Below are 144179 nucleotides of genomic sequence, written 5' to 3' on the forward strand. Positions count from 1 at the left end.
TGTACCCAAAGGATGTTCATACCACATGAACATATGATCAACTATGTTTATAGCAGCATTATTCATAATAGCTAGAACCTAGAAATAACCTAGATGCCCCTCAACCAAAGAAGGAAAATGTGGTCCATCTACACAATGGAATACACAGCAGTAAAGAACAATGACATCTTGCAAATTTCAGGCATATGGACGGAACTAGAAAAAGCCATCCTGAAGTAATCCAGACCCAAAAAGACAAATATAATATGCCCTCACTCATAAGTAGATAATAGACATAAAGCAAAGGACAACCATCCTACAGGCCACAACCCCAGAGAACCAAAGTAACAAAAAGAACCCTAAGAGAGAGATACATTGATCTGCCTAGAAAGGAGAAAAAGACAAGATTTCCTTAATAAATTGGGAGTGTAGAGGGCGGGGTGGTGGTGGTGGAAGGGGAGGGTGGAAAATGTATAGCACATTCCTATCCAAACAATTAAAGTGAGGATTAAAAAAAAAGTGAGCTGAACACCAGCATTAACCTGTTTTCTGACTGCAGACAGCATATGATCATCTATTTCACATTCCTGCTACTAGACCTCCCCAGCCTTGATGGATTGCTTATCTTTTACACCAGGAATCAGAATAAACTCTCCTCCCTAAGTTGATCTCTGGTTGGGTATTTTGTTGCAGGGACAAGTAGGTAATACAGGAATGAAGCTCAGTGGTAGAACCTTTGTATGACAAAACTCAGTTCAGTCCTCAGCACCAAACACACACACACATATATGAGAGAGAGGGAGGGAGGAAGGGAGGGAGGGAAAGAGAGAGCCTGTTAAATAGCTTTCTGTATTAATTAGTCTGTGACTTTCTGTACCAGTTTCAATGGTACACACAGGAATTTGTAAAGCTTTAATTAGATTTAAACAATACACTAAGGTTTATGTTTTTAGCTAAGTACAGCAGTTAGGCAGGATGTAAAGCTGTTACTAAAAATCTCCAAACAACAAGTGTTACTCCTGCATTGTTTCCTAGTATGTGTGATATGTGTGAATGGTTTACATAAAAACACAACCATTTACTAAATTCTCAAAGTCACCCCAAAGGACACATATTTTTTTTTTTCCCAAACAGGAAACAAAAGTAAAATAAAATAATTTGCCCAAGGTGAGTGTCACAGGCTTTTTATGGCTGTGGTAAAACATATAAAAATCATGAGCAAAAGTAACTTGAAGAGGAAAAAGTTTATTTCAGTTTACAGTTCCACATCACACAGTACACTACTGAGGGAAGAGCAATAGGACAGGAACTAGAGGCTCCTGCTGGAGCAGAGGCAGAGGCTGCAGAGGAGTGGTAGGTACTGCTTTGCTCAGCATGTTTTCTTATAGCACTCAGGGCTACAGGCCCAGTGGTGGCACCACCCACAGAGAGCTGAATTGTCCATTGAACACCTATCAATAAAATGCACCACAGGCTTACCCAGACAAACCAGGTAAGGGCATTTTCAGATTGGGGTTCCTTCTACTAAAAAGGACTCTATCTTGTGTCAAGTTCACACAGAACTAGCCCACAGAATTGGCTATGTTTTACAAGAGACCAGAGCCACTTATGTGAAACCTTTATTTTCCACTGACAGTTTATACTGGTCAACTGAAGTTGAGAAATAAGCAGTGATTAAGAAGAGACTGACATCACTGAAGGGAAATCTTCTGGAAATCTTTTCTCTGGATCAGCACACAAGGAGCTGTGTTCCAGAGCCATCCAGGGATGTATCATGTGCTGTTAGTTGATGTTGATAGTCTAAGGGTCACTCACTGGTACTGGTTTTAAAGGCATGAAATGTTCATGGAGAGCCACTGAGTCTTGGTACCGTGTGGTAGGGCTACAAACCCTAAGGAAAGTCCATTGGCCAAGATACAGACTTAGTTGCTGTAGAGACTCAGGTAGTGGGCTCATGGAGAGAAATGGAGGCCTGGCACTATGTGATAGAGTTAAAGTCCTTGAAGAGAGGTCATGAAAGGCTACTGGCAAAGATACAGGCCATTTGTACAGTATTTTGGAGATGTCAGTACCATTGGATGACCACCAAGAACTTGCTGTAGAGTGGAGTCAGCTTGAACCTGTGAGACAAGCTGTGTGTGCCGTAGATTAGGCAATAAACTTCATCAAGATAATCCCTCACAGGCTTTCCCTGAAGCCTATATGTGACATTGAAAAATGAGACAGAATATCACAAGAATGGTACAATGCAAAACTCTCTACTAGGCTATATTCACACATATGACCACAATATGATTTTTCCCCTCTGCAGAATATTAACTGGAACTTTTGAGGGCAATTTGTAGACACACTTAACTGATTCTACAACAAAGAAAGTTCAAATCAGCAAGTACCTTGGTCCTGTTAACGTTCCTAAAAATTATGCCTTAACATTGCTGTGCTTTCTGCTTGAACCATATCATCACCAGTATAAAGTTTTAATTCTAAATAAATTTCTCTCAAAAAAATCCTAATGAAACAAATATGTCATGTGTAAGTTTGAAGAGTTTTATATGTTTTAAACGTGCTTGCTGGGTCAGTAAACTGGCTCAGCAGGTTAAGGACACTTGCTGCCAAGCCTGATGACCTGAAGTGATCTCCAGTCTCACATAAAAAAGAAGACCAACTCCTGCAAGTTGTTCTCAGACCTCCACATGAAAACACACACAAAATATAAAAATATCTTTTAATGTTTCTTTTGAAAAAAAGACTATTGAGGCTAGGGAAGCAATTGAGTGGGTAAGAGTGCTGCTGCACAAATGTGACAACCTGAGTTGGATCCAAAGCATTCACATTAAAAAAAAAAAATCAACGATCCTTAATATTGTGTTAAGATCCTGCTATGCGAGCATACAGTGTCAAGTGTGGTCCCCAGCACCCATGTGTAAAGCCATGCTGGTACACTTCTGCTGTGTGAGCATACGGTGCCCAAGTGTGGTTCCCAGCACCCATGTGAAAAGCCATGTTGGTGTGCTCCTGCTATGCGAGCATACGATGTCAAGTGTGGGTCTCCAGCACCCATATGAAAAGTCATGTTGGTATGCTCCTGCTGTGTGAGCAGACGGTTCCAAATGTGGGTCCCCAGCACCCATGTGAAAAGTCATGTTAGTATGCGCCTGCTGTGCGAGCATACAGTCCCATGTGGGTTCCAGCACCCGTGTGAAAAGCCATGTTGGTAACTCTTGAAATCCCAGGGCTCAGTGGTGGAGTCAGGAAGGTACTCCTGACCAAACAGTGAGCTCCAGACTCAGTGAGACCTTGTTATCAAACGTAAGATAGAGGGGTGAAAGTGGAAGACATCCATACATACACCACGCATGTGTATACCACAAAAAGGCTTTCTATTAGAATTTTTGAAAAAGATTATCTTGGTAAGAGAAACTCAACGAGCCAAGAAAAGCTTTCATAATAACTATGTTTAGCATTCTTTGTGAGTCAAACAGCAGGCAAATTTGTAACTACTGCAAAGGAAGTGATACAGCAATTTAGATCTAAGTGAGATTCCAGAACCAAATGTCCATAGTCCAAAATAAATAAGAGACTCACTGCCAGGCAGGTCACAATCCTCCAGGGATTGGCTACCAATGAAAACTGCTGCAAAGTCAGTGATTGAGCAAAGTTTTGTGTTTTGTTGGTTTTTTAATCATAAAATAATGGTTTTAATGGTGTATTTTAAATAATCTTAAACATCTGATCACTAAGATTACACAAATGTGGGAACACATTGTACTTTACAAAAAATAAAGCTAAGTATTTAAATATACAAAACAACTTTGGGTATAGATTTTTTTGTTAAGTTATTTAACATATACATAATTTATGGCATTTTACATAACTTCCTAAAACAAAAACTGTGGCCAACTAAACTCTTATAACAATGTAGAATATGGCCATAACAGATACTGTGGGAAGAACAGAATGTATAGTGATATACTAGAGGTATTTCCCCTGAATCCTTCCCCTAGTATTTTCCTTTAATTATCTTCTGGGAGGGTGTGGCATTATTTTGGTATGTGATTTCAATTCCACTATTATTTTTTTGTCAGCTATAATTTACGTAGGTAGATTTAAAAAATAGAGGGGAGGTGTTTTGAATATCGGATTCCTCTGTGCAGAGTGGTACATAATGTGTTGCTCACAGAGCCACAACCCCAAGGGTGAGACACTGAAAGCACCTCTTAAGACAATCGAAGGGTGTCCTAGAATGTTCTTGCCAGCAGTTAGAGATTTTGAAAAGCACAAGATGCTTAAAACATAATATAACTGGGAGATTCTTTACAAAAGAAAGACCTCCATCTTGGGAAATAAGATAATACAAAAAAAAAAAAGGCATCATCTTTTGAAATACTATAACTAAATGTTTGCCAGGTTTTCTTCTTTGGTTGACCTATGATTTCTTCTTTCTTTCTTTCTTTCTTTCTTTCTTTCTTTCTTTCTTTCTTTCTTTCTTTCTTCTTTCTTCTTTCTTTCTTTCTTTCTTTCTTTCTTTCTTTCTTTCTTTCTTTCTTCTTTCTTTCTTTTTTTGCCATCACCAAAACAAGAACCAGCTTTGTCATTCCAAGTGCAGCCACCTTCCTTGGGCACATGGTATACATATCTGTTTCATATTGCCATTTTCATTCTTTCCTTGTCAATTTGAATGCAAGGACTCATATTCCTTCTAGTAGATTTTCCATTTTTCAGTGAGGTATATCAGTAGCAACTTCAGCTTTGATACTTAGCTGACAAGGATGCCTCACTAGGTATAAACAGTGCAGTGTGGGGAGCCAGAGAGACAGCAACCTCAGGCACAAATGGTCCCATCAGCTGTGTTTGTAATTCTAGCTCAGCTAATTCAAGTCAATAGTGACCCTATGCTGTGGCTTGTCACATGTCGACTTCAGAAGGTACCTGTCACAGTTAGCTACCTAACTTCTAATTGCAGACATGAAATCTAACACTAGGAGATAGGTTCAGTATAGGATATATTCTGATGCTTCCTTTCTCCTATATCTAGATGCAGTCTGTATCAGAAAGGGGTACCTTATTGCTATGGTGTGAAAAAATAAAACAAACAGAAAACGGAGACGGTAAGAGGGAGCCCCTAGCTGCTGTAATTGAATGCAGGTGGGTAGGTGATACTTCTATATAAAAGTATATATAGAAGTATATAAAGTATACTCTAAAGTACTGACCTTCAGAAAGCATCTGAATTCTCATCTGCAAAAACCCACAGGACACACAGACAAAATGTAGTTTAGAAAAGAAAACAGAAAGAGCAAGCCTGTCAGTGTAAGCAGTCGCCTTCCACACTGGGGACTGTTTCCCAGAGTGGATCTCAGGACAGGGCAACAGCGCTCTCCACATCTTCTTTGGCAGTAAACAGTGAGCGTCTGGATGGATGGACGGAAGGATGGAAGGATGGATGGATAGATGGATGGAGTGATCACTTCAGAAGGGCAAGGTATAGGGCTCGAGAATACTTCATCTCTCTTTCCTGTTCCATACAGAATATCAAGTCCCTGAGGCAGATTCTCGTGATTCTTGGTCGAAGCAATGGTTTGGTGGCCATTAGGCTGGACGTCCCAGAAGCAGAAGGGTTATCTTTGAAGCCCTAAACAGGTATAGGGGAAGGGGGAGGGGGAAAGAGAGAATTAGTTTAAAATAAGGATTCTCATAAAGGAAAAACTTGTTTCTTGTGGCACATAAGAGCTCACTGTCCATATGGAAGGCTAAACCCACTGAGGTCATGACATCATTTACTTCTCTGTCCTGGCCTGGCAGGAAATGGTTTGATTTCTTTGAATGAAATGATTTCTTCTCTTCTAGGTGCTCCTTTGCTCTACTCTCCTGCCCATCCCACTTAAAAGATTTTACAAAAAACTTCAAAGTGATGGATAAATTTATTTTGATCCTGCGGCTGATGAAGAGTTACACATACATAAAAAAATCCATTGCTTCAAAGGACAGCAGTTTGTTGTGTATCAATAGTAAAAATAAACATAAGAAAAGCCCATTATGGTTCAAATTTCATCATGTCACAGTACCAAAAAATCTTAATCGCTCCCCAGTAGCCAGAGCTTCACTTGACAATTTGTTTCCTTTCTTTCATATAACATTGCAGCAAAGTGTGTGAGGGCAGTTTCCATTGCTCAGACGAGACAGGAAAATTACCTTAGCCTTAGTCATATGTCCTAAGTCTCACAGCAAAGGAGTAATAGGTCTCAATTTTTAATTTGATATGAAGTTAGTCACTGTGTTATGTTATATTATTGATAGTGCCAGGTAAGCACTCACCATTCTGGTTGCCTCCAAGCATACATTTCCCACTCTTTTACAAAGAACCTTAGCTACATATTTCTCTGCAAGAGGATGCTTCCATACCATCACTAACCAGCCAGACCAGAAGCTCTCTAAGCACAATGACTATTATTTACAGCCCTCCAGAACTTGTCAAATCGTGAACAAACAGCATGAGTATCCATAGTATTTTCTTTTAGAAAAGGGTCTCACTATATAGCTCTGGTTGGTCTGGAACTCACTGTGTAGTTAGGCCAGCCTCAAACTCAAGAGATCTATTTGTCTCTTGCTCTGAAGTGTTGGCATTAAAAGCAATGTACTACCACACCCAGCATAATAATATTTTCTTAACTGAATTTACTGACTATAAACACAACAACCAATATAAGTTTCAAATTCATCCAAGAATAAATTGAAACCCAGTACTCCTGCATTAAGACCATTTCCTGAACACTGACATCTATGCACGATTATGTCAAATTATTTATTTATTATTATTATTTTGTGAATTATGATGTGGGGCTGGGGGGAGGCACATACATGCTATGGTGTGTATGTGGAAGCCTGAGAACAACTCTATAGAATTGGTTATCTCCTATATTTATATGGGTTCTAGGAATCAAACTCAGGTTGTCAAGCATTTGTGGCAAGTAGTCTATCCACTGAGCCATCTCAATGTCAGAAAGCAAGCAAGCAAGCAAGCAAGCAAGAAAGAAAGAAAGACAATCAACAGTTTTACCCAGCTATGACATTTATGAACCACAGAGGCAACCAGAATGGCATGACTACACTTTGGGTGCAGTACTGCCATGCATACCATGGCAGTAACCAACATATCTCTAATTAGACTTAAGACCCACTCAAAAGGAGGCATACCATGCCTGGTACTGGAAACCTGGCTAACTGTTCAGTACTAGTAAAATCCTGGTTACTGGAGGAGAATCTACAATCATAATTTTACTAAACTAAGTATTTCCTAACCATAATCCATTAAGTATTTGTCCTTATACCAACAGATAAGAGCAGTCTTCAACCTTCACCAATAAAACCTCTCTTTGTAACAGCCAGAGATCATTACAGAAAACTACAACCACCTAAAAATCAGAGGGCAACATTAAGCCACCAGAGGTCAGGCAGTGGTGGCACGCACCTTATATGCAGAATTTAGGAGAGAGAGGCAGATGGATCTCTGTGAGTTCAAGTCCACCCTGCACTACATAAGATCAATGCAGAAACAGATCCAGCTGGTGGTGAAGCACACATTGAATCTCAGTACTAGGGAGTCATATGCCTTTAATTCTAGCACTAAAGGGGAATATAAGAGGGGAAGAGACAGAGGCCTAGGGCTTAGTATGCAGTTGCCCAGTCTTGGTAGAGGTAAGACTTCTCCAATGGTTTGAATGCATTGCTTTTCTTCCCTTCAGCTTGAACCCCAATCTCTCTCTCTCTCTCTCTCTCTCTCTCTCTCTCTCTCTCTCTCTCTGTTATTTGAGATACAAGTATGCACTCTAAAGAATTAAAGTAGTGCTAACTGATTCTTCTTTATATAGAAAAGTTTAGGTTTGTGATTCCTTTAAGATTCCATTTCAAGATAAGTAATAAAGCAACTGGCCCTTTCTGTGTAACTGCAAAATGCAACCTGCTAGTAAAAGACATGACTGAGAAGAATAGCTTCCTTGCCTATATGGTTAATTTATAAGAAGTTGCTAGAGTATGTGGGTTCTTAGGGAAATTTATTTTTCACCTGTAATATGTAAAGTGTTTTATCATGTAATAAATATGAAAAAGATATTGTTTTTTTACTTGTATTCATTCACCTGAAAAACAGAATGAAACCACATTTTAATTTTTATAGTGCCTGAAAGATTCTGATAGGGTATATAAGCTGTAAGGGAAAGAATATTTAAGAATTAAATAAATTAAGTTAAAATGGGCTAGAAGAAAAACACCAATGAGAGAGTTCGAAGGAAAACATCAAGAATGTAGGAACTAGAAGGAAAACACCAAGAATAAACATAGGTTAGAAAGAATATATCAACAATGAAGAGTAGAAAATCACTGGGAAAATAAAGAATAGAGAATGCAATAAAAGAATAAAGGCTTTCCTTTATTCTATAGAGGTTTCTGAAGGAAACCATCAAGAAAGTACGTGAGTGTTTTTTTTCCCCCCAACCCCCTTGGATAGAAAAGTTTAGTATGCAGTGACACTGTGGATTTCCCTTTGAGTCCTGTGCTGCCTGGAGGCTGGTTGCCTAGACAATGATAATCTTGTTTATAAGAGTTAGATTTATTTAAAACATTAGTGCATTCTAAAGAAGTACTGATACCAGGCATGGTGGTGCACACCTTTAGTCCCAGTCCTTGAGGGGCAGAGGTAGGTGGATCTCCACAAGGCCAGCATAGCATACAGAATAAGTTTTGGGACAGCCAAGGCTACACAGAGAAACCCTGTCTTGAAAAAAAAAAGTACTGAAAGAAAGAAGGAAGACAGGGACAAAGGAAGGATGGAAAGAAGAATGGCAGGGAGGGACGGAGGATAGATCTCACTTAGATCAGGTTAGCCCCAAAATCACTTTGCGGCCAAGGATAAACAATGAACTTTTGGCTCTCTTGTCTGTCCCTCTCACATGTTAGGATCACAGACATGTGACACCATGCCTGGTTTATTTGGTGGTGAGGATCAAACCCAGGGCTTCAGCAAGCTGTATAAGGACTTTACCGTTACATGATTTATATAACTGGTCTTAGTAATAAAAACCTGGAGTCAGACATTAGGGGGTTGAAAGTTGAAAGAAAGAGCAGAACAGAGCAGTCAGCCACGATTTGTTTTTACCTCTACGAAATCCTCAGACTGAATGGGGTGTCCTATCAAGTCCTCAGCATTAATGTTGTCTCTAGGAAACTTCAGACTAAATCCTGAGCTCCTGTCTCCTCCTGCCTTATATTCCTCTCTCTGCTCAGCCATATCACTTCCAGTCTCAGTCTCCCTAATGCTGGGATTAAAGGTGTGAGCTACCACCGCTTGGCTCTGTTTCTTTTTTGAGATTGATTCAATCTGGTGTAGCCCTGAGCGGTCTTGAACTCACAGAGATCCGTCTGTCTCTGCCTCTCAAGTACTGAGATTTAAGGTGTGTGCCATCACTGCCTGGACTCCCTAGCTTCACACCCTCATCTTCAGACAAGTGTTATTTGTTAAAACACAAACCAAAGATCACCACATTTGACCTACTTAGCTACATTTCCAGCTCAAGGCAGAGTTTTTCATCCATAAATGATATATTATTGACAATCTATACATATTTAAGTGTTCACACCAAGCATCTTCCTGCAACCAAGCTTGTCATGTTACATAAATTTTAAAATGGCTCAGAAATTCTGTCTTTATGAAAAGACAGAAAAGTCATTTTTAGCAAAAGTCACATATAGTGAAGTAAACTGTAACAATTGAGAGAACCCAGGACACAAAGGAACTGTATGGTTCTATTTAGCAAGGCTCCAAGAATCAGGTAGTGAGTTCTTGGGGAACGAAGGAGCAATTAGAAGGGTACAGTGGTTTTCTAAAGCTCCCATGATGCTTCCCTTTTATCCTGAGCACTGATTAGGTGGGTTATGTTCCCTACATAAAAATTTAGTCAGCTTATGATTTGATTTTTGTTTCTTCTGCACCAATGTTGCACTCTGACAGAAAATAAAAACTAGTAGAAAAACCCCATCTCATCTCTGTAGGAAATTAAAAGGAAAGTGTAAGAATGGAACAAAAAGGTAAGACTACAGAGACCCAATCATCTAGATAAAGAACAAAGGGGTCACAGTTCATGTCTGTCATGTGACAAGCCTAAAGGATCCAAGGGAAAGAGTTGCATTATAGCTGGCAGTCAAGGGTTGAAGAGGAGGTCATTCCAACAGGAGGCAGTAGAAGGCCTGAGGCAATGTTATAAATCATACAAACCCCATGGGACATTCTACAATCCATCACAAACGGCTTTCATAATTTACAACTTCACAAAGGTGATAGCATTCTCTTCACCAAAATCATGACTGATTTAGAAAGCCGAATTCTTGAATCTGTATGCAAAATAAATTCCTATCATTTTTATAATTGGGATAGTTAACAACAATTCTGACTGGTTAGAAACTAACAATCTAACAAATCCTCTGTGGCCACAATAATCAGGCAATTCTTGGTCATTGGATGACAGCTTACATCCATCAACACCAAACCTGCCTCTTCCCACCAGTGTTCTTTTCCCTCCATGCCACTAGCGCACTCACCCAGTTCTACAGTGCCATGACTAATTCACTAATGTAGTTCAGGGAGCACATACAAGAAAAACAGGCTTTTATAAAGAACACATTGTTTATTTCTGAAACAGAGGGATTCTTAATCCATTTCTTACATTAGGATATTTTTTTTATATAGATTCTTACTAGAATGAAAGAGTAAAATGGAAAAGCAATCAACTCACCAAATGCCTAACCAAACCTACTGTCAGCACCCTCTAGAACTACAGACCAATTAAACTAGTTTCACAATTTGTTAGATTGTTTCATTGAACAAAGTTTCTTATTTCTATCTAGAAAAAAACAGCAGGAACTCTTTTATTTTTGTAAGGAGAAAGTGAGTACCAGTAGTTAACAGCTGTAGATATAAGCCACTTAGCAGTGACTAAAAAACAATCATTCACATTTTATTCTCATCTACATAATAGAGGAAGTAATATAAAATAAAATCTTTAAAAGCCTTTCAACTTTTCCTTAAATTATATTACTACTACACCAAGTTAGAAGCCAAAACAAGAGCTGTGTGAACCAAGTGGCTACAAAAGTTTTGCCACAGGTCCCTCACTTTATCCAAATGTCAGCACCCTTGCAGAAGAGGGGCAGAAGATTCTAAGAGTCAGGATTGGGAGAACTTGATGAAAACAGTGTCTTCTGGACATGACAGGACCACTGCACTCATAGACCCACAGCTACTACGTCAGTCAGCAGAACGCTGTGTGAGATCCAGTTCTGCTTTCCACATGCTGAGAAGCTACTGACAGCTGATGACTTCTGAGGGAGGGCGAGTCAGTGTTCCTTACGGGTGTGGCCCTGGCAACCAACCATGCTCTAGTGGATGGTCCCACATACATTAGTGGGATGGGCAACACAAACTGGACTTGACTGGATATTAAAAAAGGACATGAAGTTGGGAGGAGGCAGGGAGTTGGGGAGTGAATCTGAAAGAATTGGGGGAAGAGTCAGCAGGAATCTGATCAAAATGTAGTATAAGAATTTATAAAATTCTAGAAGAATTAAAAAAATATTCCATTAAAAACCTGTAACCAGACAAAGTAACCTGGCTCCATGCTAACCCACAGCCTGATCCAGTTCAAGTATCGTGTCACGAGATACTGAACAGAAAAAACACTAGTTGTCAACTTCATAAACAACCTCAAACAGACTACTTAACTTCTCTGTGCGTTAGTTTCTTAAACTGCAAACAAGAATACTAACAAGTATCCTTATGATAGAGGGTCCTAAAAGATCCATATGAAGATTAAATGAGAACAACATTTGGGACACATTATGTGATCTCTAAGTGTTGGCCTTTATCAGTCATTGGGAGTCACAAACTGTTTGCAAACAGGGAAGAATATAACTTTACTCCAGAAATTTCCTCCTAATTAATTTTACCATACCACCTGTACCCTATCATCTCAAGCCCTAATTAAATGGCTAACCTACTAACTTTAGAAAAATGACAAATACTGTCAGACTTCTCTTGTTTCTCGGTGAACTTTTTTAATTTCAGGGAATTTCAGTGCTTAAAATTAAAATGTAGACTAATGGCCACTTCTATATGGAGCTGCTGGACAATGGATACTTCTACAGACATCTTTCCTATACTTCTCAATAAAATCACAGAAAAGCTGCTGTAACCTTATCAAACACTGTCTCTAGCTGACTCCACACTGTTCCCTGAATTGTAAGACTAAGAAAACACAAAAGTTCTCTGAACCTTAACAGTTAACCAAGCACAAAAACTGGGGCATTTTTAACAGAGAGGAACTGGAAACAATGGTTCACCACATTTCTCAGGTGCTCTGTCCAATCTATACTAAAGCCCAGTGCCAAGCCATTCTAACATTCTAATCTTATGGTAGATCTAAGTGTTTTTTTTTTTTAAACTTGAAGGACAAAACAATGTTAGCCATGGGATTTAGGGATCAGGATGAAACCTGGTTCCAGGATAAAAACTCAATAAAATATTCTCTAGGACCCAGAAGCAAGGATAACTAGGCACACTGGGACTGGCTCAGAAGACAAGAGCATTTGCAGCACATGCGTGAGAACCTGAGTTCAGATATCCAGAAGCCACATTTAAAAAGTTGGGCATGATCAGAAATATATACTTGTAACACCAGTACTATAGGGAGGCATCAAAATAGGAGAATTGCTAGGGCTGCAAGCTCCAAGTTCAGTAAGAGACCATGTCTTGAGGGAAGAAAGTGGAGAGTAACAGACATCCATCATCTTCTTCTGGTCTATACATGCACACATGCACAGGTGAACACAATTGCACAGGCATATATCATGACCTCAAATAAATAAATGAAGTTTCTGCCTGACCCAAGGCAATAATACATAGAATCTATACTTAAAAATCTAAACTATTGGTTGGAGACACAAGTCAGTTGATAGAGTGCCGGCTCAACCCTTAGCACCACACAAACCAAGTACGATGGCTCTGTGAGTTCAGCACTTGGATGCTGGAGGCAGGGAGATAAAGAGCTCAAGGTCAACCACATTGACACAGTGAGCTGAAGACCAGCCTGGGCTACACAATACCCTGACTTAAATCAAAAAACAAGACTGTTTTCTAAACCTTAAAGAAAACACAGCAGAACATACTGAACTTTAAGACTGACTGCCCTCTGCTGGTTAACAAGCAGAAGTTTTGAAGTTATAGGTCTCTGACTCACACTCAATATCCTTGAGAATTATAGCATGGCACAAGCAGTCTGACATGTCTTGTCTCTGCCCAAAAGTTCTGTCATTCCTAAGTGTGTTTCAAAAGAAGTAGAGACTTCAGTGACACTGAACCACAGGCTATGAACTCTAATTGTAGTTCTGAAATTATGTCAGCTACAAAGGAAATACACTGACCCTTATTCTTTACCTCAGGCCCCAATGTTCAATTTTCTAGAAAAGCTTCCAGTAAATGTACTATACATACCCCACAATCAACACACTTTGAACCGTTATTCTTTCCCTTTTTCCTCTTCATTTTATTTCAAGGAATACAAATGTATGTACAAAAATGTCCAATCCAGAAACCTGGACGAGACCCTGAGCCTTTCCTTCCACTATGATTACCTGCCACTCTTACCAATCCTACTTACTTCTTTCAACATTTTTACTGTTATTACCTACTATTTGAAAAACTAATAATTTTAAACAGTCTATCTACTGTGTTACTATTGCTTACCCTGCAGTGTGAATGACTGTTCTAAAACAATAATCTAGCAATATGGTTTGCCTGCTTAAAATGCTCCAATGACTAAAAATCTACAGGACCAAAATCAAACACACAAAGACAGGATATAAATAGTCATTTACAACCATAATATAGTCAGTCTTGTCTCTCATTTCTTTATTGCTATCACAAACTACTGATCATAGAAGAAGTAACTTCTCCTTTTGATGCAGCCAGTTAATGGCAAACAGTATGCTTTCTTCCTGAAAGGACATTCTAGAGTCCAGCTACTGTATTCTCAAGTCCCAACACTGAAATGTTTAAGGCTTCAAGTCAGGTATGTTCCCCAATGTCTACAAGCACCAACTAGTCCAGTTCTAGACTAGGTGCACTCTCATATACTTTCTTGGTGTTCTTCTAAAACTTCATACCTGCTGTGCAATTATCTCTAACCCATCATTCACTGTACTTTAGAAGATGTCTGTGGCCTATGAAGATTTTTACAGTCGTGGAGAAAGGATCTCATCATTATGTATAGGTTGATTCCTGTGCAGAATCCAGTATCCCACAATAATGTAATTGGCATGAATGAACAGTGAAATTGAGCTAATAACAATCCTTGGCCCTTTTGAGTCAAAATAGTGTTGCTAGTCTTAGCTTTAAGTCAAATAAATCTAGAAGGAAAATGTAAAGTTCTTGATTGGTATATTTGTAAAGTATTATCTAGTCCTCTAAAAAGTTTTTTTATCTATTCACTCTCGCCAAGCTACTACCAGGTAGAATTTATTCAAAACAATGGTCTTTTTAAAGTTTTTCCTCCTCCAACATTTTCAAAATAATGAGAAGACATTTCAGCAGCTGGCCAAGTAATAAAACACCTAAGAATATCAAATGGCTAATTCCTTGAGTTCTTCATATATTTTGGGTATTAGCCCTCTGTTCTACGTGTGTTTTGTGAAAATCTTTTTTCATTCTACGGATTGCTACTTCAGCTTTTGACAGTGTCCTTTGAATTACAGAGGCTTTTCAGTTTTATGAGGTCCCATTTCTTAATTATCGATCTTAGTGTCTGTGTTGTTGCTACAGAAACCTATAGAATGGGAAAAGATCTTCACCAACCCCACAACTGACAGAGGGCTGATCTCCAAAATATACAAAGAACTAAAGAAACTAGATATCAAAAACTCAAATAATCCAATTAGAAAATGAGGTACAGACATAAAGATTTCTCAACAAAGGAATCTCAAATGGCCAAGAATCACGTAAACGTAAATCAAAACAACTCTGAGATTCCATCTTACACCTTTCAGAATGGCTAGGATCAAAAACTCAAGTGTTAGTTCATGCTGAAGAGGATATGGAACAAGGGAAACGTGTTTCTACTGTCGGTAGGAGTGCAAACTTGTACAGTCACTTTGGAAGTCAGTGTTGTGGTTTCTCAGAAAACTGGGGATCAATCTACCTCAAGACTCAGCTATACCATTCTTTAGTATATGTTCAAAAGAAGCTTCACCATATCACAAGAAGACTTGCATAACTATGTTCATAGCAGCTTCACTCAAAATAGCCAGAAACTGAAAACAATCTAGATGTCCCTCAATGGAAGAATGGATAAAGAAAATGTTGTATATTTACACAACAGAGTATTACTCAGCAGTTAAAAGCAATGGCATCTTGAAATTTGCAGGCAAATGAATAGAACTAGAAAAGATCATCTTGAGGGAGGTAACCCAGACCCAGGTAGATAAACTTGTTATGTACTTTTAAGAAGACAGTAGCCATTAGGAAAAGGAGAAACATGCTACAATCCACAGACCCAGAAAGCTAAATAACAAAGAGGACTGGGATGTGGAGGGAGAGGTGTTTTCCAAGAATCTCACTGTGAAGGGAAAATACAAAGGGACATTGCCAATGGGTGGGGGAGGGGCCTGGAACAGGGAATAGGTATGGGGACAGGAAGGAAGATAGGTAGATAGGTGAGGGTGGGGAAGATGTAGGGAGAGACAAAGGGAATTGGCCGGCATGTCTGGAATGAGCTAGAAACCTAGTGCAACGGAAACTCCCAAGAATCTATGAGAGTGATCCTAGCTAAGACTCCTAGCAATGGGGGATATGAAGCCTGAACTGGCCATCTCTTGTAACCAGGCAAGACTTCTAGGGAAGGGATTGGGACACCAACCCAACCACAAACCCTTCAACCTACAATTTGTCCTGCCTACAAGATGTGCTGGGGTAAAGATGGTGCCTAGCCCAATTGCTTCACCCAGCAACTGATGGAAACAGATGTAGAGACCCACAGCCAAACAATTTTTTTGGGAGACTCCTGCAGAAGAGGGGGAGGAAGGATTGTAGGAACCAGAGGACTCGAAAAAACACCCCCCCAAAAGCCAAACCATAAAACCAATTAACCTGGGCTCATAGGGGCTCACCGAAACTGAACTGACAACCAGGGAGTCTGGAAAGGAATGACCTAGGTCCTCTTCATGTATGTTCGAGTTGTGTAGTTTGATCCTCTTATGAAACATCTAACAGTGAGAGCAGGGGCTGTCTCTGACTGTGATAACCTGCTGAATTTCCTCATCTAGCCTTAACAGAAGAGAGGAGAGGGTGCCTAGTCTCACTGCAACTTAATATACCTTGGCTGGGTGATATCCATTGGCGGGGGGAGGGTCCACAAGTAAATGAAATGAAACGGTAGAAGAGTGGTAGATGGCGAGGAGTAGAGTGGAGGAGTGATTGGGAGGAGAGGAAGCTTTGGTTGGGATATACAAACAGAAGTAAAGAAACAATTGTGCAAAACCCCATATCACATGGCCAAACACCAGCCAACTCTAAAAAGACATAACTTGACTGCCTCCTGTGGACAAGGAGAAAAATACAACTTGGGACTTTTCTAAAAAGCATTTGAAAAGTAAGAAAACTCATATAAACTATATCTAGTTCTGCTTTACATTTTGTTAAAAGTTCTTCAAAGAAGCCAGGCAGTAGTGGCACACTTTTAATCCCAGTACTTGGAAGGCAGAGGCAGGCAGATCTCTGTGAGTTCAAGGTCAGCCTGGTCTATAAGAGCCAGTTTCAGGCTAGACCCAAAGCTACAGAGAAACCCTGTCTCGAAAAACAAAAACAAAAGTTCTGCAAAGGACTGACAGTGAAATCACTCTAGTTTCATACTTGGAGAATCATGTGCACTGCAGCACAACTAAAGGCGGATTTATTAATAGCTTTGAATGTATTAATAGTAGCTTCATTTGCTGCATACAGGTTGGAAAATGCTCCAAGAAAAAATTCTGGACTGACAAGAAAAGTGAGAGCGTAGTAACAGTGGTGCTTTTCCATTCGCTGTAAGGCTAAGGAACAGCACACATTACAGAGGTAAGTAATAGCACAAAGGACAGGAGGCATATGGGTGGTGGCTCAGGAGGCTCCTACATAAAATGAATGACACTATCTCAAGATTTGGAAAATATGTCAAAGATACATATTGTATGCTTAAACAGATAAACACGCCTCTAAAAAGACAAACAAAAACAAGTAAACTAAAAAGGTTAAAAAAACGACAGAGGGCTCAGAGTGAAATTGTTAAATATACTTGACTAAGGTAAAAGGTAACATACGGGAGAAATAAAAAGTTCAATTTATATGGTATTCTTAATGACCAATTTTAAATCAAGACACAGTTAACTTATAAGTCTATGTGTGGAAAAGACAAACCATGCAAATCCTAGGCTTAAAAAAGCTACCTTAGCTACAAAATATTAAAGGAAGCAGGCTTCCAAACAAAGACTATTTCTAGAAATGAAGATCATTTCATAATGACAAAAGGGCAATTTTATCAAAAAGACATAATATATTGCACCTTCAAACAAGCCTTCTTATAATAGAAGAAATTAAAGTAAAAGTAGGTGGGCACATAATCATAGACGCCCATACCCCTTCTCTCAGAACTTTATGAAATAAGCATCTCCAGTCCAAAATAAACTAGTTAGAAGACAGAGGACTAGAGACATCCTACTGATTACAGCAGGATTTATATGTTTCTAAACACTTATCCAAAGCAACCTTCAACAGATCTGAAAGGACTGAAATCATATACTATGTTCTCTGGCCACATGAAAACAAAACCAATGTAACAAGACACTTTCAATTTCAAAGAGTTGGTATGTGAAAACTATCAAAAAGGAAATTAGAATTAATACTATTAGCAAATTACATCCAACATATTGAAGTTTGCATGGGTGAAGTCAGAATAGAAAGATAATGAAAATTTATAGTAGAAACTCAAATATTCAGTTGGTAGAATGCTTGCCTAGCATGCACAAAGCTTTCGTTCAATTTCTAGTACCACAAAAACTCGGGTAGTGGTAGGTGTAGAAAGCTTCGATTTCTACAACTCTCAGGAGATAGAGGCAGAAAGATCAGAAGTTCAATGTTATCCTTGACGATATGGTAAGTTTTAGGTCAGCCTGATCTACATGTTATCATGTCTAAAGAAAATGTTTAATAAGTTGTAAATTAGCATTTAAAGAGATTAATTTAAAAAAGGAGCCTTTATCTAAACTAAACAAGAAGAGAGAGGAGAGGAGGAAAATTTATTAACATTGGGAATGAAAAATAGACATTATCACAGACATTAAAAGAAATGATAAGATATGAATAATTTCATATTAACAATCTGAACAACTTAGACAGACATAGTCTCTGTGGCAGAATAGTACAGTAGCAAAAAACAGGAGATGCTTGCTGGCCAACTTTCATTCAGACTCAGAGGAGAAGAGAGTAAAGAGTGTGCATGCTCACTAGCCTTTTCTCTTCTATGCAGTCTTAAATCCAGCCCACAGAAAGCAATGGCCTAATTCAGAGGAGTCCTCCCACTTCGGTTAATCAAATCTAGAAAACCCTCACAGTTAGGCCCAGATATTTGCTTGTTGTTTCTAAATCCCATCAAGCTGACAATCAAGATTAATCATTGCAAGTATAAAAACTGTTTAAGAAACATGCTTTTACCAAGCAATAGAAAGAGAAAATCCAATGCTGAATTTTCTCCACACAGAAATCTCTATAGACCTGGATTAAGAGATGTGAGCAGTAGCCTGAATCCTATCCAGTCTTGAAAATTCCTACACCAAAGAAATCAGTCCATTACTCCTTTATTCAGCCTTTGTCAAGTTCACAAACATGGATAGAATGCAGTCAGAATGTCACACTGAATAGCTCAGTTCAAGAAAGAATTCTTATTTCCCTCTAAAACCTCCTTGAGCTGGGCTCATGTTTAATATCTTTCTGTTACACTTTTTGTTTTGTGTTCTTTCTTTCTCTCTGCCTTCTCCCTTCCTTTCCTTAGATGAGAGCAGTAAGTAGTAACCTTGTCACTGCACTCTGGCCTGAATACTATCCTGTCTTGAAATTTCCAGTGTGTGTGTGTGTGCGCACACACACACACACACACACACACACACACACACACGCACATAGGTATTAAACCTAGGGCAGGTAAACACTATACGACAGTCATATGTCCAGCCCATTTTTTTTTTTTCATTTTGGTACACTATTCAGTAAGTTATCAGGGTTGGCTTTGAACTTACTCTGCAGCCTAAACAGGCCTTGAAAGTACCATCCTGCGTCTCATACTCTCAGGGATGTGGGATTTAAAATACTCTCATCAGAAGCATCAAAAACTGGTACTTATGTATAAGTGCAGTGAATGGCATAACAGACTTAAAGGAAACGAAAATGATGATGAATATAAATCAGGAAATCTACAATACTCATGGGCTTAAAAGCTAAGATGTCCATTGCTTACAAATTATCTCTAGATTCAATGTCAGCCTAAATGAGGAAAGAGTCCCACATAGGCTTTTTATAACACTGATGAGATTAGTATAAAACTCATGTAAATGCATATAATTCACAGAAAAATACCTGGGGTAGCTTTTAAAAAAAAGTCAGAAGATCTATATTGCCTGATTTCAAGTCAAATAATGAAGAAAAGCTGGAATGTAGTAATAGATAAAGAAAAATCCACCCATAGAGACATTTGAGATGATCAACTAACACATAGAGAAAGGTTTGAATGGTTCATAATTTGAGGGTTCAATCTATCGTAAGTTGAACTGGTTAATTTGGTACCATAGCAAAGCCATATGCCAGTAGTGTGTGATGGAGCATAATCCTCTCAGTTCATGGTCAGGGACCAAGAGAACAAGGAGGGGCAGGGGTCTCCAAGTCCCCTTCAAGCCACACTATTAATGACTATTAGGTCATTTCTACCCAAGGCTCCACCATCTCCCTGAAGTATGAAGACCATATCTATGGGTCTTCAGAAGATATTCAATCTATAGTTAATATGTCAAATGATTTGTTTGCAAAGACTATACGGCAATGAAGAAAATGCGATGGGGACTATTTCTAGCAAGTAGGGTACAGTTAAACTATCTCTGTTTGAAGGAATCCAACCCACACCTAACACCAGACAAGAAAATAGCAAGACAGGTCAAAGATCTAAAAGAAAAAAGGTCAACCATAAAGCTTTTAAAAGGAAAAAAAAACCCTAACATAGTCAAGTTTTATGAATATGGAACAAAGCATTTTATTTTATTATATAAAATTAATAATCATTAAAAGCATGAACTAGATTTTGTAATAATTGCCCTCATTACTTCCAGAATAACAAAATCGAAGTATATTCCTCAAAGGAGTATGAAGTAGTGTAGTAAGCTGGAAATCACTTAGAGCTCACTGGAAAGTTAAGCATACAACTTTTTTTATGCTCCAATCCTTTACATAAGAGAAACAAAATATATCCACAAAATTGCTTTTATAAAGATGTTCACAGTCACTTTATCTGCACTATGCAAAATCTGTAAACCAACCAAAAAGTCAACATCTAAGCAAATTATAGTCTTCATACACTATATAGCTTCTCAGCACTGACAGCAATGTACTACTACGATGGTCAATATTAATAAATCTCAAAAATATCATGCTGAATGAAACTACTCAAACATAAAAAGAAAGTACATTAATCCATGATTTTCAATTACACAAAATTCTAAAATAGGCAAAACTAAGTTATGGCAATAGATATTAAGGTATTGGAAGCTCAGCAGTCAGTAGTTAAGACTACTTTTACAGAGAACCTGAGTTTAGTTCCCAGCACCCACTAGAGGTGGCTTAAAACTGCTTGTAATTTCAGCTCCAGATGATACCTTCTTCTGGCCTTAGAAGGCACCTGAACTCACATGTGAATGTACACACAAACATATACATACATACATACACACACAATTAGATAAAAATAAATCTGAAAAAATAAATTATACAACAGTGACTGCAAAGTGGGTTGAGGTTTGCAAAAAGAATGCATTGTTAAACTTTCTGGAAGGACATAAAAACACCTTTATATCTTGATTTTAAGAAATAATTATAATAAAACCCAGCATACTTTACTGTATATAAATTATGTCTGAAATCTAATAAATATGCTAAATTCAGTTAGCTTTTACCTTAATAGTAAGTTTCAAAAATATTCTGTCAAGATGTGCCCAATGAACATGGTACTCAACTGTACATAAAAGTCTGAGAAGTTGGTGATGGTATAATTTTACATTCACAGATACAAAAACAAACAAAAAACATGCTTACTCCAATACCTGCACAGAAAACTTATAAACTAAGAAAGGTATGTGGAAGATGCTATACAATCCTAGAGTGTGGGCTGGGACTGTAGCTCAGTTGACAGAAAGTTTGCCTAGCATATACAGAACTCTGGGTTCGATCCCTAGCACTGCATGAACTGGGGATGGTGGTGTGCATCTGTAATCTCAGCACTCAAGAAGTAGCAGGATCCAAATTTCAAGAACATCCTCTAATATATAGCAAGTTGGAGGCCAGCCTAAGCTACATGAGACCGCCCTTTAAAAACAAAACAAAACAAACAAAATCCAACCTAGAATATGGCTAACTCCTCCAAGTACTATTGAAAAATTTACCTACCTATTTCTCAATAAGAATAACAACAGAATTTTGGGTAGCTTTAAGTGGGTGAACTTGACCCCTCACACTGCTCAATGCTTAGTGGAACCCAGCTACCAAATTCTAATAACATGTTTGAAGGCAGAAACAGTATCACAGTGACAAAATAACATTCAGAGTTGTAGCGTCAAAATGACATTCCACACATTTCCACACACACCACAGATGGTACTGCCCATAGTTAAGAATACTCTAGGCTAGTACTCTAACCAAAAGCACATGCAAGCAGCATTTAAAAAAAAAAAAAGAATCTAATTAGTAGATTTAATCTTTCTCACCATTCTAATTCTAAAATTGATGATTTACCCAGCATTACCTGCTTAATCTCAAAGGGGAAGAAAATACATACTTTTATTTGCTATGTCTAAGACTGACTCAAGCAAATGAGGAATATTAGTTTTATTGACATTTCTAAATAGAGAAATTAAAGAAAACCAATAAAAAAGAAATTCCACTGGAAATCAAATTACTGAGTGAAATAATATACCTATAAGACTTTCTGAAGGGCCAATGCATGTGTAGCACTGGCTCAAATAGAGAAACACATACATGGTATTCCCAGATAGCAGTACATGGTAAACAACTAAAATCTCCTTGAATAACACATTCTAAACTAAATCAAGCATAAATTACCTTCTCTATGGTTCCTAGTTGGGTAGTACACCTTCAGGAAATTCTAGGAATCTTTAGGTGAAATGGGACCAAGCTGGAAAATTAGGTTGCTGAGGGGCCAGCCTTAAGTCGTAGCCTGCCCTAATTTTTACCCCAGTTTCTGCTTCCTGGTAGGCATCATTTAAAAAACAACAACCATTTATTATGGCACATGGACTAAGTACTCTGCAGTGCCTACCCATTGTAAAGGACTCTAATCCTCTGAAAATGTGAGGAAAAAATCTATTTTCCCTCTCTTTGTTTCTTTAGAGTAGCCTTCTCACAGCACTGAGAAAAGTAACACACACCACGTTCACTGACTAGCATCTTTAATAGTGTTAAGATGGCAATGCTAATTTAATTCCTATCAAAATATTGCATTTTTGGATGAAAATATCAATCTGATTCTAAAATATATAAAAATTTAAGAGATCCATCATAGTCCAAATACTTCAGAGGAAAAAACAGAAAAGATAATAGATCGACATTTCTCAATTTTAAGATTTACTATAAAAGTTACAGTAATGAAGTAATCAAATGCAGCATAAAGACGAATGGAGTAAACCCGACAGGCCAAAAGTAACTTTGACTATCTACCGAGTCTAACAAGGGTGTTGAGAACCTTCAATGGGAAAAAAAAAAAAATTGGCTTTATAATACTGATGCCAGACAACTTGATGCCAACAGCCAGGGAAACAGATCAATTCCTGCTTAGCCATGGTCAGAGAAATTTCTTCCTGAAGCAGATGGGAACAAAAAGAGACCCACAGCCAATGTGCAAAGTGAGAGACCTTGAACATTCAGCCCTAAATGGAGTGTCTCTATCAAATCCCTCCCCTCAGGGATCAGGAAGGAAACCCTGAGAAGAAGAGGTGGAAACAGTGTTAAGACTCAGTGAAATGGAGGACACAAAGGAAACAAGGCCTTCTAAACACAGCAGGACAGACGCATATAGGAATTCACAGAGACTGTGGCAGCATGCTCGGGTCTGTACCAGAAGAGGTCCTAGCACTGAGAGGGGAAGTGAACACATGTCCCAATCCTTAATCCAGAAGCTTGATAGTGAAATATTTTTCTGATAAGTCTCACTGGTGCACCCACTCTTAGGAGCAGACCCCGTACCCAGAAGGAGGTGGCAAACACAAAATGAACTCGATGGTATCTTCAGAGGTTCTTTGTTGGGTGATGCTGTGCCAGGGCTATTTAAAAAAAACAAAACAAAACAAAACAAAAAAAAACCCTTACAGGTCCTCTGCATATATTATGGTTTCCGGCGTTGTGTTTTTATGAGATCCCTAGGTGTGTGAATGTGTATTTCTCTGTTTCTCTGGCTTTTTCTTCTGTTTGCTGTGTCCTATTCCAACTTGTTTGTTTTTGTTTTTATCTTATTTTACTATATCGTTCTTTAGATGCCTGTTCAAATTCTGAGGAAAGACAAAAAGGGTGTGGACTGGATGGGAGGTGAGGTGGGAAGGAACTGGGAGGATTTGGAAGAAGGGAAACCATGATTAGAGTATACTATATGAAAAACCCTATTTTTAATAAAAGAAAGAGGAATGACTTTTTAAAATGATTGATTGATTGATTCTGTTTATATGTGTGCATATAAACACACCATGGCGCTTGGATGGATGCTAGAGGACAACTCGGGGGGAATGAGTTTTCTTCTTTCACCAAGTGGGTCCCAGGTATTGAACTCAGCTCATCAGAAACACACCAGCTGAGCCATCTTCCTAGCTCAGAATGAATTTGATGTGACTTACAAGAAGTCAATCAAATCAAAGATAGGGTAAATATAAGGGCTAAAATGTGTTAACCTTTAAGAAGTTAAACATAGATATAAGTCTTTGTAGAATTGCATTAGATTAGTTTCTTGGTTATGATCCTCAAAGTATAAACAATCAAAAATTAACACAACTAGATGAATGGTCAGTAAGCACATAAAAAACATACTTATCATCTTTAGTCATCAGGAAAATGCAAAGCAAATTTACAAGTGAGATACACTTCATACTCTCTAGGATATTTATGGTTTTAAAATACAGATGATAGTAAGCGGTGCCAAGGACTACCCTGCATTGCAAATAACATGGACAATCACCAGGAAACACATTTTGTCAGCTCCTCAAAATACCAAACACCAAGTTCCATTTGATTCTGAAAGTCTACTAGAGACATACCAAGAAAAAGAAAAATCAAGTACACATGAACTTGTATATGAACGTTCAGAACGACATTCTTAGTTCTCAAAAAGTGCAAACAAATGTCTAAAAGCTGATGTAAGAACAAAGTGCTGTCTGTGCACTCAAAATGGATTATTCCAACAAAACAGAAACGACAGCTGATATATAACATGTATAGACCACAAAACACAATAAGTAAAAGAAGCTGAACATGAAAGGATAACCATCACACAACCCTACTTATATGTGCACCACCACAGCCAGTTCAAAGGGACAAAATTTTAAGAAAAAGCCCCAAAGCTGTTGATTAATTGGTAATAACAGATCATGGCTACTGTTAGGTGTGACAAATATGCTCAAGGGTTTTAGAGTGGTGATTACCTGAACTGTGTGGTGCAAATACTGACAATTACTGAGTTGTACAGTATAAAATGGTGAATCTGCCCCCAGTCCAGTCCATCAATGCCTGAGGCAGGTGGGAGAACTGACCCTGAGGTCATAAAAGCAGGAGATCTGGCCTTGCCTGCCACTAGCCACATCACTCAGGAGAGCAGGCCCTGCACCTCGCGAGGGCAGCACAATAGAGTCAACCCCACTGGTGGAGGTAAGAGTGAGCCAGCCCTAAAGTTGTGAGCACTGGAGAGCTGTCCCTATTGCCCATCTATCATATGCCATCATGGGTTGTGGAGAGATGCCTCCCCCACTCCATTAACTTCTGAGGCTGGTGAGAGAGCTTGTCCTGAGGTCATAAAGTTGGGAGAGGGGTCCCTGCGCCTCATCATTTCCAACACGTGGGAGAGTAGCCCCTACTGCACAACTGGGCAACACAGTAGAGCTGACCCAGAAGGTGTAGGTGTGGGATGAACAGACTCTGAGGACATGAAAGCAGGAGAACTGGTCCCACCCCTTGCTCATCACAGCAAGGGGTAAACTCACCAGGGCTATGTAGGAGAGCGCATACTAGTGGTGAGGACAAGGGAGAGCTGGGGGGTTAACCAACCCTGCAACTGCCCAGTCCCAGAAACAGGGTTATGTGTTGGTCTACCCCAATATCCACCCCATCTGTGATCTGTTTGAACACACGATGGCACTGGTGCTGCAGACCCAAAGCTGCAGGATCTCTATGACATAAGGCAACACAACAGCAGAATAACCAAGAGGAGTTCCAATATTGATAATGTCACAGAAACCAAAGGCCTTGAACCAGACCAATGACTCTTTGCAATGAACACCTGCAAGTAAAGTGATATGGGATGTCCTTTTGTATGCTATGAACGTTTTATTACCATTGGTTAATAAATAAGCTGCTTTGGTCTATGGCAGGGCAGAATAGAGCTGGGTGGGATATCCAAGCAGAGAGCGTGAGGGAGAAAGGCCAAGTAGGAAAGATGCCAGCAGCTGACAGAGGAGTAAGATGCCAGAGCATTAATGGTAAACCAAGGGCACGTGGCAATACATAGACAGAAATGAGTTAATTTATATGTAAGGACTAGCCAATAAGAAGTCGGAGCCCCCAGTCACCACATGGTGGCTCACAACCATCTGTAATAAGATCTGGTGTCCTCATCAGGCAGAACACTGTATATATAATAAATAAACAAACAAAACAAAGAAGTCTGAGCCATCAGTCAAGCAATTATAATCTATTATAATCAATATGAAGTCTATGAGTGATTATTTATAAGTGGCTGCGGGGGCCAGCAGGTGGGAAGAAACCAGCCCAGTGGGACCGGACTGGACAGAGAAAATCTTCTGGCTACAGTAAAATAAAATACAGATAAAAGAACCCTTTTATCCATAAGGGTTTATGAATGACTCACTGTGTCACTATAGCTTCCACGATGAGATTAATTTTTCCCTTCTCTCTTTTTCTTTTCCTTTTTTGTCTTAAATTTTATTTTATTTTATTTTATTTTATTTTGTGGGGGAGGTTGCAAGGCCAGAGGATGAATACAAAGGGATAAAGAAAGGAATGGGATGGACATGCGTGATGTGAAGGACACAAAGAATAAATAAAAAGAAGGGGGAATGGTGACTTTACTGTTCATAAATAAGTATCAACAACCCCCTCAAATCAAAAATTTGTAGGTACTGCGAAGTGCAAACAAAAATAAGCTGAAAACATTAATTGAAAAACCTGAACATCTAATTTGGGCAAGAAACACTTGGGAAACTTAACTGTCATTTCAATTAAGGAAAGCCGCCTACAATCTTATGACAATAAATGCTATTTGTTGTTAACTAGCACTTACCTATCATTTTGGAAAGTCCTCTAAAAGCTAATACTTAATACTGATAATCCTATATAACAAGCAATTCATGCTTTTTAAAATCACTAAAGTGTGAGCCAAGTAGCTGTATGAGAGTCTAAAACAAAGCATTAAGGAATACTCACAATACAGTGAGTTAAGTGAGAATGCTACAACATGAGTAGTATTAGTCTAAATTACAGAAAAAGCACACATAAAATAAGATAGATACAACATTTCAAGAAATGCTTCTGAGATCCTGAAAGCTCACAGAAATAAATTTAAAGCTATGCAATTTTAAGTAAGCAACTTTCTTAGGAAAAGCTTACCATTAAGCTAACCTTAATGAACACACTTTCAAAGAAAAAAATTGCAATGTTAAAGTCTTAAACTATATAAACACCATGTGCCCCCCAGGAGAACCTTACCCAGAACACTCAATGTAGCAACAGAGTGTTAACAACAAAACCTTCAAGAGCAGAAATGGTTCCTAAAGGCTCATAGACCACTCCAAGATGTTTCAGCTTTTTTTCCCCCACATCACACCAATCTTCAGTTTAATCACAAGTCACTAATGGTCAACTGCTAAAAAGTAACCTAAGATGCTGACATGGACCATCTGTCTGTGTCCATGTCACAGTTCTGAGAAAGACAGAAAACGTTAGAACACAAATCCAGCTCTACTTCAAAATGAAAACTAGCTTTTAGATGATTACCTTCCAAGAAAATGGAAACCTTGCTCTGTTCTTCTCATCGCTACACCTAACATAGCTTTCCCTTTTCATTCAATCTGTCAAGCCCAAGCCACTCAATTTTTAAAACTGTAATTATTTGTTCATTCATTCACTGGGGGGAGGGGCATGCTCTGGTGCTCCTGTGGAGGTCAGAGGACAAACTGCAGGAATAGGTTCTCTCCTTCTATTGTGTGGGTCCAGGGAATTAAACTCAGGCTATCAGGTATGATTGCAGGCACAGTTACCTATTAAGCCATCTCCTTGTCTTGAAAAAATTAATAATGAACATTCATTTTTACTGTCAATTCTATTTTTAATATTTAAAAGGATAAAAATCAAAACCACAGCCAAAAATTTAATTACAAAAAGAATCACACATTATACTAGAAACTAAACATGCTTAACAACACAGAGAGGGGTAAATTATACAATGAAATGTATAAAGAAGCATTTAATGTCTTGGGAAGTGTATAGATTAGATCATTAAATTAAAAAGTAGGCTACCAAAGACAATAAAATGAATTTTGTTAAGTCACAACAGAAGCTGAGAGTGGTAGTATAATATGCCTACAGCACTCAGTAGGTGACGGCAGGACGACCAGAAGCTTAAAGCCACTATACTTATATAGGTTAAAGGCTAATCTGGGCTACATTTGACTCATTGAAGATTTTAAAATAGCAAGTATTCAATACTAACTTGCCAAATCAATGTTAATTATTTTATTCAGCTATCTCAAGAGGTCAGGAACTAATAACACTAAAGGAAACTTGTTCAACATACAATGCATTTAACTACTTTTATATTACTTCAACACTGATTTATAACTTTCAATTTTTCTTCAAACAGGATCAGTTTACTTTTTATATATAAAGAATTGTGTGCTTGCCTCTTTAAGACAGTGGTCACTTTCAAGTAGCCAGATCCTACAGACTGCAGAGATCAGGCCATTCTTCCCTTGCAGGCTCGTCCTAACTGAGAATTAAGGAAGCTCTTTGTCCTGTATCCTAACAGCAGCCCCCGATTTATGTTACTAACCAGGTTCTGACTCTTCCATGATCCTGTTCACATACTCTATGTTGAACCAAATCATGTGATGTGAAATTTCCCGCCAGACCCTACAAAACTTACATTAAAAAGTCTGATACTTCACCCTCTCTTCCCTCCTATCTTCTCTTGTTCTTTATGAAGCTCCTTGCCAGGCTTTCAGATGGAGCTGCTGTTTTCATTTAAGACCCTCATCATGTTTTGGCCTTTCTCATATATTGTGCCATTTAATGTTTAATGCTTTGCCTCCCACCATGAGGCCGCATCACAGCCTGGAGGCCCTTTCTCCAAATAATCCTCATTCCTGAAAGGAATCATGTATTAGCTTTCTCTTTTCCTGGACCGACTGCTGTTGTTTTATCATTATTTCTTTATTATTATATTTAACATATAACAGATGCAAAATAAAATTCTGGTGGACTTTAGAATCCTGGTGTATCTTTGTATTTTTAATTTAAAACACAGTAGAGTCTAATAAGATACCCTCATTCTCCATAGGACTAGAGGTGTTTAGTAGAGTAGAACTATGACTTTGCAGCTTATATATGGGGACCCAAAATGACAAAGAAAATACGAAGAAATGCTTAAATGACTTTTATAGCATCATTATTTATTTATCCTTACTTTTGTTGCTGTTTCTTCATTCTTTGTTGTGGGAGTAACTTCCGCTGCCTCAACCAAGCCGGCCCCTTCATGTTACAATTCTTATCCTTTGGAAAGTTCTCTTCCTCCTCTCCATGCTATCACTCCCAAACAAACTATTCTAAAATAACTTGAACAAGTCAGTTGGGGGAAAATAAGCTACTACAATCCCTAATATTAATAGGACCCTAAGTTTTATTCTAAAATAAATCTGAATACCTACAACAGAATGTGCTGGGATAATTTGTGGTATAAGATGTTTTTCAAAAAAGATTAACTTTTTGAAATTAAAAAATTAGTATTTTGCATTTTAATACTGGTAGACAGTATTTGTAGGTGGAATTCCTCTGCGTGGACTTTATCCCATTGCTACAGTTAGTAAAGGGAGAAAAGGCGGGTATGGATCCCTACTCTGGAATCCCAGTTTCTCTCCCCTCCCACAGGTGGGCATCTTAAAGGACACTGAATGATAAAGCAGTGTAAGGGCGAAAGATAGATGGCTTCAGGATGCAGCTTCCAGGTGAAGGGTGCCATATATGAGGGGTGAAACTTTTGAGATGATGTAGCTGTTTCAGGACGCCTGTAAGTAACTCCTCACCTCAGCGTGTAAGCAAGACCTTTAAGCTCATTAGTCTCAACAAGCTGGACTTTGGTGACCACTGTACTTTGGTCTGTGGTTAGTACCCAACTGGAGTAGACAGATACTTGTGTCTCCCCAGAAAAATTCAACACAGACAAGTTACATACACTGACTTTCACACTGGATACCTGAAGACATAAATACATAATGAAGGAAAGGCATGTAAAACTCTATTGGGGCTGGTGAGATGGCTTGGGTGTTAAAGATGCTTGCCATGGAAACATGGAGACCGGAATTCGTCCTCAGACTTGGTAGAAAGGTGGAAGAAGGGGCCAACTCTATAAAGTCCTCCTCTGTTCTCCACAGGCATGCTGTGTCATGTGTTCATACATACACATACATACTAAATAAATTTAAAAATAAATCTTACAAGAAATCAGGATTTAATATTTCTAAAATTTGCAATAAAGTCAAATGAGACTAAAATGAAAGCCTAGAGTTCTGGTTCTTAACCTGTGAGTCGTAACCTCTTCTTAACCTGTGAGTCAAACAACCCTTTCACATGAGTTGCATATCAGATATCCTGTGTATCAGATATTTGCATTATGATTCATAATAGTAGCAAAATTCCAGCTACAAAGTAGCAACAAAATAATTTTAAAGTGAATGGGGGTAAGGTTACCACATGAGGAACTGTATTAAAGGGTTGCAGCATTATTGAAGTTGAGAACCACTGACCTAGTTTAGTGGTCAGCACTTCAAACTAACTCTGAGCCATTCAAACTGAAACAATGCTATTTCCATTATGATGGCAAAGATAAACTATTAAGCATTTACTTAATAGTAGAATTTATAAAAATCCATCCATAAAACATTACAAAGTAAGTGCTATACCATTTCAACCTACTGGAATAATTGATGAATGAGGTTTAAAGGACACCTCCAAATTTAAAAGTTTACCAGATTCACGAATCAAGCTCACACCTGTACATGTACTTATTTATTACCCCATGTGCTGCAATGAGTTCTCTCCATGAAATAATCTGACAGACTATGTTATATAATGTCAGTAGAGTAAAAAAGTTGGTCAGAAGCTTATAAACCATTCTTAAATGAGTAACTATTAAACACAGCTACTAAGTGTGTTTTTAAAAAATATGGTAAGACCTGTTCATAGTCATATTCTTGATGAAATATCATATTCCATTTTGACATTTACCCAGATTTACGTACATATAGACAAAAAACAAAGGGTAGTGGGTTTTCTAGTGCTAGGGAAAAAGAAAGTAACTTCTCTGATGAGCCAGCTTTACCACATTTTTAAGTATATATTAGAATCTGAAAAATTGAAGCCATTGTGCTAAGTCAAATAAGCTAGTAGTGAAAGAGAGAATAATAATTCCACTTACATGTGTAGCTGAGTAGTCTAATTTATAGAAGCAGAATGGCATAAGGTTTACAAGGGGCTTAGGAAATGGAGAGACGGAGAATTGTTTAATCAGAACAGTGTTTTAGTAAAGATGTAAAAGTATGCAAGATCTTTCAAAAATGTGAAGATGTTCAATACTAATTACCTACACACTTAAAATCGTTCAGATGGTATTTTAAAAAGGTTTTGAGAATGAAATACTAATAGATCGTCAAGAGCCAGGATGCATCTCACCGACAGACTACGTGCGGCTCTCAATGTAATCCACAGAACTAACAATAATAACTAACATACTAAGATATATGCCAGAGTAAGTCTTTTTGTGTTGCCCAATAAAATAGTCAGAAGCCACAAGTGAATATTAAAATTTCTGTTCACATAAAAGTTGAGAATTTCCTCCCTTATACTAGCTAGCTTCATTTCTGAACTAAACAACACATGTAACAGACACAAAATATTTTCACACTCATAGCAAATCTACTAGGACAGGTTCACAGTATGCATCAATGACATGAATACATATGATTCAATTCAAATTTGAATGTGATAAAGGTGACATTTCAAATCAGTAAGTTCAGAATTATTGAGTAAACAGCATTGACTAGTTATAAGGACCAAAGAAATAAAACTAAATATGCGATAACAACTTTCCCAGCCCTCTGAGAAAGTGTCTCACTATATACTATATACCCAAACCTGGTTCAACCTTGCTATCTAGGCAAAGCTGACTGTGAACTCCTGGCTTCACTGAGATTGTAAGGATGCACCATTACCATGGCTAATCTCCACTTCAGCTCTAATTTAGAGACTTGGGAATAAACGTAAATCAAATTTATTAATTTTTTGAGAGGTAAGATTCATTCAGTCTCACAGTATCAGAGAGGTCAGTTCATCAAGACAGGGAAACCATGGTAGAACAGGGAAGTTCACTATACCGAGTCAGAAAGAAACACTAGATAAGTGTGGAAGGCCCTGGGTTCAATCAATACCCAGCACCATAAAAAAATGTCAGACATATTTAAAAATTTTAAACCTAAAAAGTACAATGTGAAAATACTAAAAGTATTAGCATGCAATTCTAATTAAAAAGGGGCTTCATAGCCATGTTGGCTACAATCCCTGAGTTTAGAAGCTGAGACAGAAGGATCCAAGTCAAAGGCTAGCCTGAGCTACACAGTGAGTTAAAAATAAAACTAAAAGAAACAAAACAGAGAATTCTAATGAGAATATAAACAGAAAAAAACAATAATGGAAGCCTTATTTAAAAGAAAATTAAAGTTTTCAAATGTAAAAGCAAAGCAAACAAACAAGTATACTTTAAGGCTGCCTTCTGACTGGGAGAAGATCTTCACCAACCCCTCATCAGACAAAGGTCTGATCTCCAGAATATACAAAGAACTCAAGAAACTAGACACTAAAACTCTAATTAACCCAATTAAAAAATGGGGTACTGATCTGAACAGAGAATTCACAACAGATGAACTTCGAATGGCCAGAAGACACTTAAGGTCATGCTCAACCTCCTTAGCGATCAGGGAAATGCAAATCAAAACAACTTTGAGATACCATCTTACACCTGTCAGAATAGCTAAAGTTAAAAACACCAATGATAGCCTATGCTGGAGAGGATGTGGAATGAGGGGAACACTCACCCATTGTTGGTGGGAATGCAAACTTGTGCAGCCACTTTGGAAATCAGTGTGGCGGTTTCTCAGGAAACTGGGAGTCAACCTCCCTCAGGACCCAGCAATTCCTCTCTTGGGAATATACCCTAGAGATGCCCAAACATACTACAAAAGCATTTGTTCAACTATGTTCATAGCAGCACTATTTGTAATAGCCAGAACCTGGAAACAGCCTAGGTGCCCCTCAATAGAAGAATGGTTAAAGAAGGTGTGGAACATATACACATTAGAGTTTTACTCAGCGGTAAAAAATAATGACATCTTGAATTTTGCATGCAAATGGATGGAAATAGAAAACGCTTTACTGAGTGAGGTAAGCCAGACCCAAAAAGAGGAACACGGTATGTATTCACTCATAAGTGGATTCTAACCATAGTTAAAGGTCTTTGAGCCTATTATTCGTGATCCTAGAGAAGCTAAATAAGAAGACGAACCTGATGAAGATTATTTACCTATCCGCCAGGAAGTAGGAAATAGTCAAGAGTCCCAGGTAACCTTGGGTGCATGGCGGGGGGGGTGGGAGGGTTGTTGGAAGGGGAGAGGGTTAGAGAGAAGGGAGTAGGGGAGGAATGGAGAAAGCTCTGTTGACCGGGATGGGGGGAAGGGAGGAAGGATGAATGTGGGATCAGGGAAGAATATATTTCAACTAAGGGAGTCATATTAGAGTTTACAGGAAACTTGATTATATATGGGATCCCAGGTCCAAGGAGAGATCCCCAGATTGTTCTCTGGACAGAGGAGGGGGTGCCTGAACCGGCCTTGGCCCGTGACCATACTGATGAATATTTTGCTTATCACCATAGATCCCTCATCTGGCGTTGGATGACGATACAGATGGAGGCCCGCGTTGGAGCACGGAACTGAGCCCCCCAAGATCCAAATGGAAGGAAGAAAATGACGAAGGACTGCGAGGGATACTATCACCCACTGATACAAGGGGTCGGATCTAATGAGAGTTTACCAAGGCCAAATGGACCGTGACTGAACGAGCATGTGATCCAACCAGATTCTCTGAATGTGGCCGGATTTTCTGAATGTGGCTGGCCTGCAGTCTTACTGAGAAGCCATTGACAATGACACTGGGACTGGTTTCCTCTGCATATACTGGATTTTTGGGATCCAATCTGTTTGGATGCTCACCTTCCTGGACCTGGAGGGAGGGGGGAGGAACTTGGACTTCCCACAGGGCAGGAGACCCTGACTGCCCTTGGGGACAAAGAGGGAGGAGAAGAGGGAGGGGGGAGTGGGAGGGCGTTGGGAGGAGGGGCGTAAATGGAAACTCTTTATAATTTAATAAAATTACTTTCAAAAAAAAAAAAAGACAGAAAAACAGAAAAGAAAATGAGAGAAATGGTTTCTATTTCTTTAATTAATTGTAAAGTATGTGGGAAAAAGAAAAACTGAGACGTGACAAGTGATGAGAAGTCAGGCTAATCATTTCCTATTTACACTTTTAGGAATGACTAAAAAAATGAAGAAATATTATTATTAATAAAATGCTACTGACTCTTGGGCTTTACAAGAGCCCAAATGGTAAAAACCTTCCTAGCCTGATAGAGGTGATATAGGCATAAATAAAACACAGTAGGCAAAAGTGACAGTTGGCAGAGCAGAAAGAGGTAAGGCAGACACGAGCTTATCACGCTGCTCTCTACCTTTGTGTATGCCTCAGTATTTCTAGTAAATTTTTTTTCCCAGATACGGGTATTTTTTTAACCCAACCAAGTATTTCCAAAACTTCACTTACACAATAATTTAAATAAAAGGAAATCCTAAGAAACACTGAAGCAAAGGCCTGAAAATGACCTGAGTATTTATTGGAAAGTGGTTGAATAAATTATGATTCATTTATGTTAAATGTTGTTATGTTAAATTATTAAATATTATTATGTTAAATTATGTTAAAAGATTTTAGGATATAATGGCATATTCCAGCATTCCTAAGGAGAAATGGGAGGTGGAGATGGGATTATCACTTGGAATCTTGCAGGCCAGATAACCTGAAGTGAGCAATACAGCAACAAAAACAAGAAAAGACCATGCCTTGAGAAAGCGGAAAGTGGGAACTGAGGCTGGCCGGCTGTTTTCTGATCTCCATATGCGCATTTTGGCAAGAGTGTGTATAATCCACTCACACACAAATGTGCACAAAATAATTAAAATTCTAAAAATGGTATTTAGGAAAGGATAAAAGAATCATTAAGCCATATAAACGCATTTTGTGCCCAGGTGCAGGGGCAGATGCAATCTTATATAAAAATATTAGAGGAGCCTAGAGTTGATGGATCAGTCCTTAAGAGTACATACTGCTCTTGCAGAAGAACCAAGTTCAATTTCTAGCACCATCTCAGATGGCTCAAAACCACATGTAACTCAAGTTCCAGGAGATCTAACACAATCTGTCCACTGTAGTCATCTATTTTCACAGGTGTACGCTCACATACACACACACACACTAAAAATAAATGTTTGCAAATGTTAGAATACAGAGCTTTTAAAAATGGAAATGGTGATATTCAGTATACCTGGAGATAGTGACTAGAAAGAACAACAGAGTAGGTAAGAATCGAGTTGAAAAAAACTGGCAAAATCTATTTTATAAAACTGTCAAAGAAGAATTTCAAGAAAAGTTTGGCAGCAAGTAGAGCAAGATAGACTATTTCAACACCTCGTGTCTTTTGTTTTCTTTTTTGCGTACTTTCTGGACATTAAAAAAAAAAATTACAAGCACTATGATTAGTACCTCATTTCCTGACTCTAGTGATCTCTTCTTCCGTGGTCCAATAGCTGCAAGAGCTGTGAGATTAGCATCTCTGTACTGGATCTGGGCGAGCTCCAATTGCTGCATCTAGAAGATGGGGGAGAAAAGAAAGTCCATGTTTACACAGATGTTGAGGGAAAAAGAAAGTATCATTAAACCAATTTCTGTATTTATTCCCAAATAAAATTACATAATAAAATGAATACTGACTCCCTAGTAGCCAAGGGCACATTCCTGATGTCTTCGCTTCACTAACTCCTAGTCCCTCATCTTTACAAAGAAGAGACAAAGTTCAGGGAAGAGGAAGTGTAGACAGAAGAAGAAAAGGAAATCAAACAGTGCTTGTACATTACAGAGCACAGTTCTAGAATGTTGTATGATTTACAAACCACTCTCATAACTTTCACAAATACACTGAAAGGGTATTCACTGACTGTGAATACAGTCAAACAAAAAAAATTACACAGTGAGGGTGGAAGAGATTAGGGCAATTTCATAGAAATTACCCAAAAAAGAGGTAAAACCAGTACTCAGAGAGAAATGTTCTCACTACAAACACTTACAAATAAGACTCATGGATTTACTCTGTATTTGTCTTCATGGTAAAAATCTTGAGTGATGTAGTTTAGTTCAGAATGGCCAATACTACAAGGTACAAATTTTCAGTCTTCAGGCAACAGTACAGAAGGGAACCACAAATTATGTCTTATGAAAAAGGATTTCATCAAAGTGATTATATATAAAAATAGTTATGTATTTTTATAAAGACAAAGTAAAAACAAAATACCACTGCATAAGCCCCTCAGTTTTTCTAGAAGAGGAAAAATGTTCAATTCTCAAGAAAATCTTACTGCTATATAAGGCAAAAATGTTGTTGAGACTGAATGATAGTCACACTCCAACAGAATCAAGACAGCTCACTGAGAAAAACTTACACTAGAAATATTCTTGGCAGGGGCGGGGATAATCAAAGTCAAACACATTGTAAAAGAAGGAAGACAACACATGAAGCATCTATGAGGAACGGGTCCTCATCAAACACCAATCAGCTCTCACCTCCATCTTAGATTTCCTAGCTTTCAGAGCTGTGGAAAATAAAATCCTATGGAATATAAGCTACTCACTAAGGAGTTTTTGATATAGCAGCATAAATATATTTAGACAACAATTAATCCCAGTACATACACTAAGAATTATATTCTATTTGCTCCAAAAATCACAGGACCGAAATCCTTTTTAAGCAGTGGGCTTTCTTATAAATACGTTGTTTGGTAAGGATTTTCAGAAGTTGTAAAATATGTAAAATCTTTTGTTGCTGATGACTTTTTAATAAAAACTATACTCAAGAGTCTGATGCCGGCACAATCCAAAACTTTTTCTATGTATCAAAAACAAAAAAGATTTTAGCTAATCTACAGCACAAATCAAATAAAAATATATTTTAAAGGTCTTCCCTATAAAGAGATATGGTATCTTAAAGACAGTCATATCAAATGAGGACCCCCCTCTTATCCATTCAAAGAAAAGTTTTTAACCGGACTATGTAAATAATCCTTTACACATACTATTCTAGAAAAATTTCAAAGTAAAACCAAGCTAATAAAAATACCTAAAAACTGATCATAAAAACACCTTCTCAAAACCAATATAGTTTAGCCAGTACAAAGCAAAGAAACCAGACACTTACAGCTGGAACAAGAGGAAGTTCTGACCATTAATATAGATTTGATAGAACTGTAGTTGAAATCGATGACAGCATAAAGCTCAAAAAAGAAGTTCAAGAGGACTGCATAATTATCAATGCAGAAAAGTTAAATTATACATGAAAACAGCAGCAGCACCTCCGCCCCCCGCGCCACACCCACACCCACACACACACACACACACACACACACCAGAAATCATGGCCAGCAGGCAAGATGGCTTGTGAATGGGTAAGATGCCTGCTGTGCCTGATGACCTGAGGTTCAATCCTTAGGACCCACATGGTTAAAAAAGAGAACCAGCTTCCCAAGTTGTCTTCTGACCTCCACATGTGAGCTGTGGCTTGAAAGTATGTACACACACACACATACTCATATACAAAGAAATGTAAGACAAAACAAACCAAAAACAAAATTGAAGCACGATTAATAAAAACTCAGAGAGAAATTGGGGTTCAACCTGAAGATCTGAAAAGCAAAGCAGGCAGACACTGGCTCATACCTTAACCTCAACCCAAAATGGTAATCTTGCCTTCAGAAATCTCAGAATGAGACTGAGACTGAGACTGAGAGCTGTCTCCTCCCATTTTATAATCCTCTTTAGGGTGTGGATTAAAGGTGTGCACCACTGGGATTAAAGGCATGCACCACCCAGTATCTATAGCAACTAGTGGGACAACTGATATTAAAAGTGTGTGTATACATTGCCTGGCTGTAAGGCTAACCAGTGTGGCTGTTTTACTCTCTGATCATCAAGCAAGCTTTATTTATTAAAATACAAATGAAATGCCACTATACAAAATCTCCCTGATTCTAATGAATGCATTCAGCAAAAGTACAAGATCCAAAGTTCTCACAAACAATAATAATCATCTACCCAAGCACCAGAGAGAAACAGGTGAAAGCAGACACACGGAAATGAAATAAAATACTGGGGGATAAATCAAGCCACAAAATAATCACTCAAGAAAAACAAATGAAGAGACATACTGTGTTCATGAATTGCTAAATTGGACTTGATAAAAGATATTGAAAGCTGAGGTTATAGCTCAAAGGCAGAGCACCTATCCAGTATGTATGAGGCCCTGAGTTTAAACCCTAGAACCCAACTTCCCTACTTTAAACGCCAAAAGTTTTCTGCAAATTGACTCAAGGACCTAACATAATTCCAGTAAGTATTCCTGGTGAATAGGAACAAACTGATTTCAAGGTTTATATGGGAAAGAGTTACAATTCAGGAGAGGGCACTTGCCCAGCATACATGGGAATTACTCAGCACTGTGAAAGTAAGTACAGCTATGGTGCTCACCAGTGCCCCAGGAGAGCCCCTGGAAGGTGGGTGCTAGGTAAAGGACAATAAAGGACTAGAAATTCTGTCAAAAGCTGTACATCTGCCTTCCAAGTTTACTCATCCACTTCCGCCTGGGGAATGTCCAATCCCCTGCTTTTAAATAAAGGACTTCTCTTTCATTACACACAAACAAAATCTACTCTTACCACTTGAATGTCTAACATTCAAGAAATGGAGGAGTAAGTGGACATTCATTTATAAAGTTTAAAAAATTCAACCTGGACTTGAACTTCAAACATTATAAAAAAAAATTAACTCAAGGTATAAAAAGCATAAATGTCCATAAAAAGCACACGAGTTGGGAGTCTCACAAAGACTTCTTAGATATGGCATATCTAGCCATAAAAACAATGACAAACTGATCTTCATCAAAATTAAAATCTTCTGAACTGTGACAAATACACTTAAGAAAATGAAATATTAGTTTTTATGTCAACTTGACAGAAGCTGGAGTCATTTAATGCCGCCACCAGATTGGACTGTGGTGCATTTCCTTAACTGGTGATTAATGTGGAGAGCACAGGTAAACATTGGGTGGTGCCATCCCTGGTCTGGTGGTCCTGGGTTCAAAAAAAAGTTGGTTGAATAAGTCATGAAGAGCAAGTCAGTATGTAGTGATCCTTCTCAGTCTCTGGTTCAGTTCCTACATCCAGTTTCCTGTCCTGAGCTTCAACCTCAAATTCCATACATGATTGTAAACCTCCCAAGCTGCTGCTTATGGTCATGATCTTAATAACAGCAATGAAAACCCTAAGACAGAAATTAGTTATTAGGCCATAAGGTATTGCTATGACAGAGCTGACCTTGTGTTTTAGGGAAGACTATGGAACTTTGGGCTGAAGAAAACAATGAAGTGTAATAGGATGTTGTAGCAGTTTGGAAGGTAAGAATGCAGAGAGCGCTGCAGACGATGGAGGCTTGGCTTGTGGAATTTCAGAGGAAAGTGAAGACTTTGCTGGACACATTTATGTGCCATTCTGAAATAATCTGTAGTTCTGGTCATCTGGCACTGAAGAATGAGCCATGATTAACAAGAGACCAGCATCACTGAAGTGAAATCTTTGCTTTAGAAATGAGTAGTGATTAACAAAAGACTAGCACTATTGAAGATTAAATCTGGGAGTGTTTACTCATACATACTGGGGGCTGAGGCTGTATCTCCTGCTGGCAGCCAAACTTGGTAATGTGTATGAATCACTAAGATGGTCCAGGTGTAGTAGCCTCCCATGCCTTTAATCCCAGCACTGGAGAGAGAGGAGCAGATGGAGCTCTGTGATTTCGAGGCCAACCTGATACACAAGTTGCTAATCTACAGTCATTTCCAGGAAAGTCAGAACTACATTGAGAGACCCTGTCTCAGAAAACACACACACACACACACACACACACACACACACACACACACACACGGGGGGGGGGGAAGGAAGAAAGTAGGAGAGGGAGGGATGGGAGAAGAGAGAGAATATTACTCGAATGGTACTGGTTTTGAAAGCATGAAGGGGTCATGGAGAGTAGCTAAGGATTATAAGGCTTGGTACTATGTGGCAGGGCTAGAGTTTTGAAGAGGCTACTACAGAAGGTAAAGCCCAGCTACAGATTCCCCAGCATTCTGGAGATGCCAGTAACATGGGGCAATCAGCAAGGACAACAGCAGCTGTGGAGTGGAGCTGCTCTGAGCCCATAAGAGAAGCTGCATATGCTATTAACGGCAGAATCAGAGAGGTATGAATACCAGACATTTGACAGTGAGTCATTAGCCTGGTTAGAGTTTAGTCTAGCTTTAATTTGACTGTGACTGTGCCCTGGTTCTTCCTTCTTGGAATAAGAAGGGATGTAACTATTTTTGTTGTTGTTTATTTTATAGGCACCCACAGTTGAGAGACTCTGAACTTTTAGAGAGATTTTGGGATTTTAGAGACTTGGATATTCAGAGAACACTGTATGTTTTGGAAAGATGTTCAATATTTTAGAGAACCTCTGGACATTTGGGAAGTCTTTGGATACTTTGGAGAAGTTTTGAACTTTGAAAGAGATTTTGGGTATTTTAAAGAGAACTTTAAAGTGTTTGAATTTTTAAAAACTTTGAAACTTTCAAACCTTGGAATACACTTTATATTGTGATATTAATATGACATCTTGGGGACAAGTCAGAAAAGGTTATGGTTTAAGAGTGTCGACTTGTGTGTCAAGCTGACAAGGAGTTAAGTATGCTTGCTAGTTTTATGTCAGTTTGACAGAAGCTTTAGCTATTGTGGAAAAGGGGCCTTAATTCAGAAAAGTCCACTGGAATGGACTGTGGGGAAACCTGTGGTGCGTTTTCTTAATTGATGATTGATATGGGAAGGCCTAACTCACTGTGGTGGTGCCACCTGGGCTGCTGATCTTGGATGCTCTAAGAAAGCTAACAGAGCAAGCCAGTAAGAAAGCAGTGATCGTCCACAGCATCTAATTCAATTCCAGTCTCAACTTCCTTCATGACAGACTGAGACTGCGACATGTAAACTGAAAACCTTTTATCCCCAACCTACTTTTGTCTTGGTGTTTTATAACAGCAATAAAAACCTTAAGACAATTAATTATATATTAATTTTTAAATATTAAAGCTACTTTACATTTCTTGAGTTGATACTATGTTGTGGTGGTCTACCATTCTTTTCTATATGTTGTTAGACTTGACTAACTATTATTATTCTATTGATGTCTCCATGGGAGATACTGGATGTCTTGTTCTGAAATATCCTTGTTTTGAATATTAAGTTTATGCTTTCTTGATAAATAAATTGGAGATATTACTTTTTAGATTTTTTAAAGAAATAGTATAAAAGTGGTATCAAATCTTGTATAGATAGAATTTACATAGTAAAATGATCTGCACTTATAAATACTAATTCAATTTACTTAACTATAAAACACTTGAGGACTCACGTTCAATTCCCAGCACCCATATGACAACTCACAGCTATCTGTAATTCCAAGATCTGACTACATCACAGACATACATGCAGGCAAAACACCAATTCACATAAAATAAAATGATTAAAAAAGAATATGCTTTTAAAAACACCGAATAAAACATTAATTAAATACACATTGGTACAGTTCAAATATGAAACTTTCCTCAAGAGGCTAAGGTATTGACAAGATAGGCCTCAGCTTTTGGCACTAGGTTGGAAGGATTTGGAAACTTTATGAAGGTGGAACCTAACTCTAGTAAGTTAGCTTGTTTTTTGAGGCTAATCTTGTCCTGAACTTCTCCCTTTTCTCTGATTTCAGTTTTGCATGGCTAAGCAGCCTGTACCACATACTGCCATTATGATGTTCTTCTTGCTAGGGGTCTAGAACCAACAGATCTTCTATATACTGGAACCTAAATTCAAAGACCAAAATATTATTCCTTTCCTACATTGTTTTGCTAAGGCATTTGGTTAAAGCAAAAAGAAGTCAGACTACAACAGATACAGTCACCCTCACTTAAACATAATACTTCTAAACTGTTCAGGATAAAAACATGCCATAGTTATCCTAGTTTGTCCTAAATAGCAATCCATTCATCTGCCCCATCCTCCCCCATAGTTCTTCATCCACATACTCCTGCCTCTCCTTTACTTTTCTTTGTGTCTGGGGGGGGGGGGTTTAAATAAAATATCCAGGGTTAGTCTGAGCCTAATGCTAAGACTGATGGTATAACATTACCTGAACTGTTCCTTAGGCTCATGGTTCTAAGCCTTTACAGCTCCATCTTTCCCTAAGTTATGACTGCCTGTTATAAACAACACACTATGATACATTTAAGTACAAAAGAACAAAAGTTCAAAGTGAAGCAACACACCTGAGCGCTGGATCCATATGGAACTCACAACTCCTCACTGCTAGCTCACAGCTATTTCTTTTATGAAATGTACCTACCTCTTCCAACAAGAAACCACTATGTCTAATATACATAGACATCTCAAAACTAAGAATTTGTGCATCCTTCTGGAATCTCTACTCTCAGTAAAGGTCTTCTGTAAAAAGATCACTTGAAAAATTTTGTGGTGGCTTTCCTGGTTCCCAAAAAAACTTACAGAATGATCACTGTATGATAATCCAATATTGCCAGTTCAAGATCCTAAATTTCCAATTCCCAGATCACAATATTATACCTTCAAAAGGGAATAGGAAAATAATAAATTTTAAAACATCCTTCTTTCTCTTCCTAGATCAATGATTCTGTGGGCAGTCTGCTGAGCAGCAGCAGTGACAGCAGGAACCTCTGGAAACGCACATTTCCAGGTCCTACCCCACACCTACTCTATCATAAACTTCTTTATCCAGGGACCAGCAACTTGTATTTCAAACACTCCAGACAACATTCATATACAGTAGAGTTTGAAAGTCACATTCTAAGACTGTCAGTGCTTTGAATCATCTCTTTCACTGCGATAGCATGCACAAGTTCTTTATAACTTGTCATTTTAAGAATGCCTTCAACATGTTATTTTAATTTCTATAACAGAATATATACATAATATACTTTTAATAAGAGATCTTTATAATACACTTTTAATAAAATATTTTATTGCCTTGATCAATATTCCACAAGTCCTTGGCACATGCAAAAAATAGCATTAAACACAAAATATTACATTTACAGGTACCTTTAAGTATCTATCATGTTTCATTATTTCATATCTTTTAAATTTCCATGACAAAATGTGTCAGTGCTGGGAATGAAGGTTCTTATAATTTCATCACTTGGGAGACTGAGGCAGAATTAACAGAAATTTCAGGCTGACCTATCTCATATAAAAACTGGGTATGGTATTACACACTTTTAATCCCAGCACTCAGGAGGTAGAGGCATTGGATCTCTGTGGGTTTGAGGCCACTCTGGTCTACATAGAAAGTTTCAGAGCGACATAAGGAGACTCTGTCTCAAACAGACAGAAAAAAACAAAACAATGTCCTTCAGGTATAGTGGCACACACCTTTAATCCCAGAATTTGGGAGGCAGATGCAAGAGGATCTCTATGAATTCCAGGCCAACCTCCTCTATACAGAGTGTACAAAGGCAGCCAGGGCTAAATAGTGAGACCCTGCCTCAAAACAAACAAATAAACAAACAACAAAAAAGTAACAACAGCAAAAGACCAACTAACAAATTCTGCGCTGCCTTTCTTATATTTTATTTTCTATTCAGAAATGATGCCTTATATGCAGTATTCTATTAATTATATAATAGTTCATAATCTATTTAAAGAAAAAACCCTTATTTCAGAGTATATTTCTAATCTGCTATGCATTTTAATCCTCCACAGGTTGCTATGCACAGTGTGCCAACACATACATTATTGTAGTTCTTTTATTGCCCTTTATTGTCTGATGCAAAAATGAAAGTGAGAATGCGTTGAAGTGTCAAAAAGAAAATGAATGAGCTCTTTGCCTCATTCTGCACAGATCTACTAAACTCATACTTCTCAAATGAGGAAAAAAAATCCAAATGGATAAAAGGATATAAAAACACATTTTTAAAACTCTTAAGAAATCAGAATGCTTGAACTTCAAAGTCAGAAGGCTTGCACTGCAGAATCTGGGGTGGTGTGTTAGAATATTATTTTAAGATGTGTTGGTTTTGTCTATGCTGCATTGGTTTAACTCTGTGAAGCTGTGATTCTTTGCCTGTCTGAAACACCTGATGGTCTTAATAAAGGGCTGAACAGCCAATAGCAAGGCAGGAGCAAGGATAGGCAGGGCTGGCAGGCAGAAAGTGTAAATAGAATGAGAAACAAGGAAGAGGAGGAGCAACAAGAGAGAAAGGAGAGGAAGACCATAGGGATAAGGACCAACCGCCCTGGCACCCAGTCAGCCACAGAGTAGGAGTGAGAGTAAGCTACACAGAAGTAAGAAAAGAAAGCCCAGAGGCAAAAGCTACATGGGATAATTTAAATTAAGAAAAGCTGGCTAAAAACAAGTCAACCTAAGGTCAAGCATTCATAACTAAGAGTAAGTCTACGTGTGTGCTTTATCTGGGAGCTGGGTAGTGGTCATCCAAAAAGTCAAAGGAGCAAAACATCCCAACAATGATGTACTAAGGGAAAACACTGAGGGCAGGATAGATGTTATTCTACAACACACAACACACATTTCAGATAAGTCTGGAATTGTACTGAGCCTGCTTATTTGGAATTAGAATCTGGCAACTAATAATGTATTTTAAAGCTTCACAAATAGAGGGTAAAATGGAAGAATATCACCATACACATTTTTTAAAAAGTATCTATTCACCCCTAAACTGCAGCTGTGAAAACTGATTTTGAAGCCAAAAATGAAACTATTTTTAGAGAAAGAAAAAACAAAAACAAAAAAACACATTGAAAACGAGAAAAGATGATACCCTTTGAGTTTAAAATCAAATGTCTGAATTACAGGAATGGCCCCAGACATTTGCCAGACAGCAATAAGGTTTTCAAATGGATGACCTGTCGGGTCAATGGCAACGGGGTGCAGCAGGAGTCGCTGCAATGAACTGAGACAAGGCTGGAGACAAACCCAAAGGCAACCAGCTCAGAACTGCAACATCTGAAGAGACACCTACATAAAAACCTGCCAATTTAACAAACTGCCCATATAAACTGAACATGAAAATAAAGTTTCTAAAACAATTTTTTTAAAAAAAATGAAAAATCTCAGAACTATCAATATCAAAACTGTATTCATTAACAATTCAAACTCCAGATTCAGGCATGATCTGAATCATGATAAGACCCCTGCTGAAATATCTCCAAGCACAAACAAAGCCTACAACTTCTCTAAGCAGTTCTTTTGGACTTCGGCATTTATAATGTTGTCATTAGTACACTTGTCCTGTGACCAGTCTGTAAAGGAAACAATGCTATGCTACTAGAGCAACCACTACAAAATAGCACTAATCTTCCCAATTAAACCAAGAAAACTTCCTAGTTTATACCAACAAAACCCCACAGTATTGCAACCTCTAGAAGGTCATAAATTTGTAAATTACTATAGTTGAGAATACTTCAACTCCACAGTAAGAGAGGAATAATATTTTTATAATCAAAATACAGTACCCCATGTGTGACTCTGAAAGGTAGCTACTTAGTACAGCAAAATTACATCTCCACAGGACAGAAGGAAGACAAAAATGACATTATTTAACTTCCAATCTAACAATAACTTTGCAGTCAATAACACAGAATGTCTCTCTTCTTGGACCCAGGACAATACATTTCATTCCTTTTTGATCCTAGAGGACTTACAGTAAAAAATAAAAAAATAAAAAACAACTAACAGACATCAAAAAATGGTTTGGAAGGAAATTATATTCCCTTTACCTTTCTTTAAAAAGAAATACTAAATAAATGTGCAAAGAACAGATAAAAATCAGGTTTGCTATCAATCATTTTCAGTAAAAGAAACCACATCCTATCCCACAGTATTGTTTGCTGACTATCTTTGACTTCATGGAATAAACAAAATATATGTAACAAATAAAACCACCTCTTTCAAAGCTGAAAAAAATAAAGTACAAAAATATGAGTAAGCAAGAACACACATGGCAAGATAATTAACTTTCTGAGAGATACTTTCCAAAACAAGAATCAATTAAAAGAAAAAGATATAAGTATCCAATCAGTCCTTAATTAAAGAAAGAACAGATACCCAGGATTCAGAGCAATGACAAGTGGCACAGCTGCAAATACCTATCATTAATCTAGGTGTGCTTAAAAAGAAATCTAGACAGGGTTCTCAGGTTAACAGTGTTAGATAAAACCCAGAGGAAGGAAATTAGAATAAGGAACATTTTGTTTAAAATGAGTGTTTCTAACATTTTAATGATCTTCCTTTCTTGCCCTGATTCTTAAGCCCTTCTACCCAGAGTATTTTCTTTATGTTAAAGAAAATAAAATACGTTGATTCTAAGAATCTTACTAGATTTCCATGTGTTTTGCCTCAGCTCCTACATTAATCCAAACAATAAGGGCCTTTAGAACATTAATAAATAACCTCCTGCTGCTGGCACCTAGATGCCAAGTACAGCAATGCTGAGAACAACAGATTTCATAGTTCACGAGGCACAGTTAAGGAAAAAGTTGCGCAGGAAATCACTCTTATTTAGCACAAAGATACTTAAAAATTGCATGAAATCAGTCAAGTAACTATAGAGACCGATTTCTTCAGCTCCATATCACACATCTCACACCTCAATTGTCTTTATTATCGTCTGCTGTCAGATCCTTAACCGGGAATGTGAACAGGCATGATGATTTATTCAGGAGGGAAAAGAATCTGCAGGTCAAGTGAAAATTCTCTCTCTCTCTCTCTCTCTCTCTCTCTCTCTCTCTCACACACACACACACACACACACACACACACACACAGTCTCACACACGCAGCCCTTCAACCTTAGGTACTTTCATTTCATTCTGTTCTCAGTAGCTCTGGGGGTAACTCCAGTGAGATCCAATATTAAGGCTCAATTAAAATAAGCTCCAATTAGTGGAGCTTTTTTCTCTGAGGCTAGAGAAGTCAGGAAATGGATATTGGGAAATGTAAAAAGTCAGCTACTGAGAGGAGGCTGCAGACATAAATGAACTTATTTGTTGATTTCTACAGTTGCTATGCAGAGGCCTCTGGGAGTAAAAGCTTAACCAGTCTAAGCTATAAACTAAAACCCCTGCAGCTAAACATGAACTGTGTGAAACAAGGGCTCCATTCCAGAACAGAAAACTGCTGGGCCCAGAAAATTAAAAGCCAGAGGCATTTTCCATTTAAAACTAAATCCCAGTACCGCCTCCCAGCCAAAGAATTATAAGCAGTATCAGATTTACAAAACGAACAATTACCCTGGAAAAATGTAGCCTATTGTACAGTCCCAGATGCTAAATCTCAAAGTTTCTTTCTTTCTTTCCTTTAATCCCACGCTGTATTCCTCCAAGTATATGATTGGAGTTTACAAAGAGTCATTTCCAGACAGGCCTAAGCCTTGAAAATAAATTTTAAAAGGAGAGCACATAGCTCACTGACCTCATTTGAAGTACTGCCCTTGCCTTCAGCAGTTCCTGTCCTTCCCCAAGGCTTTTGCAAATGGTATGCAACAGTAAAATAAACCCTGACCTAATTGCCAAGAGAGAGGCTGCCAACCTTCCCTCAAACACAAAGACCAGAACTGTAACTTGAAAGTCCTACCTCTTTGGCCTTCTGCTTTAATCTCAGCTGTTCTGGATCTTCTTTATTGGAACGGCTCTGTCAAAGAAAAAAAAAATTAATAGAAATCATCTAAATACTAGTCTTACTGTTAAATATTTAATAAATGATGATTTCTCCTGTGATTGAAAACCCTAGCTCCAGGGGCAATGCCTCGATCCAGTCTAGCTGCACTCCAGCCCTGGCCCCCCTCCTCCTCATCTGGGCCGGCTGGCTGCTGCAGTTCTAGCCTGGAGGAAACACAGACTGAAAATGATGCTAACAATGTCAGTCAGGTCCAGTCAAGGCATGACATTGTTCTTGCTGGAACACGGTAAAATGAAAACTGGCCTGACCGGAAGAAAAGGAAAAGAAGTGTGTGCTCAAATGAATGAAAACAAACAATACTGGCTCATCTTTAGGTGAAGCCATTTTGACAAACCATATGCTATTTCAACAGCTATTAAAATCAAAAGCTCAACTAGCCTTGAATCAAATATCTTAAAAAGAGTAATTTCTGAAAGCAAAAGTATTAAGCACATTCTAATATTTTTATTAGCTTTAGATCCTCTATAGCACTTAATGAACTAATGCTACATACTATAAATAAAACAAAATGTAATAAAAATGAGTATGAGAAATGTGATAGGTACTTCTCTAGTACGGTAGTGGGTTAGACAGCTATCTCTGATAAATAACATTTGAATAAAGTCTGAATAACAAGAAATAGCCAGTCACATTAAGGCATTAAGAAAGAGAATTCAAATAGAAGATATAGTAAATACAAAGCCTTAAAATGACAGCAAGCCTGAGTAAAGACAGGATGACCACGTGTTTGAAGCACATAGGAAACATGAAGAGGCTAATGTGTTGTCCTGTAGCCATTTTAAGAGGTAGAAGGGTTTAACGGTAGCTTTAACAACCAGCTACTGATTGTTAAAGGAAGACTATTGTAATAGGAATACTATTATTACATAGCACAAGAATGAGAATACATTCGAGCAACCCTTAGAAAGGGGCTCCAGCAGGTATACAGAGAGTTTACTACAAAGATCTATGACTGAAGGCACAGGTGCCCACATAATTAAGAAACTCTTCTCAAGCAACTGCTATGAATAGAGGGTGGCTGAGAAGACAATGAATGCAGTCTAGAACAGCAGTACAGCAATGATGACCATGACAGATCAAATTTGTGGTAGACCAGATACAGGATACAAACTAAAAAGGAAAAAATAGTATCTAGATTCTGGCCTAAGCAACGGAGAGAAATTTTAACTTTCTATAGGGGAAGATCTAATGAAAAGTACACAGTGAAAGGAAAGGATCAACTGCCTGGTTTAGATGCCAAATCGAAGGTGAAATGTCCTAAGTTGGACACAATCTTGGAACAGACACGTGAGCACGATGAATGGAATGAGGAAAGGAGTGTCAGAGAGAAGTCAGGAACTAGGTAATGTAAAGCCTTTCTTGAAGTCCTGTAAGAGGTCTGGATAAGTACAACCAACAACAACAACAAAAAAAAAATCAGTAAAAGCTATGTTTTATTTTGAGACCCAGTTTGTCCTTTAGTTCTGGCTGTCCTGGAGCTCACTGTGTGGACAAGGATGGCCTTCAACTCAAAGAGATCCACCTGCCTCTGCCTCCCAAGTGCTGGGATTAAAGACATGAGCTACCACACCTTGAAAACCATGTGTTTTTATTATGAAAACCATTCTTATGAATGGATGTGGAAGGAAAGAGAGATCAGATGAAATATATAAAAACCCAAGGGGAAAATGTCTTGGACTAGGGTAGTGACACTGTACTGAAGAGAGGATGGACACTGTAGACTAGTGTGAGTAAACTGGGCATGGGCATGGAGAAGAAGCAAAGATGGCATTTAGGTTTTCTTCCATGAACGTATGGTAAATTAGGTTGTTACTGATTGAGTTAGAAAAAGTCATATTAAAGGAGAGAAAAATCAGAAGTCTGATTGGACATAAACAATCTGAGAGTCCTATTCGCCAGAAAAGTGATAGGAAACAATCAGTCAACTTACATGCCAAAAGTTTCAGAATGTAGACCAAGCTGGAAGCACAATCTCAGGAGAACACAAAGAAAGATATAGAAGGCACAGAACTGAAACCTAGGGCATCCCAATATTTAGCACTCTACCTCATCTCCCTGCCCTTCTCAGAAAAAGAGTCACTTTGGGGCTGAGACAGCAGGGCAGTGACAATGCTATGATGCTCACATCCTTGTGGAAGATTGGGATGTCTCAGGAAGACACAGGTCAGTGGTCATAATGGTAAGGCCAATAAAACAGCATGAAGGAAATAGTAGATAAAAGTCAGTCAAGCTGGTGATATATGAATGTCATTGACATATACACTGACTGAAGACATAAGCTAAACATGCTAAGGATAATAACAAAATCAAACTTTCTGACTCCTGGAGAAAAAAATTCTGCAGTTATTTGAAGGTAGAGAGGCAGGCAGAGAATACAAACCAATGAATGAATGAATGAATCCACAAGTTCATTATTCATGAAAAGGAAGAAGAAGAAAGTCTTTCATATAACAGAGGGTTAATATGTGAAGGTAAGCTAGTGGAAATAATTAGTATCAGGCAATCCCCACAGAAGTGGCTGATTCAGGAGCTTGTTAAGGCTGATGCATAAAAATTAGATGAGGAAAAGATGTTGAAATAATTTTATGAATGTGAAAATAATCCATGTAAAACTAAAAACTTTCGAGGGAAAATGGTCAATTTAAAATGGAAAGAACTGGTAGACAACTACATGCCCAGATTATCAGGTTGCCGTTTGAGGTTATTGGCTCAGAAAAATGTATCATCACCTCTGTGTACATCTGTCAGGAATACATGGCTTACATAAAATCCTAATACCAATTGAATGCAGGTGAAGGTCATAACATAGAAAATAAGTTGAAAGTAAGATCTTGTAAGTGCTAAGGGAATGAAGTATATAAGACAAGTTGAGACTGTCAGAAAAAATGTGAAAAGTGTTAACTACTAAATGAAATACTTATTTCTGAAAAGAAAAAAATGGAACACGAAGAAAAGAAACAAGTGAGATGGCTAATGAAATATGAACAGGGGTTTGTGCTATGCACAAGTGTTACACTGCTAGCATCCTAAAAAGGCAAAATGTTCTGATTTTTGTAAATACACACTAGAATATTTCAGGGTGATGAGTCATTATGTCTCAGGACTGCTTTCCAATGAGTCTCTGAATTGTCTAGTAGAGTTACATAACTGTAAATATACTAAAAAAAAAAAACACCTCTCAACTAAGGGTAAAGGGAAGGTGGACACACTGACAAACTAAAGTTTGTGTATATCAGGTGCATACAAAGGGTGGGGGAATGAGTTGAGATGAACAATGCCAGAAAATGACAGAATCTTAGAAAAGGGCAAATGAAACTATAATGTAAGTATAAAATTGTTTTAAAATAGATCAAAGAAGCAATTAGAGCCAAGTATCATGACTGACCCTTGTAAGTCACGGCACTTCATAAAAGGCAATAGTATAGTGAGTTCAAAGACTGTATGGGCTAAACTAGTATTAGTACACAGATCCTGTCTCATCACAGGAGACTCAAAGGGTTACAAACAGTAGTTGTTGGGCTGGGTGTAATGGTGCATGTCTGCATTCAGGAAGAAGAGGAATGCTGGCTCTATGAGTTCAAGGCCAACCAAGCATAGGGGAAAAGTTCCAAGACACCCATGTCTACATAATGAGACTGTCTCAAAAAGAAAAAAGAAAAAAAGAAAAGGGGAAGATAATAGTCCGTAACTAGAAAAAAAAAATCTTTCAGGAAGTAGACAAGATTGCCAGGAACATGAAAAATTTATAAAAAGGTCCTCAAAATAAAAATTAGGACTCTGGAGTTCAGCCTTTACAATTTCTCGTGAAGCTCCAACTCTGTCTATGAAGAACTATAGAGATACAAAATGTAAACCTGTAGTAGAACTGAACTACTAGTCCTAGAAAACAACTTAAAAGGAAGAACAGGGTCTATGGCTCTGCCTGTCACTCCTGTCACTTTCCCTCTCTAACCCCTTTCTACCAATTTATATTTTGTTCCATATACTCCAAATTACTCCTAATAATATCACAATCTTCCTGTCTTTTAAAAACTGTTCTTGCTAACTTCAACTTGTATATACCAAATAGTAGCTTAAGAATCTAAAATGTGTATAAAAGTTTAACATGGGACTAGGGACAGATGGATAGGAATGATATTGGGTACACCAGAATATGAGCTGGGGGGAGTAGACAAAAGGTTATAATTCATTAAATAAATTAACGGAAAGCTACCACCCAACCACCTTGGCTATGAGACACCCTATCTGTAACTTCATTTAAGGATATCCTCAAGAGAAATCTAAAGGCTTAATAACAGCAAGATTATCAGTCAATGATGCAGCCAATTGTGATCACACTGCCAGGCCACATTCCTATAATCAGAGTACTTTACCTTGGCTGCTCTTAGCAACATCTCTCTTTCTTCTAGATCCTTCCTCTGTTTCTCCAATTGATCTAGCTGTTCAAGAAATTTGAGTTGTGATCTGGTATCAGTAGACAAGATGTAATTTTCACTTCCCTGGGGGAAAAAAAAAAACAGTCTTATGATTCTGGGCAATACGTTTGCCTTAGACATTTTGATAAACAATATAAAAGAGTACCCGATACACAGAGAGAACTACATTTTTCAGAAAAGAGTATTTTTTTAATTTTGTTAAACAAGCAAACAAATAAAAGCCAGAAACTTTAATCACCCATAAAATGAGAGATGATTAACATTTACATTTCAGAAAGATTTCCTTAGTAAGCCTACTACTCAAGAGACAGGAAAAGTAATTAAGTCAAATAGATCCTATCAACACGAAAAAGAATCTGGTAGAATATAACATTACCTATATTTCAATCTCCCTTAGTCATGTGGTGGCACATGATTTAATTTCAGCACTATTGGAGGCAGAGGCAGGCAGATTACTTCAGTTGAGGTTTCTAGGACAGCCAGAGATACACTGAGAAACCCTGTATCTCCCCCCCACCCCGTCAACCCCAAAATGACGGTCTTGTATATAATTTGCTTATTTATCATTTATTTATTTATTTATTTATAAGCAGGCTGTCACTATACAGGCCATGATCTCCTGGAACTTGAAGTCATCCTGCCTTAGCTTCCCAAGTAGTGGGCAAGCATATAATTTACAAATGAAAACTGTAACAAAAAAACTCTACTTTCTTAACTTCAGTATTCCATAAAAATGACAAAATTAAAACTGTCTCACTTATCTGGGTATGCTAAAGTAGAATAACAGTGCCTTCAAATCTAAGTATTTTCTATTTTCTTCACCTATAGTCACCTAGCGCCCTCCATAATACAAATATCCATATTGTATTGTATTATAGAGGTGGTTGTTGTGGGCGAAGCAGAAAGGTTTAAACAATCAATACTTACCCTACCATCTACTACTCTCAGCAGTCAACACTTGAGGAGACTCTTACTGCCAAAAACAACTCAGCGCTGAGCTCAACAGTAAGGGCTCTTACTGTCTGGGAACCCAGCACCACACCACTTCCATCTCCGCTCCACTTTACCCTCGTGCTCATGGCTGCTTCAATTAGCTTAGACTAAGAGATTTCATATGCCCAAGATTCTTTTTAAATTAAATTTTTATTGTTGGCATTTAACTAGATCAAAAGAGTATTACATGGTTTAAGGAAGAAGGATGTATTAGTGCTACTTATTTTACTTAAAGTTTAATACAAGAATTCCCAAATGGTCTTTAAAGTTAAATACTACAAGAAAAAATGTGGACTACATTATAGGCCAAGTATAGAGGTTAAGCACAATAACAGCGGTTTTTAAATACTTCATCTTAACCATTTCTGTGTTCAGAAACTCCGGAGACAGTTTACAGACAGAAATTTAATTTAAAAGGGACAATAAACACTAAATTAAAAAGCACTGGCATCTAAAATTTAACCATATCACATTCTCATTCTGTTTCCTTTACCAATTCAGATACAACTGCCTGTAGCATAATTTCTCCTTTTTCTTCAAGCTACAGTAAATAGGTATCTTCCCCTAACCTACTAAATCCCTACCACCTTTGTTAAGTAATAAGTAACCCCAATATTCTCAAGTTCCTTCCTGTCTCTGTGAACCAACTAACTAAAGTCTTCATGTCCAAAAGTATGTTCAAATGCAATTAGGTGGTTTTTATTTCTTCTTAAAAGATGATTTTATCTTTCTATACAATATTCAGACAGCAATACCAGCTATGCTAAAGAATGAACATAGGGAAAAGGGTGCAGGATAAATCAGTAGAAACAGTAAATACATAGCACAGTGGTTCTCAATCTGTACTCATGACCCCTTAAAGGTGTTGAACAACTCTTTCACAGAGGTTGCATAGCAGATAGTTACATTACGATTCCTAACAGTATAAAAATTACAATTATGAAATACCAACGAAAATAATTTTATGTTGGGAATCACCACAAAATAAGAAACTGCATTAAGGTCACAGCATTAAGAAACTTGAGAGCCAATGGTATAACAGTAAGTTAAGATTTTAAGTTAAGTGATTAAGGTCTTTCAAATAGGGTAAATACTACACATTTTCTATGGATACCAAATCCCAGTAACAAGGTAATTGATACAATAGAAAGATTCTACCTGAAGATTATACAACAAAGTTTTGAATGGCACTTTGAATGGCACACTGAAATGAAATCTATTGGGAGAATTTCCTAGGGGTTAAAAGCCCAGAGTAGTGGTCCAGAGTAGGCCAAGGCTGTATCTCATGCTGACAGCCAAACTTGACAATGTGTAAGATTCAGGCATGAAAAGGTCATAGAGAGTAAAAAGGTTTGTATACAAGGGCTGGAGTCCCCAAAAAGATGCCAGGAGAAGCCACCAGCCATTCTCTTCAAAGGTAGAGTCTCAGTTGCCCTGGAGACCCCAGGATTGAAGGCATAATGGAGAGAGACTATTGATAGCATGTGGCAAGGTTGGAGTCCCCAAAGAGAGCCCAGCAGGCCAACGATGAAGGTGCTGCCCATGGACACCCCAGACAACGGGAGATGCCAGGACCATGCAATGACAACAAAAGACAGCAGCAGCTGTGGGGAAAAGCTGGATTGAAACTACAAGAGAAACTGGGTATGCTGTAAATGGCAGAGCTGGTGAAAGGAAAGTCTTTGGAGCCCAGAAGACCATGAGTGTCACATACTGAGCTATTTACACTGATGGACTTTGCTTTGATTGTGATGGACTAGGGAGGGCTTCGCTTTGATTGTAACTGTACTCTGGTTCTTTCCTCTTAAAGTAAAAAAGTATATAATTTTTCTTTAATTTATAGAAGCCTACAGTTGAGAGTTTTGGGACTTTTAAAGAAAAGTTAGACTTCTGAGTGATGGGTTCTTTTAAAGTATGTACAACTTTTTAAATTTGGAATGTTCTACGATTTGACTTAAGGACCCCTCCACGAGATGAAACCCATATTCAAATACTGCTTGGGTGACCAAGAACCAGAGATTAGACAGCCCAGAGACCTAGGGTAAAACCAAATACTACTGGCCTTAAAAAAAAAAATAAGTAATGATAAAATGATTTCTAATGATATTCTGTTTTGCTCATAGATCTAATAATTAATAAAATAGAGAAGCCATTAACTAGAATAACAGTAAAAAAGGAAGACACAAGTAAGAATCAGAAACAAAAGTGCAATTACTACCACCAACTGAACTGACATAAATAATAGACAGCCTACAAAATAGACCAATTCCCAGACTCACATAAAATGAGATACTGACACTGTTTTCCACAGCTTTCTATGATGCTGATTCCATATTTTTAAGACAGTCTGATAAATTCTTACAAAAATTTTGAAATTAAGGACCTTAATACCTATACATCTTCCAAAGCTCTACATGAAGCAGAATGTACATAAGATGGTTTCTCCAGCTAGCTTACTAGGGAAACAGAAGATTTCTTTTCATCTGTATGGCTGGCAATGAATGATCCTACTGCAAACATAAAATTTCATGAAGTTACCTATTTACGAACATGTTGGAAATCTAGCTCTCAACATTTTTTAATAAAAGGGTTGTTCCTTTTCATCCCATCTTTTCTTAAAATCCATAATCATTTAGTTATTTCCCTGCCTCTGAAACTACAGTTCACAACTGATCTTACCCTAAAGGCCACGAAGCAATAAAAACTACAATTCAAATACACTAAATACTTTCATCTTGGTAACAGCGAGTCATTTTGTAACAACGCTAGAAACCAGACAGGCTATCCATGCATTAAGTCATTCCTATCAGCAGTCAAGAACAGTAACGAGTGGCACGAGCATGAGCACTATTCTCATCATGTGACTAAGGAGCCAGAGTCCAGACCACCAATATTCTACCCTAACACAGTCCTGAGGAAGAGCCTCGGACAAAACAGGTGCGTATTCCAATATGCAACACAAAACCTCCTTTGGACACTACTTCAAATCCTATTTAATTTGGTTTACTATATATAAGCATATCCACGTAAGTCAATTAAGGAAACTACTAACAGGAAATATAAGCCTCAATCTCCCTTCTAAAAATACATCAAGATGTGGACCTTTGTCCATGAAACCACCTTTAGCATTGCTCAGGAGACGGCATCTGCATTTCCTTGATGATTCCCTTTACCTTGTAAACAGTCATTCGATGCTGAGCAATTGTAGTCAGTTTCTCTAGAAGGCCTCGTAATCTCTCCTGTGTTGCATGGGAGATCAAGTTCACAGCATCAGAGTTAAGTTCCGTAATGTCATGCTTTTTACCTGTAGAGGCAGGGAAAATCCATTACATGTTTTAGTAGTGGCTTATAATTGAAATAATTAGCACAGCAGGTATTCAGTTCCCCCTGGAAGTCATACCCATTATGAATAAAGGTTTGGAGATTATGATTTTCCTGGTAAAGTCACAACTTCAAAGATCTTAGACATTACATTAATAAAACCTAGCCTGGAGCCTCAGAAAATATAGACATTGTTTCCCTTAGCCTCTAGAATCATTCTCCCTGCAAGGTCATTTATAGGACAAAGTTAATAAGAACACAAATCAAGTTTAGTGTTCAGGGAGGATAATGGTAACTGCAGAAATTAGTGTTATATTCTGTTAACTTTAGTAATTAAAAAAATGGAAAGTCACATTTTACCGTGTTTGACACTGTTAACAATTCATGACATTCATTTCAGTGTACTTAAATTATAAATCTGTTAATTTTTTGTCTATAAAAGTATCCAATTTCTTTTTGTCTGTTACTAATTATATTTTGCACTACTCATGTTTTCAAAAATCAACCTATTAAGTTACAAGTTGAAATAAGCTCAAAACCCATTATTTCGCCATCAATTTCAATAACTTGTTCCTTTTAAGAACAACTTGTTTTATCCAGGTTGTAATGAGGAAAGAATTATTAGGAAAATAATCTGAATGACAAACAAGAGCAGCTCCTCTCTTACAGACAGTCCTAACAGTATCCAAACAGAATTTCTCAGACAACAAGATCTGCAATCAATAGATATGCAAACCTAAAGAGACAGACAGTTAAGGAATCTAAGCAGATATATTTTTAAAGGCTCCTGTGTGTTCTTTTTGTTGCTGTTGTGGTGGTGATGGTGTTTTGTGTGTGTGTGTAATGCTAGGGATACAATCTTTACACTTGAAGGCAAGTGTTTCAGACACTGAGCCATTTCCCCAGGCCTCTGTTAATGTTTTAAAAGACATTTATATATATCTTCACAGTAATTTAAAAATATTGTTTGATTTTTATATGCTAATTCATATAATACATACTCATACTTTCATCAAAGGCTGAACTACAGCAAAAACATAATTTAATTAAAACTCAAATATACTTTGGCATTACTACAAAATAAATTTTAATATAAAACGTAGTCTGAGTAAACTAACTAGTAAGAAGATTTAAAATTATCCAACTTATTTTAAACTACGCCTTCAAAATCTAATTCATTACTTTGGCAAAATTTAGCTCATTTCCAATTCAAACTGAAACAAAGGGAAAAGAAAAACCCACTACAAATTCCCAACTACCTTTAAACACTCAACATAAATAATTAGTTGGGCCTTGTATACAAGAAACAGTAAACTTTCAAAACAATCAAATGGTTAAAATTGTAACTGAACATGGTTGGCAGACTGCTCTTCTGCCAGAAGAGCATGGCCCGCACACTGCTCTTCCAAGACCTGAATTCAATTCCTTACATACTTGATGGTTACTCACAACCTGTAACTCCAGCAGCCTCCCTGTGCAACAGCATTTACATGCAGATATTCACACACACACACATATACACAGACACACACACACATATAAAAACTTAAAAAATAAATAGACATCACAATGAAACATAGGACAGACATGGGAAGTCAAGTTATTTCAAGATTAAATTAAAGAAAACGAGCATGTAAAATTAGTTCTTGGGGAAGAGGAATTTGAAAACAACGATATACTTATAAATCTGAAGCAATTTATTTAAAAATCTATACAATCTATAGAAGGCTCTGGATTTGATTCTTAGCAAAACAGATAAAATATAATAATTGGTATTTATTTTTAAAAATCTATAATATTTTGAAGCATTAGAAATGAACAAGTGTCAATAAATAATCCCTGAGTATATGCAACAGCAAATGTTCAAACATATCTTCATTAAGCAACAAATCTTAAAGCACAAGTTAAAAACTATAGACTAAATCCCACTTTTAAAACTTTAAAAAAAGCCAACATAATTGATTAAGGAGAATTAGTAAGTGCTTGTGTGTTTACTATTGACTTTATTGAATGTCTGCAATTTAATTAAGATAATTAGAGAAAAATGAAAAATACTGACATTTACTCTAACCTTCATAAAATGTGTAATTTCTATCTTTAGGAATGTCCTCAGTTGGTAACTACTGTGTTGGAAAGAATTTTATTATAAATGGAAAACATCTCCAAAAATAAACGAACATTCACCCCTTGGCTGTTTCCTTTAAGCTTAGATAATTTGAGAATTTTTACAGTTTACATTTTGTATTATATTGTTTCTGTTTCATCATTAAGAACTGAAAACACAAATAGTTTCTTCAATTCTCCTATTGCAAATAGGGCTGCAAACTACAGCCAAAAAGTCAAAACTCATTTCTTTCTCAGCACAAAGTTTTATAGGAATCCAATCAATCGATTAAAGGCTTGTTTCTCCCCCAAAACACATGCAGAAATTCTGTTTGTGACCTAGTTATGACAGCTAACGCGTATCCCTTTGGGTATAATTAATCAAAAGGAATAAGGTAAGAAGAGACCACAGGAGGGTACAACATAAAGAGAGCTGTCCAAAGACCACCAAGGAGTCCCTGGCAAGGAATCCTGATGAGCATCCAGATCTGACGTCCCCACTCCAGAACAGTGACAATAAATACGTATCATTGAAACCTTCAAGGCTATGGTATTTTGTAATGGAAGCCAGAACCCCAGTAAGATACAGTCCTGCTCATTTGTTCACACATTGCTCCTATTTGCTTTCCACCTGGAACAAGAAAGTTGAATGCCTGTGACAGAGATCACAGAACACAAAGTGGCAAACATCGCCTGGTCCCATGTAGGAAAAAGTTGCTGGTTACTACCTTAAGATGTCTTCAAACCTTAAGAAAATGATTATCCAGGGATCAAAAGACGGCTCAGTAGTTAGGAATACATACTGCACTTGCAGAGGATTCAGAGTTCCTAACATCCACATTGTGAAGTTCACAATCACCAGTAACTCAAGCTCCAGAAGTACTCTACACCTCTGACCACTGTAGGCACCCCCACACTAGAGAACATACCCATATACACATAATCAAAAATAACATTTAATTTAAAATGTAACATTTAATAAAGATTTAAGTCAAACTAAATAAAATATGTGGAATGTCAAGAGAAACGAGCCAACGCTCTGGGTAACAAGGCATTGTAGTCAGCTGATGACAGCACTTTCTCTATAGAAGTTCCTCTTTGCAGATAACCAGGAAAAACAATTATTAATTATAGTTGCTCACTAAACATAACATGGCCTTATCTAAATTACAAAATAAAAGTGTTCAATATATCACAGCTAAAACACTCATTTATTATGAAGCAGACCAAATGTGGTATAATTCACAAAATTTATAATCTGTCTCTCATTACATTAAACATGATATCTTATAGTCTTTCACATGGTATTGAAATTTGGCTCCAAATAAGAGTACATTCTCTTCCATTTTCTTAAATTCACTGCAGCCAACTAAAGACAACCCTGTACCTAGAGAAAAATCTTATTATCCTAGCTCAGTTTTCTTCTATGGTAAGAGTGGAATTAAATTTTTGGATTGATACAAGGAAGGGGATTGGTTCTTATTATGTAGTCCTATAATTTATAAATACAGCATTTAAAATAGACTTTTATTTGTATACACACACTACTAAGGACCAACAAGAAATAAGATTTTAAAAACAGCATATATAAAATATTCATGCAAAATATGTAGTTCTATTAACCAAAAATAAAAAATGAAAAAATTATTAACTTCTATTATCTATCCCAAAAACAAAAAGTTGAAGTAATTATTTTTAAACTAAAATGCTTCATTCTTTAATACTCAGGAAATCTCAGAATATTTCTAGAGCCTTATCTAGAAGAGTTTGGCCACATCTTCAAATAACATTTCTCTTCAACAAACATACATATCAGGTCAATAATCATGATTCTATACTTACCAATGTCTAAAATTCTCTTTTGTAGAGCTCCAGTGAAAAGAAATGGTTCTTCTTTGCATGACTGAATGAGTGTGCCAACCAATTTAGAATGTGTTGCTAAGATGCAAGCGTTTTCTTCATCAAGGTTGACCTCTGCCATGCAAGTCACATCATTGATGTCATCTTCACCTCTAAAGGGACAAAAAGTTATAGTTTGGATAGTGTGTGTGTGTGTTTGTGTATGTGTGTACACACACACCTACGCGTGTACATGTATATACATGATTTCAGAGTGTAAAGAAACATAAGTCTTAGGCAAATATGGCAGTTCCCACTGTAATCCCAGTACTTGGGAAGTAGAAGCAGGAGAAACAGCAGTTAAAGGTCATCCTTGACTACACAGCCAGTTCAAGGTCAGTCTTCGTATGGAAAAAACAAAAACACATCTTTCTTATAAATAATATTATTTTATTGAGTCTACTCAATGAAGTGAACTGAAGAAGACTATCTCTCTCCTTAGGATTTTAGAAGAGCAAGCTTCCTGGAAGAGAAACCAGAGCCTGCTGTGTGTTCCAGAGTTTATTTTTTCCTCTCTGGTAGTTGAGACACACCAAGAGGGATTTGGATTTACTCCAGTCATCCACAAATCCTCTACAATGAAAGACAAGGAAATGAAAACGGACTCTTTGCTTTCATCCAGGATTGTTAAAAGCCCCTCAAGATTTCCCCTGTGCATTCCACTATCCACTTAATGGCAGCAGAAACACTAGATCATAAAGTCATATCACATAAAGTCCCTTAAGAAACTATTTATAAGCCTAGCTATTCTGAAATCAAATTTCTAAATTAATTTTGTTTTTATGATTCACATTTTTGCATACTTCCTCTATACCAAATGAATGCATTAAAACACACTCTCAAGCAATTGGCTACAAAGGGTGTATATTCAAAGTATAAATAAAATTGCACACATGCATATACATACACACACACAAAAAAACTTGAAATAGGTTTGGGTTCCTTGTTTTACACCAGTAAAATTAATCTTATAGGATTGTTATTTGTCTATATTACTAATGAGAGGAAATGTAGTTAAGAGAAATATAATACAATTCCCTCTGAGGATTCTATCTACCACATGTAATAACAGTCTAGTTACTAATCATGATTCACATACTAAATATACAAAAGTGATTATTATATTAGAAAGTATTCCATAAAAAGATGAGCAAATGGTACATCATCCATCTATGTCAAATACATTTAAATTACATATCTCCCAGTGATGATGCATTTGTGTAAAGAATAATAATCATCAAACACTCAAGAAATGAAGACCCTTGGTATACACCTTAAAAAAGCAGGACATTAAAGAGGAGAAAATAAAAATGCCCACACAAACATACAGAAGTGAGCCAAATGAAAAAACAGTGCCAGACACACAGTTTAAAATTAAAGAAAGAACAATGGCTTTATCATCATGCAGGCTACTAACAGCTCAACATGTAAAGATGTGTCTATACTAGCAGAAAAAAGAAAAAAAATTAGTATCTCAAATTACTGCTGAAACATTCATAATAAAGAAAATAGAGTACATCTATTAATATCATAAAGTTCTCAGTGGCTCTAAAGATCTACTTGCAACTGATATACACCAAATGGAATGTCCAGATTTAAATATTTAAACACAAAGCATAGTATGCCAAAAAAATTACCAAAACAAGGAACAGAGTCTAAGTTTTTTTAAAAAATTCATTTTAAAAGGCCTAAGTAAAATACTTCAAAATGACCTAGCATCCCTGGGTACTAAATTAAAAGTAAGAGGGAGTAATGAGTTTTGATGTTCTATTATACAGTAAAGTGACTTTTTAAAAAAATGACTATATGTTGCAAAACAAAACAAAATAAAACACAAGGATCTTGAATATTTTCACCAAAAAGCAATGGCAATTGATTAAGACTGTATACATTACTCTGATTTGAACATTATACAATGTATATATGTATTGAAACATAACACAGTATCAATAAATATATAACATTATAGCTTAAGTCCCAATTTTCTAAGGAACCATCATATTGATTTCTAAAGTAGCTATGCTTCTACCAGCAATGGAGGAGTGTTTCCCTTACTCCACATCCTAGCCAGCACGAGCTGTCAGCTTGTGTTTTTAATCTTAGACCGTTCTGAATGATGTAAGATACAATCAATCTACCTCATGAACTAACTATATATAACACTTCTAGGCATAAACCCAAAGGACACCCACTCCTACCACAAAGACATTTGCTTAACTATATTTACAGAAGCTTTACTCATAATAGCCAGAAACTGGAAACAACCAAGATACATTTACACAATGGAGTTTTATTTAGCTGCTGAAAAATCACATCTTAAATGTGCAGGCAAATGGATGGAACTAGAAAAAAAAATCATCCTGAGTGAGATAACCCTGGCCCAGAAAGACAAACTCTTATAAGTGAACAATAATTAGCTATAAAGTAAAGGATAATCATGTCACAATCCATAGACCCAGAAAGGCTAATAAATAACAAGGCAGGCTCAAGGAGAATGCATGGACCTCCCTGGGAAGGGGAAATAGAATAGCTTTCATGATTGGACTGGGGACAGTTGGAATAAACACTGAGATCCTAGTCCATACAGGTAACAAACAGACTGAACAGAATGTATTTATATATTTACAAATGTGTGCATGCATGAATAATAACAAAGAAAAGGTGTCCATTTTCTGAGAGAGTGTAAGGGTGAGTGGGGTGGGTGTTTAGGAAGGGCTGGAAAAAGAAAAGGAGGTAAATGATGTGTTATAATTTCAAAAAATAAAAATTATAAATAAATTAAAAGTTTATGCAGCTGGAAAGATTGTTCTGTGGTTAAGAGAACTTGCTGCTCTGGAAAAAGACCTATGTTTAGTTACCAACACCTACATGACAGCTGACAATGGTTTCTGGCCCAAATTCCCGGGATTTCAACACCTCAGTGAACACTGTAAGCATGTGTTACACTTACTTAATTGCAGGCAAAATACTCAAATACATACAATAAAAATAAATGAATCTTTAAAAATAAAGGTTTATTACAGAGAACCAATTAAGACTGAATGCTTATAAATGAGATTTGTTTGCAGACCCATGTATATATAGCATCCTGCTTTCCTGTCAGAGTTCCTGCACAGCTACTAGTAAGAACTACACAGTCTTTAGAGATCACTTCCAGGCCTACATACTACAAGTTCAAAAACCAGTAGTAGAATTTAATTCAAAGAGAAGTTCTTCCTGACAAATAAAAAAAAACTAACTACCCAATAATTACTTTTTACCCACCTTGTCCCAATCTAACCATAATTCCTTCTGGTGCAGCTAGCAGTAAGCACTGCACAGGAGCGGGGGGAAGAGGAGACGGACCTCTACTGAGAAAAAAAAGGGGCACAATAAAGAGTACTCAGGCCTTTTAAAAGTTTCTCAGGAAAGGGAGGGCAGACAGTAAGAAAGCAAAGGCAACACAGGCAGCAGCACTCACTGTCAAGAAAAGCAAGAAAGACTGTTGATTGCTCACTAACCTTTTTGTTTGTTTGTTTGTTTGTTTGTTTGTTTTTCGAGACAGGGTTTCTCTGTAGCTTTGGAGCCTGTCCTGGCACTAGCTCTGGTAGACGAGGCTGATCTCAAACTCACAGAGATCTGCCTGCCTCTGCCTCCTGAGTGCTGGGATTAAACCACCGCCTAGCTGATGTTGAGATTTTTAAAGACTAATTTCTAAAATTGGGGTGGGGGAGAGACAAAGACTGGGAGAAATATGGGAAGGACACGTGAGGTCAAAGAACACCTCTGTGGAGTCATTTCTTCCTTCCGCCTTTACGCTCCTGTGATCAAATTCAGGTCATCAAGCTTGCACAGCAAGCACTTAACTGAGACACCTCATCATCAGAACTGTTTTATTTCTTATAAAGCATGCCTCCATGATATAAGCCAAACATGAAAATGTACTAAGCTATAAAACTAAAGAGTACTTGATGTGGGATGGTCTTCTAAGTGTTGTTTTTATTGGTTGATGAATAAAGCTGCTTCGCCCAATGGCAGAGCCAGAGGGCGACAGCAGGGGAGTCAAGAGCCTCCATACAGCCTCCGAAAGAAGTAACAGCTTTGTGGTAATACACACATTAATAGGAATGGGTTAATTTCTGGGTCTGGGTTACCTCGCTCAATATGGTTATTTTATATCTAGATCCATCCATTTGCCTGCAAATTTGTAGTGTGGGGGTCACAGGAGACGGTAGAATGGAAGGGGGAGGGAAGAGACCAAAGAAAAATGTATAGCTCAATAAAAACAACAAAAAAGTAAAAAAAAAGAGGGGGGATTAATTTAAGATGTAAGAGTTAAGTAGGAATACACCTAAGCCATTGGTCAAACAATGTTGTAATTAATATAGTTTCTGGGTGGACTGGAAATGAAAATGCAATTTTCATTTACAAGTACTGTTTCTAGAGCTAGGTTTTAGACTCTGTCCTACAATTGTAAGATGGCAGTGCTAAGTATGACTCTTCCCATCTCTACTCAGTCATCCCATCTAAAAAAATCTAAAATGAAACCATATCTATATCAAGTGTTCTTGAATGAAAATCATATTAGAAATTAAAACTGTATTAGAAACTAAGCATGAATATAATTTTTGCATAGTAAAATAATAAGCTTATCATGTTAAAAATAAATAACTTCAAATGTAACCAATATAAATTTTAACAATAATGAATATAAAATAGTAGAATCTTGCCATCCTCTCTTTCATAAACCTCCCTAGAATATACTTTTGAGTCTCTTACTCTCACATCCTTCGGTAATAGTTATTCAGATACCCCAAATTTAGATGACTACACAAAACAACTCATATTACTACCTCCAACAACTATGTTGGAATATGCAATGCTGATAAACTGTCAATTTTATGATGATAGACACACTTTTCCCAAAATTTTAATTTTGCTTAAAATCTTAAACCTTATTAGGAAAAAATTATTTTATTTGTTTTTATTAAAATGCTAAATCTTCAGTCAGTATAACTGTAGTGTGTCTGTCATTTGTCATTTAAGTGAAATGGCGTACCAGATGTTTCACCCCACCGTTTTAGAGGCATCAACAGGTTACACAGTGAAAAGGGATAGTAATATAACACCAACACCTTGAAACATCCTGAAAGAGTATGTTTTGAAATTATTTTCTCCAGATATTTTGAGAGAATTAGGTACTTATTAAACTGTGATGAATATTAGACATACCTAAAAGGTTTTTTAAAACAGATTCCAGTCATTTCTAGTCTCCAGATATTTCATTCTGGGTAAGCCTGGAATCAAAAATTCAGCAAGTTCCTTAGATAAACCTAAAATTGTTGATCTACATTATACGAGCAAATATTAAGGCAGTTTCAAAAATATCCATTAGCCTTTTCTTACATTTTTATCTTTTTAATTAAATTAGTTCTGCTAAGAAATTTTTAGTATGAATCACAACAGCATTATCAAAGTCTTTGATCTTTTTCAAGGATAGCCATGACCAATAAAACTAACTCCAGTCCACATAGTTTCAAACTTTGCTCATGGTGTGCTCACCTCTAAGATTTTTGTCATCAGTTTCCTTCCTGAAAGCAAGACAGAACCCCTAATCACAGACTAAAGCAAGTTTATCACCAGTGTCATCAAGACCCTTAGCTGGGGCAGCTGACTCCCTCCATCTGTGACAGAAGAAAGAAACATAACAGCTAAGGCATTGAAAACATTGCACCCTTGAGAACAGCTAGAAGGTTAAACTATTTTTAATGGTGGTTACAATTTGTTATCATATGTTATAAAAATCCCTGCAATGGAATGAGAAACTGGAGACCTCTCTGTTCTACCTGGGACTCTCAATAGGTTACTCCAAAATGACTGTATTACCAGGGCTTCCCCATTCATTTCTGTTGAATGTTGTAAATATCTGATTTGATGATGAATACTACTTACTATTTGTTCTTTTAACTGCCAAAGGCACAACAAATTCACTCACTCAAAATCAAAGGCATGGCAATCGTGAATAATTCTCTGTACAGAACAGTGTTTAACAGCTTTGAAAGACTTCACGGTCTCATCTCCAAGTCACTATGTGTAGTACTTTGTAGAATGTCAAGGATCTAGCTTCCATTTTTTAGTTGGATTTTAATACCATGCCTAATCCAAAGTGGGCTTACCCAACATGAATGTTTTCTCTGCCTAATTACTAGTTCCAAGAGGAGAGTCTGGTTTGTCCAACAAACATTGTTTTCTCTCTTTTTAAAAAAATCACTAACCTGAAATGATTAAACATTTTATCAGCAGCACATAAACAATACATACTATTGATGGATTTGTATGCATGATAACAAAACAAGATGTATATGCATATGTTTAAACATATTTAAAATATATTAGAGAACTTGATTACCCTTGCAATAAAGAAAAACTGAATAGCAAATTTAGTAGTAATACAAACTATGAAATAGCATTATTACCTTGCTTTAGAAGAAACCTGAATCTCTGGTGCCCTCTGGTGTCTTAAACACTATATAACTTCTAATAATCACTGCAGATACACTAAGAAGCTAAATATAAAATAGGATTTCTAATGAAAAAATAACAAATCTACAATATAAATTTAGGTTAGCCAGATATCTCTTATCAACAAAAATGTAAGATATCACTCTGTATTGCTAAATCCAATCTAGTTAAGATAAGACAGGGCCTAATGTCATATACTACTATTTTTTCTTAAGAGTCTGTTTTTTAGTTTCATTTGGATAAAATAGCATTATAATGTTTCCAAAAGAGCACACATTTCTTAAACCTCCTATAAGATGTGCAAGATTATATATGATCCAAATTACTAGAAAGTATTTTTAAAGTATTTTAGCGCAAAAATAAAGACATCAAAATAAAACATAATGTAGCCTCTTCCAGTAATGGGACTAGGAAAACATATATCCAAAAACAGAAGAATGAAAACGGATCTGTACCTCTTGCCCTCTAAGAAAATGAACTTGAAATGGATCAAAGACCTAGACTTAAAACTCTGAAACCATTAGAGGAAAATGTAGGGAAACGTTCAGAAAATAATATAAACAGCTAAACAATGGGGTCTCATGAAATTAAAATTCCTGCACAGAAAAGGAAAGAGTTAACAAATAAGGACACAAACTACAGAAAGGGGAAAAAAATCTTTGCTGACGGAGTATTAATACCTAGAACACTCAAAGACTAAAGAAAAAGAAATCAAATGATCCAATATTTAAAGTAGCTTATGAAATGAAGACAAATCTCAAAAGATGAAAAACGAACTAAATAAACTAAATTAAAACGACATTAGATTTCATGTTACCCAGTCAAAATAAGAGTCTTAAATAAAATAAGTAAATAAAAAAAATGTTGGCAAAGATGTGAATAGAAGGTGAGAATGCTTCTGAGAATGCAATCTAGTTCAGACACTATGAAAATTCATACAGGTTTATCAAATGTACAAAAGTGACTCAACTATCCTTCTCCTGAGTACACAAAGGACTCCAAAGTCAAGACATCATGTGGCTGTTGGATTCAGTGCCTGTCTCCTGCTCGTGCAGAACACTATTGATCTGTGAGTCTACCCCTAAATAAAAAATCCTTTACTATGCTCCATAGTAAATACAATACTACATTTAGCACCCCACAAAGATTCTAACACCATGCCTAATGGGACTGACCCACAAGGTCCCCACCACCATCACCCTCAACTGCCTGGTTTGATTTCAACTAAGAGGTTGTTTGCCAAATCACGCTGCAGCAGAGCAACATTTTTGGCAGGCATGCTGCACGGCAACTTGGCAATTTAACAATTTACGAGCTCTGAATGCTTTCCTTCCCGCACCCTGGTGGCTTTCCCCGTGGCCTGTTCCCGGATGCGTACTTTCCTGTGTGGCACCTTGCGTACCACCTGGAAGCACAGACTTCTCTGGTCTGCACTTGCAGATCACGACTGCCTGCAAGCTCTGAGTTCCTTGATATTCTGATCAGCTCAACTACTTTTCCATATATAAAAGCACAGCCCTTAATTAACTAAATTTTTTAGTAAATAAATTCCAGCAGATTTAGGTACTGGAACCTGCCTTGTCGCTGCTGGTTGCGAGCAACCAAAACAGTGACACTGCTGGTCAATAAATATTGTTACACCTACAGCAATTTACTAAAGACTCATAATGGAGGTAAGTTCATTTGATTAATGAATAAATCAATAAATTTGAAAATTATATAATTGCAGACAATATCACCACCCAGGAATTTAATAAACTTAATAAAATATTGCTTATATTATATATGGAATTCTGTGAGGCTTATGGGGTTTTTCTGATACATCCATTTATGTGATATTAGGGCTTAGTTGTGTTCATATCATATCCTTAAAAATGGTTTGATACCAGAGTCAAGAATGAGGCACTTTTAAAAATGATACAGTCATTACAGACTAATAATGAACAGCTAGCTAGCTGACAGGATTTATACCATTAAAAATCAAAAGTTGGCTGAAAAAAAAAAATAATGTCGTTGAAAAGGATACCAGCAATCTGACAGACAAAATTCAATCCATTCAGAAGATTGTGAAACCTTACAAAAGGGTGCTGAAAATTTGTCTGAAATAATTCATACTATTAAAATTGACAATCAAAACCTGTTAAAAATTATGATGACTTAGCAGATAGCGTATCTCTCCAGAAAGGCAATCTGCATGCCATCCAAATAATAATCAAGGATGAGAAGTTATCATTAATGAAAAAATTTCATACCTTGGGATCATATGTGTAGAATAAGGACCAGATTAAATCATTAGAAATATTCACAGGTCAAGAGATTCAGACTTTACAAAAGACAGTGGTAAAAAGATTTAAATTGAGGAAATTATCAGAACTGATGAGCAAGGAGAGAAGGTACAAGGAAAGGATTTAGCAATGCCAGTACATGTCAGAGTCAGAGAAGACTTACCAACAGTTTTAGCTACTTACCAATATCACCTCTGATAAACCATCAAGCACTAAATACCCAGAAGGATTCAAAGAATGTAAATGGAAACCTGTATGTATGAACGATCTAAAAGAAATTAAGCAAGCAGTAGTATCTTATGGCTTGCATTCACTATTTGTTAGGGAGATGGTAAAGACATGGGCTTCAAACAATATGGCTACTCCATTTGATAGAATTCAATTAGTCTCAATGGTCCTTGAAGATGAGCCATAATTACAATGGAAGTGCTACTAGCGAGAAAAGGTTAAAGTATTAGAACAACAGGGAAGAGTCAAAGGATTTTAGGCTTCCAAAGATCAAATTCTTGGTGAGGGCTTTTATGCTGATCCACAGGATCAAGCTCTTTATGATCAACACACCTTGTTCCTATGCTATACACCCTTAAATGCTTCCAACAAAATTCAAGAATCAGGAGGAAAAACACTGAGTCAAATGTAAGGGTTAAACAAGGCCAAAGAGAACAACACATTAGTGATGTTTTACAAAGATTAACTAAGGCTGTACAAATAGAAGTAACAGACCCAGAAGATAGATGAGTATTTATTGAATCTCTGGCTTTTGAAAACATCAACATAGAATACAAAAAGATACTTGGGCCTTTAAAGGTTAGATCAGCACCAATGGATGAATGGATCCTGCATACAATGAACATTGAGACATTTGACTATAGCACTGAAGCTTGGGTAGGAAAAGCAATTTCCAAAAGTATGAAGAGACACTAAAATGCCAAATGTTTTAATTGTGGTGACATAGGACACTGAGAAGGAATTGTAGACAAGGCATTCCAAGAAATAATGTCTCCTCTGGGAATCACAAAAATAGAAAGTCTCAACCTTCTGAATGATGAATAAAGCAAAACTTTAATGGTCAGTATTTAAGGGAATTTGGCAGTTTGAAATGTTTAGATCAAGAAAAACTGAAGTTTAATGAACTAAATTTCCAACTTTAGAGGCTAGAAATGGGGAGCCCCTTAACCCTCAATCTAACTTCCAATGTTAAGAATCAGATCAGTGGTAGACTTGGGCCCAGGGTGTAATGTGAGGACTGGATGACGGAAAAAAAAAAAAAAGCACAAAAAAACCTTGTGGGATATTGAAAATATTCTTTTTATCTTGATTAGGGTATATGGGTTTACCCTTTTGCTAAAACCTACTGAACTGGAAAACACTATTCCATAAATACCCTATTGTCTTTCAAGATTTCTTCCCAAAACAATACTGAACAATAGCTACAGTCTCTGTGTAGCCTAAATATCCAAACTACAAATTATTTCTAATGAAAAATGGAAAGAAAAATCAGGATGAAGCCACTGATCTATGATGCCTGATATTTGTCCAACATGCCATGGGCACCTGCCTCAAGCCCCAGAGAAGAGAAAGTAGAGGTAGCAAAGGCTAGAAGGACAAAATACACTATCAGAGAATGGCTAATATACCCCAAATCAGAAAATAATTGGAAACAGATACTTAACAAGAGAAATGTAAAAGGAGAAGTACCTTTTCTGAAGATTAAATTATAAACTCAGAGTACCACAAGAAAAAAGAGAAACAACTACAATAAAAAAGGCATAAATGTCAAAAACATCTAGCCCCGAAAAGATGAGCATCTAAGGACTTTGGAATTGAACAAGAAGTCCTAGAACCAAGACCTACATAAGTTGTTTTTTTTTCTATAAACAGACATTTACAATAAAGTTTAATCTGTAAATTAGGCAGAGTAAGGCTAATTAGAATTAATTATAACAATGTACTTTAACAAGAATATAATGAGGTTCTTCTCAGTTCTCAAAATAACCAGGACTCACCCTTTGCATAATGACATGAATAGAAAATAAAATGCCTACCTAAGAGATGAAGCAAAGTGAGTGACACAGGCATTGTGACAGTCGAACCTAAACTACCTTAACATATGCACTGACTCATTTGATAAATGTGGTGGCCACCAACTGACCAAGAAGTGGGCAGCATATCAATTCTGGACACATTGAACAAGGGATGATTCACCTGCTGAACATGATGACAACGTGTTTGTCATGCCATTCAGAATGACACATTAAAACATATGGATTATTTCCAGAATTTTACACTTAATATTTTCTTTTTCTTTTTTTGTTAAAGATATATCTATTTATTATGTATATAGTGTTCAGCCTCCACGTATGCCTGCAGGCCATAAGAGGGCACCAGATCTCATTACAGATGGTTGTGAGCCACCATGTGGTTGCTGGGAATTGAACTCAGGACCTCTGGAAGAGCAGCCAGTGCTCTTAACCTCTGAGCCATCTCTCCAGCCCTACACTTAATATTTTCATAACATTCCTAATTATCATTACCTACAGAAACAAAATTGGAAAAAAAGAAGATAATAGTAATAATATCTATTTTATAAAGTTCAAGAATGAACAAAAATGATCTGTATGTGCAGTGGCAAGCCTAAGAATAGGGCCTGGCAGAAGCGTGGGACGAAGCTGAACGACCTGCAGAGGACATGAAGGTGATAATGGACATGCTTAGTGCCTGAGTCTAGACTACTACTATGCAGGCTTTCCCAATCCACTGAAAGAAGCACATAAGATTTGTGTCTGATATTTGTAAATTATAGTCGGTAATTTTAAATTACTTATAAAGGATGTGGTTATATTACCTGATTTATGTTTATACACTACAAAAATGCCTGGTGCCCAAGGAGGCCAGAAGAGGCCACTGGATTCACTGAAACTGGGCTCAGAGAAGGTTATGAATCAAACCAGGGCTATTTCTTCAGTATTTATAAATGACATTTGTATCTGTCTATTTATACATTATTGTTTAACATCTTTTTTCTCTAAAACTTTATTTCCACACATGAGATCAAGTTTTAACCACTGATTTTCTTTACCTGAAGCGTGTTGCTCCATTCTCTTTTATTTTATTGTTATGAATAGAAGATGTATGAGCTTGAAGCGAGAGAAGCTTATTTCCAGGCAGAGTAATTTGTTTTATGATGGAAGCTGTAAAAACAAAACAAGAAAGAAAACAGAATTTAAAAAAAAAAAAGCAATCATGTCACTTCAGGAAAATTCAGGACAGCTTTTAGTACATATAAAATAGTCAAAGACTATCTTAAGTTATCACAGAATTATGTCTAAATTATAAAAGAACACTGAATGAAACCCCTGCATAAGAAATCATCTCATAAAGACCTCTAGATTATGTTTTTATGAAGTCTCAAATTGTCTTTAGAATTAGCATCATTATAAAAACATCATACACAAAAAGTGACAGAAAAATGTTGATATCTCATTGTTCTATTTTTAATACTAGAATGTTTTATCTAATAATACAATGCCATACGCAGTTGTTTGTTTTAAAGCAATATATACTCCTAAAACACGTCTCTGTAACTGTAATAACTATCTTTCAGTCTTCCCTTGATACAACAGGTACAAGTTCTGTCATATTCCAGATTCACTGTGATGAAGCTGGAATGCCAGCATGTACCACATGTAGGCACTTACTAGTAGTAACTTACTAGTAGGCACTATAGTATTCGCTAGCATCTTCGGTCCACATTTCTGAGTGGTCAGTGGTGATGAATGGGAAATGGTGGTCACTTGATCTGCACTGCCTCCTGAAGGCTGTTGAACTACCTGAAACAAAAACAGTTCATTATAGCCACTCAAGGAAGCATGCTTTAGCAATGAGCAAGAGTTTCCATAGTTTTTCTCTAACACAATAAGAAAGCCTACTTAAAATTCATCTTCAGGATGGCCTCTCAGACATGGGGATCCTCCTGCCTCGGCTTCCTGAATGCTACCTGAGATTTGAGTGTATACCACTACACCCAAATATAGTGGTATATATTAATATTAAACTATATTAAATATAGTTTAATTTGTATGAAGCAAAATTATCTCATTCAAAACTGAAAAACATTATTGCATATATTAAACATTATTTTCTACAGCAGAATTCAAATTTAAGAAATAAAACATATAGATAATACTTTTCTTAATTTACCATGGAAAATTTCAAGCACATGCAAAATATAGAGAACAAAAATGAAATCATTTACACCACTAGCCAGATTAAATAATGATTAATTCTTGCATAATCACATTTCACTTATACCTTGTACCCGCTTCCCAATTTTAAAGCAAATAAATTTTTGTTTGTTTGTTCGCATTTTTCCAGACATGTTTTCTCTGTGCAGTCCTGGCTGTCCTGGAGCTTGTGCTGTAGACCAGGCTGGCCTGGAACTCACAGAGATCCTCCTGCCTTTCCCAAGTGCTGAGATTAAAGGCATGCGCCACCACTGCCTGGCTTAAGAAATATCTTTTTTATCCATAATATTCCAAAGTATATCTATAAAAGACAAGAATGTTTATGTACTATTTTTAAAAGTATCATCCTAAACCTTTCAGAAAGTACTGTTCTCTCAAATAATAGTTACAGAAATACAGTAATGATTAGGGATAAAGAGAAACTAAAGTACTAACAAGATTATTATTTTCGGCTTCAGAGAAAAGACAGAAAAACAGAATGTCATACTTTCACTTCAAAGAAGAAAAGGTCATCATGTATTTGGGTCAGCTACTGATAGTGATATAATTACAAGTTCTTATATTTATATAAAGTGCAATGGCCTGCCCAAGAGAAATGATTCTAAGTAAAAATTTATAAAAACAATTTATTCTATGCTACAATTTCTGTAATAAAAATGTACAAATAAAGTGTGTGCAACTAAAAAAAATGTGGCACACAAAGCATTGCGAGTACATATCTTTAATCTCAGCACTCAGGAGGCAGGGGGATCTCTATGAATTCCTAGTCTACACAGCAAGTTCCAGGCTAGCCAGGGATACATAATAAGATCTGTCTCAAAAAAAAAAAAAATAACAAGAAACACAAAGCATTCCAATGTCTCCATAGAGTATAAACATAGAATGAAATAATTCAATTGCTATCACTGTTTGGTAGAAGAGGCCTCCTAGCAATGGAGTTGTAAGTTGGAATAATTCATTTGCCATCATTATTTGATAAAAGTTGTGTTATGTGTTTGTTTTGTTTTTGAGACAGTCTTAAAACTAAGTAGCTTAGGTGGGCTTTAAATGTGTGATGCTTCTACCTCACCCTCCTGAGTAACTAGGATCACAGACCTCAACCACAAAGTCAGGCTAGAAAAGAACTCTTTTAAAAATAATATATATTTCAATCAAGATATGAACTGAGATCTGAGATCATGCATATTCTGAATTACTAGGGTTTGGGCTTAAAGTTAATGAAGCAATACATTTTTATGCATTCAGACTGACAATCAGAAAAGAATCTCTCTTTTGACCTAGGAATCTTTGAAGTCTCTTTTACAGCCCCCTCAGCATTACCATGGTCTCTGCTGGTCTGCAATCCTGAGGCTAGTCCTGACCCTGCCTGGCTGTGCCAATACCCTGGTATCCTGTGCCCTGCCCACGTTGAAGTGACAGCCTTCAGCTGCAACAGCATCACTGTGGCCTGATGATATGGGAGGGGCTCTGGATCCTATGTGGTTCAGAGCACCATTCAGATGCAGTGCAAGGTGTTATGACTCACTACTGGTACCACCCCGGGAGTGTCATCACCCTCCTCATTGTCCTACTTGGCCTGATGCTATACTTTGCTGAAGCTCTACTGACCGGAGAACCTTAGGGCCCTGAGCTGAGCCATCAAGAAATGATGCCTAGGAGTTTTGGGTTGTTTTGTCTGTGTGTTTGTGGTATGTGTGTTCCCTCAACAAAAGCCTTTCTTAAACTGCTGATTCTGTCTGTTCCTGCTTATGGTGAGTTGTCTCTGCTGCTACCTGCTTCACTGGAGAGTGTTCCTGCACTTCAATTCCTTACCTGCCACAGGAAATAAACCAGATCAAAACTCACCTGGTTGTTTCTATACAAAACAGCTAAGGATAAAACAAAAGGTAGTATTTACTTTGAGTGTGTAATTACTATAGGAAAAATGGAGAGCTAGCAAAATTAGCTTTTACAAGAACTGAATTCTTAGAAAAACTCCCAGACTACCAAGAAGGCTCACATTTCAAATATTTGAGTACAAAATAAAAAGCTTACAAATAAAAGAAACTGAACAATTTTAGTTCATACAACCTCTGTATATAACATACAACCCCCGAATATAACATATAACAGTTAACAAGGAAAAAAGGGTAACATGTGAAGAAAAGAGAGCATGTACCACTCTTTAAAGTGGTGGTGGGTAAAATGTATTTCATAAAATATGAATTGAAACCATGTAATGGTAGTTTGGAAGAATTCTTACAACTTGTGTGGAGATCTTATGCAAAAGCCTAAAGATATAAAACTCTCCAGAATTATTCTAATGAAAGGTAAATAGTAAGAAAATCTTAAGCTCATGATCAATATTAAAAGAATTATCATAGTATGAATATAGATGTAGTTATTGGTTGGCTGACTGCGAAACAAAGAGTAGTAAGATTTGGCTATTTTGGCAAAGAGAAGCTGAAGGAGATAAAGCTTTTGGTTAGCAGTATTGGATGTCTCACCAATGGCTACATTTACATATCAGAAGACCAAAAAGATATAACATATTCTGATGTCAAAGATGCTACTTATGTTAATTTTATTAAAGAATAATGATATTGGCATGAGGCTCATCTCAGAAAAGGCCTATTATGAACAGATGATGTCTTCCTTAAAGTCTGATTGAAAAATAGATTAGCAGGTCTGACAGCCAGCCTCTGCAGACTGAGGGGAGAAAGGAAGGAGGGCTGTGCTGGAAAGCAGTAGCAATAAAGCATGATGAAGAAAGGGGCTGAACGGAGTGCCAGAGTCCAGAACGTAGTCCAGAACGTAGTCTAGTACTTTTGCAAACGTAGCAGTGACCAAAGAGCCATCCAAGAATTCAGAGCACATGCCCGACCTAGAACCTGGTGTAGTATTAGAAGACAGGTATACAGTCTTCTTCAACCACTCTGCTTTGTGTTTTTTATTTAAGTTCCTGGGTGCAATTTACAGACATGTGATTGGACTTGCGAGAAATCTTACTCTCTCAAAGTCAAGTCTTTTCAAACCATTCTTCCAGAATCCATTAAGTAATTATGCTTTATTTTCCTCTTGATGTAAGATAACTAATAAGAGACTGATCTAATCTTTCTCAGATTTTTAATGAACACAAAGAAAGACATCATAAAGAATAAACTTTGTCTCATACTCTGTCAAATTGTGTCTGTGTGGTTTTAATGATGCTAGAATTGCATTCACTTTAAGGCAGTGCCTGAAAAGACACATCTGAATTAATTAACAAGTTACAGTTCACCAAAAAATTATTAAAGGAAGTATCCTGACATTAATCAGGGCATTCAACAGCATATTCTTTATAATATGCATCTTCTTTATAGTGAATAGAGTTTGACTACAGATATGATCCAATGTGGAGATTTTCATTTTTAAATAACTATGTGTGGTTAACTATAAACTATAAAGAAATGTTTGCTTACTTCTTTTTAGTTCTATTTCAAAGCATTTTCTTACTCACCTAAACATAGGATTATGGTTTATAATAAACCTAGTAATATTCTTTAATTACTTGTCAACTTTAAATTCCTTAGCATTTTTTAAATATTAAAAGTAAAATAAGAATCACACCTAACAACACAGGCCTATGATACTAGTTACTTGGTAATATGAGGTTGGTAGGTGGGTTGCAAGTTCAAGGTTAGCGTGGGCAATGAGACCCTGGATTGGTTTTAGGTTTCTGTATTTGTGACAGGATTTCTCTGCTGTCCTGGAATTTGCTTTGTAGACCAGGCTGGTCTCAAACTCACAGAGATCCACCTGCCACTGTTCCCCAAGTGCTGGAATTAAAGGAATGTGCCATGCTCTGCTAGAGACTTTTTGTTTTGTTTTGTTTTGTTTTGTTTTGTTTTTTGAGACCAGGTTTCTTGGTCTAACAGTCTTGGTGTCCTGGAATTCACTGAGATCCACCTGACTCTGCCTCCCAAGTGCTGGGATTGAAGGCCACAACTGTCCAGCTAAGACCCTGTTTTAAAAGAAAAAGAAAAAGGGTGGTGGAAGGAGGAGTTTAATGAATAGTGCTCCCAGTACCCACATCAAAGCTGGGATAGTGGAGCAAGCCTATAAATCCAATACTGGAGGCAGAAACAGGAGGATTCGACTGTGAAGGGAATGGAGAGACAGCCCTCCAGAGGACACAATTTAATTTTCAGCATCCACACTGGGAGGCTCACAACTGCATGTAATTACAGCTCCCAGTTTTGACAGCAGAAAACAGGTGTCATATATTCACTCAGACACACGTATGCAGAAATAAGTATAAAGTGGACAGAAATCCAGAAAAAATCCAATTTCAATCTCTGGTTTCTATACACCTGTGGATACACACACACACAGAGGGAGGGGAGGGGGGAGGAGAGGGGAGGGAGAGAGGAAGGGAGGGAGGAAAGGTGGGAGGGAAGGAGGGAGGGAGGAAGGGAGACAGAGACAGAGAGAGAGAGACAGAGAGAGAGAACACTACAAAAGAGTTACAGCTCAGTGATAGAACATTTGTCCAGAATGAACAAGGCCCTAGCTTTAATCGTCAGTACTAAAATAATGTCATCATAATAACCACCGATGTAATAGCTTCCAAAAATATTTAGACTTAATGTAATATTGAAGCAATAATATAAAACAAAGAGACTTCTATCAAATATCTAGCCTAAGCACTTAAATCATTACAATAATGTAATTCCAACACTTAGGAATCAGAGGGAAGAGGATCTGTGAGTCCCACGCATGCATGCATGCTAGCAAAGCACACACACACACACACACACACACACAAAACAAAGCAAATCAATGTTAAAAACAATTTTTAAAAACGATTAATATTGGGACAATGAATAAATTTTATATCAATGTCCCATGTGTGACAACAGGTTTGGCTATGTAAATTTAAAAACCATCCTTTTCATTAGGAGATACACAGTCACACATATGGGCACAATCATGTATTTCCTAGACTACAAATTTAAAATCAATTTGAAAATAAGTTAAACAAACAAATAAACAAACAAATAAAAATGGTCAGCGATATAGCCAAACGGGAGAATGTTTGCATAGAATGCTTAAGGCATTTTAGCACAATCTCTATCACTGAAAAAGAAGAAAGACGAGAAGGCAGGAGGAAGGGAGTGGAAAGGGAAGGGACAAATATACATAAAATTTTGAAGTACACAGTCACAACTTTCACATACCTGTCAAATGTTCAGTAAACCCTATGTATGAGCTTCTCTATGCAGCTTATAAAGAAGAAAATTGACCAAGCAAGGCTAAAAAAAAAAAAAACCTCAACTAGTCAAATTTGGAAAGTATACAAAGTCTTGCCAGTCCCCTTACTGTGTGAAGTTTTCTGAGTAGGTAGCTGAGGAAGAAATGAACTGTTACTCACTAGCTGCTTGACTTTGACCGCCTGTGGAATGCCAGCTGACTGTGGAAGGAGGGGGCCTGGCTGTGCAAGTTTCATCTGGACTGGAGGGCCAATGACAGTTTTCTCAGGTTTGGTCCCAGCAGAGGTAATAGCAGGCTTCACAGATGGAAGACAAAGAGGTGTGGTCGAAGTTTCTCCAAAAGTCACTGCCGGAAGGGCCAGTGTAACTGCTGCCCCAGACACAACTGGCTTCTCAGGCTGAAGGGAGACTGCTGTCCCTGGATTAGGAACCGACGTTGTCAGAGGTTTTGAAGTCTGCAGCAACACAGTCGCAGGTGCTGCACCCCCTGTTACAGCAGCTGAGGCCACAGGACGCACTGTCACAGCTCCAGTGTTGGCTCCTCCTGGACCAGAAGGCGGATTCAGAGTCTGAACAGACAGAGTTCTGGGCGCTGCTGCTCCAGAGCCAAGGACTGGGGAAACAGTACTCGTCACCACCACAGGAGTTGCTACTGTCGTGGTACAGGAGGGAACGACCACCTCACCAGAGAGTTCCTGAACACAGTTCTCAATGAAGCTCTGGGAGTTAGGGAGAAGTTGTCTTAAGGCAACCACACTCTTCTAGAAACAGTAGAGGAAAGAAGATAAAAGTTAACGAAATAAGCTTAAAGTAAACCAAAATTTGTATTTAACAACATACAGTTAAGTATATAAAGTATTTCATATGAGAAAACTGGTATTTTTGTTTTCCTATCAGTACATGGATTTAGAGGCCAAAGTGCTTTCTCAGTGAGAAAATATTACTTTAAATGTGAAAATATTAAATCTATTTTGGATATGTCAATGATCAACTTGATAAAATAAAACTCATCTCTCTACTCATCTAAGTTCATCAGTAGACTATTGATTATTACTTTATTATCTGTAAGATTATTTATAACCCAGAGGACCTAGGTCATTTCATTAAATAGCTCTTAAACATTGGATGCACACTAGTTTACATCCAATGTAAAGCTTTTACATCAAAGTAAAACTAACAGAGTGAAAAGGGATTCAATGTTTCAACTAGAAATGTAAAAGGAAGTTCTCAGAAAAACCTAACTGGAAACAAATGCTAAAATAATGAAAGTTAAAGAGATGATATAAGTGTATATTTAATTATTTCTAATTATGACAAAGGTTAAGCTGAAGTGCCAAATCTGTCCTTTCTATGTAGCATTTAATCCCCAAGCACTCTCAGTGATGCCAGGAGATAGCAAGTGGTCCTTAGAAAGCAGACACAGCTGGGCACAGTGGCACACACCTTTAATCCCAGCACTCCAGAGGTAGAGGCAGGAAGATATCTGTTCAAGGTCAGCCTGGTCAACAGAGTGAGTTCCCAGACAGCCAGGCCTACACAAAGAAACCTGTCTCAAACAAACAAAACAAAACTGGAGGGAAGGAGGGAGGGAGGGAAAGGAAGGAAGGAAAACGAAAGTTAGTGAATTTAGCTAGGGTACTAGAGTTCAACACCTTAGATTCAATTACCAATACTACAGAAAGAAAAACATTCTATGGGGGGAGGGGTAAGCACTAAAATATATGATACAAAAGACGGTAATTCTAGGGGTAGAAAGGTTTAAGTGAGGAGGAGAACAAAGAGAGAAGCCAGAAAGGGGAAGAGAGCCAACTAAAACTAAGTATGGGTGTGGGGGACGAAATCCAATGCTTGGTAAGCTATCGGAAAAAACAGTATGAGAGGTACCTAAAACCCTGTCTCAAAACTAAGGAGAGTAGAGAGAAGACTCAGAATTTAAAAGCACTTAAGAGAGCAGGCGCTGGTGCCACAGGTCTTTAATCCCAGCACTGGGGAGACAAAGAGAGGTGGATCACTGTGAGTTTAAGGCAGCCTGATCTACAGAGCAAGATACAGGACAGGCTATAGAGAAACCCTGTCTCCAAAAATACAAACAAAAAAGCACTTAAGAATCTGAGTTTGAATCCCCAGCACCCACGAAACCTAGCACTTGGGACAAAGAGACCAGGCATTCCTGAAGCAAACTGGCTAATGAAACTAGCCAAATCCATGAGCTGTGTTTTGTGAGAGACTCTGTCTCAATATATAAGGTAGAAAACAATTTATGGAGATGCTCAACCTCAACCTCTGGTTTCAATACACACACACACACACACACACACACACACACACACACGCAAACTAAAGACATAAATCTTTTTTTTAAAGATTGTATTTATTATGTATATAGTATTTTGCCTCCATGTATGCCTGCATGCCTGAAGAGGGCACCAGATCTCACTGTAGATAGATGGTTGTGAGCCACCATGAGTTTGCTGGGAATTGAACTCAGGACCTCTGGAAGAGCAACCAGTGTTCATAACCTCTAAGCCATATCTACAGCAAAACATCAATCTTTTAATATACTACAATACAAACATTATACAATATCAAGTCATCAAGTTACACTCATGAGAAAGATGTTATTCTGTGGGGTGGGGGAGAACCAGTGGAATAGCTCAGTGGGTGAAATGTGTTTGCCGCCAAACCTGGCAAGCAGAGTTTTATACTATGAACCTCCACGGGGGAGAAAACCTACTCTTTCAAATTGTCCTCTGACCTTCACACATGTGATGTAAGCACCCCCACCGTAACTAAATGCAAGTGAATTTTTAAAGCTACTGTTATGCCTGTTTTTCTAAACTGTTCAAATAAATACTATGAATGTTGTCTTGTGCTTTTGAAAAGTACTAAAGTTCCTCTCATCATTAAGTATCTTCCGACTGATTTCCAGTCACATTAAGACATTCAGGTTTTAAATTAAAGTAATTAACCCAAACAATTTTTCCAGAGAAATTCATCCCTACCCATCCCCACCTTAAGAAAAGGTACAAGGTGTGGCTGAGGTGCAGACTTGAGTTCAATATATAGTTTCCTAGTAAATTCTTCTGCTTCAATTTCTGCATCCTAAAAAATGAAAAAAGGCACGTTTAGATCTAGAAAAGTTTTTTATTTACTTATTTATTTTACATTCTGACCACAGCCTCTCCAATCTACAAATATTTTCAGAAAACTAAGAGCAGTGGAGAAGCCTGTGAGGAAAGCTATTCAGGATGTTGACACAAGAGAATCACTTCAGCCTAGGAACTGAAGGTCAGTATAACAGTAGTGAGCCAGTCTCTTAAAAATTAAATGACCTTAAAAAATACAGAGCACTTGTGACCCCAAATGACCTTAAAAATACAAAGATGCAAAGTACGTAATTCATGACTGTAGATAAGTTTTTCATAAGTGGTAAATTCCACATTTACAAGGGCTTGTTATACCATGTTACCAGAGAACTAACTGAGTAAGAAATAGATATGCCACATCAGAGAAAACAGGGAAGACAGACAGTACTCTTTTCATGAAGAAGATGATTCCAAAATGCAAAGAATTGCAATTCTGGAAATAACTCTTTCTCTGAACTTGATAGCTTCCTAAAATTTAAAGCCCTGGGGCTGTTAGCATACACCCTTAATCCCAGTACTTGGAAGGCAGAGGCAGGCAGATCTCTATGAGTTCAAGGGCAGCCTGGTCTATAAACTGACTTCCAAGATAGCCAGGAATGTTATAGAGAAACCCTGTCCCAAAAAAACAAAAACAAAACAAAAGAATGCTTATGTGACAGAGAGGTGGCTTGTGGTTAAGAGTTTGCTGTGTAAAAAGGCCTGCTTTTGGATTCCAATGTCAACACAGCACTTGTGACCCCAATGTTATCTGGGCAGTGAAAGGATTTCTAGGGCATCCTAGTTGCCAGTCTTGCAAAAAAAAAAAAAAAAAAAAAAACAAGAACTTCAGGTTCAATGGGAGACCCTGACTCAAATAAAAAAGGAGAGTGATAAACAAGGATACCTGACACCTTCCTCTGGCCTCTGTGTACGGTATGCACACACTTATACACACCAGTCAGACACACATGATATAAGAATATAAGTAGTTAGGTAGAGATTTATAGCTATATACAGATGTACATATGTTACGGTTGGATGAAATTAGGAATCAATTACCTTAATACATTAGCTATATGGAAACTTTTAAAAGAGCTGTATAATTCTAAAAATCAGCATTTTGTTTTAAACAATGCATGCTATATAAAACTTATACATCAGTAAAGATATTAATTCACAGTGTAATGATTAGCTAGTAGACTACACAATATCCACACAGATCTATAGTAGAAGGCTACTAAAATAATGCTTAATATTCCAACTACTTTTCTGCAAGAAAATAGTAATTCCCTAACTTGGACAACAAATTCTCTAACAACTCATCATAAAATAAAATAAGAGAAGAATTTATTCAGGTGTTTTCTATTAAGTACAGCATCAAATTTACAAAATACAAATCAATCTCATTTCCCACTCAGTTTCATTATTTTGGAAACTGTAGTTTTTCTTTAAATATTACATATGCTAATGTATAATGGCTTTGTTATTCTTAGTTGAATAAATAGTTTTAATTCCAAGGGCCAAACAAAAATATCTTGAGGGGTTATTTATTTTTAATATTAATGTATCCTACACCACAATTTTGAGAACTGCAGTCTGTTGGTCTGAGATAAATAAATCTCTAACTAGAAATGATATTTGATGAATTTATAACTGTTGCTATCTTTTGACAAAATATACATAAAAAAGATTGGCATAAAAATCACATATATTCAAAATTCATGTTCATCTTAGATATACGGTAAAATTAAATAAAGATTTACTCTTTTGTACATAGATTGTTTAGCTGTAGCAATTACAAAGCTTTAATGAAGTAAAGTTTTAGCAAGTATATTTAAAACAAATTTCATTAAAACATTCTCATTTCCCATTTGAAACACGTCCTATGTAATCCCATAATGCTTGCAAAATTATATAATACTAACTTACCAAAAGTTGTTCCACCAGCTTCTTCACATTCTGCCCCATTTCTGGAGACTGAGATCCACTACAAGCAAGTTTTATTAGCATTGAAAGGAAGTTTTTACATTTTTTCACATTTTCTAGCACTGCCTGTAATAGAAAAATAATCACAAATGAGAGCACACAGAAAATAAAATACAGCAAAAGAAAAAAACTATATACAAGATACAACTGAAAGCTTACCGGAGAAAGACTAATCTGAGCAGCTACTGGGGTCTCTGCTTTGAGACTGGAGTCATTTGAGGGGGTAGATAACACTCCCAAACTTGACGGCTTCAGGATAGTTACAGTATTCACTGGCTTGACAGGAGGTACAGTCACAGACTGAAATTAAGTCAACATAAAGTTAAATGAGTATTGCTATGATCCCTTAGTGGAAAGTTCACTTGACCCTGAAAAGACTACATCTGACGTCTCTGCTCTCAGCGGCTCTCCGTCAGAACGCTGGACTAGAGCAGAGCGCACCTCCCTCTCAGCACCATTCTACTCCTCATTCTACCCCTCCTGTCGTCTACTGCACTGCTAGTCACCAGCTAGTCACTTTAAGCTCCTAATCTGGACACCCACCTGCAAGAACAAAAATAGAAAAGTAATTTATTGTCCCTAGGGTGGCCTGTGAAAAGCAGTGCCACACAAGTCTTTAAAGTATTAATAAAAAGATATTATTAATGGATCTGGGAAGATGACTGAATGCAAACATCAGTGCCTACATAGAAGCTGGACATGGTGGTGCACTCTAGAATTCCAACTGTTTGTGCGGTGGAGAGTGGAGTATCCTCACTGGACAGCTACTATAGGCCAAACAACAAGTTCCAGGTTCAGTGAGAAACACTGTTTAAAATAAGGTAAAGAGCAGTTGAGGAAAACTTTATTCAACACCATGCATACACAAGACAACACATATACACGTTTGCACTTCTCTAAAAATATATTTGTAATAGCAAATTTTCATACTTTTATGTACTATCCTGCTTTTTCTTAAGTATAAAAGTTATAACTAATTTTAATATGCTCACCTATGCTGATCTCATGTGGACCATCAAAATAAGCATAACAGCATTACAAGAGAGGGATGTCTTATTTCCACATAGAAAGGAATTTCGTTAATTTCTACATGTATCAGGATGAGGTGGTGTGATTCTAGCACCACCTACAGGTCAGAAAGTTTAACACAAAAATTATAAGCTAAGAACAAAATTAGAAAACCAGAGATACAGCAACAAATATACTAAAGATTACACAACAAAAAAAGCATAGTAGAAGGAACAATGAGCACAGAGAACACACTTGCAGCACAGCTGTAACTGAGACTCCTGCATTCTTCTTGAGAAAAGTACTTTCTGTAAAAGTCAAGATAGAGGTAAATGGATACCCAAGCTCCTTTCAAATAAACTGGTACATACAGACAGAATGTTCTGGTAAAATGGGAGGTAAATTTAAAATACTGATTAATGATGACTAATACCAGTGATGAAATTCTGGGTAAAACTAAGGGGTTGGAGAGATGGATCAGTGATTAAGACCACTTGCTGCTCTTCCAGAGAACCTGAGTTCAAGGTGGATCTAATTCTGCTCTAGTTACAGAGAGATCCAACCCTCTCTTCTGCCCTCCACAACATGAACATACACAGGACATATACATATATTCAGGCAAAATATCCATACACTTAAAATAACTTTTTTAAAGGATTTTTTCAAAAAGTCCAATTTCATTAAACAGAAAGCTTAAATACAGTATTTTAAGTGAATTCCTTCCCCAATTTGAACTCTTCCACATTTTCCAGAGATAAAACCTGTGACATGGCTTCTGAATCCTTCTGAAGACTCTTAAACTTTTATGTTTGTAACAATAAGGAAGACTCTTCAGGGATAAAAGTGGTTCACATATCTGAAATCCTATCACTTGGTGAAAATTAGAGAATCGGTAGTTTAAAGTCAATCTCAGCTACACACTAAGTTAAGTTAAACCTGGACTACAAAATTAATAATTAGGCATATAATCTATAAGGTTGCATTTAGAAAAGTGTGGCTTGTAATTTTGACTAGTGATTATGATGCCTTCAAGGCATGGTGGGAGTGGTTCCTCAGAGAAGTAGTGTCTACTATGTATGAAACAAACAGTATCCAGTGAAATGTCAGCTCACGCAGTGGTGTTATCCGTGAACAAAGTATTCATAGAATCTTACTTCCTTGCCAATATTTTCTTTTTTCACCAATTTCTGGTTTGATTCTTAAATGAATTCTAAAGGCCCATACTCTAAAGCTTGTGGCCCAGCCCCATGATACTATTGAGTGGTAATAGAACACTGAGAAAATGGAACCTAGTGCCCAGTTATTAAAGATGCACCCTTGAAGGGACTATTGGCAGTCACTTCTTCCTGTTCTTGACTTTCTATAATAAAGTGAGCTACCCTGTTGTGGGATAATCTTTTTGTACACTTGTAAAGATGTCTCTGCCTAAGGCACCTTCTGACAGGCTTAAAAAGAGCAAACAGCCAATAGCTACGCAAGAAAGAATAGGTAGAACTTCTAGGGAGAGAAAGCACTCTGGGAAGAAGAGATGCGGATTTTGCCAGCAGACTTGGAGCAAGTCAGATGTGCATACTGAGTAAAGGTAAAGAGCCATGTGGAGAGAAAAAAACAGTCTTGTGGCTGAACATATATTTAAAAATATGGGTTAAGTTATAAGAGCTAGTTGGAAACAAGCCTAAGCTAAGGTCAAGCTTTCATAATTAATAAGTCTCCATGTCATTATTTGAGAATCTGGTACAAAGAAAGACTCACTACACTATGCCCTGCATCATACATACTCATGATCTATACTGCGTCACTACAGGGCCTATAGGTGACAGATAAAAATCTACAAAGCTGTGACACAAATTAGAACTTTTCCAGTTGATTTACCTCAGTTATTTCTTGCAATGATGGAAAAATTACATACTCCAACACAAAGCTGTCTTTCATAATTCTTTCTGTACCTTACCAAATATGTATTAATGTCTATTCTGATCTTTAAAGGGCATGGGGAGAAATCTTACCCTGGTTTTTCCTCGTCGGTATTGAACAGACTTTCTTAAACTCAATCATAACTCTGTCTTAGAATTAAATATTCTAGAGCTGTCAATGGTATTTCCATTATTAGCAAGACTGAATTGCATTAATTAAATGTATTTTGGAGACAGCAGAGAAAATGCCTGGATTATATATGAAATGGATGTGTGTGAAGATTACTTATGAATGTTTACTAGATCGTGCTATATTTCAAGAAGGTCATTTTCTGTACCTGTCTGAAAGAGCAATTACATTAGGCTTGTTCATATTCAATTAGAAATACTAAATCTAGCCGGGCAGTGGTGGCACATGCCTTTAATTCCAGCACTCAGGAGGCAGAAGCAGGCAGATTTCTATGAGTTTGAGGACAGCCAAGTCTACGAAGCAAGTTACAAGACAGAGCAGTTATACAAAAAAACCGTCTTGAAAAACCAAAATGGAAAAATAAAATACTAATTCTAAATTGGTTCATTTAGACATTTATGTTCTTAACAATAGGCCTAATTATATCTTCACTAAACAAACACTGAACATAAGACCTCAAAATAGGTTTTGTTGGGGCTGGAGAAATGGCTCAGAGGTTAAGAGCATTGCCTGCTCTTCTAAAGGTCCTGAGTTCAATTCCCAGCAACCACATCATGGTGGCTCACAACCATCTGTAATGAGTTCTGGTGCCCTCTTCTGGCCAGCAGGCATACACACAGACAGAATATTGTATACATAATAAATAAATATTTAAAAACATAGGTTTTGTTTCATAATAACAACAAAAAGACATGTTTCCCAAGTCATTTTAAACAAACACTGACACCTATTCAAAGAAAAAAGACACTTTTAGAGAGAATCTACAGTCGGGCCTAATCAATAAGTACTCTAGTTCAAGAATAGTTTCCAAAGTTAAAACATTGAGGCTAAAATATACATTCTTCCACATAGAAATCAGGTCAATTTCTTAGCCTCTCTAACTTATTATTACATATATAGATGAATATAATACTCCAATTAACAAAGACGAATTGAGGTGATTAATGGATTGCAAGACATGTAAAATACCTAGGAAACGTAAAGAACACTAAGTGTTCAAAAATGGCTAGCCAATATTTTTTGAAGCACTATTTCTAAATTAGACTTGTGCTTATGACCCCAATTAGTAAAAAATAAGGTATATAAAAAGAATGATTAAATAAATTTTACAACACCAACAGAAGGACTCATCATCAGTACAGTATTCTACCTAGGTAAGCACCAAGACGATGCATCTTTCTTCATGACAGAAGAACCGTAACCATGGGTAACCAGACCATGGGACCCACTAGTGGCTCACATACAGAATTACTCATAAATTACCAACATAGCAGAACAGTATAATAGACTAAAGCAAGCACAGATAAACTGGGTCGATATACTTATTAGGGATGAGATTCTATCTTCCAAGATTCAGGATAATCACTAAGTCAAAACATTCTATATGGTACTTTGCCCTCGTGGTAGGACAGATACATGGACCAAGGAACTTAGGAACAGATGTATGAATAGACCCTTACTCAGTTCTAATAACCACTGGGAGACTCTGTGCTTTCCATTTCTGCTCACGGGGGACACATTTTCCTTAGGAGACCAGACATGACAGCTGTTATCTGGTACTTCCAGTGCCTATGTATTTCAGGGACCAGATGGAAAGGTGAGTCTGAACCTTGAGAGGGGTAATTAACTCCCATCATCTGAAAAGATGTAGTTGCTATCACATAATAGAGGATCCTATGGTTTAAATATCCCTTTCAAAACTCATTTTATAATATAATTGTCATTTTACTTATGCAAGGAGAGATTTGTACTGTCTTGGCTGCTAGAATTCTATTGGAGACTTTCAGTTTATGAGTTCCAGTAATGTCTCTGCTGCAAAGAAGAGACCTTGTGTAATTTCCCCAGGAAAGTTCAGTAAAGCCCAGCAGTGATCCAATGCCAACAAGGTACATGTGCTCTAACGTTCTCTATTAGGTTGGCTGGAACTTTATCAATCATGAACTCAGGCTAAACTTACTCTCCCTCTATTCACAAGTATAGATTTCTAAAAAATAACTTATCCATCATATTCTATTTTAGCATCTCCTTCTGGAATCTGTAATATGTGGTTGTTAGATATATTTATGAATACATCTATGAATATGTTGAATGCATTTATGAAACGGATGGTTAATAATACCACTTTTTCTTATTGCTACATCTCCAATGGTTCAGCCTGATAACAGCATCATATATTATATGCTGCCTTCAACGTCACATAGTTAGACACTTAAATATCTCACACACGCATACCACTTACTTGTCCTGAGGAAGCACTGGAGGCAGTGGATGCCACAGTAGTTCCTATCTGTGTCAAATTATTAACAGGAGCCACTGCTACTTTCTTCATTAATTGTGAGCTAGAATTCTTGGGAAAAAAAGACAAGATAACAAAGTAATTGATACTAGTCATTTTGGTTTTATTTTTTATTTTGTTTTATCGAGAAAGGGTCTCACTATGTAGCCTTGGCTGCCCTAGATCTCAATACGTCAACCAGGCTGGCCTAGAACTCACACAGCTCTACCTGTCTCTGCCACACCTAGTCAATATTAATTATTTTAAATCAATCAGTATTGGGAAGAAAATGAAAAGACTTTCACAAAAATATTTGCTATATACTGTATTTTATGAACATTCTATACTGTGACTTAACTGGTCAACTGACCAGCTAACATTTCTTAAAGAAGGCAACTGATTCACAAAATAACCTTTTCGTTTATGTTAATTTTCCAACTAAAATTTTAAACTTGGGCCAAGAATACTGTTCAGGGGATTAAAAAGCTCTTGTTATACAACCCTTATAATCTGCATATGATTCCCAGAACCCATGATGAAGACAAATCTAAGTCCTAAAGATTGTTCTTTGAGTGCCACACAAGCACTGTAGCATGTATGCACCCACACTCATACATACATACATACAATAAGAAAATAAAAAATAAAATCTTAAACTTGATTTGTTATACAAATAAAATGTAATATTTAATTATAAATAAAAGCTAACCCACAGTTAAAATAAATTAGAAAGAAAATGCACTATTGACAGAAAATAACTAATTGAGCAACTAGTATCAAGATTGCAAGTAGGACCAGGAAGATGGCATAAAGGTAAAGGCACTTGATGCCGACCTGAGTTCCATCCTGATAGGAGAGAAGTGACTTCTGAAAGTTGGCCTCTGACCTGTACAAGTACAGCTAAGGCATACATATTACACACACACACACACACACACACACACACACACACAGACAAACACACAAATGTAATAATAAAGTTTTAAAAGGAGGAAAAGAAGGAGGAGGATAGACAGGAAGGCAGTCAACCTTTGCATAGGATATCTACCTCAATTATTCTCTACCTTAATTTTTGAGGGAGTGTCTCACTAAACTGAGAGCTCTTGAATTTGGTTCTACTGGCCAGACAACAAATCCTGGAATCCTCTTGACTTTCCTGCCAAAATCACAGGTACATACGATATAGCACCTGGCATTTGTTTGTTTAGTATATCAAACTCAAATCCTAACGCTTGGGCTACAAGTAACTTGGGCTACAAGTAACCAACCAAACTATCTCTCTAATGCCAACATTTTTATTTAACTCAAATAAAATATTTTTGAGTTAAATAAAAATGTTGTGGTTTGAATGAAAATGGCCCCCCTCAGACTCATAGGAGTGGCACTAGTATGGCCTTGTTGAAGGAGAAGCAGCATGGTTGGAGGAGGTGTACCACTTGGGGCAGGCTTTGAGGTCTCAAGATGCTCAAACCTAGCCAGTGTGCCTCTCTCTCCCTGCTGCCTGCAGATCCAGATATAGAACTCTCAGTTCCTTTTCCAGCACCATGTCTGCCTGCCCGCTGCCATGTCCTGCCATGATTATAATGGACTAAACCTCTGATATGTAAGTCAGCCCCAATTAAATGTTTTTCTTTACAAGAGTTGTCATGGTCATGGTGTCTCTTCACACAATAGAAACCTTAACTAAGACAGATGTTCATAAGAATATTTTTAAATTCACTGACACAAAGTAATTTCAGAGGGTGGGGTGGGAAAAAAAACAAAGTAATTTCAGATACATAAAAAGATCAACAACTTTATAAAAAAGTCACTTCAAACAAGACAAAACTAATGAAATACTAAAGCAGACTCCTATACTACTTGGAAGTAATTTCTATAATATATGGATGAAAATGAATATTTTAAATAGGAGTCTTACTAACTACAAATTAAAACTGAAACAGAGATAGGTAGATGGCTCAATCAGTATAGTGCTTTTTCATAAGCATGAAGATCTGAATTCAGACCTCAGCACTACGTAAAAAGTAAACACACACAAAACCACACCAAAACCAACAGGTGGGGGGATTGCTGTGAAAGCAAAGACAGGAGTATTCTGGGAATTTGCTGATTAGCCTAGAGTCTAGTCCATCTGTGAGCTCCAAGTTCAATGAGAAACCAGTCTCAAAAAATACACCGAAGAGCAGCTGAGGAAGATATCCAATAGCTATCAGCCTCTAGCCCGTAGACTCATATGAAAACACATGCAGGCAGACAACCACATACTCACACATTCTAAAACCCTGACTCAGAATAGTTGTTTTCTTTCAACAGATGCATACTGCCCCTTTGAAAAATTCCATTGAGGACAATAAAATCACTGAGTATGAAGGTATAGTTTTCATTATTTTAGCAATTACCAAGTATCAAAACTAAATTGGCACTTAAATTATCTCAATTTTTTACTGGCAAACAGGTCCACATTTATATAAAGATAGTAGCTGGAAATTAAGGAAATTAAGGTAGATTACCGGCACTGTACAGATCTTGACTGTTTGAGCATTTGCTGGTACTGCTGGCCTTGGAGTTATGTTACTTGTGGTCTTGGCTCCTGTTACAGCTTGCTGAGGAGATACCAGCATCAACTGACCATTGTTACTTTTGATCAAAACTGTCCCTATAATTAAAAGAAAAACAACTGTGACTCTAAACACAAGCATCACATACTTTTGTCTCCCATTCCAACACTAGGAAATGCTCAGAAGAAATGCCGAAATATAATGAACTCCATATTCACTAATTAGCATAAGATGGCAAAATGTTTTCATTCAAAGCTAAGCTGAGCAAGCAGCACATACCTATAATTTTAGGACTAGGAAGCTAAGCCAAAAGGAATACAGGCTCAGGGCCAGGTGAGGGTACATAGTAAGAGCCTGTCTTATTAAAAAATAAAAATTAGCTGTACAAAAATATTTTTAAATCTTAGAATATAAAAAGATACTATTAAAGTAGGCAAAATACTTTTCCTTGATGATACTGATATTATAAAAGTATATTAAGATGGATGGGGCCTCAGCAGTACTTGATGATCTTGCAGAACCCATATGGAAACCTACAACCCTCTCTTTAAGTTCAGTTCCAGAGGAACTGCCCTCTTCAAGCCTCTGAGGACACTGTACACAAGTGGTCCAAACATATATGCAAGCAAAACAATCATACACATAGAACATTTTTAAAATTTACTACATAAACTGACCAAACAGAACAAAAATCCCCAGAAGAAATGTCATACAGATTAAGCATCCAAAATGCCTCTGACTAGAGGTATTTCAGATTTTTTAGAATATTTGCCTAGACTTTCCCAAAACATTTTAAACCTGAAACAATGAAAGCCAATATGCTCCAAAATCCAAAACATTCCAAGTATGACAGTGTTATAGTGAAGAATGGAATCTACCCTTGGTGGAGACATGCCATTGTTCCTTCAGAGTTAATTCCACAGGGAGGATTAAGGATCTGGTAAGGAATCATCCATAGGAAGGCAAGTTTACTTTTCCTTTCCAGAATCCCCACTCACCAGAGGTATCCCTCAGTTGGCACAAAAAGAACAGTTGAACCCCAAGGACCATGACTCTAGTGCTTTTATAAGGTATGTCTCTGATGGGAGAAAACCGTGGGAAAGGTCCACACACAGCCTACTCCTATAAAATGTCACTCCAAGAGAAACATGCCACAATTTTGTCACCACCCTAAATACCTCGTTGAAGGAACTGATCCTCCCAAAAAAAAAAAAATTATGAAAAATCATTAAAGAAATTATGGTATACTTAAAAAAACCCTCTTAATATAAACAAAAGGATGAAACAAGGAAATAGAAAACAAAAACAATTATCAAAGCTAAATGTCAACTATATCAAAAGCACAGGACTAAATAAAGCAAATATCAAATTCATTTTTTTGAATTTTCCTAAGACTTATCTTAGATTTAGAAACACTGAAAGTTTGAAACTGGGCACAGTAGAGGTTCAGCATGTGGGAGGCTGAGAATTCAAAAGCATCCTGGCGTATAGAGTGAATTTGAGGCCAGTCTAAGCTAACTATGAAGACCTACTCTCAAGAAAGAAAGGTGAAAAGAACAATCACACAACAGCAGTCAGAAGAAGGCAAAAGTCGCCGTAATAATAACAAAACAGAATCGAGCAAAATATGGCGGGCAGTGGTGGAACACACCTTTAATCCCAGCACTCGGGAGGCAGAGGCAGGCGGATCTCTGTGAGTTAAATGCCAGCCTAGTCTACAAGAGCTAGTTCCAGGACAGGCTCCAAAGCTACAGAGAAACCCTGTCTCAAGAAAAAAAAAAAAAGAAAGAAAAAAAGATGAACTGTGATGCAAAAGAATAAGCCAAATAAACGCTTTCCTCCCTAGCTAATTTTTTTTTTTTTTTGGTCATGGTGCTTTATGGCAGCAACAGAAATCCTAACTAAGACATTTATCAATGGAAGGGATGTGCAAAGACTTATATAATCCATGCTTGTCGATCAAAACAAAACTAAATCCCTTAGTAACCAGATCCTTCTTCTCAAAAGGAAGACCAAACAATTATTTAGGTCCTTAGTAATCTCAATCACGTGACCAGCTGTGATTAAAGATAGTGTCTCTTTCTGATTAAACACTATGGCTTTGCTTTAGAATAAAGTTTGTTACTTTGCACCTTGTGTGTACCTCCTTTATCTTGTTCCCTGAATAAGAGGCCAAGAATCGAGAAACAACAATCAGATTCTATCACAGGTAACAAAACTACAAAGCCTAAAACACACAAAGAAAAATTGTAACTGACAAGAACAATAGTTGAAAACTAATAAAATTTTCACTAAACATACAGAACTAGACAGATCAGGGAAGGAGGTGTACCTATTTTACACACAAGGCCCTAAGGACAATGCCTAGCAGTACCCCAAAAACTCACAGGAGATCAACAAGGAAGATAAAAGCAGTATAAATAAACTCAACACACATTCAGAGATATTTTACCCCACACTAAGATATGTACAGAGAAAAAATTTAAACATGAACTATTTAAACTGGGTGTGAAGGTATACATCCATAATCCTAGCACTCAGGAAGATGTAGGGAGATTACTATAAGATCAAGGTCGGCCTAGCTTATATAAATTTCAAGCCAATCAGTACTATGTGGAGACAGAGAGTACTGGAGAGATGAGGAAGAGGTTAAGAATGCTTGTTGCTCTTTTCATCAGCAGGATGGAACACCAATCACATCAGGAGACTTCTGAAACACTAGTTCCAGGGGATTAATTTTCAGAGAACACTTGGTCTCATATGTGCAAATCAATACACAGGACAACGTACAAAGAGATTAATAAAAATAAGACACTGAACAAGCAATGGTAATTTAAAAGTACTGAAACTATAAAATGTACTGTGTCCAACTGCAACTGGATAAAAGTAGAAATAACAGGAAGAGTTGATACATTTACAAACATACAGATACTAAATAGTACATTCCCAAGAAACCAATGGATCAATTTAAAAAATCATAAAAGAAATTGGAAAAAATACAGAGGTAAGTGATAATGAAAATATGAAATAGGAGGATTTATGTGGTCAATGACATATTTATAAGAAAATTTATAGTTACAAACGTCTATCTTAAAAAGATCTCAAATCATTAACATCCCTCACCTTGTGACACTGGAAGCAAAGAAAAATAAAAACTAAAACAATTACATTTAAGAAATGATAAAGAGCTAGTCAGTGGTAGCACACGTCTTTAATCCCAGCACTCAAGAGGCAGAGGCGAGAGGATCTCTGTAAATTCAAGGCCAGTCTGGTCTAGAGTGAGTTCCAGGACAGTCAAGGCTACACAGAGAAACCTCTTGGAAAAAAAAAAAGAAAAAGAAAAGAAAAGAAAGGAAAAAGAAATGAAAAAAATTAAAACGAAGATAAATGTAATATGGAACAAAAAAAAAGAGAAAAAGTTGGCTCTTGGAAAAAACTATCAAAACTGCAGACTTGCAGAGTGTGGGAGAAACAGGACTTTAATCTTAACCAGGATTTGCAAACAAAAAACCCTATGATTCTAGGAAAAAGAAGACTCAGAAATTACTAACATGTAGGATGTCCAAGGGAGCAGTACTTCCAGCTTGGTCTCAGCACCCAGTTGTACACTCACAGTGGGGCCTTATTATTCTCCCCACTATAATCTCTCAGCCAAGTACAGTGGTGATGTTGAGGGTCATCTGTCTATGTGTTACTTTCATTGGTTAATAAAGAAACTGCCTTGGCTTTTGATAGAACAGCAGTTTAGATAGGTGGAGTAGACAGAGCAGAATGCTGGGAAGAAAGCAGAGGCATAAAGCCACCCGCCATGAAGCTGCCAGATCAGACATGCTGAATCTTTCCCAGTGAACCACGACCTCGTGGTGAGATACAGATTATTAGAAATGGGTTGAATCAATATGTAAGAGTTAGCCAATAAGAGGCTAGATATAATGGGCCAGGCAGTGTTTAAAAGAATACAGTTTCCATGTAATTATTTCAGCTAAAGCTAGTCGGGTGGCGGGAGGCAGTCCGCCATCCTCTTGTACAACACAGTGGCTACTCAACAAGCATTCCGTTTGTTTCTGGGCTAATCACAGAGTAGAACCCTAAACAACTGCAAACCAATAAACAATAAATCAGATAAATTTATACTAAGAATTACTTTTAAACACACACACACACACACACACACACACACACACACACACGCAAAGGACAGGGTTTTTCAGTGTGGACTTAGCTGTCCTAGAATTCCCTCTACAGATTAGGCCAGCCTCAAACTCATAGAAATCCACCTGCCTCTGCCAAGAGTGCTTAAATTAAAGACGTGTGCCACCACTGCCTCATGTCTACAGATGTTTTTTGTTTAGTTTTGAGACAGGGTTTGACTATGTAGCTCTGACAGTCCTGGGAACTCATTACATAGATCATGCTGGCATTAAATATATGTTCCACCACACCTAGCTTATTTTGACTTGGTTTGGCTTTTTGAGACAAGATCTCACTGCATAATCCTGGCAGGACTAGAACTAGCTTTGTAGACCAGGCTGGTCTCAAACTACAGAAATTCACCTGCCTCTTTATCAAAAGTCTTATTTCCTGAAACAAAAGACAGTCTCATAGATTGTACCAAAAAACAAAAATCATCTATTTGCTACTTCCAAGAAATCAAACTCACCCACTAAAGACAGATATTATCTTAGGGTCAGATAGAAAGAAGTATTCTTAGCAAATGGACCTAGAAAATTTGCAGGAAAAGGGATGGAGCTGGAAAAATATTATACTAAGCAAGGTATCCCAGACCCCACGCCACCCCCCCCCAAAAAAAATACTGCACAACCTCTCTATTATGTGGATCCTAATTTTGCAGTTTTAGATTTGTCTATTGAAATGTGGAGTGTCTATAGGGCTCAGGCAGCCAGAAAGGCCCATGTGAGAAGAAGAGGGCTTAAAGAGTGAAGAGATAGTTTGGTATTGGCATAAAAAGAGACAGGTAGCCAATGGAATCAAATTGAGACCCAGACGTAAATCCAGAAACCTATGGACACCTTATTTTTGAGAAAGAAGCCAAAATTATACAATGGGAAAAAGAAAGCATCTTCAACAAATGGCATAACTGGATGTTGCATATAGAAGAATGCAAATAGATCCATACCTAGTGCCCCACACAAAGCTCAAGTCAAGTGGATAAAAGACCTCAACATGAATCCAGATACATGAACCTGATAGAGGAAACAGGAAATAGGATTGAACACATTGGCACAGAAGACAACTACCTAAACATAAAACCAGTAGCACAGACTCTAAGATCAACAATTAATAACAGGACCTCAAGAAACTGAAAAGTTTCTGTAAGGCAAAGGACACCACCAATAGGACAAACAACAGCCTATACAATGGGAAAAGATCTTCACCAACCCTATATCTGACAGAGGAATGATTTCCAAAATATATAAAGAACTCAAGAAACTAGACATCAAAAAAAAAACCAAAAACAAAACAAAAAACAAATGATCAAAGAACATAAACCAAGAATTCTCAACTGAAGAATCTTAAATGGCTGAGAAACACTTAATACAATGTTCAACATCCTTAGCTATTGAGATTCCATCTCCCAACTGTCAAAATGGCTAAGATTGAAAACACTGATGACAGCTTCTGTTGGACAGGATGTGGAGTGCAAACTTGTACAGCCCTTTTGGAAGTCGGCAAAGTTGGCAGTTCCTCAGAAAACTGGGAATCAATCTACCACAAGACCCAGCTATACCAATCTTGGGCATATACGCAAAGGATGCTCAATCATAGCACAAGGACACCTGCTCAACTATGACGACAGTAGCATTATTTAAAATAGCAAGAATGTGGAAACAACCTAGATGCCCCTCCATCAAAGAATGGATAAAGAAAATGTAGTACATTTACACAACGGAGTATTACTCAGCTGTTAACAACGACATTATGAAATTTGAAGGCAAATGGATGGAACTAGAGGATGGATCTATCCTGAGGGAGGTAACCCAGATCCAGAAAGACAAACACAGTATGTACTCACTCATAAGTAGATATTAGCTGTAAAATAAAGATTAACCATGCTACAATGCACTGACCCAGAAAGACTAACAAGAGGATTCATGGAGGGAATGTCTAGATCTCCCTGAAAAGGAAAAATAGAAGAGACCTCTTGGGTGGACTGGGTGTGGACGGACATGGGAACCTGAGGGGTCGTGTTGGGGGAGAGTACGGAAAGAGAAGTCTGGAAAGGAGGGCTTTTCAGGGGCAGAATGAAACCTGATGCAAGGGCAACTCCCGCAAAACTACAAGGGTAACGCCAGCTAAGACTTCTAGCAATAGCAGATAACATAGCCTCAACTGGTCATCTCAAGGTGACCCAAGACTTCCTAGTAGAGAGACTGGGAAACTAACCCAGCCACATAACCTTTGACCTACAGTCTGTCCTGTTTATGGGACGTGCTGGGGTAAGGGTGGCCTAGAGATTGAGGGAGTGACCAATTCAATAACTGGTCTAGCCTAAAACCCATGCCGGGAGAGTAAGCCCAGCCCTGAAATTGCCTGGAGCACCAGAGCCACAGGCTGGATGGCTCAAGCCTAGGATAGATACAAATTCGACTGGAGAAAAAAATGTCAAATATGATGATGCCTAATGATATTCTGCTACACTCATAGATTGGTGCCTAGACCAATTGTCAGACAGACTTCATCTGCAACTAATGGAAACAGATACAGACCCACAGTGAAACATTAGGTCAAGCAGAAGAAGGAGAAGGAATGCAGGAGCTAGAGGTGTCAAAAACACAAGAAAACAAGAGCCCACAGAACCAATTAACCTGGGCTCACAAAGACTGAACTGACAACCAGGGAGCCTGCATGGGACTGACCCAGGCCCTTTGCACATGTTACAGTTGTGTAGTTTAGTCCTCTTGTGAGACTCCTAATAGTGGAGCAGGGACTGTCTCTGACTCACTTCCTAGCTTTTAAGACCCTACTCCCCTTACTGGGTCACGTTACCCAGTCTTAATATAAAGTGATTAGTACAAAGGTGCTTAGTCTTACTACAACTTGATATGCCATGTTTTGTTGATACTCATGGAAGACCTGTCCTTTTCTAAACAGAAGGGGAGGAGTAGATTGAGGGGCAGGAATCAAAGGGAGGGGGTGGGGGAAAGACTGAAAGAGAAGAGGGTTGGAAAACTGCAGCCAGGATGTTGGATGGATGGATGGATGGATAGGAAAAAAGAATAAATGGATAGTAGAACACATATCATATGCAAGTAGCAAAGAAAATACTGAAGGTTAAAGGTTTATGCAATAAGAGACAGGGGACAAGGAAGAGGAGTGGGTACAAGATGGATTAATCTAAATTAAGGTAGTATGAAAAACCCTTAGGAAAATTCACTAATTTAGACCAGGTATGGTGGCATACACCTTTGGCCTCAGCACCCAAGAAGCAGTGGCAGACAGATCACTGAGTTTAAGACCACCCTTGCCTACAAAGAATTCCAAGAAAAAAAAAATCAACAATACAGAGAAACCCTGCCTCAAAAAAAAACATTAAAAATCCACTCAGTGGCAGTGGTGCACACCTTTAATCCCAAATCTTGGGAGGCAGAGGCAGGTGGATCTCTGTAATTTCAAGGTCAGCTTGGTCTACAGAGAAAATTCTAGGACAGCCAAGGCTGTTACAGAGAAACCCTGTCTTGAGAAACTTAAAATTTAAAAAAAGAAACACATAATAATAATAATAATAATAATAATGTATTTACAAAAAAATTAAAAACCTACTAATATAAATAATTTTAAAACATAATTGCAAAAGAAAGTTTAAACACAATTATCTTGCATTAGTGGACACTGTTTCCCCCGAAAGACATGAGTTATTAAAGCGCCAGACATGATATTGTAGAATATTATTTTAAGGTAGGTTACATCTGTTTATGCTCTGAACAGTTGTTTAACAATGCAACAATGTGTTGCTTTTGTTTAAGCTGCATTTGATTAATTCTGTGAAGCTGTGAATCTTTGCCTGTCTAAAACATCTGATGATCTAATAAAGAGCTGAACAGCCAATAGCAAGGCATAAAAAAGGAGCTGGCAGGCAGAGCGTATAAATAGAAGGAGAACTACAGGACGAAAGGAGCAACAGAACAAAGAGCAGAGGAGAACAACAGAGGCTAGCTACCCACAGAGTAAGAGTGAAAGTAAGATATAGAGAAGTAAGAAAAGGAAGAAGCCCAGACACACTGTTTACAGTGTAAGAAATTGTCAAAGAATAGAAGATATTCTATTTTCTAAAGAAAAAGAAATCATAGATCGAGTAACAAGATTTTATAAAAAGATTTTAAAGTGAACTAGTGTCCATTCTTTCCCTCACATAATCTAATGGTCTATTTTTGACTCTGTGAACTGTTCTGTTTCAAACGGCAAAGTCCAATCTTGGTGGAAGCTCTTTGATTTTTCCATATCCTTGGCATTTGTGAACAGTGCCCTGAAAGATTAGCAAATCTCTAAAAATCAAGATCCAGAAAACTTCTAACTCAACTGCTATAATTCTATAGAAAGTGCTGTGACTTTCTAGTCTTTTTTCAAATAACCCAGAGTTAGGAAAAATGAGATACACAACCATAACTCTTTCAAAAGCAGACTAGGAGTACAAAGTCCTTCCAAACAAAATGTGCTTCCTTTAGCATCCATGAGACTCAAGGGTTACTTTCACAACCATATAAACATTAGCTCAGTTACATTTTCACACTTAGCCCTGCAAATATGTGTGTGTGTCTAAGCTGTATTCTTCTCTAGGAACCATGAGCCAAATTCCTCTAATTTTTCATGTGATAATTTCCTATACAGAGTCTAAAACCACTTAATTGCCCTTTTTTCATTTCCTAAATTTTCTAAAAAAAAAAAAAAAAAGAAAAGTAAAATCACTAGGTTTTAACCACTCTTCACTGGTCAAAACAGATTTATTTGCCAAAGCAGGTTTTATTTTTCTTTATTAAATTTCATTTTTAAAATCAGACATGTAAGACTCCAAGAAACTATTACTTTCCATATTTGTAGCTAGTTTTATGGATGCATTATTTTTCAAAAATAAATGTTAGAGAAAAATTAAGCCCAAAGTAATCTATCAAAATTCAGAAAATCAACTGGATTTCCAAGAAAGAATTGTTTACCTTACTTATTGTTATATTTCTACAAATATATTGAGCTCATATCCCAGCTCACACTGCAATTATCAGTACATAACAAAAGATGATATTGGCCATGTTATCTAACCCCACAAAAATCATAATGCATTAACATAAGCTAAATACAAAAACATCTACTTCAGTACATAAAAAAATAATAAGCAACTAGCCAGGCATAGTGGTATATGCCTTTAATCCTAGCACTTGCAAGGAAGAGAGAGGAAAGGATCTCTTGTGAGTTTGAGGCCAACCTGGTCTACAAAGTGAGTTCCAGGACAGCTAGGGCTGTTTTTTGTTAGAAAAACCCTGTTTTGAAAAACAAACAAAAAAATTAAATTAAATTAAAAACCTAAACAGGAAATAAGGAAATTACTAAATAATAAATTATGCTGCCATTAAAAATTCAGCTTTTTGGCTACTAAGACGGCTTAGTAGGTAAATGAACTTGTTACAAAGCCTAAGAACATGAATTAAAGACCTGGAATTCACAGGTAGAAGAGAACTGACTCCTATAAACGGCCTTCTAACTCCCATGTGAGCACCCCCTACAAAAGTTAAAAAAATAAATTTAAACTTTTGCTGGACATGGGGGAACACACCTGTAATCCTAATACTCTGAAAGCAGAGGTAAGAGGATGGATCACAAGTTCAAAATCAGAGGAGACAAGGAATATAAATAAATCTTGAGCTTTTGAGTTTAGAACAAAAATTGTTATCGTATAATGGTAAATGAAAAGCAGACATAAAAATGGTATCACAGACCGGGTTGTGGTGGCACAACCTTTAATCCCAGCTCTCAGGAGGCAGAAGCAGGCAATTCTCCCTGAGTGTGAAGTCAGCCTGGTCTGCAAAGTTCCTGGACAGCCATGGTGATTACACAGAGAACCCGTCTCCAGAAACTTAAGAAAAAATGGTACCACAGAATAGAGAAGACATACATATATTTTCTTTCAAAAAGACAGCACTTCTTAGGTGGCTAAATCAAAATTTTCAACATTCACTGAAAATAGGTTCCTTTGGGTTTTTTTGTTGCTGTTGTTTTTGCTTTGAGACAGGGTTTCTCTCTGTAGCTCTAGCTGTCCTGGAACTCACTCTGTAGACCAGGTTGGCCTCAAACTCACATAATTCCACCTGCCTCTGCCGGCTGAGTGCTAGGATTAAAGGTATACACCACTAGTGACCAGCAATAGGTTCCAATTTTGAAATATAATTACAGAAATTATATTTCAATGAGACTGGTATTATTATTATTACTATTACTATTTTTTTAATACAATGTCTCTCTACATAGCCTGGCTATCCTGGAATACACTATATAGACTAAGATGGTCTCAAACTAAGAGAATTGCCTAACTCTGGCTCCTGGGTGCTGAGATTAAAGGAACGTAGCATCATACCCAGTCTAGAAGCTGATATTTAAAAATTAAGGAGGCTGGGGATGCTCAGAAGTAGACCACTTGCTTGGTACACACAAGGTCCTGTATTCAATCCCCAGCACAACCCAATACTTTAAAATTTTTTACATCCATCTATACACACGCACAACTCAGGTAGCTAAGATTAGTAGTTTGCACCTGTAATCCCAGAATGCATGTACTCCTAAAACTACGGATGCTAAAGTCAGCCGGGACTACAAAGTGCATTATGGCTGCAGCAACGTTTAGGGTAGCCAGAACTAGAGCAAAAGCAAGCAATAATACTCTGTTGTGCAACAGTACCACCATAGTAGGAAGACTAGGAACACATACTAGGCAAACTCGACTGCTGTAACTTTCTCTGGAATGATATGGGACAGAAAGAAATATGAGTTTAGAAAACATCTTTACTTTTCTTCATATCTATTATACCTTTCATTAAATATATCTATCATGTCTTTTATTGAATATATGTATGTCTGTATATGTTTATATGATTAATATATGATTATATATTATTATAATCATATAATATATGATATTAATATATGATTAATATATATGATTAATGTTTAAATTTTCCACAATAAACAATAAGTTTTTCCTTCAATGACATTTGAAGTTTCCAGGAAGAAGATAGGGCCCCATAACAACAATTCCACCTGGTTGATATGACATCATGATACTGATAGCGCTACTACAAGACCTGTTTTGGGTACCAGCTGCACAAGACGATTCCAACGTGTTTAGCTGAAATGATGCACATCTTGTACAACATTCTGGCCAGTCCTCCACAAAATACTCAGAGACTATTTGCAATTTTAAAAGACATCGATCTTGAAATTTAACCATCATTTTGCTTTCACAGGATCCCCCAGAAAGAACGTCGCCCCCATGACAGCAGGAAGTAATTCTAGAAAACGACGTCCCCTCTCCCAGTTAAGTTTGTCCTTGGGTTTAGGGACATCATTTAGGGGTTGGTTATAATTAGTATAGGGTTGAGGGTTGGGGGAGGAATTTTATAAGCGCAGGAATCTTAAAAAAAAAAAAAAAAAAGAGGGAAATGATACGGGAGAATTGTCTGTATTCTGACAATCATTTTAATAAAACGCTGATTGGCCAGGCAGGCAGTATAAGCGGGAAAGCCAGACAGGAAGTAGGGGTGGAGCAAAGAGACTGGGAGTATTCTGGAAGCAGAGCTCCCTCAGCATTCCTGCGCAGACCACGGAAGAGGCAACATGTAAGCTGTCACACTGAGAAAGGTAATGAGCCCATATGGCTAAGGTAGATAAGAATAATGGGGTAACATAAGTTATAAGAGCTAATAAGTAGCCTGACCTAATGAGCCAATCAGTTTATAACCTTATGGAATCTTGTGAGTGATTTTCTTTGTTGCTTGCTGGCTGTTGGGGTACTGGGAGGGACAGAAACCCCAACAAGCCGGCCCTCATGCTACACTGGAAGAGTAACTACAGATATAGAAAGAAAAATGAACCATGGCAATGACACTACTCTTTAAACTGACACAGAAATGACCACAATTGGACCTATAAGTCCTACATGTTCACTAAAGAAAATATTGAAGACAGAAACCTTTTGTTTCCCCATAAATGCCCCCCTTATCTTTTATTTTTAAACCTTACTCCTTAAAGAACCTGTAGTTGTACATGTTTAAACATGATTCTGTTTAAGATTCATTTATTTAGTGTAGAGAGGAACATGTACATAAAAGGCAGAGGATAACTTTCAGGGAGTCATTTCTCTCTTTCCCTGTCTTTGTCTCTGATCTCACTTTAGGATGGCAGGGATTAAAGATGTATACCACTGCATCCAGCTTTTTGCATGGGTTCTATTAAGGCAGTGGTTCTCAACCTGTCAGACGCGACCTTATAGGAATGGAACAACCCTTTCACAAGGGTTACATATCAGATATCCTGCAAACGGTATGATTCATAACAGAAGCAAAATTAGTTATGAAGTAGCAATGAAACAAATTAATGGTTGTAGGTCACAACATGAAAATTATATTACAGGGTCTCAGAATTAGGAGGTTTGAGAACCAGTGTGTTAAGGGAACAAATTCAGGTTTTGTTTGTAGCACGAGTAATAAAAATCCAGAGACAGATATTGGGGTTCAAGATCAGAAAAGCAAAACAGCCATGCCACTAGAGAAGTATTACCTCTACCAACGCTGGGCTACTGCAGACTTATATTCCCCTTTAGTGCTGGGATTAAAGACGTGTGACTCCCTAGTACTGGGATTAAAGGTGTGAGATACCACTGCCTGGCCTCTAGTGGCTTACTTTTACCCTCTGAGCTTCAGACAAGCTTTGTTTACTAAAATATAAATAAAATATCACTATATTTTAAGCTAGCGCATTAAGCAGTCAAATCATTTACCTAGTTACTAGCTTTGAGACAGGGTCTCACACTAGGCCAGGGTGGCCTCAAACCTGAGGCAATCCTCCTGCCTCAGCCTCCTCACTGGGGTTACAGGCCTGAACATGGTCTTTGAACTCTCAAGTGCTCAAATTACAGAGTTGTGCACCCTCTGACCTGAACAAATATTCATGTTTAAATATTTTTAAAAACAAGTTCTACTCAAGGGAAAATCCAAAATAAGTACTCAAAGGCATTTATCATGGTAAATTCAGAACTGACATACACATTCTTGAGTAACTGTTAATTATCAGCACATCTGAATTGCACAGAATTTATAAACCATAATAAATCACTGTCATTTCATCTCTTGGCTCTTCTGCTACACACCAGTAGAAATTCCCCCAAGCAACTCGTTTAAGACTTGGGCTGTGATCTTATTTTGCTATAATGAAACTCAAGGACATTTCAGTTTGAATTTCTTGATTTAGAAAATAAAAGTTTGGGGCTGGAGAAATGGTTCAGATGTTAGGAGCACTGGCTGCTCTTCCGGAGGTCCTGAGTTCAGTTCCCAGAATTCATCTGTAATGAGATCTGGTGCCCACTTCTGGTGTGCAAGCATACATGCAGGCAGAACACTGTATACACAAGTTTTTAAAAAAAAGTAAAGAGAAGTTTTACTCACAAATTTGTGTTACTTTTCAGCACTGACACGCCATGAAGTATACTTTACACATTCATGTGGCAAACACAGCAATGTATACAGAGTATAGCTAAATAGACATGGATTCAAAGTACCACTGGCTTCAATGAGTTACTTGCCTGGCATTGGGAATTTATCTACCCTTACAGACCTTTTTTCCTTTTGCTAGCTTCCCACTATGAGGAGAGAATAAAAATATAAATAATGTATTAAAAGTGACTACCATGGTGCCAGGCAGTGGTGGTGCACACCTTTAATCCCAGCACTTGGGAGGCAGAGACAGGTGGATCTCTGAGTTCGAGGCCAGCCTGGTCTCCAGAGTGAATTCCAGGACAGGTTCCAAAGCTACAGTGAAACCCTGTTTAGAAATGAATGAATAGATATGACTACCATGGCTAGCCCTCGGTTAATAACTTGCTACAACTAATCAACAAGCTTTCCCTCTTGACAATTTTCTATCTTAATAGTTTTTGACCGTTTCTTAAAAAAAAAAAAAAAACCTCAAAGACTAGACAAGAATGTATATTGTAACAAATCAGCAGGTAATTTCATTCAAATACATTCACCACTACTTTGTAAGACTGTAGGCAGGATAACAATTTACAACTGGCAAACACTGTATCCAATGACTACTGTTTTAGAGGTACCCTGTGTACTCCACTTGTACTCAGAGTGTGTGAAATGTGGAGAGCATAATGTGCTCAGGATGTCCATAAACAAATACAGTATTCGCTCCCAGTCTCAATTAGGGATACCATTGCTATCATAAAACACCATGACCAAAGCAACCTAGGGAGGAAAGGCTTTACTTCACTCAGTTTCATATAAAGTTTTTCAGCAAAATCATTGAGGACAGGAACTCAAGCAGGGCAGGAACCTGAAAGCAGGAGCTGATGCAGAGGCCATGGAGGGGAGAGGCTTACTAGCTTGCTCCCATGGCTTGCTCCCTCAGTCTGCATTCTTATAGAACCCAGGGCCACCAGGCCAGAGAAGGCACCACTCACAATGGGCTGGCCCTCTCCCATCAATCACTAATTAAGAATGTGCCCTACAGGCCTGCCTACAGCCCTATCTTAAGAAGGAAGGCATTTTTGCAGTTGAAACTTCCTCTTCAGTTTGTGTGAAGTTAACATAAAACTATTATACACACTCTCTCCTTTTGCTAGGGGATACTAAAGAAATCTTTTCGATTAATGTTTCCACTTCCACTTCTTTACCATCCAAATCAAGGTTCTCTTTCTGGTGTGTGTGTGGGGGGGGATGAGACAGGATTTCTCTGTGTAGCCCTGGTAGTCCTAGAACTCACTCAGTACTCCAGGCTGTCCTTGAACTCAGAGATGTACACGCCTCTGTGCCGCCAGAGTGCTGGGATTAAAAATGTGTGCCACCACCGCTCGGCTTAACCATGGTTCTCTTGACAGATAGTTTTTTATTGCTAACTACCAATATATTCCATTTCCACTTTCTGCTTAGCAAATGGAGGATGAATTCAAGATATTTTTCAATCAAGGAACACATGACAACACAACATTCAGACATTTACAACATGTAAAATATCACAAAGCAAAACAGCCCAAATCAAGTCTCCAGTGGAGAAAAAGCAGCCAAAGACTCATTAACACTCTCACATCGTATCAAATACAACAGTTGCAGGTTTCCGATTTGTCAACCCGGCCACTTGTTCCCTACCAAAAGGAATCTTTTGCACACTCAGACGATGTAGAAAGCAGCATTTGGTCAATGAATTTGGTGCGTGCAGTGGCACGCACAAATAATCCCACACTTGGAAGGAGACAACAGGAATTCAAGGTCACCCTCCCTACACTGGAAGATTCAAAGCCAGCCCGGACTAAAAGAGATCATATCTCAAAGGGGGTAAAAAAGTAATCACTTTTGCTGTAAACTTATTCTAACTTGCTTAAATTAAGAAACCCCTTCGTCTTAAGTTTCAAAACCCTTTCTTTTAAAAAGTCATCATTTTACTGGTCCTTTCTCCACAAGAAAATTAACTCCAGCTAGTCTCTACGTCCCCATTGGGGTGCCAGGCAACGCCTCCAGGGCCGTCTAGAACGTGCGTCTGCCAGTCTGACTGTGTCCAGAGGGTGCAAAGATTGTTTTCCTCAATACGAAACGCAGAGATGAACCTAGAGGTTGCATGAATGCTAAGCCCAAAGCACCGCCCACACGCTAGCTGCAACATCAACCTTAGGAAGTTCCTCGGAGATACGGGGGGCTGCCCGGTCCCCGAGTCACCTCGGGCGAGCAGAGGTGATAAACATACCTGGAGGCAGCTGCAAATTAGCAGGCAGCTGGATTGTCGTGGTGCCAGGAGTTTTCACGGTGACTATCTGAGGAGCTGGCAGCCGGGGGCTGCCGAGTTTAGGAAGAGCCGTGACAGGAACCACTTTGGTCACTAGAGTCCCCACTGAGGATGGCAGGGGCTGGGGCGCCACGGACTCCACGCAGACACTGCCAGGAGGAGCCTTAGTCACAGGACCCAGGGCCCCCGGGGTGCTCTCCACCCGCACGGGCAGCGTGGCGGCGGGGGCCATGCTTACGGTCCCCGAGGCGCTCGCGACCACCGGAGCAGCGGCGCCCGGCGGCTCCGTGAGGCCCGCTGGCATGCCCTCGGGGACTCAGCGGCAGCGGCGCTGCCCTTCCCGGAGCTGAGGCGAGACGAGCCGGGGTAGGCGGCAGCCGAGTCGGGCACAGTCCCGGCGCCGCAGCATCGCGGGGCACACGCGCGCTCCTGGCCCGGCAGCCGGCGACCCCGCCGGGCACTCCCTCCGCCAGCGGCGCCCACACGTGCGCGCCTCAGCCCCGGTCCCGCCGCAGAAGCGCCCGGACCGGCAGCTCCCTCGGGCCGTCACTTCAGTTCCCACTCGGGGAGCTTCCACTCTGCGCTTCCCCGCCAAAAATTTCAAAGTCCTACAGACCCACAGCGTCCAGCAGCGCCCCACACGCGCTCCGCACCGGCCGCGGCTCTGCGCTGCCAGCCATGTTTATATAGCCACGCGGAGCCCGTGCGCACGCGCCCTGGAGGCCCCCGCCGGCCGGGGCTTCCCTGCTATCCGGCCTTCTCATTGGCTGGGGAGAGGACTTGCGCTCGTGACGTCACGAGGGCCGGCTCGGGAGTGGCTCAAACTCTTCCTCCGCTGCGAGCGGTAAGGCGCAGGGTCCGGGAAGTTATCACGTGCGGGGCGAGCTGCGGCGGCGGAGCTGCAACCCGGCGTCCTCGCGTGCTGCCTGGGCTGTCGCCTCGGAGCGTCTCCGCCCGCAGTCCCCAGGACGCGACGCTTTAGATGAGTGCAGAGAACTGATTCTGCAGAAGGCAGAATTCAGGAACTCAATCCCGCTTTGGGTTTGTCCTGTTCCTGTTTATTCGGCATCACTGAAAAGCCTTGCAAAAATTTTTCACTCCTGTTGACCTTGTAAAAATCAGAACCGTACATAATTTTATCGTCTTTAAAAATATATTGCCGGGCGGGGATGGCACATGCCTTTAATCCCAGCACTCGGGAGGCAGAGGCAGGTGGATATCTGAGTTCCAAGCTAATTTCAGGACAGTCTTCAAAGCTTCAGAGAAACCCTGTCTTGAAAAACCAAATTTAAAATATATTTGTGAGATATTACTTTAGACTTGAAATACCTAAAACATAAACTGGAAAAAAATTTTATTTCTCCTTACCAGTTTATGTCTCTGTTAGTGTATTTATTCCTTTATTGAATTTTTTGAGTTTTTTGTTTTGGTTTTTGTTTTGTCTTATTTTATTTTTAGATGGGGCCTCCCTGTTTAGCCCTGGTTGGCCTGGGACTCAGTCGCCTACCTCGGCCTCCCAAGTTCTTCCTCACCTGGAATTGTTGGTTAGACTCTCCCCCTGTAGTTCAGGATGTTCTCAAACTCCTTGTGTGAGCATTCTGGCCTTGAAAGTGTGCTGATCCTTCTGTGTCAGTCCCCTAAATGCTGCCCATTTCCTAACTTATTTAAATTGTTTATGTGACAAATTCTGGGGAACTGGGACAGGACTTCTGGTTCTTCGGCTACAGATTCCAGCTATAAGATCTTAAGTGCAGTACTGAAGCTGCTCACAGCAACAGTCCCTTGGAAACTCCAGGATGTAGCCAGGGAAGATGCCCTTACTGCAAGCCTGTCATGGGATCGTTTTGTAACAATTTACACTATACTGACAGAAATTTTGCAAATATGCAGGTGCATAGTTCAGAGAGGGTTTCCCGAAAATAAATATGTTGAAATTGTAATGGTATTAGGAAATAGGGCCTCTGGGACATGATTAAATCATGAAGCTCTTATTAAAAGATAACCAACCACCTACAAAAATAGCAAGTATGTGAGTATTTCTGGTAACATGATTTAAGCGTGCATGACACAGCACTTTGTAACCTACAGATATGCAAATAGCACTTGTTGCAGTAAGGTGTGGGGATGAAAACCCAGCCCTGAGAAGATTCAGGCAGAAAGTTCAAAGCCATTCTCAGCTACACACTCTGTCTCAGCAGTCTTGATTATACAGCAGGTTCCAGGCCAGCCAGGCCTACATAGCAAGACACTCTCTTAAAAAAAAAACACACACACACACACACACACACACACATTAAATATTAAGCATTAAAATAATCAGTGCTAGAGAGATGGCTCTGTGGTAAGCACACCTACTGCTCTTTCAGAGGACCCGAATTCGATTCCCAGCACCCACATCAGAGGGCTCTCAACCATCTGTTACTCCAGCTCCAGGGATATGTGACACCCCAGTTCTCTGTGGACATCTGCACTCATGTACACACAGACAGACACATACATGTAATTAATAATAATAAAAGAATCAGCCAAGCTTGACAGTGTACACCTTTAACCCAACACTGGAAAGGCAGAGACAAGCAATGGATCTCTGTGAGTTCAAGGCCAACATGGTCTACACAGTAAGTTCCAAGTCAGCCAGGGCTATGTAGTGAGACCTGTTAGGTATTTCTTAAGACGAGTCTCTCTGCCAAGGCAAATAATTCCAATCAGACCAAATTAAACCAAATTAAAAGACACCCATGTTTAATGCAATGCTCCCGGGTGGTTTCAGGAAAGCATGGAGAGGGAAGAGAGGAAAGGGGAGACCACATGATACTCAGGGAACACATGTTCATTCTCTGGGGGGCAGTTTAAGTAGCCTGTGGGAATCGTCTTGACCTTCCCTGGGGAGGGGTTACCGATTGCCAGGCTTTTTTGACCCTCCTTGGGGAGGGGTCTTATTTCAGGAGCCCCCAGGAAAAAAATCTAGACCTTTTGTATAAAGAGGTATTAGGGAGCTGGTGTGATGCTTCAAAATAATAAAACAATAATAATCAAACAAAGCACTCACGAGAACCTGAGGTCAGAAGATCGTATCAAGTTTGAGGCCAGCCTGGGTTGTGATGTGGGATTCCCCTCTGTATGCTGTGAATACCATTGGTTAATAAAGAATCTGCAGAGCAGAATAGAACTACACGGGTGGGAGGGGACAGGACTAAACTGAATGCTATGAGAAAGAAGGCAGAGTCAGAGAGAAGCCATGTAGCCCCTGCCAGAGACAGACACAGGACAGAATTTTACCTAGTAAGCCACAGTCACGTGGCGATAAACAGGTTAATAGAAATGGATTAAATTAAGGTATAAGAGTTGGCCAATAAGAAGCTAGAGCTAATGGGCCAAGCAGTGATTTAATTAATACCATTTCTGTGTTGTTATTTCAGGGCTGAGCAGCCAGGAATGAACAGGGCTGTAGTTTGAGACCCTGTTTTGTCTGCCAAAATTAAACAAACTCATTAATAAATACTTTGTAATGAGTTCTAAAAGAATTCCTTTGCCTCTCCTAATGTGCATGGTAAGGTTAAGATAAAAAGATGGCCACCTAAGAAGCCATCCCTTACCAGATAACCAACTCTGTGTTTCTCTTGTATGTCTCAGACTTTAGATATCTGCTGGATAGGTTGTCATGGCAATTACTTAGGTACAGAGGAATGGAATTATCACAGTACGTGTGCAAGTCAGGAGACAACTGCTTCCTTCCACCAGGTGGGTTCTGGGCATTGAACTCAGGTCATCAGGTTTAGTCACAGACACCTTTACTGGCTGAACCATCATACTGGCTTAGGGTATTGTTTTTGTTGCAGCGTCCCAAATGTTGAAGATAGCAAGTAATCTGTCATTCAGAGCTTTTCCTTCTGCATCTCTGTAAAGCCCTCTATCATTCCTCACTTGTGATCTAGAAGTCTCCACTTTTTCCACTGTCTAGCTCACATGTCCATTCCAGGTAAAACCTCTGTTCGTGCTGAGTGTAATAATGAAAGTTTATAAACCCAGGAAATGGAGGCAGGAGGATGGCCAGCTTTGGCAGTCCGTGTCTCAAAACAGACTAAACTCATATAGTGACCCAGTTCATTTACAACTCTCCTCTTCCCACACCCGAAGCATTCTACAATTTTCCTGCTCACTTCCATTGATGCTGACTCCCCAAATGAAATTCAGGAAATGGATCTTGACAGTACTAAGCAGCTACTGGGTGCCACTCACTGGAATGAACTTCCTTTTATTTTTTTAAGATTACTTCATTGTAAGGGACTTAACAGGGTAGTTAAAGTCATGGAAAAGAATGTTTGCTAGGATGCTTTAGACTCATGGGCTCCTAAAAATTCCTGCTGTTAAAAGAGAAATTTATACAAAAAACAAAACAAAAAAAAAACACACAAGATTCACACCAGTCTGTACGATGTCAACATTAAATTTCTTTTGCAATTGTACAAATATCTGATTCATCATATATCCTACACTGTCTCTGCCCTAATGCCTTAGGCATACAAGGTATTTAATAATTACATGCTAAGAGGATGGACTGAATAGAGACAAACAACATTCATGCAAAGCAAAAGTAGTGTAAGCTATTTAGAGTTTAGTTCTGTTTATCAAAAGCTGGGTAGATGGGTTAGCCTTGATTTTTCTGGTCCAGCATAGCCACCACACCTGACCTTTTTCTTTTCTTTTTCTGGATTTTCCCCTCTTTGGTGAAAGTCTCTGCTTCATTCTGGGCTAGGGAAAAGTCATGCCCACAAACACTGGCCCTGCATACTTTGTCAACCATGCACTTTTTTGAGATTGTATTTTAATTACTGTGCTGGCTGGGTTTTTGTTTGGTTGGTTGGTTGCTTGGTTGCTTGGTTGGTTGGTTGGTTGGGTTTTTTTTTTTTTTTTTGTAAGCTTGACACACACTGGAGTTATCCAAAAGAAAGGAATGTCAATTAAGAAAATGCCTCCAGGGCTGGAGAGAGCTCAGCAGCTAAGAGCACTGGCTGCTGGTCCAGAAGATGTGGATTCAAATCCTAGCACCCACATGGCAGCTGACAACTATCTGTAACTCCTGCTTCAGTTGATCTAAGACCCACACACAGACATACATGTGGGCAAAACACCAATGTACATAAAATACAACTAAATGAATTGAGAGAGAGAGAGAGAGAGAGAGAGAGAGAGAGAGAGAGAGAGAGAATGCCTACAGCTGTGATTGCTGGGGGAGGGCCCAGCTCATTGTGGGTGGTACCATCTCTAGGCTGTAAGTCCTGGATTTATGTAACAAAGCAGGCTGAGCAAGCCAAGGGGAGCAATCTAGTAAGTAGCACATTCCATGGCTTCTCCATCAGTTTCTGCCTCCAGGTTCCTGCCCTGCTAGAGCCCCTGGCCTGAATTCCTTTAGTGATGAACAGTGATATGGAAGTTTAAATCAAATAAACACTTTCCTCCTCAACATGCTTCTTGGTCGTGATGTTTCATTGCAGCAGCAATGACCATGACTAAGACAACGACAGTCCCTACTTCCCTTTACTCCCTCCAGACTGTCCCGTGAAGCCCCCTCTGCTGTCCTTCAAATTCATATTCCTTTTTTTTCATCAATTATTATTGCATGCATATATGCATTTGTATATACACATATATTCCCAAATATAACATGTTGAGTTCATATAGCGTTACTTTTAGGTCTGTCTTCAGTGCTCTTTTGCACTAGACAAGCAATTGGTGTGCTTGTCCCTAGGGAGGGACACCCCTCCAGTTCCCAGTTTTACTCGGTTGCCTGTAGTTCTTTGTGTAGGCTTGAGGCCTGATGGGCTTTTCCTTGTCCACTTTCTGTTCTAAAGTGCATTGCCAACCCAAAGTTATCTTTTTATGTCTTTCAACTTTATATACTTTACACCTCTTCAGTGAATTTCTTTTCAGAATCTGGTAACAAGGAAAACTGTAACTATAACTATCATGTCTTCAATTATCTCGGAGATCAAAGAAGGAGATAATATTAACTGAGTAAGCAGGAAGTGCAAACAAGTGGCATGCAAAAAATGAGGAAGGACAGAAACATCTGGCTGCCTGGACAGTCAGTCACCCAAGGTTCCTCTGCAATGGTGGGGCATCCACCTTCAGTCTACAGGCCTAGCTTATCTGATAGACTTTTCTGTGAAGTAGTATATTCCTACCTTGTCTTGGCAAAATTCAACAGTCCTTTCTTTTGTGTCCTACTTGTCCAATTAGGACAGCATACTATCAGCAGTCGAGGCAAGGGCACTTTCTTGCCCAGTGGCCAACTCTTACAACAAAGAAAGTAAACTCCATGTGAAGTTTCTATGATATTTATCATCTTCTCTGAATTAGATTGGTGCTGCCAGGAGCATACGTGTCTCCTTGTCATTAAAAGAGAAACAAAGAAAAGGACCTATGTTATTAAAACATCTTAAATATTCTGTAGATCTCTGAAGTCTTTGAAGACTGTCTATTTAAAATAAATCTCTGTTTGACTTTAATAACATACCTAGTATGTTAGATTGTAAGGACTAACTACTAACTTGCATTTCTTTGTATCATAATTAGTTGGTAATAACTTTCAAGGACTAGAAATTTGCATTACATTGCTAAATGAGCTGTATATGTACAATACCTTAAACTAGGTTAGAAATGTATGTATAGTATGTTCTAACAAAAATAACTTTAAATTTATAACAATATACATAAATCTGTATCAATGTAAAATATTTAAAACTAGTAATTGCTTTTTCTGGTTTAAAAGTAGATTCAATAATCTGTCTTTTTCTCTTATTTTTATATTATCCTTTTTTATTTTTAGAGTAGATTCAATGATATACTACCCTTATATCCTATCATATCTATATATTTTGGCTCTTTACAGCTGAGGCATTAGCAAAGTAAGAGTTGGCTATGGCTTGTTCCTTTCTCTCTCAGATTTTTTAGCATTTGCCCCACACCTGGCTCCAGGTTTTTCTTATTAGGACTAATTAAAACTTAAGCAACAATTGGTGCCCTACATGGAGCAAGTACTTCCACATAAAATCTGAGAGAGCCTGGGAAGGAATTCTAGACACAAAAGAGCAGAGTCAAGCACAGCTTCTTGGTTGGAGCATTTTCTCAGGTGGTCTCTTTTTGCTAGAGGCAAGCAGAGGTAAGGCTCCTTTAAGAGAGGCTTCCTGACTCTGCATTAGTAGCACAAAACCATGCAGCTCTTTTAAGAAGCCCTGATACCAAACACTTAAATGGTGTTTATGAGCAGCCCACAGCATGCTTCTTGGTAGTAGCGTGGACCTAGAAACTCCGCAGAGTTATAGCAATAAATATGAGTCTCGCCAGTACCCCCGCCATAAAGGTAGAAACTCAGGAAGTCAACAATGGGGTGGAGCCATCTGGTAGAGCCACCACTTTAGTCCTGGCCATTCCACATAGCAGATTAAAGACTCATGTTACTATACAAAGATAGAGATGTACAATGATGACAGATTCAGACGAAAAAATTCTGTAAATGGTTTACAGGAGTTAGATAGATAGATAGATAGATAGATAGATAGATAGATAGATAGATAGAGAGAGAGAGAGATAGATAGAGAGATAGATAATGATCAGGAAAAAATTAAACAAAGGAGATTAGATTCAGGTTCTTGTTTTAAAAAGAAAAATATTGGGAAATGCTGTGGGATAATGCTTTGTACATTGTAAAGATTTGTCACTCATATTGGTTTAAAAAATGATGATTGACCAGTAGTCAGACAGGAAGTATAGGCTGCACAACCAGTCTAGGAAAACCCGGGAAGAGGAAAAGCAGAGAGTAAATCACTAACCAGATGCAGAGGAAGGAAGGTGAGAATGCCTTACTGAGAAAAGGTACCATGCATGCTACATGGCTAAACATAAATAATAATTATGGGTTAATTTAAGTTGTAAGACCTAGTTAGTAATAAGAGCTAGTTAGTAATAGGCCAAACAGTTTATATATTAATATAAGTCTGTGTGTGTTTATTTGGGACTGAATGGCTGCGGGACCAGGCAGGACAGGAACTTCTGTCTACAAGTGTGTCTTTCATTAGTCTGAGAAACTTTTCCTCTATGATTTTATTGAAGATCTGGCCCATGCCATTGATTTGTGATTCTTCTTTCTTATCTGTGCCTATAATTCAAAGGTTTGGCTTTTGTTTTTATTTTAATTTCCTGTGCCTTCCTTCCCTATGTACTTTAAATTATTTCCTGTTTATCACTTATTTGGTCTAGATTCTTTATTTTTCTTTGAAACCTGATGTTCTGTCTTCTGATTGGTTCATCTTACTTACCAGGCTTTCCTTTGAGTTTTCTAGTTAGGCTATTGGTGTTCCAACTCCACCTTTGTTTCTACTTGAGTCCACTGCAATGTTTCTGTCTCTTTATGGAATTCTGTTCTCAAAACTTGAACTGTCTTCATCATTTTAATCAGCCTGAAGTTTGAGTTTTCTTGAGCATCACTCTGATTTCTTGCTGTTACTGAGCTGTCTCTTTCAGTCGTCTTTCAACTCCTTGAATTCTCTCAAGAGATGACTGTTCTTTTTAATTTCTTTGTCCTGAAGTACATCTAGGTAATTATCATAAGCAAACATTTCTACATGACTGATATGTTTGGCGGAGAAGATACTGGCTTGATCTTTCATATTGGTGGTATTATTGTGGAATTATCTAATCATGTGGACTTCCCTTGTTAGTTTTAAGTTTGTTATGGATAGGGCCATGTAGGAGAGAAGAGAAGTTGTGGGGGCAGGATGGGACTATCTTGAGTGAAATGATGTCAGCTGAGCAGAGGGGACTGAACTGGTATACAGGATTTGCTTCCTATTCTAAGATGGAAATGTGGGGTTGATAGGTCTGATTGGAAAGGTTGAATCTAATGTAGGAAAATTTTGTAGTATGACAGATAGGTAGGGAGGACACAGGCCCAACCTCTCCAGTGAAGGCTGGGAAGCTAAGACTAGACTTGTGTACTAATTGTGGGACCCAGGCAAAATATTGTAAATTATTAAAAAGGTATATATGAAAAGATCAGGATTAGCCATTCACCAGGCCAGGCCCTATAGAAGAATATGGGAAGTCTGGATATGCAATAGAATGGTAGAGGCAGTACAAAAAGGTTCTGGGGGTAGACAAAGGTATGAACTGTCCTAGGGAAAGCCTAAATGTTGGCTAAAGTAAAGAAGGTGGTGGGACTAGGCCAGGACATAGATTTGGGACCATACAGAAGCCTAGAGGTCACTAGTAAAAGGCACTGTTGCAGTACAAAAAAATTCCACACTAGACCAGAATGAAGTATAACAAAGGTTTAATTATTTGGGATAAATTCACAGAAAGAGGAATAATCCACAGTCCTCTGAATGTACTGGGAACCAGAACTGAATCCAGCAGCCAAAGGCTCACACACTCATTTTGTCTGCATATGTGGGTACATGAAAACACACCCAAAGTGTACAGTATTCAAAAGGCTATTGGCTGAAGGAGTTCCTACAGCACCTCCCACTTTTGTCTAAATAAGAGAGTTCTAAGTCTAATACAAAACTATATACAATAAGAACAAATATCAAGTATAAAAATTAGAATTACAACTAGCATTAACAACATCAAGCAAGAAACATGATAATTTTTCAGTAGTTACCTATCCTAAAAAATCTAAGTCTTATATTAAAAATGGCTTAGTTAAGTCACAAGATGAAAGTAACAAGACTATCTAGTCTTCAACCCCATCAAACATAACCCCAGTAGCACAGACACTGAGAGAAACAATTAATAAATGGGACCTCCTGAAATTGAAAAGCTTCTGTAAAACAAAGGACACAGTCAATTGAATAAAACGACAGCCTACAGAATAGGAAAAGATCTTCACCAACCCCACATCAGATAGAGGTCTGATCTCCAAAATATACAAAGAACTCAAGAAATTGGTCATCAAAAGAACAAATTATCCAATTAAAAAATGAATGAAATTGAATAGAAGGCCAGGATATCAATCCAACCATCTTTGAACACCTGATTTTTGACAAAGAAGCAAAAAAATATCAAATGGAAAAAAGAAAGCATATTTAACAAATGGTGCTGGCATAACTGGGTATCACCATATAGAAGAATAAAAATAGACCCATATCTAACACCATGCACAAAACTGAAGTCCAAATGGATCAAAGACCTCAACATAAAGCCAGCTACACTGAACCTTATAGAAGAGAAAGTGGGAAGTACACTTGAATGCATTGACACAGAAGACACTTCCTAAATATAACTCCAGTAGCACAGACACTGAGAGAAACAATTAATAAATGGGACTTCCTGAAACTGAAAAGATTCTGTAAAACAAAGGACACAGTCAATTGGATAAAACGACAGCCTACAGAATGGGAAAAGATCTTCACCAACCCCACATCAGATAGAGGTCTGATCTCCAAAATATACAAAGAATCAAGAAATTGGTCACCAAAAGAATGCATAATCCAATAAAAAATGGAGTACAGACCTAAACAGAGAACTCTCATTTACACAATGGAGTACTACACAGCAGAAAACAATATCGACATCTTGAATTTTGCACGAAAATGGATGGAGCTAGAAAACATTATTTTGAGTGATGTAATCTAGACACAGAAAGACAATTATCACATATACTCATTCATAGGTGATTTTTAAACATAAAGCAAAGAAAACCAACCTACAAACCACATTCCCAGAGACTTAGACAACAATGAGGACACTAAGAGAGACTTACATAGATCTAATCTACATGGGAAGGAGGAAGTAGAAAAAGACAAGATCTCCTGAGAAAATTGGGAGCATGGGTACGTTGGGGGAGGGTTGAAGCAGGGAGGAGAGAGGCAGAGAGGGGAGCAGAGAAAAAATGTAGAGCTCAATAAAAATCAATAAAATATTTTTTAAAAAATGGAGTACAGATCTAAACAGAGAACTCTCAACAAAGAAATCTAAAATGGCTGAAAAACACTTAAGGAAATGCTCAATATCCTTAATCACCAGAGAAATGCAAATCAAAACAACTCTAAGATTCCATCTTATACCTGTAAGAATGGCCAAGATCAAAAACACTAATGACAACTTATGTTGGAGAGGTTGTGGGGTGAAGGTAACACTTCTGCATTGCTAGTGGGAGTGCAATCTGGTGGATCTCTTTGGATATCAGTGTGGTGTTTCTCAGAAAATTAGAAAACAACCTTCCTCAAGACTCAGCAATACCACTTTTGGGTATATATCCAAAGGATGCTCAACCGTGCCACAGGGACATGTGCTCAACTATGTTCATAGTAGCATTGTTTGTTATAGTCAGAACCTAATGCTCTCAATTGAAGAATTAATAAGGAAAATGTGATACAGTTACACAATGGAGTACTACACAGCAGAAAAAATAACAATATCTTGAAATTTGCAGGCAAATGGATAGAACTAGAAAATAGAAAACATCATTTTGAGTGAGGTAACTCAGACACAGAAAGACAATTATCATATGTACTCATTCATAAGGGTTTTTTAAACATAAAGCAAAGAAAACCAGGCCACAAATCATAATCCCAGAGAACCCAGACAACAATGAGGACCAAAGAGAGACATACATAGATCTAATCTACATGGGAAGTAGAAAAAGACAAGGTCTCCTTAGCAAATTGGGAGCATGGGGACCTTGGGAGAGAGTTGAAGGCGAGGCAAGAGGCAGGGAGAGGAGCAGAGAAAAATGTAGAGCTCAATAATAATAATAATAATAATAATAATAATAATAATAATAATAATAGACCTGAGAAGGGAAATTTTACTTGAATAAAACAGAAGTGCAATCAAATAGTTTCCAAAAGGTACAAGAAATGACAGATACAGCCAGCTACCCGGGCAATCACCCAAAATCTCATTTGCAATGTTGGACCAACAAACTTTGGCCTAGAATAACTGACAGACCATTTTCAGAGGCAGAAAATTTTTAAAAAATATCTTACCCTATCTTGGGAAGGTTTGGCAGTATTTTTTTCCTTATATCCTGCTAGTTCAGTCTCTACACCCTGCATTTTGTTAAGGCAGGGGCAGTTCTTTGCCCAAAGGCCAGTTTTGCCAAGAAGAAAAGAAGCTCCAAGTGGAGTGTGTTCAGTGGCCAACATTCTCTAGGGAATAGATCTGTGCTGCCAGGAGCAATCATGTCTCACATCAACAGAGCCCTAAGTTATTTAAATGCCATGTTCTACAGTTTTTTGAAGTGGTTGAAGATTGCCTATCTATTCAGAATACAATCTCTATGTATCTAAAGAACATGATTAGTCTAACTATAAGTATGACAAACATGGATGACTATTGACCTATAGTTCATATATAGCTCATATATATATATATATCTTAAAGACCAAGGCTTCATATTAAAATATTAAACAATCTTTAAACAAATGTGCAGCAAATGAGGACAATGACCTCAAAATGTAAACAATGTAAAAGTATATTGATCAGAGATAGAAATGTATACTGCAATATGATAAATATATCCTAAAATTGCATCAATGTACAAAATATCTTAAGCAGAGGTAGAAACATGCATTCATACAATATGACAAAATAGCTTTGCATAGGTGCACAAATACTGAAAACAGAAATAGGAGCATATTCAATATGACAAATGAAATTTGAATTTGTATTAATATACAGGAATCTATATCAATGTAAATTGTCTATAAATAATAGCTCACAAGCATACTATTATAAGCTCACACTAATCTACCTATTATCCCATCCAATCCTTTTTTTCAAAAGAAATCCCTGAGCCTACTTAATTTTCACCCCAACCCTATACCACTTATAACTAACCTCTAATAGATGTCCCTAACCCTTAGAATGTTGTTTTCTAAATTACTTCCTGATGTCATGAGGGTAATGTTATTTCTATGGTATCCTGTAAAAACTAAAATGATGGTTAAGTTTCAAGATTACTTTCTAGTACAATTGCAGATAGTATCTGAATAGTTGATTGTGTTTTCCTATTTGAAGTACTGGCCAGAACGTTGTAAGAAGGTGCACCATTACTATCTCAGCTAGCCAAACTGGAATCATATTGAGCAGTTTGTTACCCAAAACTGATCTGAGAGTGATGCTATCAGCATAATGACATCAAATCAACCAGGTGGAATTGTTCTGGGGTTCCATCTTCTTCTTGGAAACTTCAAAGATTTCTGCAGGAAAATTTATTATTCATTGTGGGAAAACTTAAACACTATTCATGTAGACATATATTCGACTAAAGGTAGTAAAATTTTCCCCATATATTTTCAACTTTCTGACCTATACCTGATGGCTCCTGATATGAGACAGAAACTCTGAATTATTTTAAGAATATGCTTGGATTTAGAGAAGGATAGCTACTGTCCAACTCCAAAGCCAGCTTTGATTTTTAAGTGAGTTGTGACTATTGTTATTCTGAGAAGTAGGGAGATGTGTATGTTGAGGTAGTGAATTACCCTGCAGAGGATGTGCTGATTCATTTTGGGGTAGCTATCTTATCTTCTTTAAGCAGCCATATGGGTTGGATGTATGTTATGTATATGGGACAATGACTGTTCTTGATTATATCTTGAACCTGAATAAATAATGAAGGAAATTCTGTATCATCTGGTATAAATTCAGTGGGTTCAATATGCAAAACAACTCTTTCTGTATATTGTGAATTAGCAACTATATTGAGAGGTTCTGTAAAATCCCTTAGTACAATGAGAATAGCATATAATTCTGATTTTTGACAGACTTAGAAGGGCTTTGTTTCACTTTACATAAATCTTCTGTTTTGTAACTTGCCTTTCCTGATTTATTTGCATCAGTATAGAAGGTACAGGCTCCAGTTATTGGTGTGTCACATACAGTGTAGAGAAAGATCCAATTAGGTCTCTTTATAAGGTTAATTCTATCATTTTTCAGATAGTTGTTATTAACCTCTCCCTAAAATTAGCAGCTCTTTGACAGGGTTTGTTGTCTTCCCATAATTTTTTAATTTCATTATGTACTATAATCTCTGCTGGGTCTATTCCTGCTAATTGACAAAGTCTCAGTTTTCCTTTAATAATCAATTCAGAGATGTTTTCCACATAAGATTTTAGTATTTCACTCAGTTAAGTGGTTTAAAAGATCCATTCTAAGATAACATCTTCCCTCTGCATTAAGTTTTCTGTAGGGGAAATTTTGGAGGGTAATATCACTAGAATGTACTTAAGATTCAGATCCACGTGTGCCTTCTGTAATTTCTCTTCAATCAATATCAATTCTTTCTCAGCTTCAGCTGTTAATTCCCTGGGACTATTTAAGTCTTTATCACCATCTAAGGTTTTGTTTAAATGAATTGTTAGATCAGGTGTTATCTCAGAAATGGGTCATAGAGTTGACATGTCTCCTAGTAATCTTTGAAAGTCATTAAGAGTCCTCGATCGATCTCTCATAATGTGTGCTTTTTCTGTTCTAATTTTCTGTAAACCTATTTTATAACCTAGAAAATTGACAGAATCTCCTCTTTGTATTTTCTCAGGAGTAATTTGTATTCCCCAATTAGGCAAAATTTTCTTCTTCAAACATTCTTTCTAAAGTATCCACATTTGAATCAGATAGCAAATGTTATCCATGTAATGGTAGACTATAGATTTAGGGGATTGCTTACATATTATTTCCAATGGCTGACTTATAAAACATTGGCACAGGGTATGGCTATTGAGCATTCGCTGTGGAAGAATGGTCCATTGATAGCTCCTAGTAGGCTGAGAATTATTGTAATAAGTAGGCACTGTGAAGGCAAAATTTTCTCTATCCTTTTTGTGTAGAAGTATAGTGAAGAAACAATCTTTTAAATCGTTAACTATAGAAGGCCATCCTTTAGGCAACAGGGAAGGCAAGGAATTCCAGATTGTAGAGGGCACATTGGTTGAATCACCTTATTGACAGCTCTTAGATCTGTCATTATTCTCCATTCTCCAGATTTCTTTTTAACAACAAATACAGAAGAATTCCAAGGACTGGTTGATTCTTCAATATAATGAGCATCCAGTTACTCCTGTACCACCTGTTTTAAAGGCTGCAGTTGTCTTCTGTTAAAGGCCATTGTTTAACCCATATTGTTTCCTTACTTAACATTTTAAAGTTAGGTCCATTGGTTCCTCTGAAGATTAGTTAGTTGTTTTGTATTTTGTACAGCCTGAATGGGTGGTGACTATTTTGTATAGTACCTTATAATATCCCAGAAAATAAGTTGCTTTATGGTCCATTCCTGAGACTGCAGGAATTTTAATCTGGGTATTCCATTGCTGCAACAGATCACGACCCTCTAGATTCACAGCTATACTAATCACATATGGTCTTGGCCTTCCTCTCTCTCCTTTTGACCCTATGCATTCAACTTGTCATGTTCTTTATTTCACTTGAGATAGGGTTCCAATTACTAGAAATTAAACAACTGCCTCTTGAAGAGGCTAAATTGGATGCCAAGATTCTGGAGTAATGATAGTTACATTCACACCTCTGTCCAGTAATCTTTCAATTACAATGTTATTTATTCATAATCTCAGCTTTGGTCTTTGATCACTTATAAAAGTCTGCCAAAATAGGTTTCTTATTTTCTATTGGAATTTTTGATTCATCCTCCATATTTATTCTATAATCCACAGCAGTATAGTATTTTACAACAGACACTAGATTTTTTTTTAATTTTCCTGGGGAGATGTGTCCTTCACAGTGACTGGGAATGACTGAACCATGCTTGACCTGGAGTCCTGTGAGAGGCCCCCAAGGTGTTGCCCAATGATAACTGGTTGCTTTGTTTGTCTCTTGTTGATTTATATTTATTGGTTCAATACCGACCTTTGCCATATTTTCTATATGATCCAGAAGGTCCAGGCCTTTCATTCACTGAGGAAACATTCTTTCTGGTAATGTTTTATCTACAGTCCATTATCAGATACCCTATTCTACCACAATTAATACATTTGGCATTTTGATGTCTTTTCATACCTTTGGAAATTGCTTCTCCTACTCAACCCTCAGTATTACAGTCGAATGACTCAACATTGTCTGTGTGCAGGATCCATTCATCCATTGGTGCTGATCTGACCTTTAAAGAACCAAGTATCTTTTTTGCATTCTAAGTTAGCATTTTCAAACTTCAGGGTTTCAATAAGTACTCATCTAGCTTCTGGATCTGTTATCCCTATATGTACAGGTTTAGTCAACCTTTGTAAAAAATCACTAAAGGGTTCTTTTGGGACTTGTATGACCTTAGTATATGATTCAGTTCTTCTTCCTGATTCTTGAATCCTGTCCCAGCATTCAAGGCTGCTGTATAGCATAGGGACAAGCTGTGTTTCTTATAAGAGCTTGAATCTGTGGATCAGCATAATGACTCTCACCAAGAATTTGATCTTGGAAAGCCTCAAATCCTTTTACTCTACCTTACTGTTCTAAGGCTTTAGCTTCCTCTCTACAATAGTACTTCCACTGTAACTGCATCCCATCTTCTAGCACCACTAAGACTAAATGAAGCCAATCATGTGAAGGAACCCAATTGCTTAAAGTCCATCATTACCATCTCCCCATCAAATGGTGACTGTATGTTATAAGATATTACTCCTTGCTTAATTTCTTTTAATCGTTCATATCTATAGGTTTCCATTTACATTGTTTGTATCCACTTGAATATTGAGTATTTCCTGGATTTTCAAAAGTAATAACAGGATAAGTAGCTAAAACTCTTGGCAAGTCATCTCTTACTCTGATAGGTACTGACAAAGCTAAATCCTTTGCCTGCAGCCCCTCTTCTTGTTTATCAGTTCTGACAAGTTCCTCAATTTATTCAAATCTTTTTATCACTGTCATTTGTAAAGCCTGAATCTCTTGACCTGTGAATATTTCTAATTACATCATCAAATCAATTAATTTCTGGTTCTGATTCTGCACATGATTCCAAAGTTTAAAATTTTTCCATTAATAATATCTTCTCATCCTTAGATATTATTTGAGTGGTGTGTAGATTGCCTTCCTGGAGGGATGTTCTATCTGTTAGCTTATCATAACTTTTTAACAGACCTTGGTTGTCAGTTTCAAAAGTATGATTCCTTTCAGGTAATCTCTCTTTGCCTTTTTGTAAGGTTTTGTAACCCATTGACATGGATTGAATTTTGCCTGTCAAACTAAGGTTATAATTTTCAGTAGTATGAATCCTTTCAGCTAAAGACTGTATCCTTTCTAAAATTTTCTCATTCTTGACTCTGTTATCACACCATTTCTTTAAGGATACAGTATGAAGAGCAAAGCTAATTGCTACCACAATCACAATAAATATATGTACAAGGTAGCTCATGTAATTCTTACAGAATTCCGTCCTTAGTAGAAACAAAAATGTTGTTAAATTCCTGGATGGTGATCTTATCTTTGGGTTGGTTCATAATTTTCAAATTTATTTCTTTATTTATTAATCAAATTAATTACTTCTGTTATAATTTTCAGAAAATTGTAGGCATAATAATCTTCATTGGCCAGTAGGTGTCACAGTTGTAGCTGTAAGGCAGGTCCCAGATCAGTACTTAAATTACCTGAGATTTAGAAATACTAACAAATTTGGTTAATGACTTAAGAACAGCACATCTGCTTATGGAGGTTTGAGAAGGGCAAAATATCAAGGAACCCAGAGCTTGCAGGTAGTTGCTAGCCATGAGGTTACTGGCCCAAAGTTGGGCCAGGAATTTGTGGATCTGAACTGGGAATGAAAGCCTGTGCTCCAAGTGCAGGATTAGAGCCCTTGCTTTCAGAGTCAGAACTTGGCCTAATAAGAGCAGGTCTGGCAGAAGCCTGAGAAGCTATGGAGGAGTTGCTGCAGAATGCATTGGGCAGCAGTAGCAGGCCTGACCAAGCCACATGGGCATGAGTAGTGGGGAGTTGCCAAATAGCCATGGCGGGCCAGCAGAGCCAAACATTGTGAAGCTGCACAAATGGGGTAGTTCAGCTGCAGAACAGTAGCTAAGCTGCATGAGGTGGGACAAGGCCATGGGTGCCTGGGTAGCGCCCTGCAGTGGCATGGTTTCAGACCATGTTGGTGCCAATTTGCTGGTGTACGAAAGAGTTCCACAGTAGCCTGAATGGAATATAACAAAGATTTATTTATCTGTGAATAAACTCACAGTAAGAGTAGTGATCCACAGTCCTCTGTGTGTGCTGGGAACTAGAACTGAATCCAGCACCCAAGAGACTCATGCATGCTTTTCACCTGCATTTGGAGTACATGAGACCATGTCCAAAGTAGGCCATTTGGCTTAAAGTCTATTGGCTGAAGGAGTTCCCACAGCAAGATATATCTTCATGGGTAATAATTTGCATCTGGTCCATGGTGTTTTCTCATCAATGCATTTAAACACCTTATACAACAAAGTACTATTTCACACAATATGCTGCCATTTCCCTTTGAGAGGAATATAAAATAAACATTTCAAAAACTGTTTAACTTCGTAACTAATATCCTTTATTATTTTTTTGTGAGATGGGGGTTGTAACATGAGGGGCCCGGGACCTGCTTGTTGGGGTTTTTGTCCTGCCCAGTTCCCCTAGCTGTTTAGTCCCAGAGAAAAATCACACCGAACTCTCTATAAGTTATAATGCTGATTGGCCCATTAACTCTAGTTTTTTATTAGCTAACTCTCACATCTTGATTAATCCATTTTTCTGATCTATGTTAGCCATGTGGCTCAGTACCTTTTTCAGTGGGATAGCTCACATCCTGCTGCTTCAGAGATCTGGGAAGGAGTGGGAAAAATCAACTTCCTCCTCCCCAGAATTCTCCTGCTCTCCTTGCATCATTTCCACTTCCTGTCTGGTTTTTTTCACCTACACCTCCTGCCTGGCCAATCAGCATTTATTTAAAACATGATTGACAGAATACAGACAATTCTCCCACACCAGGGGGTTTTGCTATATAACCCTAACTGACTGTCCTCAAATTTAAAATTATCTTTCCTTAATTTCTTAAGTGCTAGAATTATAAGTGAGAGCCACCATGCAAAGATATTGCCTCCATTTTATGCTCCATTAAAGGTTTAATAGTCCCAATCACTTAAACTTGTTCAATATATTGAATTATATAATAATCTCTTTTTATTTTTTTTTACTGGTGTGTTTTGAATCTATGTGTCTTGTGTTTGCATATGCCTGCAGAGGACAGAAGAGGACATTGAATTCCCTGGAGCTCATGTCACAGGCCATTGTGAACTGCCCAATGTGGGCAACGGAAAAGAAAGCAGATCTTCTAGAAGATCAGTATGCACTCTTGCCTTCTTGGCCATCTATCCAGCCTCAAATAATACTTCTTAAAGAATGATCAGGAAAAGCTGATCATGATGGTACATGCCTTTAATCCCAACACTCAGGATGCAGAGTCAACAGACCCCTGGGTTTGAGGACAGCCTGGTCTACAGAATGCATTCAAGGACAGTCAGGGCTACGCAGAGAAACTCTTGTCTTGAAAAAAATCAAAGAATGAACAGGGACAAAGGATCCAAGCATTATCAAAAATCCATTCGAAATGTAGAAAATCAATTGGCCATTGAGATTTACACTTATGCCAGATGTGGTGATGCAAGCCTTTAAGCCCTTGCTTCCAGGAGGTGAAGACAGGTAGATTTCTGTGAGCTCCAAGTTAGCTTGGCTTACATAGTGAGTTCCAGGCCAGCCAGAGCTACATAGTAAGACCCTATCTCAAAGAAAAAGATTTACACTTCTAAGGTACATTAACTGACATAGGAAAATAATGATATATTGCTGTGGGAGCTCCTTCTGCTCCTTCAGCCAATAGACTTTAAGATACCTGCCCACTTGGGCATGGTCTCTTATACTATAAATGCAGCTGTAAAGCCTCTCTCTCTCTCTCTCTCTCTCTCTCTCTCTCTCTCTCTCTCTCTCTCTCTCTCTCTCTTGCTTCTGGCTCTTACTTCTGACTGCTAGACTCTGTTCCTGTTCCCCATTCACGTGTATAAATGGCATTGTAATTGAGGAATTACTAGACACAGGTGCAACTGTGACTATCATTACTCCCAAATCTTGGCATCCAGATTGGCCTCTTCAAGAGGCAGATATTCAATTCCTAGAAATTGGAACCCTATTTCACACAAGGTAGGTTGAATGAATAGGGCCAGAAGACAGAAAGGAAGGCTGAGGCCAAATGTAGCTAATATTGCAGTGAATTTATGGGGCCATGACCTATTGCAGCAGTGGAATACCTAGGTTAACATTCCTGCAGTCCCCAAAAACTTATGTTTCTGGGAAAGATATTATAAAGTATTATAAACAAAGGTCACCAGCCATTCAGACTTTACAAGAGCACAAACCAACTAGCAAACCTTCAGAGGTACTAACAGCCTTGCCTTTAAAATGATTAAATGAGAAACCCACATAGGTTAAACAATGGACTTTAATGGAAGACAAACTGCAGGCTTTAGAACAGCTGGTACAGGAGCAATTAGACACTCACCATATTGCAGAACCAATCAGCCCTGGAAATTCTCCCATATTTGTTCTTAAAAAGAAATCTGGAAAAATGGAGAATGGTAACAAATCTAAGAGCTGCCAATAAGGTTATCCAACCTATGGGCCCTCTACAGTCTGGAATTCCTCTGCCTTCTCTATTACCAAAAGGATGGTCTCTTATAGTTATTGATTTAGAGAATTGTTTCTTCACTATACCTTTACAAGAAAAGGATCGAGAAAAAAAAATTTGCCTTCACAGTGCTTACTTACAATAATTCTCAGTCTACTAGGAGATACCAGTGGACAATCCTCCCATAGGGAATGATCAATAGTCCACCCTGTTTCAATACTTTGTAAATCAGCCATTGGAAATAATATGCAAGCAATTTTCTAAGTCTATAATTTGCCATTACATGGACAATATTTGTTATCTGACTCAAATGAAGATACTTTAGAAAGAATGTTTGAAGAAACAAAAAAAGTTTTGCCTAAATGGGGATTACAAATTACTACTGAAAAAAATACAGAGAGGAGATTCTGTCAATTACCTAGGTTACAAAATAGGTTTACAGAAAATTAAAACACAAAAGGCACAAATTAGGAGAGATTGGTTGTGGAGTCTTAATGACTTCCAAAGATTGTTAGGCGATATTTTCAGCCTATGACTGGCTGTTGGAATAACACCTGACCTAATAGTTTATTTAAACAAAACCTTAGATGGTGACAAAGGCTTAAATAGTCCCAGAGAATTAACAGCTTAAGCGGGAAAAGAATTGATGACTTTTGAAGAAAATTACAGGAGGCACATGTAGATAGAGTGAATCCAAATCTTAACTATATTCTAGTCATATTGCCTTCCAGAATTTCCCCTACAGAAATTTAATGCAGGGCTGGAGAGATGGCTCAGAGGTTAAGAGCACTGACTGCTCTTCCAGAGGACCCGGGTTCAATTCCCAGCACCCACATGGCAGCTCACAGCTGTCTGAAGATCCAGTTGCAGGGGATCTGACACCTTCACACCATTGCACATAAAATAAAGTTAAATAAACCATAAAAATATTTTTTAAAAAAAGAAATTTAATGCAGAGGGATTATTATCTTAGAATGGATCTTTTTTTTTTACCACAAAAAAACAAGTAAAATTTAAAAACTTATGTGGAAAAAGACTCTGAATTAATTATAAAAGGAAAATTGAGACTTGTCAACTAGCAGGTATAGATACAGCAGAGATTATAGTTCCTTTTACTGCTGATGAAATTAATAATTATGGGAAGACAATGAAACTTGGCAAAGAGCTTGTGCTGATTTTGAGGGAGAAATTAATAGTAATTATCCCAAAAGTGATAGAATTAACCTTATAAAGAAAACTATTTGGATTTTTCCCTAAATTGTACATGATGCACCAATAACTGGAGCCCATGTATTTTATACATATGCAAATAAATCAGAAAGGCAGATTTCAAAACAGAAGATTTAAGTAAGGTGGAACAAAGGCCTTATAATTCTGTCCAAAAGGCAGAATTATATGCTATTCTCATGGTACAAAGGGATTTTAAAGAACTCAATAAGATTACTGATTCACAATATGTAGAAAGAGTTGTCTTGCATATTGAAACTTGGTGTGGGACAATTCTATATTCTGACAATTATGTTATAAATAAACACTGATTGGCCAGTAGCCAGGCAGGAAGTATAGGTTGGACAACCAGACGGGAAGTAGAGGTAAGACAATGGGAACAGGAGTATTCTGGGATGAAGGAAGCTCTTTCTGCAGTCCTGGCCAGACACTGAAGAAGGAAGATGTGACCTGCCCAAAGGTACCGAGCCATGTGGCTAACATAGATAAGAATAATGGGATAATATAAGTTATAAGAGCTAATACAAAGCCTGAGATAATGGGCCAATCAGTTTATAAATAATACAGACTTCTGTGTGATTTCTTTGGGACCTAAAGACTGTGGGAACTGGGCAGAACAAGGACCAGTCAGGACAGAAACCCCAACAAGCAGGCCCTCATGTTGTAGAAACTGCTGAATTTATACCAGATGATACAAAATTGACTTCATTATTCATACAGGATCAAGATATAATCAAGAATAGACTTTGTACCATATACATAACACACATCCAATCCCATACTGGTCTACCAGGTCCTCTAGCACAAAGTAATGCAGAAATTGATTGATTATTGATTGGAAGTGTACTGAAGCCCTCAGAATTTCATAAGAAACATTATGTCAATAGCAAAGGTTTAAAGAAAGAGTTTTCTATTACATGGCAACAAGCTAAGGCGATTATAAAGAGATGTCCTACTTGCTCTTTCTATAACCAAACACCATTACCAGCAGGGAGTAACCCGAAGGGTACTTAAATGAATTAAATCTGGCAGATGAATGTATTCCATTTTACAGAATTGGGAAAATTAAAATATGTAAAAAACACCATTGACACTCAAGTTTTCAATAGGCAACTGCCTTGAACTCAGAAAAGGTTGATTCAGTAATCACACATTTATTAGAAGTTATTGCCATCATGGGTATACCTGAACAAATAAAGATAGATAATGGTCCAACATATGTTTCAAAGAAAATAAAACTTTTTTGCTTATTATAATATAAAGTATATTACAGGCATATCAAACAATCTTACAAGTCAGGTAGTTATAGAAAGATCAAATTGAACTATAAAGGATATGTTAAACAAACAAAAAGGATGGAAAATACCTCCAAAAATAGATTGCATAATGCTTCATTAATCTTTCATTTTCTTAATGCTAATGAGAAAGGAACAACAGCATCAGAGAGACACTGGATAGAAGAAAAAACTTGTGAATTAAATCAGTCAGTATTTTTCAAGGATGTGTTGACCTCAGAATGGAAACCAGGACATGTATTACATTGGGGAAGGGTTTTTGCTCTTATTTCCACAGGAGAAGATAAGCTATGGATACCATCAAAATTGATAAAGATTCAGTTTGGAAAAGAGAAACCTCTTGAGAAAGAGAAATGATGACTCATCCACAGAGGTCACGTGACAACCCTACAGGTGGTAAGAAAACCCCATAAGAGTTGGGGCAAGGTTCTGTTCTTGTTTTTGCAGGAAAATATTCATCTTCAAAGAGTGGAGAGACCTTTGACATATAGATGCCTAAAGATAAAAATATAGCTATCCAGAATCAACAAGCAAAGAGAAATCTGCCTTATGATGCTGTATTATCTGCATGGTAAATTTGATTATTGGGACATGTATATATCTCTATTTAAAAATAAGAGCTGATTTTGGAATTGGACAATGGCTATCCTTCTCTAAATTCAAGCATGTTGTTAAAAGAAAAATTCAGAATTTCTGTCTCAGGTCAGGAATCATTTGGTATGCGGTAGAATGAAGATAGATTTTAAGGAAATATTTTACTTTTCCCGACGCCCATTTTGATTATATTGTCTCTTTCATTGAATAAATGTCTATATGAATAATGCTTAAGTTTTCCACGATGAACAGTAAATCTTCCTGCAGTAATCTTTGAAGCTTCCAGGAAGAAGATGGGGCCCCACAACAACTCCATCTGGTCGTTATGATGTCATGATGCTCATAGAGCTACTATGAGAGCAGTTTTTGGGTACCAGCTGTGGAAATGGTACATCTTCTTACAATGTTCTGGCCAGATAAGAACTTATTCTCCAAATAAGAGCTTCAAAAACAAACAAACAAACAAAAAGACCCCATCAACTACTCAGAGACCATTTGTAATTATACAGAACAGCAATCTTGAAACTTAACCATCATTATACTTTTACATGATCCCATAGAATAAACATTGCCCCCATGACAGCAGGAAGCAATTCTAGAAAGCATCATCCCTTCCTCCAACAAAGTTTGTTCTCACCATTAGAGACACCATTTAGGGGTTATTACTTGCATAGGGTTGGGGGTTGGGGTGGAAATTACATTGGCCTAGAGATCTCAAAAAAAGAAAAGATTCAATGGGATAATAGGTAATTTAGTGTGAACTTATTCACACTAATAATAGTAATAATAGTGAGTAATAGAGTAAATGCCTATGAGCTATTATTTATGGACAATTTACACTGGTATAGTTTCTTGTATATTGATAAAAGTTCAAATTATATTTGTTATTTTTGTTTACAATATTTGTACACCTATGCAAAGTTATTTTGTCATATTGTATTCATGCATGTTTCTATCTCTAAGATATTTTGTATAGTGATATAATTTTAGCATATATTTATCATATTTCCTTATATATTTCTACCTCTGATTAAGATATTTATACATTGCTTACACTTTGATGTCATTGTCCTCCTTTAATGCACAGTTGTTTAAAGATTATTTAATAATCTTATATGAAATCTTAATCCTTAAGTTATATACTATTAAGTATTATAGGTCAATAGTAATTCATGTTTTTTATACTTTTAGTCAGACTAATTAGGTTCTTTAGATACACAGAGATTGTATTCTGTATAAACAGGTAAACTTCAACCACTTCAAAGATCTGTAGAACATGACATTTAAATAACTTAGGATTTCTGTTGATGTGAGACCCGATTGCTCCTGGCACCACTGATTTATTCCCAAGAGAGTGTTGAGCACCAAAGACACTCCACTTGGAGTTTGTTTTCTTCTTGGCACAATTGGCCTTTGGGCAAGAAACTGCCCATGCCTCAACCACTGACAAAGTGTCTTGACTAGACAAGCAGGATGCAAGAGAAAAGACTGTCAAATATTTCCAAGACAGGGTAAGTTGGTTTTAAAAAATTTCTTGCCTCTGAAAATGGTCTGTCAGTTACTCTAGGCCTTAGCCAAAGTTGTTTGCTTCAACATTGCAAACTCGACTTTGGGTAATTGGTCAGGCAGCCAGTTGTCTCTGTTATCTACTGCACATTTTGGAAGTTGCTTGATTGCACTTCCTGCATACTCAAGTGATATCTCTCTTCTCAGGCCTTCAATGGGATTGAAGATTAGATAGTTGTAGTTACTGTCCTCCTATGATCTATTCAAGCCATTTCCAATATGAGATGTTGACTCCTTAGGATAAAATGTTTATTAAAACATTTAGCATATGTTCCTTGCTTAATATTGTTTATACTAGTTGTAATTATATTCTTATACTTGATATCTGTTCCTAGTGTATATAGCTTTGTATTGGTTTTGGAATGCTCTTATTTAAACAAAAGCGGGAGGTACTGTGGGAGCTCCTTCTGCTCCTTCAGTCAATAGCCTGTAAGATAGCAGCCCACTTGGGCATGGTCTCTTATACTATAAATGCAGCTGTAAAGCCTGTGCTGGCTTTCTTACTTCCAGTTCTCACTTCCAGCTACTAGGCTCTGTTCCTGTTCCCCGTTTATTTAGAGGATTATGATCTAGGACAGTGATCCTGTAAGTCTCCCCTAAATAAATAACCCTTTATTATATGCAATTCTGAAATAGTGTGGGATTATTTTGTAACTTCTGCCATCAGCATATTAGGCATAAAATATTCATAAAATTATATAAAATAAGACTTCATTTAAAAAACAAAGATATATTTTAAGCTGATAATGTGACAGACTGATGATGCTCAGATGATAATAGAGTGACACATAAATACACACACATATTGTGGAGACATTCTCCACAATGTTCTCTGTTTTCTCTTTCTTTCTTTTCCTTCCCTCCTTCCTTCCTTCCTTCCTTCCTTCCTTCCTTCCTTCCTTCCTTCCTTCCTTCTTTTCTTTCTTTCTTTCTTTCTTTCTTTCTTTCTTTCTTTCTTTCTTTCTTTCTTTTTCTTCCACTGGAAGAGTATTTATTGAGTCCACCCTAGTTAAGCAAATTCTGGCATTAAGCACCTTCCTCCTTGGCAATGCAGTCTTTCATGAGTGGTGCCATGAATGCTTTCTCCTCCATGGTTTGGGAATGACCATGGCCAAACTTGGAGGTGGTGTCAATAAATTTCAGGTCAATCTTCTCCAGAGCCTGTCATTTGGTTTGCACCAGCAAGGAATTGCAGAGAGTGAGCCTTCACTTCTTGTTTCCCACCACACAGCCTTTGAGCATGATGAAGTCATTGGCTACCTCACCATAATGGACAAAGCCACCCAGTGGGTTGATGCTTTTTTTCAGAAAGGTCATAGTCAGTAGATGCATTGTTCTTGATCAGCTTGCCATCCTTGATAAAGTAGCCTTGATCAATCTTGTAAATCTTCTTGTTGATCTCTGTCCAATGATGGTGGCCTTTCTGCCCAGGTCGAGACACAGAGAAGGCCACTCAGAAAGGGTGCCAAACTCCAAAACAGGCAACCCTCAATGGGTCTTATGGGGCAGTTTCTTTGTATGCCAATGACTGGTCACCCCTTTGTAGCCTTTGCCTTTTGTCACCCCATGACATCAATCATCTCATTCTGCCCAAACACCTGGTTCAAAGAAACCTGCTGCTCTAGCCTCTCCTGGGCCCAATCTAGCTTCTCAGTCACAGTGCCCCCATTCACCTGGATCTCCATCAAGTGTGTCTTCTTCTGGCTCAGAGGAAGCAGACCCATCTGAGTGTGGGCAATTTTGCGGATGACTTGGCAGTACTTCTTCATGCTATTGAAGTCCTTCTCCAGCTGTTTCTTGCCCATGTCATCCTGCCATTTCTTACAGTATTTGGTGAAAGCCTTCTTAGATTTGTGCCAGTTCTTGTAGAAATGCCTTTTACATTCGTCACTGATGAGCTCAGCAAATGCTGTCTTGAAGGTGTGCAGATCTCGTGGGGTTTCGACGTATCCCTCGATGTCCACAACTACTATAGGTGGTGTTTCCACAATGGTTACAGCCTCCAGGACTTCCTTCTTGTTCACCTTGAATCATGGTCTGTCAACCTCCTGGACAATGTGGGTCATGCCAGTATTGTAGCCCAGAAAGGCCGTGAGGTGAACAAGCTTGGAAAAGGGTCATCCTTGGGGAGGCTCTTCACTTTCCCACGATGCCTGCTGTGGCACTTCTGAGGCAAGAAGTCCAAGGACCCATGCTAGGGAGCAGAAAATTTCCTGTGAGACATCTCTCTGTCACATGCTGCCACCGATAGAGTCTCTCTGTTTTCTATTATTATTGCAGTAGATGCATAATAGTTGCATATTCAAAAATTAACATCAAATTTTGTTAGCTATATATACTGTCATTACACATACTGTCAGCTAAAGTGTGTTCATTGTGTCCAGGCTGTTAACAAAGAAGCTGTGCAAATGCAGTAGCCTGCTGATAATGCAAAGCAGAAGCTCTAACCTCAGAAAACAAGCCTTTTATGGCAATTCTGTTGTGTTTCATACTAAAATAACAAAAAGTGCATTTGTTGGTTTTTCATTACTGTAACAAAACACCTGAAGCAAGCTACTAGATAAAGAAAAGAGGATTGCTTGGACATACAGTTCTAGATCTTTATCTACTAGATAAAGAAAAGAGGATTGCTTGGACACACAGTTCTAGAAATGCAAGTTAAAGGGGTCAGCCGTGGTGTTGGCCTGCAGCATTGTATGGTGAAAGAGTCTTCGCTAAATTTCATCATATATATATATATATATATATATATATATATATATATATCACTATTCACTTGAATTCTTAGAGGGTTATTAATTAACCTAATTTTAATATGTTGTTATTCAATAAATAGGGAAAGCTGAAGGGGGGAGATATGGAGAAGTAGCCATGTGGTAAAGTAGAATGGTCATAAATATATATATTATTTTATAATGCATTTCACATTTATTTGTTGTGTGTACATGTGAAGGCATAGGTGTGTCATAGCACACATGTGGTGGACAGAAAACAGCCTTCAGGAGCTGATTCTCTTCTTCCACTATGTTGGTTCTGGGGATCCAACCATGGCTGCCAGGCTTGGTGGAAGGTACCTTAACCCACTGAGCCATCTCACTAGCTGAACACAGATTCACTGATGAAGATTAATACTTTCTATGAATGCAGTCCATGGGGCACTAGAATATTACAACAGTTAACACTAGAGACCATTAGTCACCATAACAGAGATAGCAACACTAAAAAAGTCTGAAATGTAGGAATTACCAAATGTGACAGAGATAGGAAGGAGAAACATGTTATGGGAAACATGCCCTGAGAGATTTGTTGGGGGGAGTTGCTACAAAACCCTGCCATTTGTAAAATCAGTGTCTGTGAAACACAATAAAAGTGAGTGTGACAGAGTAAAGTGCGTTGGTGTACATGCACTTCCTGGCATGTAAGTAGTATTTGAAAAACATGAGAATGAATGGAACAAGGAGGTTGGAGTCACAGACACTCCAGTGTTAGAGAACAGACCCAGTAGTAAATGAGGAATCACCATTGGTACAAGGAACATCAACAGTGTGGATTCCCAGAAGCCAAGAGACAAATTTCAGATGAAAATTCCAGATGAAAAATATCATTGTGTCAAATGTAGCTGATGGGTAAATTGGGAAGGCAGGATTGGAGAGTGGCTGGTATAGCAACACCCTGTGAAGATGACTGGTGATTTTGACAAGAGAGATATTTGGAATGTGGAGTGACAGCCTTCTTAAACTGCATAAATACATGCATGTGAGCAGGAACCAGTTCTCTCCACAGTGGTTCTGTATTGGGATCATCCTTTGTACACTGTGAAGATGTGTCTCTGTCTAACTTCACCTGCCTAAGGCACTTTCTGATTGGTTCTATAAAGAGCTGAACAGCCAATAGCTAGGCAGAAGAGAATAGGCGGGATTTCTAGGCAGAGATAGGAACTCTGGGAAAGAATCTGAGGTGGGAAATTTACCAGTCAATATTTTAGTCCAAGCCACATTTATGACAAAATGAAACAAACTAAAATCACTAGTCCATCCACAGCAAAGCTCCAGATTTTAGGCTGGCATTACTACCACTTGGATTTCTACAAAAATCTTTTTCTTATACATGTTTTCCTTGTTTCATATGAGATGAAACTTTACATTCTACTGAGAGCTGCAGAGAGAGTCTTACTTTATTGGCCAAGCGTCTAAAATAGCAAGACTTTAAAACAACTCTGAAGAGTAGAACTCTCATTATAAACAAGAAAACACAGAGGACTGATAAAATACACAAAGAACCCCAATGAATGTTTATGTACTAACCCTGTGCTTGATGACAGGACATAAATGACATCTGTCCCCTCAAGACCTAATATTTTTGCATGGAGGACTGGGTAGAGAAGGTGGAGGAAGTAGAAGTTGGAGAAGAGACTTACCATTCAGTCAAGTGGAAGCTGGATGTACTCAGAACTCTTTCAGATGCTCTCTTTGAACCATCCTGTCTAGTCAGAGCTCCTGGGGGACACTTTTCTCTACATAAAATAGTCCAACTTCAGATGTCTCACTGTCTTCAGTTGGGGCCACACTAGTTCTCCTGCAGTCTTAGTCACACACAGACGGCTTTCTGTGATTGTAGTCAATGGGTTAGGGTTCATCTAATATTCACTCTGCTGACAAAATTTATCTAGGAGGCATGCTGATCCACACCCTACAGATGGGGATGCCATCTGAGGATTTCTACAGACAATCCACTCTACCTCGTCTTCAGGTCTGCAAATACCCTGTTGGAACATTGGGTGTTATGTGTCTTTCTTGAGGAGATATGAAAGTAAACAATAATATTAGCCTTTAAACTGAAATAATACAATATCGTAAAGAATGACTCATACAAACTCATCTAGATGATTAATAAGTTCATTAAGGATTGTTATCAGAGCAGTAGACAGCTCCTAATAGTATGCATTGTCCCAGACATCAACCCTCACTTACCAAGATCCTGTTTCACAGGTTTTAAATTTACAAAGGAACTGATGCAAACATGGGCTTCCAACACTGTCTATTGTTAAAACAGCAGTGGTGATTGCAGGCTCAAATATCATGAGGCAAGGCAAAGCCAGACTCTGGAAAATTGAATTTGTGTGAACTCTACCTTGACCTTATAGATTCTAGCAGTCTCAGCGAACAGTGTCTCAGCACAGGACAATTCCTTTTGCTCCTGTTTGCTATGTGGAGTAACTAATTGGAGCCTTGCAATGAAAAGGAGTCATTGACTAGAATTCAGAAGATTAGCCTTCCTGCATAAGCTGCCAATCTCACTGTGTGTGTTTGTGTGGTTTTACAAAATTCCAAATTTTGCTTGAAATCTTACATATATACGGGATATGTAATCTTATACATTATATGTGTAACATATCAAACATAGCATATACATTCATATAATATGTATCATACACCAATTATTTTATAAATATAGGTGTTTTTGCCTGCATGTATGTCTCTGCACCACATGAATGCCTGGTACCATGTAAGCCAGAAGAGGGTGTTGGATCCTCTGAAGCTGGAATTACAGATGGTTGTGAGCTACCATGTAGGTACTGTGAATCCAACCTATGGTTTTTGGGAGAATGACCACTGCTCTTAACTGCTAAGCCATCTCTCCAGCCCATATATTATATTTAAGACAAGGCTGAAGGTAGCTTGGACTGTGTAGCTAAGAATGACCTTGAACATCTATCTTCTTGCCTCCATCTCACAAGTGCTAATATAGATATGTGCCACCATGCCATTTATTGTCATGTAATGCTGGGAACTAAATCCAGGACCTCATGCACACGAAGCAAGTACCCTACCATCTGAGCTACATCCTCATCCCCCTTTACTTCTTGAGACAATGTCTTGCAGAGTTTATTAGACTGGGCTTGTACTTACCGTACAGTTTATGTAGGCCTTAAGCTTGGGACTCCTTCCTACCTTGGCCTCCTGGGTAACTGCTGGGATGATTGGCCAGCAGCACTAGACCCACACTTCCTTGAAATTCTTAGCACTGCTAATAAATAAGGTCAGCTGTTTTCCCTGAAGAGACAATTTGCCATTGTCGCTTCTGAGAAAATGTTTGCCTACTCAAGAAAGACAGAAAGTAATAGTTTGTCTTTCAATGGGTCTTTTGAATACAAAATGGTGGTTCATTGAAAAATACTTAACCCAGCCTGGTGGTGGTGGTGCACGCCTTTAATCCTAGCACTTGGTTGGCAGAAGTAGGCAGATATCTGTGAGTTTGAGGGCAGCCTTGTTTACAGAGCAAGTTCTAGGACAGGCACCAAAGTTATAAAGAAACCCTGTCTCGAAAAAACCAAAACCAAAATCAACAACAAAAAACCCAAATGAGAATTCAAATAACTATACAAATACTTTTCTTCAAACTTATCTTCTTACTGTGATGTGTTCTTCTCATTTATTACAGAGAGAATTGAAAAATCATATCTTTTTTATTGACTTCAATTTTTTAATACAACCGTGTAAATGAAAGAAAATGAAACTGAGAAAATCAGATAGTAAAGATAAAACTGATGAATGACCCTTCCTATTATTGTTACAAAGAACACCACTGTTAAGATTCAAAAGGCAAGGCTGGAGAGGTGGCTCAGCAGTTAGCATCATGGGCCCAGGTTGATCCAGAGGACCCAGGTTCACCTGTTAGCGGTCACAATTGTTCAGGCATCTGTAACTCCAGTTCCAGGGGTTCTGACATCCTCTTGTGGACCCCAGGAGCACTGCACATATGGTGCAGAGACATACACGCAGGCAAACACCTACACATAGAATGAGAATCAATCTTTACAGCCTCGCATTCTCATGTCTAGGTCTGCTGATTGCTAAGATGTAAGATGCTGCTGTTGTCACCAGTTCTGGACTCCCCCGCGAGAGCACAGCCTTTATTTCCTGTATCCTTATTGGATGCCATCCAAGTGAATCTTTCTTAGAAACAAAATATCTCAATTGAAACTGGCACAGCGAACAGCACAGTCATCAAAATTCAAGAACCATGTCTGAATTAGGTGGCCTTGAATTGTCCCTGAATTGCTAGTGCAGTATGGGAAATCTTCCTTGCACAATCACTCTCATGTTTATATACAGCTCAAAGACAAGAACTATAATTCACCAAATAAACATATTACTAAGGATTTTCTAGAGGAACAAAATGATAACTCAGTGTGATTGGAAGCTGAGTGGCCAGTGCCCATCTGCATGTTGGAGAGTCAGTCGGGCAAAGCTGCTCAATAGAAGATGGAATCCTCAAAAGGCTGTGGGGGGGGACTGGGGTCTGGAGATAAGGCTCAGCACTTATTGGTCCTATAAACGGCCTGAGTTGGATTCCCAACACCCATAATTCTAGAGGATCTTATGCCCTCTTATGACCTCCACTGGCATCAGGCATAAATGTAGTGTATATACAACCATGAAGGGGAAACACTCATACGCATAAAATAAACAAATCTAAATGGGGGATCAATGATACAGTTCTAGTCCAGGACTGAAATTAGGAAGCTCCTGAATTGTTGGTGTTAGTCTACAACTGAGGCTGAAGAAGGGGTATGATTCCACAGGCAAAGACAGCAGCAGTAGAAACCCGTGTTCAGAAACAGGGGACCTGGCAAGTGATGGCAGGCTTCTGCCTTCTTCCACATGTGTTTCCATTCAGATTCCCAGTCTAGAGGACGGTGCCACCCACACTGAGAGAGACGATCCCAACAGTCTCTGGAAAAACCCTCCCTCTGCGATGGGGAAAGTGTTTTACTAGGTATGTCTTGGTCCAGTTAAGATAGCAATTAGGCTTAATCATCGCACCTATCATTTGGAGAGCTTGTAAAAAGTTTTCCATTGTTTTCTTCTTCATTAATAAAAAAAGTCTTCAGTCACAGCGAGTAAACAAATTTTACCCAGTGATTTTACCTATTGATTTTGTTGTGGTTTGTTTTAAGAGTGTCTCACTGTGTAGCCATGGTTGTCCCAACACCGACTTTGTAGACCAAGCTGACCTTGAATTCAGAAAGATCCACCTGCCTCTGCCTCTGGATTACTGGAATGTGCATGTCCACAGCCAGATACATTACTTTTTAATCAAAAAGACTGGAAAGAACAGACATTTGCTTTTGAATTTTCAAGTTTTAATCTAAATGAATGGGTTTGAGGTATTCACTGAAGTTTTACTATGTACCTCCTTATGTACTAGGCACAGGCCATAAGCCAGTAGATAAAACAACATGGAACTTGGAATTATTATGGCTAGTGTAGTCAGAAAGTATTTACAAACATGTATTTTACAAACACATTAGCTGGGTACTATTAGGATGCGGGGGATGGAAGTAATGTCTTGTCCATAGCATCTTAGTTAGGGTTTCTATTGCTGTGATGAAACACCATGACCAAAAAAGCAAGTTGGAAAGGAAAGAAAGGGTTTATTTGGCTTATTCTTCTATATCACTGTTCACCACTAAAGGAAATCAGGACAGGAACTCAAGCAGGGCAGGAACCTGGAGGCAGGAGCTGATGCAGGGGCCACGAAGGGGGCTGCTTACTGTCTTGTTTCCCATGGGTTGTTCAGCCTGTTTTCTTATAGAACTCAGGAGCACTAGCCCAGGGATGGCATTACTTACAATGGCCTGGGTGTTCCCCCATAGATCACTATGAAACTAAGAAAATGCCTTACAGCTGGATCCCAGGAAGGCATTTCTGCAACTGAAGCTCCTTCTTCTGACGTCTGTAGCATGCATCAGGTTGACACACAAAAACAGCCCGAAACTGTGCTTTGTTTAGTCCTGGTGTTTCATCATATCAATGGAAACCTTACCTAAGACACATTTCCAACGCTGTCTAAGGGTTAAGTACAGATTCTCTTGTTAAGATCCATGCTCTTAACTGTGACATGCTGTACAATAAAACTCAAGTTACATAGTTCCAATAAACAATGGCATAGGCTGGGCAGTGTTGGCGCACGCCTTTAACCCCAGCACTCGGGAGGCAGAGGCAGGCAGATCTCTGTGAGTTCGAGACCAGCCTGGTCCACAAGAGCTAGTTCCAGGACAAACTCCAAAGCTACAGAGAAACCCTGTCTCGAAAAACAAACAAACAAACAAAAAAACCAATGGCATAGAATAAACATTTCCATTCTAAAAGGGGCGACCTTACTCCAGCAAGGCTCTGTCCTTGACAATTCCACAACCTTCCAGAACAGTGTCACTAGTTGAGAAGCAGCTATTCAAACACACTGCTGTTTTCACTCATACATTTCTGAGAGTCTTTACACTGATCCACAGAGCAGTGGCACAGCACCCTTCTTCTTGTAAAGGATTGCTACCTTAAGAACGAATTGTAATTTCTTACTTACATTTTTGCTGTTTTATCTGCATCTTTTTTCATAAAGACATAAAATATTTCAGTTCCTTTTTAAAAGATCTGGTATATAAATGGTTCTTTAAAAATTTCAAAACCGGTGTTCCACTCGACTTTGCCCTACCCCCATGGTCGCCCTTTTGTCTCCTGTGTCCTTGGAATACCAACTATCCCTATTTCAGTGCTGAGGAGTTCCATCCAGAGAGGTGAGTGTGTGCTATCCGGGTGGACTGTCCCGGAAAAGAGCACAGCCCCCCCCCCCCTCAGCTTCTGCTGAAGGGTCTTCTGTGTTCCACTCGACCCTACCCTGCCCCCACAGTTGCCCTTTCATCTCCTGTGTCCTTGGAATATCAGCTATCCCTATTTCAGTGCTGAGGAGTTCCATCCAGAGGGCTATCCCTGTGTCTGTGCTGAGAAGTTCCATCCAGAGGGTGCTGAGGAGTACCATCTAGAGGGACAGGAACAGTTCCTGCTCCTGCACTGAAAAGATCCACCCAGAGAGTCAGTCACAGCAAAAACTGAACCAAGACACCAAGACTCTCCTGGCTCCATTTGAAGGAAGAGATGGGCAGGCGCCAATGCAAGAATTCCTCCAACAACCTGAAAGGCAATATGACATCACCAGAATCCAGGGATCATGAAACTAGAAGAATTGAACACCCTACTCCAGAAGAAATAGAAGAAATCGACTCTAAGCAGAACTATATGAAAATAATAGAGGAACTTAAACAGGAGGTGAAAATCTGCTGTAAAGAAATGGAGATAACAAACAAAAAAGTAGATGAAATGAATAAATCTCTCAAAGATACCCAAGAAAAACAAGAAATCCAAGAAAAAGCAATCAAAAAGGTAAGGGAAACAGTTCAAGAATTGAAAATGAAATGGAGATAATGAAGAAAACACAAGGCTGGATATGGAAAATCTGGGTAAACGAATAGGAACTGCAGAGACAAGTATTACCAACAGAATACAGGAGATAGAAGAAAGAATCTCAGACACTGAAGATACTGTAGAGGAAATAAATTCACTGATTAAAGAACAAAACAAATCCAACAAATTCTTAACACAAAACATCCAGGAAATCTGGGACACCGTGAAAAAGCCAAACCTAAGAATAATAGGTGTAGAAGAAGGAGAAGATTTACAGCTCAGAGGCCCAGAAAATATATTCACCAAAATTATTGAAGAAAACTTTCCCAATCTAAAGAAGGATATTCCTATGAAGGTACAAGAAGCATATAGAACACCAAATAGACTGGATCAAAAAAAAATCCCCTCGCCATATAATAATCAAAACACAAAACATACAGAATAAAGA

General features: G+C 38.0%; 1 protein-coding gene and 1 pseudogene across 1 annotated transcript; both read right to left on the reverse strand.

Moving 5' to 3' along the window:
• Window positions 1-1204: 1204 nt before the first annotated feature.
• Window positions 1205-108468, reverse strand: Taf4b (TATA-box binding protein associated factor 4b). The gene is made up of 15 exons (XM_048447920.3): window positions 108126-108468; window positions 92115-92260; window positions 89569-89676; window positions 84378-84518; window positions 84162-84284; window positions 82120-82209; window positions 79269-79868; window positions 73345-73462; window positions 72712-72823; window positions 60790-60959; window positions 56697-56827; window positions 52468-52593; window positions 47990-48046; window positions 35732-35836; window positions 1205-5611 (listed from the first exon to the last, which is right to left on the reverse strand). The coding sequence occupies exons 1-15, from the start codon at window positions 108466-108468 to the stop codon at window positions 5444-5446; spliced, it is 2538 nt and encodes an 845-aa protein (XP_048303877.1). The 3' UTR covers window positions 1205-5443.
• A 26040-nt stretch (window positions 108469-134508) lies between these two features.
• Window positions 134509-135714, reverse strand: LOC125409117 (large ribosomal subunit protein uL3 pseudogene; annotated as a pseudogene).
• Between the last annotated feature and the right edge of the window lie 8465 nt (window positions 135715-144179).

Source organism: Myodes glareolus, chromosome 13 (assembly GCF_982192425.1).
Source record: "Myodes glareolus chromosome 13, mMyoGla1.1, whole genome shotgun sequence".
Taxonomy (NCBI): domain Eukaryota; kingdom Metazoa; phylum Chordata; class Mammalia; order Rodentia; family Cricetidae; genus Myodes; species Myodes glareolus.

What these genes read in the sequence shown, in the direction of transcription:
- Taf4b (XM_048447920.3), bottom strand. Translation starts at nt 108,468, where the DNA reads ATGCCAGCGGGCCTCACGGAGCCGCCGGGCGCCGCTGCTCCGGTGGTC. An exon ending in TCAAGATCTGTACAGTGCCG is followed by an intron (nt 89,677 to 92,114) that starts GTAATCTACCTT and finishes TTTTTTCCCAAG; the next exon opens with AATTCTAGCTCACAATTAAT. An exon ending in TAAAGCAGAAGGCCAAAGAG is followed by an intron (nt 35,837 to 47,989) that starts GTAGGACTTTCA and finishes CCCATCTTCTAG; the next exon opens with ATGCAGCAATTGGAGCTCGC.